Source organism: Arvicola amphibius, chromosome 5, assembly GCF_903992535.2.
Source record: "Arvicola amphibius chromosome 5, mArvAmp1.2, whole genome shotgun sequence".
Classification (NCBI taxonomy): domain Eukaryota; kingdom Metazoa; phylum Chordata; class Mammalia; order Rodentia; family Cricetidae; genus Arvicola; species Arvicola amphibius.
Genome location: NC_052051.1, coordinates 43029141 through 43173319, shown reverse-complemented (window position 1 = coordinate 43173319; position 144179 = coordinate 43029141). Strand labels below are relative to the sequence as shown.

Below are 144179 nucleotides of genomic sequence, written 5' to 3'. Positions count from 1 at the left end.
TGACACAATGCATCCTTCCAGAATAAGGAAGAGTCTCCAATTGTAAACCATCACACCAATTAAATGCTTTCATTTGTGAGAGTTGCTGTGGTCGTGGTGTCTCTTCACCGCAGGGGAAAACCGTAACTAAGACTGTGGGGAACACCTGCAATGCCAACTTTCAGAAGGCAAAGTTGGGCAGCATCGGGAGTTCCACCCCCGCCTGAGCTGCAGCTGAGACCCCATGCCACACACTCACACACTAGTGGGAAGCAGGTGGCGATGGAGCATGGCATCCTTTTGCACGATGGACTGTCAGCCCAGAAGTCTGGACTTGAGAATGAAGCTATGCTTCTACGGTACAATTCTTCCCCCCACTATATACACCACCTTAGTGGGATAAGCTACACAGTTTTCTAGCCAAACCTCGGAAGCTTGGTTATTGTGACATCTCTTTGAAAACATCGGAAAGGTTTGCCCTTAGGTCTTCAGTGCTGTGGCAAGATAGCAAATGAGACCCATGAGAATTAGGTGCCTCGAGTGAAGTTCCACATGACATTTGCTGCTTCTGTGCCCGGGTGAATCCCAGCAACCTGGAGCTTGAAGCGCAGGGGCATGGCCAAGAGTGTCCATCACAAGGGGTGGTGGCCAAGAGTCATCTAGGGTGGAGGATCCTAGTGCGAGCAGAGCCTCTCACTGCAAAGGGGATGCCCTGACTTCTCCGGGTATCATCCAGGTGGTGCCATCTTGTTATCAGAGGCAGACGCACCAATCTCTACATTTGTCTACACAGCCTGCTAGGACCTTGTGTTTCCGTGATCACAACAATGATCTTATGTTCTCGGTGTCTTGAACAGTTCAGCTGTTCTTCAAGGATAAACTGATCAGGGGTATGGCCATAGATCTAGTAGAATATTTGTTTACCATGTAAAAGAGCTTTGGTTCAGTCTCTGACACCAAAGGGAGAAAGTTGACATAGTAGTGTATATCTGTAATATCTATGTATCTTAGCACTCAGAAGGCAGGAGCCAGCTCGGCTACATAATGACACCATATCTAAATTTAATTTTAAAAAGAGAGAGAGAGAGAGAGATTAGGGACTGTGGTAGGACACTTGCCTAGCATGTATGCATAAGGGCCATTCAATCTCCGGTACACAATACATATATTACATATTACACGATATGTGTTACAAATTATACCTATTTATATAAATGTGAGCTGTGTCTGTTCTTAGGTTAAAGTGTTGATAGAAATACCAAAAACATCAGCAATTTGAGCTCTCTTTTCTTTTTCTTCTTATGAGCTATATGTGTATTTGTATATGTATTTGCATGTAATCTGGATACATGTGTGTGCACGTACACATGAAAGTCTGTGTCAAGAATCTCCCTCAAGGAAGAGGCAGGTGGATCTCTGAGAGTTTGAGGCCAGCCTGGTCTACAAGTGAGTTCCAGGACAGGCTCCAAAGCTACACAGAGAAACCCTGTCTCAAAAAACAAAAAACAAGAAGCAAAAACAAACCAAAAAGAACCTTCCTCAATTGCTCTTTCACCTTATTCATTTGAGGCATGACATTTCAATAAAACCTCAGCGCTCCCCATTTTTCTACTCTTGATAATCAGCTTGCTCCAACATCCCTCCATATAGTGATATTTTATGTGTGTTTTTAAATTGATTTTTATTGAGCTCTATATTTTTCTTCTGTTCCCCTCTCTGCCTCTCCTCTCCCCTTCACCCTCTCCCAAGATCCCCATGCTCCAAATTACTCAGGAGATCTTGTTTTTTTCTACTTCCCATGTAGATTAGATCTATGTAAGTCCTCTCTTAGTGTCCTCATTGTTTGCCTAGGTTTCTCTGGGATTGTGATTCGTGGACTTGTTTTCTTTGCTTTGTGTTTAAAAAACCACTTATGGGTGAGTACATGTGATAATTGTCTTTCTGGGTCTGGGTCATATCTTACTCAAGTATGATGTTTTCTAGATCCATCCATTTGCCTGCAAAATTCAAGATGTTATTTTTTTTCTGCTGTGTAGTACTCCATTGTGTAAATGTAACAACATTTTACTTATCCATTCTTTGGGTGAGGGGGCATTTAGGCTGTTTTCTAGGTTCTGGCTATGACAAGCAATCTTGCTATGAGCATAGCTGAGCACATGTCCTCGAGGCAAAAACGATTGAGCATCCTTTGGATATATACCCAAAAGTGGTATTGCTAACGTCTTGAGGAAGGTCACTTCCTAATTTTCTGAGAAATTGCCACACTGACATCCAAAAGGGCTGTATCAGCTTGTATCCACCAGCAATGTAGGAGTTTGTGTTTTAATAAATAAAATACACACACACACACACACACACACGTATGGGAGGAATAGACAGGAGCTCATTTACCACACAGAAGCTGTATTAATTAAAACACTGCTTGGACTATTGGCTTAGTTATATCTCTCACCTGACTCTGATATCTTAAATTAACCCATTTCTATTAATCTGTATATCGCCATGTGGTTGTGGCCTATAGGTAAGGTTCATCGGGGCACCTCTTATCTGTCTCTTGCGGCGGCTACGTGACATTCTCTGACTCCACCTACTCTCTCTATATATTTTTTCCAGCCATGGATATATTCTGTTAAGCCATTGACGTAAAGCAGCTTCTTTATTAACCAAAGGCAATAAAACATATTCATGGCATACAGAGGGGAATTCCACATCATCGCCCACTTTGGTCTGAGCTTTGGTAGAGAGTAAGAACTCTCTGGTGGCTTGGCTACTTTGGCTTTCTGATCTTCAGCTTAAACCCAATATCTGTCTCGTGGGTTTTACTTATTTGTGCTATAGCCTGTCTGGGTCTTCTTGAAATCGCAGGCAAGTTGCCACTCCCCAACCTGGCTTTTACACAGATTCTAAAGACCAGAACCTGGTCCTCTTGCTTGTACGCAAATGTCTTAACCACATCTCTCCCTCAACCTAAGTTTAAAAAAACACGAAACAGGTTCTAGGTAAGTAGTCCTGACCAACCTTGATTATCCATCCAATCGACCAGGCTTGCCTCAGGACTCACAGAGATCTACTACCTTTGCTTCCATACCCATCCCCCCAAATGAATATTTATATGTACAACCAGAAAAAAAGATTTTAGTCCATTATATACATAGATATAAACCAATAAGAAAAGCAGTCAGGTTTGATGGCTAGGCGCTATAGTCCCAACACTTCTGACTTTTGAACTCACCTGTGCAGCCTTTGCTGGCTTCAAACTCATAGGGGATCCTCCTGCCTCCAGCACCTCCTGAGTCCTAGGCTTACAGGCATCACCCCCTGTGCTTTGGTCTTGGGGTGGGAGTGTTTTTGGACAGCAGCCCAGATTGGAATTTAGAGCAATCCCTTGGCTTCTGCTTCTCAAGAGCTGGGATTGCAGGCACATTCTACCACTCCTAGTTTATGACAATACTGTAAAAATTGGTAATATCCAGAGTTGGTAGGGAGCCATACTTCTTTAAAAACTTTCAAAGGACTGATGCTGTCCTATACCTCCGCAGATATACACTGTCAGTGGTACTGAAAACTGGCAGAGCCTTTGACAAGAGTTGAGTACATGACACAGCACTTTAAATTTTAGCCATCGAGTCCAAAGAAATTGTTACTCATATCCACCAAGGGCCAAATACAAGACAAGGCATGAGTCACAGGCTGCAGACAGCACAACGCCTCGCATGAGAGTGAGTGCCTATGTGAGCTATGATTCATACATTTTATTGACAACATGTAACACCTACAGCGATGATTTGAGCAGACCCAGAGGCAGTAACAAGACAAAATCTGGCACAAGGGTAACCAATGAGGACTGCCAGTGTTGAAATCGTGCTCAGAATGTCCTTGTTATTAGGTTCTGGTGGGGATGAGTAAAAATCTAGGCTTTGCGAGGCAAGGTAGCACACACCTTTAGTACCAGCACTTAGGACAGAGAGGCAAGCAGATGCCTAGGAGTTGGCCTTCATAATGAGAGCCTGCCTCAACCATGAACAAATACAGTTCATTCAAAAAGTAAGCTGTAAATGGGATATAGGAGGGTTCATTAGTGAGGATTCTCTGGAGTCCCGGAACTTAAGGAATGAATCTATCTATCATCTATCTATGATACACACACACACACACACACACAGGAATTTTTTGGAATGACTTACAAGCTACAGTCCACCAATGGCTAGCTGTGAACGGAAAATCCAAGAGTCTAGAAGTAGTTGCTCAGTACAACCAGGCTGGATATCCCAGCTGGTCTTCTGTATCTGCTGGAATCCTGAAGAAGTTGCTCCAACGCCAGTACAGGAGTGGATGTGCTGACAAGGTGAGGACAAGCGGTAAAAGAAGGGCAACCATTCCTTCTTCCTCGTCCTTACATAGACTTCCCGCAGAAGAATTAAAGATAAAAGGTGTGCCTCCTTACCTCAAGGTCTGGATTAAAGGTGTGTATCTTCCAGGCTCAAGATCCGGATCAAAGGCAAGTTGTCTTCTTGCCTCAAGATTCGGATCACAAGTGTGCCTTCCATTTCTGGATTGTAGTTCATTCCAGACATAGTCAGATTGACAACCAAGAAGAGCCATCACAGAAGGTCAGGTGTTCAAAGCCGTCCTTGGCTATATTGTGAATGCTAGACAAACTTGACCCATACAAAATCCTGTTTCAAAGACACAAAGGAAAAAGAAAAACGATTTTTTTTTTGAGACCAAGCAAGGAGTCAAGGCTTTAACATTAAAAAATAATGTATCTAGGGCTGGAGAGTATGAGTGGAGAAAGAACACATTTGCCATACAAGTGTGAATACCCGAACTGGAATTCTCAGCACCTACATTAAGTTGGATTCCATCTGTAATCTCAGTGTTCCTGTGGAGGGATGGGCAGTAGAGACAGAACAATTCTTGGAAGCTCCTGGGTCAGTTAGTCTGACAGACAACATCAGTGAACAAGAGACCCTATCTCAAACACGGGGAAGGTGAGGATCAACGTCCAAGATTGTCCTCTGATCTGCACAATTGCGCTATGGCACACACATGCCTGGACTCATGCAGACATATACCATACATACATATTCATAGACACATATACAAGCATGTATCTATATGCATGTTTCTATACAGGCATAAAATATACTTTGTTAAGAGTAGTGTTATGGTTTTGTTTTGATTTTTTACATTTGTGGTGTGGGAGGTCCTTCTGTCTGTGTGTTGCTTGTATTAGTTAATGAACAAAGAACTGCTTTGAGCCTATGGCAGGAAGAGCAGAACTAGGCGGGGAAAGCTAGGCTGTATGCTGGGAGGAAAGAAGGGCGGAGTCAGAGAGATGCCATGGAGCAGCCACCAGAGTCAGACATGCTGAAACTTTGCTGGTAAGCCACTGTCACGTGGTGATACACAGATTTAATGTGATGGGTTAAATTAATGGGTTAGTTTAGGATATGAGTTTAGCCAGAAATACGCTTAAGCTATTGGCCAAACAGTATTGCAAATATTATGGTTTTCTAAGTAATTATTTCATGTTTGGGTGGTTGGGATGAACAAGTGACCCTTCCCCCAACACATTTTTTTAAAGACAAAGCTTTAGTATATACCCCAGACCAGCCAGGTGGTTTCACAGACTGATCCTTCTGTCTCTGCCTCCCAAGTAGTGGGATTATATTATCTAGTTCCAGCAGTGTTCATTTTAGAGGAAGGGAGGATATGGTGGGGGTGGTGGTGAAGCAGATTTTACAGCTGTTATTTACTTTTGTAGAGAAATAAATGTAACTTTCATAAATATAATAAAAAAGCAATCTACCCCTGCCTTTATTTTTGAGACAAGCTCGTCTTTGTAATTGATCTGTAACTCACTGTGTAGTTTAGAATTTACAAAAATCCTCCTGCCTTAGCATCTCAAGTGCTAGGATTTTCAGATGTTTACCACCATACCTGGCTACAAGAAGACTGTTTTAAAACCTCAACATTGCTGGGCAGTGAAAGGTTGCACACCTTTAATCCCAGCACTCAGAAAGCAGAGGCAGGTGGATCTCTGTGAATTCAGCCTGGTTTTACAGACTTAGTTCCAGGAGAGCCAAGGCTACACAAGAGAAACCCTGTCTGGAAAAAACAAACAGACAAAAAGAACAAGAAAATCCTCATCATTCTATGCATACACATGTATGTACACCTACATACTCACACAACACCTTCACAGCTAAGCAAGACAATACAAGGTTGATTCTCATCACTGAGCTATAGAATAGCCAACATTCAAGAACTTTAATAAGTCATGCCACTTTTGTACATGTTTTGCCATTTTTTGCTGAGTTTGGGTCTTAGTTCACAAGGATGGTGTGTAAGAACTGGTCTTGGTTGTACACAACTGTAATCTCGGTCCTGGAGAGGGAGGGGTAGACAGGTGGGTCTTGAGTTCCAGGCCAGCCTGGGCTACATACTGAGACCCATACTCAAAAGCTCAGAGCTGGAGAAGAGCTTAGAGATAGAGCACTTGCCCCAGTGCATAAGGCCCTGGGTGTGCTCTCCAGTGCCTCTAATAACAACGATGATGGCAGCCTGCTGCTTAGCACTCACCTCCTAGCCTGACGAGGTCTGGTTTCTCCCGCTCTCACCTTGCTCCTCCTCGCTGTAGTCTCCAGGCATTGAGGACAGACCCACCTCACTCCAGTAGGATCTGTGTCTTTGGAGGGGGTCCTGGTGAAGAGTCCATCCAAGGTATCCATGGAGAGGAAGAATTCTTCATCCCATGCAATTTACTTTGGGTCTCAGATGCTACTCTTGTCCTATAACAGATTTAAACAGCGTTAACACAATTGCTTCTGGTGTGATGTATTTCTTTATTCGTTTTGGTTTTTCACGACAGGGTTTCTCTAGCTTTGGGGCCTGCTCTGGAACTCGCTCTGTCGACAAGGCTGGCCTCGAACTCACAGAGATCCACCTGCCTCTGCCTCCTGAGTGCTGTGATTAAAGGCTATACATCACTGCCTCTTGGCTTCTTTATTTGGATTTTTTTTAAGATGGAGTTCTTCCGTATAGCCCTGGCTGTCTTGGAACTTACTCTGTAGACCAGGCTGGCCTTGAACTCAGAGATCCACCTGCCTCCAGAGTGCTGGGATTAAAGGTGTGCACCATCACCACCCAACATAACAGTTTTTTTTTTTAATTTAAGAAACAAATAAAACTGAAAATACAGCTAACAATGCTGCCTCTACCCTGCCAGCTTTTCTCTTCTCCTTCTTTTCATAGACACATCAGCCTCCCGAGAGCAGTATGGCCCAGGTCAGCCCACGTTCCTATGTGCACCAACCAGGCCCTGGCAGGCTACAGACAATAGGAAGGGATGCCTGTCGAAAAAAGACTTCCTGCAAACCTGAAGGTTCAAGAGGACACAGTGAGGGGTGTGAAGTCTTCAGAGTGGCAACAAGCAGCAATACAGAACCCAGAAAGTCCTGCCTGTCCCTATGCAGAGTCACCTGACAGTAGCTGTGGTCTTCCCAGAACTGAAACAGCCCTGGCCACAAAGCCAGGCACTGTGACAGGAGGAAGAGACCAGAGCCCACCAGTCTCCCTCTTGCCCTCTCTCTAAACGCCTTCCTACAAGTGTGTGTCCACCTCATAAGTCAGGGGGGTTGAAAGGAACCAGGAGCACGGGGCCATCCTGAACAATGTGGTGTAATCTCATTTCAAAAGTCAAAAAAAAAGTAAATAAATAGGGCCAAGCAGGATAGCTCATAATCCTAGAGCTCAAGTGGTAGAGGCAGGAGGATCACAGGTTTGAGGTCAGCTTGGGCAATAAATCTTATCTCAAAACCCAAAATAAAAAGAGATAATTTAAATAAATAAAAGGAAAGGTAAAAGGAGGGGAGGTGCTGCTGGTTTCTATAAAGCTTCCAAGGCCAGAGATGGGTAGAGATAACGGGGAATCTGTGTTCACAACACAAGGCATTGTTTCTGTGCTTTTAGAAATTGACATGTATCACCTTTACTCTTGGCTTTCTTGTTTGCTCTCCTCCTTCACTGGTGTTACTGTTCATTTATTCGTTTGCAGTACTGATGACTGAACCTAGGACCTCCTGCAGCAGTAGAAGCCAGTGTCCCACCACCAAGTAACTTCTCCAGGCTTCTTTCTACTCTTTATTTGGAGACCAGGTCTTGCTAAACTGCCCAGGACAGCCTTGAACTCTGTGGTCCAGGCTGGCTTTGATCTTATAAATCTTCTGTGTAGGCCTGCCAAGTAGCTGGGCTTGCAGCCTGTGCCACCACACCCAAAGCACCATTTTTTTTTTTTTTTTTTTTTTTTGCTATTTATCCATGCTGAAAACTGCAGCACTAATTCACACGGCCATTTTAACTCCTTCCTCATGCGTCATCATTTCGTCCTCCCACACTGGGCAGGTTATGTGCGTGGGACCCAGTGCACACGTGCAAGAATCTTGTTTGAGTGCACATATGTATATATGCATTTATGCGCAAACATACCCACATATCCAAGCCTGCATATGCATATTTACATATATATGTATGTTTCCCTCCAGCTTTCCTTTCTGTAGAATTGCTCCCGATTGTAATAATTCCAACCTTCACTTCCACAGTTGGGTCTGAAAGTCCTCATTTCTGACCCTCCACTTCCACCACCGTTGCTGGGATCTCTGATTTGCAAACCTAGCCAATCCAGTGATTCTGAATAATATTTAATATTATTTTAATATTTCCCTGCGTAAGTGTGCTCTTTGCACGCCCCTGCCTCCCAAGCTCCAGCGACAACTGTAAAATCCTGGCAAAGACTGACCAGGAAACGCTTGGGGCAAGCTGCTGGCGTGTGCGTGCCTCTGGTTGGTTCCTCTGACCTCCAACTCGTATCCCCTGAATGCCAGACCGCACAGTGGGGGCTTCGTGCCAATCCATTTCACAAGAAGAAACTCAAAGCAGTCTCCGTCTCCTGTGTCTTCTGGTCACATTTGAGGAACCCTGATGAAGTACAGGCACTTTCGGAATGAGCTCGACAGTTTTTTTTTTCCCATGTGAGGAAAGCAGGACTTGAAACAGTGGATGTTAGAAAGTTTGTGTCTGGAGTATTAAAAGGTATAAAATGACTCTTTCTGTATGGGATAGTTAGGGAAATGATGGCGAGAATGAAGAGTGGCCGTCTGTAGGGAGGAGAATGAAAATTCCAGGCCTGAGGTGTCATGGAAACAGACTTATCGTTCTGTAAGGATGGATGTTAGTCTACATTTTACCATCACCAAACGGAGGACACGATCCGATTAATATGCAGTGTATGAGCTTTTGTCATCCTGGAACATTCTGTTTTAAATCTGCCAGCTGAGAATTACTGAATATTCTCTTTGTGCATTTAGGTTGCTGTAACAGAATACCATACACAGGATGATCCTGTAAACAGCAGAAATGCTCTTCTCACAATTCTTAAAGCTCTGAAGTCTAAGGTGAAAGTGCTAGAAGATTTGACATCTCATAAAGAACAGTTTCTTCTTCTTCTTCTCCTCCTCCTCCTCCCCTCCTCCTCCTCTTCCTCCTCTTCCTCCTCCTCCTCCTCCTCCTCCTCCTCCTTCTTCTTCTTGTGTAACCTGAGGTGTCCGGTAATTTGCTCTATAGACAAGGCTGGCCTTGAGGTCAGAGATCCGCCTGCCTCTACTTCCCAAATTCTGGGATTAAAGGGGTGTGCCACTCCACACCCCCCCCACCTCCGGATAAAATGTTTAATTTTTAACAAATATAGAGCTATACAAAAGAAAAATCACCTCTCTAAAATTACAAAACAAAACAAACAAAATGCCGGCACAATGACTAGAGAGACGGCTCAGCAGTCAGCACTGACTGCTCTTCCAAAGAACCCAGGTTCTAGTCCTAGGACCCACATGGCAGCTTGCAATCATCTGTAACTCCAGTCCTAGGGTGTGTGCGGGCACCAAGCACATGAGCTGGTGCACAGACGTCCATACAGACAGAACACCTAAATCCATATGTGATGGCTAACGTTATGTTTTAAGTTTAAATTACTGTGCTTCAGGGGTATAAAACACAAAGGCTCCTAACCTGTAAGTACTACTTGCCCAAGGCCAGCTGACTTCTGGAATGCTGGGGGCTGTTGTTAATGTAAGATATCAAGCTGCATATTTTTGCTTCTGTAAACAAGCTTGGTTGACCTCCACCCCATCACACGTAAGGCAGGAAGTACGTAGTCAGGAAGTATGTCAGGATGTATGCTTGCCCCTGATGGAATGAAAGCAGGAAGTACATAGTCTTGTGGGGTTTGCCTTTATAAGCCCCTGGCTCATGTAATTTGGCCCATACTCTGAGCATGAGTCTTGGACACGGACCTGGCCAGTATCCATGATCCTGGCCAGTATTTACTAGAGCCTTTTATGTGTTGAAATTTATTCATGGTCAGACGGGTGAATCTCTGAGTGACCCCAGATCACTAAAATAACAATTAATTGACATTTTAAAATGTTAGCACTGCCATTTCTTTCTTTTTTCCCAGAAGGGGATTTCTATGTATTTATTCACTTATTTTTGAAACAAAATTTCTTTCTGTTGCCTTCTCAGCTATTCTCCTGCCTCAGCCAGATCTAAGAGCTTGGCTACAGGCATCTGCCACCTAGTCTGGCTGAGATTTTCTTAATTTAATTTTTTTATTTTTACTTTTGTCTTTTAAGACAGGGCCTCACTATGTAGCCCTGGCTGTTCTGAACTCACTCTGTAGATCAGGATGTTGTCAAACTCAGAGATCTTCCTGTTTCTGCTGTGATTAATGGTGTGCAACCCTCTCACCTGGCCAAGATTTTGTTTTTAACTACAAACAATTCTTGCTGTTCTTTCTGTTGAAAAATTAGTAAAGGATGGAGGCTAGTTAACACCCTAGAAAAGAACAGTCAGCTATGTGCAGAAAATTTTAGGGGGAGCTGGGAATGTGGATCATTGACTGAGCACTTTCCTAGGTAATCGGAGATCCTGGGTTCGAGTCCAACCACCACGAGAACTGGTTGTGGTGATGCACACCTATAGCAAGAGCACTAGAAAGGGGAAGGTAAGAGGACCAGAAGTTCAAGGTCATCCTCAGCTATATCATGAGTTTGAGGCTAGCCTGGGTCATGTGGAACCTTATTTCAAAAAAAAAAAAAGAAGAAAGAAAGAAAAGAAAAACCATTAGGGGATAGGCTTATATAGTGAGATCCTGTCACAAAAACAAAGTAAAACAGAATTCTACCAACAAATAAAACACAAAAGACTTTAGGCCAGTCATGGCAACACCAACCCAGGTGATGATGGCGTGTTACGCTCAGATCGCAGAGTCCCCTCAAAACCAACTAGGAGACTGAGTCCTGTATGTAAAAGCAAAGAGCCTTTACTCTTATACAAACTTGCAAACTTGGACTCTCTGTGTGTCCAATGTATTGGAATGATCGGAGAGCTCCAAGCTCAGTTAGGGTTGGGTTTTTATAGTAGCACAGGTAGGAGTGAGGGATTTTTAAGGCTCAGGATTTGATGGGCTGACATTTGTCTATGGGTGTCCTGGTGAAAAGCAGTGGATGTGAGCTGGCAGGTGGTTGGAATGTTAGGAATTCCCTTTGGATGGTATGTTCTGGGTGGTGCCAGATTATGGCTTTTCCTGGAATCCTGTGCTGCCTGTTATGGTAGCTGTGTGGCCTGGTTCCCATGTGTGGCCAGGCTGCCCTGGGCCCCACATGTGTGTTTGGTACCTTTGCCCCCCCCCGGGGTCTTCCTCGGAAGCATTCCCACCAAAGAGCCAGTTATTAATGCTATCCTCTGTTCTACTGACCATCTTGCCCCCTCCACCTTAAATCACAGCCAGACTAAGCTCTCTGGGATCTTGTAGATTTGAAAGGACAGCTAGCTAGCTATACATGGCTGATGAAGTGATCACAATGGTGGCCTTGAACAGAGGCTCTAGCCTGGGAGTGCTTCTGGGGTGTGCAGAAAAGGCCCACTGGGGTGCTCATGCTGTGGGGTATCCAGCAGAGAAGACTGCTCAGACATGGGTTTAGGCCAATAGACAGTGTTTATTGGCCCAGTGACTACACTGAGTGTTCTCGGTCCTAATGTAGTACAAGCCTCTCTCAGGGTGAGCTTCTAAGCACAAAAAAACATTTCCTGGTTGGCATACTTCCGTTAACAAGAACAGTCAGCCAGAAGTGGAACCACAGAAGCCAAAAAGCAAGTTAGTCCATTTACAGACTTCACCAGAACGATGGACTTTGATAGATTAGGTCTCTGTTTTGGTTGATGATGCTGTCTACGTGCTGAGTTTAATGGCCTGCATGGTACTTTCAACATGGAAGTTGTTCAGTTGGGAGCTCCTCTTCAGTCCCACTCATCCCAATTCCAGATCCTGCCCCTCAGAAAGCCCACCAAGTGGTGGCTCCTCCCCTGGAGCTGTTCAAGACCACACCTACTGCCTTCTAGAGAGTGGTCATGTGATATTTCCGGTCTCCTATCCATGTCTCATCTCTGGGGTTGGTCTGGGAACGTTTTGCCCAATAAACCTGGTCTTTTACTTTTAATTTGGCTTAATTTGGCTTCCTGAATGGGCTGAGAGACTTAACAGTGGGGTATGGAAACCTTTCAGAAGTCAGTTGTGCTAAGATCATGGGCTGGTTATACTCTCCACCTCATATAAAGGGCATGTCCCTCTATGCTCATCTTTTCTTAATTGCGTGTTTGCTTGGATGCACCAAATTATGCAGGTTTCTGCAGAGGCCAGAAGAGGAAACAGATCCCCTATGAGCTGGGAACTGAACTTGGCTCCCCCATAAGAGCAATAGCTGCTCCTAACCACTGAGTCATCTCTCTATGCCAAAATACATTATCTGTACTATACTTAAACATACACTACTGCTACTGTGGCCCTTGAGACCAGACTGATGGTGGCCATATATTTAACAGTACAGGTTGTTGTAAAACAGCAGAAGAGAGACCTTGGCAGGTGAGAACCAGAGGTCTCACAGTGCGTGGGAAACAAAGCCGTGCAGACAGAGCTTGAGTGTGGAGTTTATTTAGAGAAGGGTAAAGGGGAGGGAGGGGAGAGAGAGAGAGGGAGAGATGAAGAGAGAGAGAGAGAGAGAGAGAGAGAGAGAGAGAGAGAGAGAGAGAGAGAGAGAGAGAGAGAGGCAGAGATCTGACATCTGATTGCCTCTTCAGAAGAACAGCAGGAAGAGAGCTGGAGTAGGCAGGAGAATAGACACAGTCAGTGGTGGCTTCTGAAGTTACACGTCACCGAGATGCCGAGGAACCTTTGCTTTTGCAGTAAATGAGATCCTGAGTGATTCTGGATGTGCATTGGAAGGCATTGCAGCTGGTAAAGTAGAACCCATGGTCAGCAGGGTTGCAGGGGACGTTAATGTCTTTCCTATAAACAAAGGCTTAGCCTTATTGTAATAGGGCACCAGACTTTAGTAAGTCCCCAGACCTTAGCACAACTGACTCCATGATGAAAGTACCGTTCAGGCCATGAAACTCAACACACTGACAGGCACCACCTGCCGAAACTAAAACAAAGGCCTAGTCCACCAAAGTTCATTGCTCTGGGAAAGTCTGTAAGTGTACTAACCCTGCATTATTGCTTCTATAGTTCTGCTTCTGGCTAACTGTTCTTGTTAACTGAAGCATGTCAACCCAGGATATGTTTTTGTGCTTAAAAACTCGCCCTGAGAAAGATCCAGGTCACTGGCCGGCTAATAAACACTTTCCATTGGCTTAAACCCATGTCTGAGCTGTCTGCTCTGGTAAACACCCTGCAACATTTCTGGAGGTCTCACTGAGATCCCAGAGACCGGAACTTGAGATACCAGGGGTCTCAGAGAGTGGTCAGGGGACTGACTCTTGGCACACAATCTGAGATATTCTAGGTCCCCATGGCGAGAGAGGCTCGAGAGTTCCTAAGTGCTTGTAGGTATTGCTGCCTCTGGACACCAGAGTTTGTGGAAATAACAAACACCAGCACAAAGTGGGGGGCACTGGGCCCCTAGCCTAGACTCAGACTAAAAACAGCTCTGATATTGGCTCCAGCCCCAGCGCTTCCAGATGCTCAAAACCTTTCATCTATTTGTTCATAAAACAAAAGACAAAATGGGTTTTAACCCAAACTTTGGAGTCATGGAAATACCCTGTGATATACCTGTCCAAACAATTGAATCCTGTAGCCACAGAATGGCTCACTTGTCTAAGAGCGGCTGTGGCTACTGTTAGTCTAATGGAAAAAAACAAACAAGTTAACTCTAAATCAGGGTCTTTTTTCGAGACAGGGTTTCTCTGCAGCTTTTTTAGAGCCTGTCCTGGAACTAGCTCTTGTAGACCAGGCTGGCCTCGAACTAAATCAGGGTCTTATACTAACAGCACCCCATGACTGTGTTGAGGTCTCCCTCTGAGGAACACCAGAACTCTGGCTGTTGAATGACTCTGTGACCTAGTATCAGGCCCTACTCCTGGGCCATCTTTGAGTTCAGTTTGAGAAACCTACTGCCATCAATCCTGCTACCCTCTTGCCTGGTGATGACCCATAGGTGCTTATCCATGACTGTCACAAGATGAAAGATGAATCCGGGTCCTTGGGAATTACAATAGTTAGTTTAACTGAAACAGCGATTTGAGCCCAAGTCAGGTGCCTCAGCCCAGACAGCAAAAACAAGCTATCTGACTTAGTCTCCCATGTATATAAAAGAGAGCTTTTCACTGCTAGGAAAAGGACATTAAAAACAAAAGAAAAAGATCTTGGTCCTCCTATAGGTGATTTGGCTTCCTCATATGAATTGCTGTCCGACAAATGGCCCTAAGACCAGCGGAGCCTGTTGGTATTCTGATGACATACCAAGACTCAGTGCTGCCTGAGTTTCCATGGTAAAGAAAAAATGAAAAGCTCAAACCCACAGGTTGGTGGAGGACACCAGAGGGAAAGCTCATTCTCCCAGAAACAACCGGCAGGACTCATCTGGAGTCTACAAAACTTTCTGAGTTGCTCAGATCAAGGTTTGTTATACCTGGTCTGTATATCCAGGAAGGAGTCCCAATATCCGACCGACACCACGCAAACTGGGAAAATGACTTCACCGAGATCCAGCCTGCCAGGACAGGATACAAGCACTTGCTAGTTCTTATGGATACTTTTTCCCAGTGGGTAAAAATGTTCCCCACTGGACTGAAGCTGGCCAAACAGTAACTAAAAAGTTCCTCCAGGAACTGGTCCCAGGCTAGAGAGATGGTTCAGCGGTTAAGAGCACTGGCTGCTCTTCCAAAGGACTCAGGTTCAATTCCCAGCATCCACATGGCAACCCTCAACTGTCTGTAATGCCAAGATCTGACACCCTCACACAGACATACATACAGACAAAATACCAATGCACATAAAGTAAATAAGTAAATCTGAGAGGGAAAAGAGAGAGAGAGAGAGAGAGAGAGAGAGAGAGAGAGAGAGAGAGGAACTGATTCCCTGATTTGGCCTCCCCATAGCAATGAGGGCCAACAATGACCTGAGTTTCATCTCCCAAACCTCTTGATTAATAGCTAAAACTTTAGACAAAGATTGAAAACCTCATTGTGTTAGAATATACTAACCTCAGAGTTCTGGGAAGATGATGATAATAATAATAATAATAATAATAATCAGAACATTAAAAGAAATTCTAACAAAACTCTCATTAGAGCTCATCGAAGGATGAACAGACCTCCTTCTTTTGCTTCGCTTCAGGCCTAATGCTAACTCCCATATAGAAAGGGATTTACCCCCATGAGATTACGCTTGGAAGACCTCTCCACTGTTTCTCGGATTCAGAGATCAGCAGTTGGCAAAACTCTCTAAGGATTCCTTTCTCCAGGCTCTCCAGGCCCTCCAGGCCCTCCAGGCCCTCCAGGCCCTCCAGATCTCCATGAAGGCTACTCTGTGGATTACCCAAGAGACCCAGCCTACCTCAGAGTCCACCACCAGTTTCCTCTTGTTCTAGCCCAGTGATACCTTCTGGGTCAAGCGGGCAACCAAAGAATCCTTGGAACCAGTTTGGAAAGGAACCTACATGGTGATTTTCTCCACGCCTATGGCTATGAAGTTAGCTGGCATTACATCACGGGCAAGAAAGCTAAAGCCACGGATGTCATTGCCAAATGGACTGTCTCCTAGACTATGGACCCATTAAAATTAAGGTCTCCTCAGTCTCCCGGTCCTTCCACTCCCTGTCCTTCTACCTCCTCCGGAGTCTGATGTTTTGTCCTATGGGTATGAGTGTAGGGATCATGATCCAGGCCCTATAGCCTTCGGGCCTTGTACTGGCTGGCTTTTTGAGTCAACTTCTCACAAGCTAGAGTCTTCAGAGAGGAAGAAACCTCAGCTGAGGAAATGCCTTCGTGAGATCCAGCTGTAAGGCATTTTCTCAATTAGTGATCAATGCAGGAAGGCCCAGCTCACCATCCCTGGGCTGGTGGTCCTGAGTTCTATAAGAAAGCAGGCTGAGAAGCCATGTGAAGCAAGCCAGTAAGCATATCCCCTCCATGGCCTCTGCGTAAGCTCATGACTCCAGGATCCTGCACTGTTTGAGCTCCTGTCCTGACTTCCTTTGGTGGTGACCAGCGATGTGGAAGTGTAAGCTGAATAAACCCTTCCTTCTCCATCTTGCTTTGTGGTCATGGTTTCATCGCACCAATAGAAACCTTAACTAAGACAGGCCTGGTCCTGGGAACTGAGGAAGACAGATAGAAGGGAGGTGATAGCAAATATGACTACAGACCAGCAACTCATAATCCATCTTGATCTTTGCTTACTGATGCCCACTTTAAGTGTCTGGTTGTACTGAAAAAAGAAAAAAAATGTGGGAATTTATCTTTTGAGATAGGAATTCAGAGTTTACAGTTCTATGCATGCCCTGAGGTTTGGCCCTCTAGTTACCAGGAACAAGGGAGTTTCCATTGCAAAACATTAGGACTGTAAAACAAAGCCTTCCTGAAAACACAGGAATGGATATATAGAAAGAAAATCTCTCCCAAGAGATGCACAATAGGAAAACGTAATCTAAGGGCCATAAAATAGAAGATCTGGAAATTCCTTTAAAAAATATTCTGGCCTTTGGGAAACAGGGAAAACCTGGGGAATCTGATTCTATGCCACAGGAAGCGGCCCTAGGGTTAGAGTTAATCATTCCCAGTCAGAGATCAGCCGGGATTGCTGGTTGTGCTTAGACACCCAGCCCCTGAATGGCATAGCCATAGGAACTAACGAGACTGTCAGTCCATCAACTGACAAGACTCACTGTGATTGGGGGTATCCCACATTAATGTTAGAGGACCTATGGGGGGCTGTCTACTATCCAAAACCTTTCACCTAGGCACTTCCCCCTATTTTGATGTTTCCATTCTGTCTTATGGGTTAATTATCTGAACAACAGCAATCGTACTAGGCCCCTGAGACTACTTGGTGGGCATATACCTTGGTTTGACTAAACGGGCCTCTTCTGATGCTTTCCAAACTGAGCAGACATGTTGATCTAGTGGTATTAAGACTTTCCATTTCTTTCCGGGTGGTGGTGGCTCACGCCTTTAATCCCAGCACTCGGGAGGGGAAAAAAAAAAAAAGACTTTCCATTTCTGAATTAAAACAGCAGTTAGATTCCCTTGCAGAAATGGTCCTGCAAAATTGCAGAGGCTTAGATTTAACTTCTCACGAGATAAACTATGCATAACTTTATAGAAACTTGTTTCTATGTTAACTGATCAGGACTAATTACAAAGATCTTGCCATGGTTGGAAAAACAAACTCAATATGAGAGAAAGACAAAGACATTAATCAGATAGTTGGTACCAGTCTCTGTTCTCTTGGTCCTTTGACTAACTACTCTGCCAACAGCACTGGCTAGGCCTTTAATTCTCATTATGACTGAATTATTTTTGGGGCCCTCAATCTTAAACTATACAGTCAATTATGAGTCAGTTCAGTAAAATTAATAGTCCTTAGGACCAACTAAACCTCTTTTTTGTTATTGTTTTATTTTTTTTCAAGACAGGGTTTCTCTGTGTAGCTTTGACTGTCCTGGAACTTATTCTGTAGACCAGGCTAGCCTCAGACTCCAAGATTCACCTACCTCTGCATCCCAAGTGCTGTAATTAAAGACATGTGCCATCACCATCTGGCTTTAACTACACCTCTTTTTTTTTTTCTTTTTTCTTTTTTTTTTTTCTTTTTTTTTTTTTTTTTTTTTTTTTTTTTGGTTTTTCGAGACAGGGTTTCTCTGCAGCTTTAGATCCTGTCCTGGAGCTAGCTCTTGTAGACCAGGCTGGTCTCGAACTCACAGAGATCCGCCTGCCTCTGCCTCCCAAGTGCTGGGATTAAAGGTGTGCGCCACCACCGCCTGGCCCTTAACTATACCTCTTTAAAACAGGATGAGTCCATGATTTGACTCATTCATTATGACCTGTGGGGAATGGAATGTAACAGGGCACAAGAGCTTAGCAGGTCCCTAGACCTAGGCACAAGTTGGAAACCAGTTTCCATTTGCTTTCAAGTACAGAACAACTGGAATGTGTTTGTGTGGGGAGGTGGGGGATGGGGTAGGCAGATACGATGTCTTAGAATTAGGAAATGAAAATCTCTGGCCTCAGCATGAAGTTTATTTAGATGGCTGAGCTGTTTTTCTCAAAAGGCTGGCACAGGACACAGTTAGTTAGAAAGCCTGGTTTCAGACCACGAGGATCATCTGGGGTGTGTCCTATCGAGTAAGGCAGAAGTCTAGTGATGGTTTTAATAATAGCTGAAAAGATGTGCAAAGGCGGAATCCATACAGAAGTTCGAGGCTAAGTAGAAACCCCTTAAGGCACCTGTAGGGGGTCATAAGGGTGACAGGGAGAATGGCAAGTCTGTGAGGGTCCCCGCTGTAAGATAATGAATGCCTTTGCTTTGAGCTGATACAAGGACAAAGTGAGGATGTGGGAAAGGGAGACAAGCAAGAGAAACTTTCACTTGGGATTCTAGTTCCAGGCACCAGGGCCCTTTCCGAGCAGACTGAACGGGAAAGGCTTCAGAATCCCATCAGATTCTGTCGGCCTGAAGCATTTACCTACGACACCTGGGGCCTTGGGCCAAAGTTTCGTAGACGTCAATATTTCCACTCCTCACACAGCTATCCAGAGAGATTGCCGAAGGCTCAAACAGACAATAATAAAATCATACAATACAACACAACACAATAATACAACAAACCACAAGACAGTTATAGCTTATAGGATATTTCTAAATGTATTCATTCCCAAAATGTTGTGTACCTACCGTGTGCAAGTTTAAGGAGAGAAAGATAGTAGAGTAACCAGAAATTCAGGCTCTGCTCTTGTGATGATTCCATTGCTGTGGCCAATTCAGGCAAGCTTTGACACATGCTTTGACTAACAATGGGCAGAAGTCGGTAGTACTATGATATTTCCAAACCTGCTGCTTCTACCATTTGTCTCTTACAATACTATACAAAGACACTGAGCTTAGAACAGTGGTTCTCACCCTGTGGGTCTCGGCCCCTTTGGGATTAGACGGCCCTTTTACAGGGGTTAAATATTTACATTAAGCTTCATTATAGTAGCAAAATTATAGTTATGAAGATGCAATGAAATAATTTTATGGTTGGGATGTCACCACAATATAAAGAACTAAAAAGGGTTGTAGCATTAGGAAGACTGAGAACTATTGGTTTAGACTATCAAGAAAGGAGACGGGGCTGAAGAGATGGCTCAGCAGTTAAAAGTACCACCTGCACTTTTGGAGGACCCAAGTTCAATTCCCAAATCCACAGTAGGCAGCTCACAGGAGATCTGACACTCTTCTGGTCTCCACAGACATCTGCACTGACATGCACACGCACACACACACGCACACACGTAATTAAAATTAAAAACAAAATAGTTTTTTAAAAAAGTGAAGGGAGAGAATGAATAGGCGAGGCTAGGTCCGAGGTGAAAGGGTTGGGTTCTCAGTGAATGCAGCTGCATGAGCAAACCCAGACAAGAACAGGGGAAAAAAAAACCTATTCAGCTGAGCCCAGCCTTGACCACAGAATTATAAGGACACAAAATGATTGCTAGTTTAGCTCATGGAGTTTTCAGTGATTTCATTACAAGAAACAGATTATTGGTACATGAGGAAGATGAGTGTAGAAACCAGGACAACCTGAAATGTCTCTGCCCACCCCACCCCACCCTTGCTTTACAAATATGTTACAGGACAAAAGGGACCTTGCGGAAGAAAGTTCGATTTTGCAGGGCTAGAGAGCAAACAGAACCTTGAGGATGCTGGATGCTCCACCGCAGAGCTACGTTTCCAGCCCTTAGGTTTTTGTCAATGTCACCCTGGCCTCTATAAAGCCAGGACTGCCACCTTCTCATCCCTGGCTCCATCTCTCGAGTGTTAGGATTACAGGCATGATCCACCTTACCAGGCACCAAAGGTATTTAATGCGTTACGTGGCTCATTCCAGTTAGATCATATGATTCCCACATAAGCGGAGTTTTCTCCTCTGACAGAAGCCGAAGGCAGAGACCTGAAGCAGTGACAATGTGAGCTGCTTTTCAGAGGCCATGTGGAAAGTGTTAGGAGGCCCGCAGAAAGCCTCCGACAGCCAAGAAGGGCCCTTGGTTCCGAATGAGCATGGAAACCGAGATGGAAGATTGGGATTTGGCCACCAACCTCAAAACTTACAATGTATCCCCAGAGCTCCCTGCAGGGACCAAGCCCTGATGGCACTTTTCAGAACCAACAGAGACAACCTTGCTATGCCACCTTTTCCTTGTGAACTCTGACCCCTGGGAATTGGGAGACAGAAACTGGGTGCTGTTTTAAGCCAGTATATTTGAAGTTATTTATTACCAGCAATAACCGAAAGTCCTGATGTGTAAACAAGTCACTGAAAGGCAATCTGATCAGTCTTCCTTACAGGGGCGTGCCCCGAGCCAAGGGGTCTGGTGCCAAGCAGAGAAGGGAAGAGCTGATGCCACCAAGAAAAAGAATCCCAGCTCTAGTTTCCTGGAGAAGGCATGTCAGAGCCCCACCAGAAGCAAACCCTGAGGTGAGCACCAGTGCGAGGGATTGTCTAGATGATCCCAGGAAACTTCAGCAGAAGATGGGAGAGTGAGAACAGAAATGACAGAACCCCAAAAAGTGCATGACAAAGCACTCCTTCTCAGGGATGCTAGGAAATGGGGCAGGCAGTGCCTCACTGCCACCTCACCCAAAGGACACGGGCATGGGGGATTTATACATCGACTGCCAGCATCATTGGTTAGAACCCTCTTGGGGGACAATAACCTCCTGACGCTCCAGCCTGCTGTGTGTGTGTTTGCAGAGCAGGCACCGACAGTTTAGGAAAGCTCTCAGGGTGGGGTGCGGGCGGGGGAGCAGCAGGTCCTGTCCGAGAAGTGTGGCTGATGTGAACGGAACAGATGAGGCCAGAAGATGGGGTGGGACATGGTAGCACTTCCAGTAAAGGGTGCTGCAGGTGGAGAGAAACAGGCGTGCTCACAGGCGCGCTCAAACATCCAAGGTCTGTTGAGAGATGCTCAGGGGATTATTTGTCTGGGTCTGACTGACTTACTCCACCACCTCCTCACTTGGTGCCTCGGGGCAAGTTACTTTATTGCTCTCAATATTATCGCTTCTCGTACTATCTATGATTCCAGTGACAGATAGGTGCAGCCTCCTTGGATTAGATTAGATAATGGTTTTAAAGAATCTGAACCTGGCACAGTGCCAGCCCTCAGCAAACAGAAAGAAATATAACCGGCAGGTTTTTGTCACGTATGGGTATTCCGTGGTTAGCCGACTAACTGCAGTCACAGGCAGAGCCAGGGAAGTGGTCTGGGGAGATGTTGGGGCTAGAAGGGTGGGCAGTGGGTCTTAGTTGCTTTGTATATTTCATAATCTACATTATATATTTTATAATGTGGGTTTGTGATGGAGGTATCTCTTCAGTGGCAGAAGACATGCTTAGCATGTACAAGGCTTTCCATGATCAACAATCAGCACAAAATTTTTTCCAAGTTTAATCTCAATTTTTAAAGTCAATTCAGACTTACTTTTAGGAACTGTGGAAGAGTAATCCAGGAGTTCTGACCCTGAAGGTTGGTGGGTGTCAAGAGCTCTGTGGGTAGAGTCAGGTGGTCCAGAAGCTTGGATGGGAAAAGAAAGACTTCTATTTTCACCTTCCGGCAAAGGGTCCTTTTCCTTCAGAGATGAATGTAACAAGCCACAGCGATAGTAGCAAAAAAAAAAAAGAAAGAAAAAGAAAAAAGAAAAAACAACAACAAAAAAAAACCCCGTTGTTACTAGTGAAAAGGTAAGTAAGCAAACAGTACTCATTGGTACTTCCAACTTACATATCTTTTAAAAAATTGTCTCTGTGTATGTGTGTGTGTGTGTGTGTGTGTGTGTGAACATGCACACACATGCCATAACACACACATGGAGGTCAGTCAGAGGGAAATCTGCAGGAGTCTGTGCTCTCCTTCCTCCTTTCGGGCTCCAGAGGTTGAACCTGTCATCGGGCCAGAATCTTTCTTTACCGGCTCAGCCATCTAGCCAGTCCCAGGTGTGTTCCAATTTATATTCAGCACTAATTCAAAGCCATGACACTTTTAGATTAGATTATTGATTTTATCTGATGTCTGGGTGTTTTGCCCACATGTATGTCTGTGTAGCATGGCTATTCGCAGTGTCCTCAGAAATCAGAAAGGGGATCTGATTCCCTGGAACTGGAGTTGTGGATGCTGGGAATTGAACTCAGGTCCTCCGCTAGAGCAGCCAGTGTCCTTAACATTTGAATCACCTCTCCGAGTCCTTTAAATTTTATATTTAATGTATTAATAAAAAGCATATTTAAAACTACATTGGATATATTTAAGTGAATTTCAATATAAATGTCTCCCTTTGAATTCCTAGCTGTTTTGGCTTATGCTTTAGAAACATGTTTTCTAAGAAACTATTCAGAAACTTCACTGGACAAGAAAACAATAATGAGTACAACCTCATATTCTTCTGGCTTTGCTAATATGGCTAATTCTAGAGCTCATAACCCCACCATTTATCTAATAATAAAGCCCAACCACATGGGCTCTGAGAAGGGGGCTAGTCACATGAACAGGTTTGCATGCTAGGGTAAACTACACCAGTGGTCCTCAGTCCTTCCACACTGTCTACCCTGTTAATAGTTATGGCTCAAACTTGTCCTCAAATACACAAGTCAGGCCTTCTCTGGGGACAGCGTTTTGTTGTCTGTGAGGGAATATTTATGAATGAAAAAAGTCTCTTGGGTGAGCAGTCTCTCTCACACACACACCCTTCACACCCTTCAAAAACTTATTGTGTGAGTGTGTGTGTGTGTGTGTGTGTGAGAGAGAGAGAGAGAGAGAGAGAGAGAGAGAGAGAGAGAGAGAGAGAGAGAGAGAGAGAGAACACACCCTAAAGCCTAAACATGGAGGTTAAAGGACAATTTGTGACAGTCACCTCTCCTTCCACCATGGGGATTCTGGGGATTGAACTCATTTGGTCAGCCTTGGCAGCAAATGCCTTTACCTCCAAACCATCTCGCTGGCCCGCTGGGTTTTTTTTTTTTTGGTTGTTGTTGTTTTTGTTTGTTTTTTGCTTGTTTGTGACAGGGTCTCACTAAGCACACACTGGCCTCAAACTCACTACATAGCTAAGGCTGGTCATGAACTCCCTACTGCACTGCCATATCCCTAGCTGGGGATTACAGGTACAATCCCACAACCAAGTTGTCCCTGGGGCCCTGTATGTGCTATTGCCACCCGTATACAAGGTCTAAGAGTCCTGGGGGTGGGCTCTTTAGGGAAAGAAGAATTTGAGCAGATCAGTTTTAAAGAAATGATTGCGTCCACAGAGAATCTACTGGTACGGGTATATAATTGCAGTTCTTACAAAGGGAAGGGCTTCATGGCCAAATTCATAAGGCATAGGCTGCTTCCTTGCTCATGGAATCTTTTCCTTTTCCTGTAGAGACAGAGGGAAGTGGCAGACTGCACTTCCCAGCATCCCACAGTTAGCAGAGCCCTGGGACTGTGTTCACTAGTGCGTCACCTCGGTCTCCCCTTTCTGCTTCCAAGGCCCTTGTTGTGGGATAGTTGTACATTGTGTGAAGATGCGTTGCTGTGATTGGTGTAATAAAAACCTGAACAGCCAATAGCTAGGGATAGGTGGGACTTGTGGACAGAGAGAGAATTTTGGGAAGAAGAAAGGCGGAGTCACCAGCTAGATTGGAAGAAGTAGGAAAGCAAGACGTTCAGCATGAAAGAGAGGCACAAGCCACATGGCAGAACACAGATTAAAAATAGGCGTTAATTAATTTATAAGAACGAGTTGGAAAAAGTCTAAGCTAAGGTCAAGCTTTCATAATTAATACCCCATCTCCAAGCCAGCTGATTAGCAGCCTAATGTTCCTCTGCCATGTGATCTAATGTCCTAACCGAGTCCAGAGGCTGTGGCATGGGTATCTCTGAGGGGCGATTGCCAACGGCAGTGAAAGAGACAAGCTTGCCAAGGGAAATCTGGCACATGAAAGCCCCGTGCCCCTCCCCCACTGTAACCCAAAGTGCACCCATCTTGAGGCACTTCAGATTTTTGTTTTTGTTCGGGTGTTTTTAGACAAAGCACTACCATATCGCCCAGTTGGCCTGGGACTCGCTGCACAGACCAGACAGGCTTGTACTCTCAATCCTCCCACCTTTGCTTCCAGAGTGCAAGGATTACAAGTGTGCACCACACCCAGCTTTCACTTATATTTATATTAGACACCTGTGGCAGATGTTTGTGGGGTGTTTTGGCACATCACACCACCCACCTGCTTCAGGGTACCTCGAATAGATGGTTCCACAGTCTTTGCCAGCTTCCATTATCAGGCCAACATGGAAACACCTCTGCTTTCTCTCAGGTAGTACAAGGCCCCTGAGCCGGATTCAGGTGCAATGCAAAAGTGCGTGGAGGTCACCACGCCCAGAAACAACGCTCCTCTGATGGAGAGTGAGACCCGTGGTTAGGCATGGCAGCCTCTGGCCTCTAGTGGAGCTTCTGAGGGTTCCCTATGAATCCCAGCAGTACTGAGTCTCGGTTGCCCGCAGTAGTAACTGGTTTATGAGTATACCTTACTTTAGCGTTTCTCCTTTCTGCTTCATTCTCCCTGCTTCTTATTTCAACTCCCTGAGATTACGTCCCCAACAAACTACCCACATCCTTAACCTTCTCTTGCTGCTGCTTTAGAGGGAAATGAAAACCTGTTGCACTTATTGCCTGTATCTTGCACATTTGTATACATCTCGTCTAACTTGCTAGGGTCCTTTGGGTTGGCGGATGCCCCTGCCACAAAATGTACCTCCTTTTAATCTGGTCTTCAGACATAATTACGTGAAAGACTGCCCCTATACATCCTTCTTGGCTGATTCTGAGGCCCTACATCAAGACATGTTTAAAGAACATAAATACCTTAGGAGCAATCACCCTGAGCCACGTATTAAAAGGTCTATGTACCTAAGGGGAGGAAAGGTTGTCTGAGGTTATCTTTCTCTGAGTTCAGGCTGAAGTTCTGCTTGTTTATTTGAGTTCCGGAAATAACCCTGGGAATTTACTTAGGTGCCAAGGGAAACATGAGGACATTGGACTCTAAAAACATTTTTGCTGTAAGCCCCAGAAGACAGCAGGCATACACCCAGAGTAAGACACTGGTGCCCTGCTGTAGACCCAACAAATGCCTGCTGACTTTGGAGAGGTTACATGTTCTTTAACGGCTAATGGGGATGCCATTTTCTGTATGATCTAAAGAGAGGCAGAGCAAGGCTGTAGAGCTTGGGGAGGATTTTAGTAGCTCTCTGGGATGGTGCAGAACTTGTTTTCATTAGGGTTTCTACTGCTGTGATGAAACACTGTGACCAAAGAGCAGTGTTGGGAAGGAAATGGTTTAGTCTGCTTACATTTCCTTATCTCTGTCCATCAGTGAAGGAGGTCAGGGCAGGAACCTGGAGGCAGGGGCAGAGGCCATGGAGGGGTGCTGCTTACTGGCTTGCTCAGGATGGTTTGTTCAATCTGCTTTCTTGTAAAACCTAAGACCACCAATCCAGAGGTGGCCCAGTGGTGGAGCCACCCATCTGGGGCTGCCCCCCATTAGTCACTAATTAAGAAAATGTCTTACATTCATATCTTATGGAGGCATCGTCTCAATTGAGGTTTCCTCCTTTCAGGTGACTCTAGTTTGTCAAGTTGGCATAAGACTAGCCAGCACAGAGATCCTCTTCCAGTGTAACACGTGACCATTCCCTTATGAAACAGTCTCCTGTACTAAGGCTGAGAGAGAGCTGGGAATGAGATCCACACCACTCAGCATCCTGGGAGGCCCCGTTCCAGGTTTAATGAAGCTGCCCTGAGATGGAGAAATGACCATAGAAAGCTGAGGAGTGTGTTTGACGACAATGTCTTGGAGGAGAACTGGGATGTGGGGAAGCTGGCCTGATGCCCTCATAATACAGCCACCAGTGCCATCAGGAGACGAGAGAAGCTCCTCAGAGCTGTCCTAAACTGAGGTAACAAGTCCTTAGACATGGCTGCTCCAGAAAGGGCAAACACACCTCCCTTACTTAAGACACCCTTAAGGTTTGAACCTCCTGGCAGCTGGAGATAGTGACTGGGTTCTCTGATGGGGTTGGAGCAAGGTACCATCCACTGTAACAGTAGGGAGGTCTATGCTGGTCTCCCAGAGAGGCTCAGTTCCCCTTCAAAGACCTTCAGCCTCCCCTGGCTATATGAGGTATTTCTACTTTGCCACTGTTGAAGATCAGCTACATACAGAAAACAAAATAACACATGGAAAAGAAAAAAACATTGTATTTCAGTAGATAATCCTGTTCCAGAAGCAGAATGTTTTACAGTCTTCAGGGCACATTCTATCGCGTGTTCCTATTTGATTCTCAGAACCTGGAAGCTGTGTTTTGTTCTACCTGTATGAGTGTTTTCTCTGCATATATCTGTATATCACGTGTGTGTGCCTGGTGTCTGAGGAGGTCAAAAGAGGGCATCAGATCCCCTGGAACTGGAGTGACAGTGGGTTGGTGAGCCACACTGTGGGTTCTGGGACTCAAACCTCAGCTCTTGGAAGAGCACTCAGTGCTTTTAACTACTGAGTTGTCTCTCCAGTTCACTCAAACCTGAGTATTAGCTTCTTAATATTAACATTAAAAAGTCTCAGTTTGATCCTCAGTACCACAAAACAGTAAAAAGAGAAAACAGGAAAACCCTTTAGGAAGAAAAAGAAAGACCAGGGACCTGTTTAGTATCTATACCTGTCCCTCTCTGACAGCAAGGAAGGGCAGGGGTGCCCATCGAGAAGCACCGGCCTGCATCACCCAGTGAAGGCGGAATGTCTACTTGCTGGGTGCTCCTATCTGTTTCAGTCCTCTGCTCCCTGGGCCTTTTTTAAAAATACGGGATGTGAAGGTTTATTTTTAAAAGATTGCATTTTCCTAAAAAACTAGAATACATAGAAATGCAAGGATAATCTCAGCCTCTAACAACTTAGACAACAAAATGGAGGCAGCAAACACTGAGACTCTCTCCAACACGACCACCCAAATGAGAGCTGGACAAGAAGGACACTAAAGGAGGTGCCACCTGGGCGGAGAAAAGCCTCACCCCCCACAGAGAACTATAGACAACCGAGGGAGGGATGCTGAGAGCAGGAGAGGGGCTCTTACCCAGGGAAGAGCACGGCAGTAGTTATCCAGTGTCAGATGGGTAGCATTGTATGGACCAAACAGGTTATATTTAGGGATACACACACACACACACACACACACACACACACGTGTTGGGGGATATTTGTCCATTGTGAAAATGTGTTGCTGCGATTTGGTGTAATAAAAAAGCTGAATGGCCAATAGTTAGGCAGAGAGATAGGCGGGACTTCTGGGCAAAGAGAAAGGAAGGGGAGGAGGAATCGAGGCAGGCAAGATCCCATGGAGACATGGAATGAGTCGGACACATCGAATGGGAGAGAGGTAAAAGCCATATGGTAAAACATAGATTAATAAAAATATGGATTAATTTGTTTTAAGAACTATGGGACAAGCCTAAGTTAAGGCTGAGCTTCATAACTAATAAGTCTCTGTGTCATTATTTGTGAGCTGGCGACACAAAGAAAACTCCAACTACATATGCATGCAATAACCATTAGTGAGTAGGATGCCGTGGATCTGAAGGGAAGGTCTGGAGGGGGCAAACGGAAGGGAGAAATGCTGTAATTATAATCTCAAAAAGAAAACAAAAGGAATGGAGGCAGGAACTTTTAGTGACAGCACAGCGCTATGTTGCAAATGAAACCATTACTACATGGCTGCAAACTACCTCGTGTCTCCCCAACACTAAACAAAATGATCTTTTTTTTTTTTTCTTTTTTCTTTTTTTGGTTTTTTGAGACAGGGTTTCTCTGTAGCTTTTTTAAAGCCTGTCCTGGAACTAGCTCTTGTAGACCAGGCTGGCCTCAAACTCACAGAGATCCGCCTGCCTCTGCCTCCCGAGTGCTGGGATTAAAGACGCTTGCCACCACTGCCCGGCTTAAACAAAATGATCTTGGTCCCAATCCTTACAAATAGGTCTCAATGCATCAAGAAAAAATTGAACAATACACAATCTATGCAAAGTTTCTGTAAAACTATTTAAACATTTATAAATTTTAGAAAAGCAATCATGGTAAGTTTTTTTTTTGTTTTTGTTTTTATTTTTTTTTATTTTTTTTTCTCATGGTTTTTTTTTTATATTTAAAAATTTCCATCTCCTCCCCTCCTCCTCCCCATGGTAAGTTTTAAGAAAAGAAAAAAAAAAAGAATAAGCAACAACAACAAAAACAAAAACCCTAGCTGGCTAGACCTCTCCAGCAGTCAGAGGTCCTCGTCACTGGTGGTCAAGTAAAGTTTACAGGGGACCTAAATAAATTAGCTTGATGCTGTGGCAGAAAGCTCATTTCTAAATCGATGTTTCCTTTTGGTGTGGTTTTGCCATCAATCTGTACAATTCTATGAACCGGGGATGCATTAATTGCCTGGGTTATCACACCTGCTCCTGCTGGCTATCACTTATGTACTTTGTGCCATGGTAGCCAGGGGCTTCAGAAGGGTGCTCCCAGGATCTTAGGGGACTCATAACTAGAGAAACTGTACTTAATGAGGTTCATGACTCTATTCAGGGTTGAATCCTCGCTGGAGATCTGCAGGAGGACTTGGATCAAGTCTCTGGGCCTCCCCTTTCTTACACAGGAGACAGACTGAAATAGGCAGCTCAGATGCTGGGAGACCTGGGAGAATGGAAAGTTCTTGGAAGGGGCTAAGAGGGCAGGATGAAGAGATCACTGAATATATTCTGTTGTTAAAATTGCTAGTCTTAAGAAACTGGGCGTGGTGGTGCACACCCGTAACCTTGGTGTACTGGAGGTTGAGTTCACCCTGGTTTACACTCTGCTTCAAACCCAACCAAACCACACTTTAAGAATTCCATCTATGAAGCTGGGTGTGGGAGGCAGCCACACTATAATACCTCAACAGAGACAAGAAGATCAGGAGTTCAAAGCCACCCTCGGCAGCACAGTTCAAAGCCTTTGTTTTCTCCTGACAGTTTTGAGATCTGAGGCCCCCTGTTTGCTATTAGTTTGTTTTCAGGACAGTAACTCTGTAGCCCTGACTGGCCTTGAACTCACAACAATCCTGCCTCGGCTTCCTCAGTGTTGAGATTACAAGCATAAAACACCATGCCCAGCTGTCTTTTTCTTTTCTCTTTCTTCCTTCCTTTTCTTCCTTCCCTTTCTTCCTTTCTTCCTTCCTTCCTTCCTTTCTTTCTTTCTTTCTTTCTTTCTTTCTTTCTTTCTTTCTTTCTTTCTTTCTTTCTTTCTTTTTTTTTGAGACAGTGTCTCTCAACATAGCCCTGGCTTTCCTGGAACTTACTATGTAGACCAGGCTGGCCTTGAACTCATAGAGATCTGCCTGCCTCTGACTTCCCAGTGCTGGGATTGATTAAGGTATGTACCACATGATTAGCTCAGTTGTCTTGGTCTTACAAACAAAATCAAACTTTATTTATTTTTTTAACCTATTTGTTTTTTTTCTCTTTTCTTTCCTTTTTTTTTTTTTTTTCCGAGACAGGGTTTCTCTGTAGCTTTGGAGCCTGTCCTGAAACTAGCTCTTGTAGACCAGGCTGGTCTTGAACTCACAGAGATCCACCTGCCTCTACCTCCTGAGTGCTGGGATTAAAGGCGTGTGCCACGGCCAGCTGGCTCATTTTTTTTTAAAGATTTATTTATGTATTTATGTATGTATGTATGTACGTATACAGTGTTCTGCCTGCATATACGCTTGCAGGCCAGAAGAGGGCACCAGACCTTATTATTGATTGTTGTGAGCCACCATGTGGTTGCTGGGAATTGAACTCAGGACCTTCGGAAGAGCAGGCAGTGCTCTTAACCTCTGAGCCATCTCACCAGCCTCCTGTTTGTTTCCTTAGACAGAGTTTCACTACGTAGCTCAGGCTAGCCTTGAACTCCCCGAAATTCTTCTGTTTCAGTCCCCCAATCAGTCAGATTACAGGCATGAGCCATTATGCCTGGCAGTCTTGACCTTTTAAAAACATTAGTTATAGCCGGGCGGTGGTGGCGCACGCCTTTAATCCCAGCACTCGGGAGGCAGAGGCAGGCAGATCTCTGTGAGTTCGAGACCAGCCTGGTCTACAAGAGCTAGTTCCAGGACAGGCTCTAAAAAAACTGCAGAGAAACCCTGTCTCGAAAAACCAGAAAAAGAAAAAAGAAAAAAATAAAAAATAAAAACATTAGTTATTATTAGTACTATCATGTATGTCTATGAGGGAGTGTGTGTGTGCGCATGTGTGCGTGTGTGTGAATGCAGATATGCATGTGCCATGGCATTTGTGTGGGGTTCAGAGGACTACTTTAGGTCCCCTCCTTCAACCTCACCATATAGACTAGGCTAGCCTCCAGCTCAGAGAACCATCTGCCTCTGCCTCCTGAGTGCTAGGATTAAAGGTAAGTATGATCATGTCTGACTGAGTCCCGGCTTTTTTTTTTGGATAAAGTTATTGTATTTTCTTTCTTGAATGAAGTGATAAGTCAATTGCCTTTTCCCCTAACATGTAGTATGATTTAGAAGCAAAAGAAAACAAAGGAATGGAGGGAAAAGGAACACACACACACATACACAGAGAGAGAGAGAGAGCAAAAGAGAGAGAGAGAGTTAGTACAACACCACACTGACCCGCAAGTTCATTGAGAGTCTTGGTCCAAATTTCAAGAATTTCCCCCAGAACACAAAGACGCCTTATTGTGTTCATGGTATTTATGATTGCTCTAATATCGTCCTGGCCTGGAGTCTAGTTTCTCTCTGCTAATACACAGCTGCTGAGAGAACTACACGCTGCTAACACCCAAACCCCAGTCCTGCTCTCCCTACAGAGCTGGAGAAGATTCCAGAAAGTCATCACTGACTCTGCAAACGTCATCTCTGGAATACGTGGATGTAAGATTTCAGCTGCCACTTCTACAGCGGAAATCCCACAGAGCCTTCCTGGGGATAATTAAAGGGTTTTACTACACTAGAGCAGATAGGAACAAAAAAGCACCCATTGTATTCAGCCAGACTTAGAGGGTCCAAGGCTAATTTTCATGCAGTCTGCTTCAAGTGAACTGGACCAGCCTTCTGTCTTTCATTGGAGGGGAGTGGAAGCTTTGGCCACCAAGCATTATTTTCCAGAAAGCAACTGGCTGTCTGCATAGAAAGGCTGCAGTGGGAAAATTACTTTAAAAATTTTATTGTTAGCTGCGGGGCAGAAATATGAAAGGTCATCATTTTATACATCTGGAAAAATGAAGTCAGGGCATGTAGCACACACAGCAGCAGCTGGAATAAGAGCTGATGGAGCAGGGCTCCTGGAAGGGCTTAGTGCTGACTTACAGGGAATACTGTTGTGTTAGCTGATCTTTTTTTCTTAGTGTGCCCTCCAGTTAGTTTCCAGTGACAATTGGCCATAGGCTTGGTGGCTCCAAACAACTGAATTATTGTCTTGACAGCTCTGGGGTTCAGAGGTTCAAAGTGTTTCTTCAGGACTGTGTTCCTTCTGGAAGCCCTAGGGGAGACCTCTGAAGTGTCTGAAGCCATCTGTATCCCTTAGCTCACGCTGCCCTTGCTCTCCCACCTCTACACCCCCAGCTCATCACTATGACCTGTCTCTACTGTTCCATCTTTCGTTCCTACTCTGACCCTCTTACATCCCTGTCTGAGGACCCTTATAATGACTTTGAGGCCACTTGGACAACCCAGAATAACTTTTTCTCTCAAATCCTTATGTTAATCACCTTGGCAAATTGGCTTGGTCCTTGTAACGAGGGGGCGCAGTCATCTGTGGGGGCCTCTGTATTCACATTATCTTCTCCCAATGCCCCTGATCTGTTGTGGCTATAATGATAGCGGGCACAGCTGACTGAACGGCTCCTGTGTGCGCACAGGGGTTTTACTGATGACAGAGAAGCAGCAGGCTGACCAGGTGTGGTGTCCTCACTTGAACTATTTTGGGGATCCATGGCTAGATTTCCAACTCCCAGCTGTACAGTCATTTGTCTGAGGACTTTCTCTGGCTGCCAGAGCCTATTCTGAAGCCAGAATTAATGTCCCCTTGTGTCCCCAAGCCTTCCTTGTCAATGACCAATAGACCAACTCCCTTGACCTGTGACTGAGAACACTCTTAAGTACCCATAATGTGTAGTTTTTCAGAATTCCCAATGGAATTAAGCTACAGTTGTTTACAGTGTGTCCTGCTTGGGAAATATCTTCTCTTTTATCTGCCTTCTCCTTCTGGTCTTATTTCTCCCAACTCGCCTAATAATACTTTTTGGATCATTTGCCTGGTGAATTGCTTGTACGTATGTCTTCTCAGAATCTGTTTCCAGGGGAATCCAAAGTAGAATATGGGAGGAGTCAACTCAGTTGCCCTGGACTGCATGACTGATAAGTGTGTTGCAAATTACGTCTCTCTAACCACTCCCACTTGCTTCTCTTAGTTGACTTATTCGCTATTATCCCTGAGGGATAAGGCTGACTTGGGATGTAATTAAGCCAGAAGGTACTTCACCCCAAGTACCTAGCTTGAAAGATGAGCGGCGTCCCAGAGGGTGAGAGGTGACTGCAGTTCAGCCATCTGAGACCCTGGCGTGATGGGGTTGAGGATGTTGTGATTCTCTCAGTTGCCGCAGCATGTGGGAACTCCCTAGGCATCTCAAGGTACCACACACAGATTCATCAGTCAATGTGTGAGTGGTGTGTGCGCGCGCGCATGTGTGTGTGTGCATGTGTCCTGTCAATGAGGGAAGGAGTTGCAGACATATGACACCAGGACTGGGCCATTACCTTATTGACTTAAAATTCTGCGTCAGGACAAGGCAACAGAAGAACTGACTATAAGTATGTCTATTGTGGTGGTCTGAGTAAGAATGGCCCTCAGAGGCTCCTATATTTGAAAGCTTAGTCACCAGGGAGTGGCACTATTTGAAAGGGTTAGAAGGATTAGGAGTGTGGCCTTGTTGAAGGAAGTGTGTCACTGGGGGCAGGCTTTGAGGTTGCAGAAGCCCACGCCAGGTCCAGGCCTGCTGTTTCTTGGTCTGCAGAGTCGGATTTAGCTCTCAGCTGCTGCGCCAGCACTATGGGTGCCGCTTTCGGCAGTGATGCTAATAGACTAAACCTCTGAAACCATAAGCAAGCCCCCAGCTAGACCCGAAATCTAGGTTGTAGGAAACAATTTCTGCAGAATGTTATTTGATCAGCCTGCAGCTCTTTTACAAGGTGGATTTTAAACCATAAATGGAGTGCACTATTGAAAAACAAAAATAGTTGAATTATCCCAAGATAGATTTTTTTTTTTTTTGTTTGCTTGTTTATAACCCTTCTTACTATTTAAGGCTGACAGGAACATAACTTTTCATCTGTCCCCCCCAAGACAAAAACCTCATGAGAGAGGCAACTGGTCCCGCTGTCCTTTTTATCTTTAAAAGAAGACCTTCAGTAAAGGCCTGGCCTTGTGGGGCTTGTGTGTGTAATTCTGAATTTCAGTCTCATGAGAAGAATTTCCTGGAAAACAACATTTCCCATTGGCATTCAGAATATGAGAAGAACGAGGTCGGGTCCAGGCAGTTGCAGGGCCACCAATCCCAGAAGGTGCACCTGTCACTTTGAGTGTTTGGTGCCACTTGCTACAACTCCTGGTTTTGTTACTGACTCGAGGTGTGCTGCCTTGGGTGACCTTGTCACCCTTCTCTTTCAGTCACCTCATCTTAAAACAGAGACAAAGTTACAGTGTCGGGTGCCTCCCCACTGGACAGCTGCTCCATGCTGGGACCTTCTTAGTGGACTGATCTACTTCAAGATGTGACGCATCTCAGGAAGCCCAAACATGTGGAGGCTGGGGGTTCCTAGATGCGTGAGGCCTGCGGTCTGACTTGCCTTCTGTGCTCCTGGCTTGCTCAGCATAGGAGAAAGAAAAGCTGTAGAGGTTTGAGAAATTGATACTGCTGCCTGTCGTCTTGTCATCCCTGAATTGGGCTTTTACAGTTTGTGGGCTCCTAAACTACCACAGTGTCTGAAACGAAATTGCATATTAACTGTTTTGATAACTGTTGCAGTACCAATACCGCACTTGCTTGTGCAGGGATGTTTGCAGCATTGTGACCTGGGAAAGTTTTGTGTAGACTACGGTTGAATCAATGTGTTGCCATGGACAAGTTGGTTATCTCAGACTTAATCAGTAGCAACATAGATGCAGAATCAATACTGGGGAGGTGGAGGCAGGATGATCAGGAGTTCAGACCAGCCTTCAATACATAGCGAGTTCTCGGCCAGGCAAAGCTATGTGAGAGCCTGCTTCAAAAACCAAACATGGCTAGAGAGATGGCTCGGCAGTTAAGGGCACTTGCTGCTCTTCTAAAGGACCTAAACTTGACCCCCACACCGGAGGCAGACAACCATCTGTAACTCCAGCTCCAGGGAGCTGAGGCCTCTGAACTTACCTACACTTGCATGCATATAGACACACCTGCACATAATTAAAATTAGTAAAAACCAGTTTTTCAAACAGACAAGCCAACGCTACAGCCAAACTAAGGCCTTACTTTTTAATCCCAAGGGGTTTTGCACGCTTAACTAAGTTAATACACTTATTCTCCAAAAAGATGAACAGATACAATTTTCTCCCTAAACTATTTTTTTTTTTTAATTTAAGCTTTAAAAAAAATCTTTTGAGCTTGGTGTGGTGGTGCAGGACTTTAATTCCACCCCTTGGGAGCCAGTGGTTTGTGGGTCTCTGAGAACGAATTGACTTGACCTTGACTGAAGAGTTTAGAATTAGATTTTTTTGTTAAAGAATTTACATAGGAAAAGGAATCAAAATCTTGGGACGTAGCTCAGTGGTAGAGTGCTTGAGTATTACAAAAGAGAGGAAGGGAGGGAGGGAGGGAGGGAGGGAGGGGAGAGAACAGGGAACAGAGCACAAGATGTTTTGCTAAACAAAAGGCCTTCTGGCCTCCTTGCCGGCTGGAGTTTCTTAGGGGCTGCTAAGGCCCTGTGAGGTTTTACAAGCAGCAGAACAGGTGGCAGTGGATGTCGGAAGGCTGTGGCTGCATCACATCCAACCAGCCTGCAGGAGGATGAATTGGGGGATGAGATGGGGGGCAACTGCTCTCAGACGCTCTAGAACTTAGCCTCTTAAACTGTGGGCCATGGCCCTGTGTGGGGTTATGGAATTGAAGGTGGGAGAGGGGCACACAAAATATCTGGAAACAGTAAAAGGTTACTGAACTCCAAGAACCAAAAATTAATTCAAAATCAAATACATCATAAATCCACAATGTTTCCAGCAGCACTCGCCTTGGCTGCAGTGGGCAGTTTCACCATAGCTATGGTCCTGAACACACACACCGATGGTGCAAGCCCTGCACTGCGTGAGCCCTGCACTGCCTGAGCCCTGCACCGTGTGAGCTGCTGTGCTCTCAATACAAGGCCAGCAAGAACTGCCCCAAACAACCCAGCTCAGATTCCAGGCACTTGTGTGTTATGGACTGCAGTGGTTTCGGTTTTTGCTGTTATAGAAACACAGTGGTTTTAATTATAGAAAACAAAGACACGTAATACTTTCCTACTGTCATTCCTTAGCATTAAATTAGTATACGTTTGGATTGTATTGTGGTAAGTGTTTGATTTTAAAAATTGCTTTTTGAGTTACTGACTCCAGTTTCATTAAAAAAAAAATCACTATGTGAAGCCTGGTGTGATGGCACATGACTTTAATTTCAGCACTTGGTAGGCAGAGGCGGGAGAATCTTTGTGAGTTCAAGCCCAGTGGGAGCTACTTAGTGAGACCCTGTCTCCAAAAACACAGGACAAAAGAATCAGTAAATGCATTTTAGTTTGGTTTCAGGACAGACTTTCCAGTTGGGCTGGTGAGTAGCTGTCAATGAAAGCACTTGCTGTTTAAACCTAATGACCTGAATTCAGCCCTCAGATCCTCGTGGCAGAAGAAAATGAACTCTCAGAAGCTGTCCTCTGACCTCCACAGACATGCTATGCGCAAGTGTGCCTATACTCACACTTCTCACACACCTCACACTATCATAATACACACACACTCTCACACCTCTCTCTCTCTCTCTCTCACACACACACACACACACACACACTTCTCACACACATCATACAATCATACACACACACCATACCATCATACACACACACCTCTCTCTCTCTCTCTCTCTCTCTCTCTCTCTCTCTCTCTCTCTCTCTCTCACACACACACACACACACACACACACAGGTGTACACTAAATAATAAAATTTTAAGTAATTTTTCTTTTAGGCCGGCGGTGGTGGCACCCACCTTTAATCCCAGCACTCAGGAGGCAGAGGCAGGTGGATCTCTGTGAGTTCAAGGCCAGCCTGGACAACAAGAGCTAGTTCCAGGACAAGTCTCCAAAGCTACAGAGAACCCCTGTCGCAATAAACAAACAAACAAACAAATAAATAAATAAACAAAAAAGAAATTAAAAGAATTTCCCACAATTTCTGAAATGATCCTAAACATACTTCTGCCATTTTGTGCCTTGTGTTTATTTGAAGCCATGCTCTCTAATGATAATTATAAAAACAGAGAATTGATCAACACAGAAAAATATCGAAGATGCTGTGTCTTTCACAGAAAATATTAGCCAAGATTTAACTTTTTATGCAAAAATGAGTCCTTTCAACTAATTTCTATACAAATTTGCTTTATTCTTTAATAAATGGTAAAATAATGGGTGTACCAAATAATTTGACCTTCCTACCTCTGACTGCCAAGTACTGTGATAACACTCAATTTCCAAATAATCGTTTTAAAATACTTTTATGGTTTTATCAGTACTTGCTTTGTTTGTATATTTATTTATATATTTTAATGCCTAGAGTCCTGTAAAAAAAATTTTCTCATGTGAAAAGGAGGTTATGGGAAAAGTTTAAGTAGCCTTGTTTGGGGCAGCTCAGGGAGGATTAAGCTTGGAGAATTCTCTCCCTTCGTGTAGTCACCCACTGTCAAATGATGTAAAAGAAAATACGAATGAAGTGTCTTTTACTGCACAGTTGTGGGGGCGCAGAGATTCGCTGTGCACAGACTGGCATTGCCCTTACCCGGGAAACAGGTGGGTTTTGGCTCTCCCATCTTATTCACAGAGTCCTTCTGACTGCCCACCCCTGGGTGGGGCAGGCAAGCCTGTCCGCCTGCAGAAGCAAACGAGCTGCTTAATTAGCGAACGAGTCCCAGTTGGACTGAAGGCACAGTTCTTCAGGAAAGCATTTCCCTCACCCGAGGCCTTGGGTTTGCACACCAGAGCTACAAAAACAAGAAAGGCACAAGCAGTGACGTACGGTGATGCTTCTGTGTCATCCTAGAACATAGGAAGATCACAGGTGCAAGGCTGGCTCAGGCCGCATTGTGAGTTTGAGCCAGCCTGTGCTACTAAATACGACCCTGTCAAGGTCAAAAAAAAAGTCAAGCTTTCTTTTTCAACTACCAAGTTGTCCAATGTTATCCTAAAATGAACCCTCCAGTAATGTGATCAGCACAGAACGAGGGCTCCGTCCTCGAGAGGGGACAGACTGAAAATGATACTGCTGGCCCGTGAGCCTGTGGAACCTTCCAGGAACAAGCAGGTAATGCTACCTGATGTGTCAGCTCTCCTCGGCTACTTGGTTCTGCATGACTTTCTTTTCTTTTTAATCCTCTGAGACAGGGTTTCTCTGTAGCTTTGGTGCCTGTCCTGGAACTAGCTCTTGTAGACCAGGCTGGCCTCGTCTATAAGATCTCACAGAGATCCGCCTGCCTCTGCCTCCCGAGTGCTGGGATTAAAGGCATGCGCCACCACTGCTTGGCCCACATGACTTTCTTCTGTCACCAAAACCTGGCTCTTACGTAGCACAAATTTTGGACTAAAAAAAAATTTAATACAATTTAATTCGCTGGAGAAAAATCTATACAATATGAACTTAATGAAGAATTGGAATCTAGGGGCTGGAGAGATGGCTTACCAGTTACGGGTTCCCAGCACCCACATGGTGATTCACAATCATCTGTAACCCCCATTCCATCAGATCTGATGCCCTCTTTTGACTTCCTTGGACACCAGGTACACACATGTGCACATACATGTGTGTAAGCAAATTGCTCATAAATATAAATATTAAAATAAATTAAAAATTTTAAAATGGAATCTAGACAAAAGAAAATGGGATGAGCCTACTGTGGGTCCTAACATTTACTCTGCTGGGAGTGCTGCTTACTTAGCGGTTCTTTTAAATGTTCGTTTATTTTACTGTACTGTATGAGTGTTTTGTCTACATTTGTGTGTGTGCTCTGTGTGCATGTATAATGCCAATGGAGGTCAGAAGAAGGCAGAGATGCCCTGGAACTGAGTTACAGATGACTGTGAACCACTGTGCGGAACTGAAGCCGGGTCCTGCGGAAGAACAAGAGCAGCAACTGCTCTTAACCACTGAGCCATCTCTCCAACCCTTAAAAGTTGTTATTTTGCTGGGTTGTTTTTGTCATTAGCACGCACAAGGATGTAACTTTCTCTTATTTGGGCTTCTTCTTAAACATCTTACTTATGACTCATTTATTTTCTTAACACTGGGCGTTAAAATTGAGAACAATATGTATGTAGTGTGTGTTTTATTCTCTCTCTCTCTCTCTCTCTCTCTCTCTCTCTCTCTCTCTCTCTCTCTCTCTCTCTCTCTCTCTCTCTCTCTCTCTCTCCTCACTATGTCTGCCTGGTATATACTCACAGATATCCACCTGCCTCTGACTACTGATTACTGGGATTAAAGATATGCATTGCCATATCCAGCTAATAAACCTCTGCTATAAAGATACTACCTCATTCCTGGAATCTGGGACTGAAGAGCTGGCCATTGGTGAAGGGAGCCTCCTACTTGCTCTTCCAGAGGGTCCAGGTTCAGTTCCCAGCATCCATGTCAGGCAGCTTGCAACCATCGCCTCCGCAGGGGATCTGATGCCCTCTTCTGGCATCCATAGGTACCACACTCATGTGTACAAACCCACACACATACTCTGAGAATAAAAATAAAATAAACCAGAGAGGGGGGGAGGGAAGGAGGAAAGGAAGGAGGGAGGGAGGGAAAGAAGGAAGGGAGGAAGGAAGGAAGGAAAGAAGGAAGGAAGGAAGGAAGGAAGGAAGGAAGGAAGGAAAGAAGGAAGAATGAATGAAGAAGGGAGGAGGTAAAGGCATGGTGGTACAAGCCTTTAAACCCAGAACTCAGGAGGCAGAAGCAAGAGGATGTCTCTGGGTTTGAGACCAGCCAGGGCTACACAGTGAGACCAGGTCTTGTGTGTGTGTGTGTGTATAAACAAACATTGCATTTGCATCTTGATTTTTAAACATAATAAACCCTACAACTACAGGAATACCTCAACTTTGTTAAAAAAAAAAAAAGGAAAGTCCTCTGATGCTATTGTTGTCAGTTTTTGTTTGCTTGTTTGTTGGAGACAAGAGTCATTTGTAAACCAGAACTTACTTAGAGAATGGACAACCAAAGGTAGAGTTTTGACCACCCGATGCATGCTGAGGCAGGTGAGCACTCACACTTACATGCAACTCATACATCTTACACACAAGGACACAAGCAAGCTGAGTGTGATGGTTCACACTTGTATTCCATGGAGACTGATTTACAGAAGTTGTGCATGAGGTTTCAGAGGAATGAATTTACTAAGCATGTAGCAAGCAAAAGCAAAAGAGTAACTAGTAGATGGGTGGAAGCAGCAGACAGATGGTAAAGGCAACATGAAATCGGGAGCTTGCAGTGTCCAGCAGGCACAGCTGGAATAACCTGGCTGGGAGAGCAAGCAAAAGCAGCAGCATCAAACCAGGCACTTGCAACATCTAGCAGAAATGACTCAGGAAGCCTTGCTGAAAGAGGACCGGAGCTCCGGACCAAGAGAGCAGAACAGAGCAGCAGAGCAATCTCTTCATGGGTGAGCATCTACCTCTCGGTTCCCGCCACAAGCATTCTTTTTTTTTTTTTTTTGGCAGGGTTTCTCTGTGGCTTTGGAGCCTGTCCTGGAACTCGCTGTGTAGACCAGGCTGGCCTCAAACTCACATAGATCCGCCAACCTCTGTTTCCCACGTGCTGGGATTAAAGGCATGTGCCACCACCGCCGGGCTCATTACAGGTTTTCTTATAGCACGCGATAAACAATAGTAACTTCCAGTGGAAATAGTCTACCTTCCAGCCATTTGCAAAGCTGAAATAGTTTTAATAGCCTTAGTCACTGGCTGTCAGCCTTTCTCCCTGTCCCAGAGTTAAGAAGATTTGGAGGACATTCAAGGACACGTTCAAGTCTGAGAGGTGACCCATCTCTTGTTGCCAGCGTCTGTTCTTGACACGCACTAACAGCACATAAAAATTTGCCAGTGTAATGCCTATGACGCTAAGACCAAAAGGCAGCTGAAAGTTCAAGGCCAGCTGAAACTACAGAGTGAGACCCCTGTCTCACAAAAACCAAAATCAAAGTAAAAATAAACAAATAGCAAGTGTAGACAAAGACATGTGATGGTGTGAGATGAACTTCACAAGCCTGAAAAAACAATGACCACAATCACTAATGAAAGCCAGTGTGGAAGGTCCTCAAGACACCAAAAACAATCACTGGGGCTGGAGAATGGCTAAGCAGTTAAGAGTACAGGCTGTTCTTCCAGAGGACCTGGATTCAATTCCCAGCACCCATGGCTCACAAGGGTCTCTGACTCCAGTTCCAGATAATGTAATTCCTTCTTCTGGCCTTCTCAGGCATCCGTGGTACATAGACATACATGCAGGTCAAACATCCACACCCCCACACATAACAAAACAACTACAAAAACTTACATACCACTCCTAAGAATATACTAAAAGGAATATAGCACAATGGAGTTTTATTCAGCCACAAAGAAAAATGAATTATGCCATTTCCAGGAAAATGGATAGACCTGGAGATGATCATAAGTAAATCGTAAGGTAAGACAGAAAGAGACAAATATCACATTTTATCTCATCAGGTGTGTGTGTGTCTGTCTGTCTGTGTGCATGCGCACATGTGGTTTCAGTTGTTTCTCTGTTGCTGTGGTGAATACCACAACTAAAGTAATTTAGAGACAATTGGTTTTGGCTTACCGTTCTAGGGGGGAGAGTCCAAAATGGCCAGGAAGGTAAGGCATGGTGGGAGAATTGGGAAGCTGACTGCTCACTTTCCCGTCTTCACACAAGAAGCAGACAGACAGAAGAGGAAGTGGGACAAGGCTATAAACCCTCAACGCCCGCCCCCGAGCAACTTACTTCCTCTGTGCACACAGTTATCTTAGTTGTCAACCTGACCGGATTAGAATCAACTAAGAGAGAAGCTGCTTGTCGAGTCCATCCTGTTCCTGTAGCTCCTCAGGGATCCCCAAGGCCTTCCCTTTCCCTGCCATGACAGCGGCTGGGAGATCCTGACTGTGGATTGGGCAACTGTTGAGAGTGCTCTCTCTGGTATAAGACTGTTGGGCTGCTCTGATTGTACCTTGTAGACTAATGAAATAACTCTCTTTTTTGATATGTCTTCATTCTGCTGCCCTGGACAACCCTTGGCCAGCACACCAAGCTGGCCTCAAGCAGCTTATACAGCTGAAGATGACTTTGAACTTCTGGCGGTCCTGCTTTCATCTCCCAAGTGTTAGGATAGCAAGCACAGGCCAGTTTTACGTGAGACTAGAGAGCAAGCCAGGGCTTTGGACAGGGTAGGAAAGTGTTCTGCAAACCGAGCTATGCCCTCAGCCCCAAATTTGCATGGTTTAAGTCACATAGCCTGTGGTCTTTTATGATAGCTCTAGCAGAATAAGGATACATGCTCCGCTTACGGCTTCACTTAGCTCTTTCTACACGTGCTATCAGGGATTTGGATTTTGCTTTGTTTTTATTGTTTCTTGTCATGGTATAGACCCTAAGATAGGATCTCGCTATGTTATCCTGGGTGGCATGGAACCTCTGTGTAGATCAGGCTGGCCTTCACCTCATACAGAGTCTCCTGCCTCTGCTTTCCAAGTGTTGCGATTAAAGGTGTGCACCACCATGCTAGGTTTTGTAAAGTTTTTTCTTGTGTGTGTGTGTGTGTCTTTAAACATAGGGGAAAAACAAGTCTTATTTCTTATAATTGATAATTTATACCTCAGATACTTGTAGGTCTGCTTCTGTTGGGGATGTTTCTTGTTCGTGTTGCTTTTGCTTCTCTCTGTGCTGCTGTATTGGTGTGTTAAGCACTGAATTCATATGGGAATCATTTGAGACCTGGGAGAAGGGCTTCTTCCCCCATAGAATGTTTTTGTTCTGCTCCACTAGGCATCTGGAGGCAACACAAACCACTTTAATTCTAGTCCAAGCTAAAACTTACTCTTCCTTAGACTGTGTGTTTATGTGTAATCCCAGCACACATGGGGCTAAATCTACAGGAACATAACAAGACTTTATAGAAACTTTAAATTAATAAAAAAGTGTTGCATTTCCTTAGATTACCTAGGTGACAGGAGCCAGCTTTAATCCACCAGGAACTTGGCTTCACTCTCTGTTCACTCTGAAAACGCAGCTTGGTCCCAGCCCAAACGGAAGAAGATCAGAATCATCAGCCGGGCCAGGCTTTAATAACTGACATTTACTTTCATAAAAAAAAAAGTAGACACTGTGTCCCTTACTTTTGAGACTACCAAAAACCACAGCTCAGTTCTTCAGCTCTTCCTTACCAACTAACAAAAGTTCCAAGACTTTAATAGGCCTAAGCACGTTCCCCTTAAGGGTCTGCCTCAATCTAGATTTTTTTTGGGGTTTTCTTTTTTTTTTAAATATTCATTTATTTATTATGTATACAATATTCTGTCTTGTGTGTCTGCCTGCAGGCCAGAAGAGGGCATCAGATCTCATTTCAGATGGTTGTGAGCCACCACGTGGTTGCTGGGAATTGAACTCAGGACCTTTGGAAGAACAGGCAATGCTCTTAACCGCTGAGCCATCTCTCCAGCCCTTTTTTGGTTTTTCGAGACAGGGTTTCCCTGTAGTTTCTAGAGCCTGTCCTGGAACTAGCTCTTGTAGACCAGGCTGGCCTCGAACTCAGAGATCCGCCTGCCTCTGCCTTCTAAGTGCTGGGATTAAAGGCGTGCGCCACCAACGCCCGGCTCTCAATCTAGAATTTTGGGAAGTATTTTTGTAATCTGTTGGTAACTCACTAATGGGCTAAGGTAGATTAATATTTCTCTGGATTTTAAGTCCTTCACTCAGTTGCAAACTCAAGTGACCTAGCTGCCCAGAAGAAGTGAAAGGAAGGGAACTCTTACCCCAGACTCTCAGTGACCGACTCTAGGAACTACAGTGTTTTACAGGGTTAGAGGATATATAGTATTTCTCTTTCTTACATGGACAGAGATAGTGATGTGTATCTCTGACTGACCTTGAACTCACTGTGTAACTGAGGATGACCTTGAGCTTCTGATTGTCCTGATTCCATTTCCTGTGTGTTGGGATTATAGATATATACCACCATACCCATTCTTTAGATATTTCATGTGTATGAATTATGTATGTGTGAGCACCATGTGCATATCTAGTGCCTGTGGAAGTCAGAAGAAGTTCTAGAATCTCCTGGAGTTGGAGTTCATATGGTTGTGAGCCACTATATAGGTTCTGAAAACTGAATTTGGGTCTTCTACAAGAGCAGTAAATGCTCTTAAGAATCAATAATCCAGCCGGGCGGTGGTGGCGCACGCCTTTAATCCCAGCACTCGGGAGGCAGAGGCAGGCGGATCTCTGTGAGTTCGAGGCCAGCCTGGTCTACAAGAGCTAGTTCCAGGACAGGCTCTAAAAAAAAAAAAAAAAAAAAAAAAGCTGCAGAGAAACCCTGTCTCGAAAAACCAAAAAAGAAAAGAAAAAAGAAGAATCAATAATCCATCTCTCCAGAGACCCCCCATTTCTCTGTATCCTCTGTCTCTCTGTCTCTGTCTCTCTGTCTCTGTCTCTCTCTCTCTCTCCCAAGGTAGGGTTTTTCTGTGTAGCCATGGCTGTCCAAGAACTCACTCTGTAGACCAGGCTGGCCTCAAACTCAAGATCTACCTGCCTCTCTGCCTCTGAGTGCTGGGATTAAGGGCATGTACCACCACTGCCTGGCTCCTTCTTCCTTTTTAGTAGAATAAGTTTTAGCTTATTCTTTGGCATGTAAACGTGTAAACAGTGCATCTCAATCATAGGGACCTTAACCCCCACTCCACTCTTCCTAGAAACCCAGACTCCTCCATCCCACTCCCTCGGGTGCATAAAATAAGTCCCCATCTCCATTCACATCCTTTCCTTTTTGTTGTTAGTAATCCACTGAGTCAAATTCTGCTGCCCAATGAAAGGTTGACTGATTTTGTCAGCTTGATCTTGAGAAGGAAGTCAAAGCCTAAGTGAGTTCATGTGGGCATTGGTCATGTCATATCTCCAAACCATCATTTCACAACACTTTTCACCCTCCAGTATTATGTTCCTCCTACTTCTCTTCTGAGATGTTCCCTGAGCCTTGGATGGATGTGTTGGTATAGATGTCCCATTTGGTACTGAACCTCAACAAATATTTATCTCTCAAGACTTAGACAAGTTATAAGCCTGCATTAGTTGTTGACAACTGCCGAGAGAATCTTCTTGGGCCAAGGTTGAGGGCAGCACTAACCTGTGGGTATAAACATGCATATTAAGAAAGAAACTTGACAACATGTCACTCAATAAAACATTTCTCCTTAGATTTCTCCTTAGGGCCTGTGACCTCTTGACTCATGGGCTTTTGACCAGACTATAGTACCATGTAGTAAGAGGCCACTTGCTTGTTCCCGGCTTCCCAGAACCAAATAACCACACAGAAACTATATTATTTGCAATGCTGTTTGGCCAATGGCTTAAGCGTATTTCTGGCTAACTAAAATGGTTCCCAAGAAAGGCCCAACACATAGATGTTAAAATTAGTTCTCCCTTCTCTTCTTTCTTTAAGAGCCCAGACACCGTAGGAAGCCATGGGAAGTGTGGGGTAGTGCTGGGACTCTGGAGGAGCAGCGATCTGAAGGTGACAAGTATTATGCTTATTCTGCGATCTAAATGCCACAGAGAAAAGTCAAGAGGGCAGAGGCCAGGTAGATAGCCACCCCCTGGCCAAGTCTCTGCAGATTTCATGCCAGGAGGCAGGGACCAAAAGGCAGATCTAGAAGAAAGGTCAGGAAAGGATGGGTCATCTAAGTCCACCATGTGGCAATTCAGCAGTGAAGGACGCCTGGAGTTTGTTGGCCTTGGTAACATGATGTACTTGGAAGAGGGAAGAGTCAAGTGTTCTTTAATTCTGAGGTTTTACCTCTTGAGAGATGAAGTTTCTAATTTGGGAGGGAATTGGGATTATGCGGTCCATTCAAAACTGAATAGCCTATAGATGACCCCTTATCAAAAGGCACACAGTGCATTCTCATGGCGAAGGCTGTTGAAATCCGAGATGATCTAAACCAATGGTTGTCACAAAGCTGCTTGTCTTTTAGAGATGGCAGAGTTTCCTTTAGATAATGTGAGTGTCAGTCAGGCTCCTGGTTCTTTCCCAGTAGGAACCTAATGTCATATGCAAATGAGGTGGCTGAGACTCTCACAAACCTTTTACAGCAGTGTGTGATGCTGATGGGCAAGCATTATGGATGCTGCAGTGCAATGGGGCTCGCAAGGGCAGGGAGCTATTTATACCCCTAAGTCTGAAGACATGTTGGGTAAGCAAGCAGTGACCTCTGTGTTGTTCTGCTCCCAACAGGACACAGCCAGGATATAGAATTTTGTAGGGAGAACTTCAGAAGACCAATTCTATAGCCTTCATCTCCTCGGTCAGAACCATTCTTGGCTGAATCCAAAAGAGAAAGCAGTGGGTGGGGCCCATCTAAGCAGACCACAGAGATCTGCATCTAGGACCTGGGATAGAATGGGGAAAGGCAAGGACTGGATCTGGAAGGACAAATTTCAGATACCTGGAACAAGCCCAGGTGTGTTGGCTCATCTCTGTCATCCCAGCACTTTTGAGGTTAGCCTGGGCTACAGAGTAAGACTATGTCTCAGAACCAAAATCAAAACAACAGCAAAAGTGAAGAAGGAAATGCCAGAAAATCTCCAGCATATCCATCATGTGCATCAATCAGGATAACAGTCTGGTTCTTGCACAGGGTGGACAGGGAGGGCCCCATGAAGGAGATGGCGGGTGAGAGGGTATGGGCTTGTTCTCATGATGGCAGAAGATGAGCCTAATACATAAGCATTTTCTAATCCTTGCTTTGCATCCTATTTGTGAACATTAGGCAAAACGATTTTCAGAGCTAAGCTCAAATTCAAAACTCGACTCCATTCTAGGTGGGCGGGTGATGTGAAGGAATGGGGAGAAGCATAAGCAAATGTTATAGAGATGACAGCTAATGTCGACAATAAGTATGGGTGAACTGAATTGACTGTATAGTTATCTGAGATCGCTCACTTAGCTTTCGCAGTAAATGCACAGCCACCAGAGACGATGATCTGCAAAGTCAGAAACAGAGCTAGAGAGAGATGGAATGGACTGTGTCGTGGTCGCTAGTGAAATCCTCTCATTTCGCTCCAGACATTTGTAAAAAGTTAGCTGCATCTACCCCATCCCGATTTCTGGTTTGATTATTATTGTACTGGAGTTCACTTTAGAAACTGTGACAACTTTTGAAAACCAACATCTGAGCTGGAGACTGTTGACATTCCAGGTCTAATGGGATCTGGATCTTAGTCATAGTTGTTCCAAGGAAAACATCCCCCAATGTGTCTAATTCTCTTCAGATCAGAATGAAATCCAAATGATTAGAATCATTGCTTCTAACTATTGACCAGTGGCAGAGATTCTAGAACAGGGACCAAAGACTCCAAGAGTTTGGTCACCCAGTTTTTGTCTGGGGCCTAGCATGGGACTCAGTGGTACAGTGCTTGCAGAGAAGGAATAAAGACCTAGGCTCAACCTCAGATCACAGGAATTGGCATGATGACTCTTGTCTGTAAACCCAGCACTTGGAATGTAGAGGCAGGAGGACCGGAAGTTCAAGAGTATCCTCAGTTGAGGCCTGTATGTGCTGGATGAGTCCCTACTGCACAAACAAAACAAGCAAAGAACAAAAACCCCAAACCAAAACCAGTAGCATTCTAAACAAATAGGTACTGGAAGAAAAAGAAAAAGCTATGTCTGGCAAAAGGACTCAGTGGGTTAAAGTTCTTGCTTCACAAATCTGACCACCTGAGTTCAAACCTAAATCCATGGTGGAAGGAGAGAACTGACTCCCAGATGTTGTCTCTGACATCCACAGGCGTGATGGCTCTCAATCACCCCCCCCCCATCACACACATACAAAAATACACGACACACGAAACTATTCAAGAGGCGTTATCTTAAAAACTCGTTCTCCATGTCACACTGGCAAAGAATTCCCATCTAGGAGTTGTGTCACAGTGAGTCTCAGTCACTGGGCATCTGAAGCCACAGAGTCACCGTGGCTTCAAAGCTAGCTCAGGACACAGAGTACAAACTTGCCTTAAAAAGCAAAGTAAAACAAAAGAAAGCAGTAATAGTGAGAAGAAGAACAGCTGGGCATGGTAGTGCGTGGTGGGGAGGTGGGAACAGAAGGATCAGTGCTGGTCTGTACGAGCACACACACACACACACACACACACACACACACACACACACGGCAAGATCACTCAGGCTCAGTGAGTAAAAGCCCTTGCTTTTAAGCCTGACGCCCTGAGTTTTACCCTAAGAATCTACAGTTAAAGCAAAGGGGCACTCCCAGAGCTGCCTTCTAACTCCCATACATACACATGCGTCCAACAATAAGACCAATAAAAATTTAAAAAATACAAAAAAGAACTTTCTTGCTGGGTGGTGGTGGCACATGCCTTTAATCCTGGCACACGGGGCGGGGTGAGGGAAGGGGGTAGCCCAGAGGCAGGTGGATCTCTGAGTTTGAGGCCAGCCTGGCCTACATAGTTCCAGAACAGTCAGGGACATACAGAGAAACTTTGTCTCCCCCACCAAACAAACAAACAAAAAACAAAAAAACAAAAATCCCCAAAAACAACCAACCAACCAAACAAAAAAAAAAAAAAAAAAAAAAAAAAAAAAAAAAAACAAGAAAGGGCTCTCAAAGAACACAAAAACAAAAGAACAAACTTTCGGGTGCTACCCTTCTTCCGAAGACAGATTAACTCAACCATTAGTGTCACCCCGATATTCATCTCATCCATCCTTATTATCCTTCCTTTTTACGGGGCCAACACCAATATTTGCAGAGCGAGGAGCAAATGCTTTCCTCCACAGGACTGATCTCACAGAACCCTCAGCGGGAAATCATTATTTCTAAGTTAAGATGACAGATGTTTTTGAAGTGGGGGCAAATGACTGAGGAAGGATTCGTTCATGCCAGGGCAGGCCAAGTGGCACAGACACTGAGGAGAAAGCGAGACAGGATTGTGAGGACCAAGCCAGGCTGGCCTCCACAGCAAGGTCCTGTCAGGAAAAGGAGAAAGGCAGGAGGGAGGGAGGAAAGGGAGGAGATGGGGGTAGGGAAGCTAGCCGACTCAAAAACTTAGCATTTGGGAAACCGAGAAATGAAGATTATGGTGACTTCAAGCCCAGGCTGGGCTACAAAGTGAGACCCTACTTCAAACAACAACAACACAAACAACAACAGCACGAAGAAGGAAGGGAGAGAGGGAAGTGATCTAGACAGCGAAACAGAGGGGAACATTCCCTTAGAAAAGGGTTCCATCCTTATGGTATGGCATCAGTCGCTGCTCTTCTAGATGGGGAAACATAGGAAAAGTGAAAATCAGCTGTTTTGGTCTACTGCTCGGGTGTGTGCTCTTATCGTCCTGAAGATCAAACTCCAGAACGTGCTTAGTATGAATCTTCAAGCCTAGCTCTGCCAGGATACAACTTACAGATTTATTCTCTCTCAAGTTTTGCCATCTGGTTCTGTCTCCTCTTCCTTCTTGCTTTATTGCCTCATTGACCACATTTTACCAATTAATTAATTAATCAAGATAAAGGTTCTATGACAGTGGTTCTCAACTTTCCTAATGCTGAGACCCTTTAATACAGTTCCTCATGTGGTAACCCCCCCAACCATAAAATTATTTCCTTGCGACTTCATAACTGTAATTTTGCTACTGTCATGAATCATAATGTAAATGTCTGTGTTTTCCAAAGGTCTTAGGTGACCCCTGTGAAAGGGTCATTTGACTCCCTAAAGGGGTCACAACCCAGAGGTTGAGAATCATTGTTCTAGGAGGTTCATAAACATTATAGTATTGAATTCTGACCACAACAACCGCTTAGAAAAGACAAATTTCACTGGAGAAAAGAGAAAACGGCTGCTCTTCGATGGATTACTAATGTCGAGAGTCTTGAGAAGCTAGAGAGATGACCCAGCAGTTGAGAGCACTTTCTGCTCTTGTAGAGGACCTGGGCTCAGTTACCAGCACCCACATGACAACTGATAACCATCTGAAACTCTGGTTCCTGGGAATGTGATGCTCTTCTCTTGTCTCCAAAGAAAATTCACTGAGGAGCAGTGAGTTTGGTCTGTGGTAATGGTGCTTGCCACCAAGCCTGAGGACCTGGGCTTATGTGGCGGGAGGAAGAAAGTGACTCCAGGAAATCGTCTTCTGCTCTACCGTGGATCCCACGGCACACACAAGCCCACATACATAATACAATTAGAGAAATAAGTTGGATAAATGCTATTCTCAGCCTTTTTAAATTAAATGTATTCATTTATTTCATGTTCCGACCACAGTTTCCCCCTCCCTCTTCTCCTCCCCTGCCCTCCCCCCCATCTTCCCTTTGTCCCTCCCCCCATTTACTCCTCCTCTGTTTCTGTTCAGAGAGGGGCAGCCCTCCCATGGGTATCAACAAAGTATGACATATCAAGTTGAGGTAGGACTAAGCTCCTCCCCTTCATATTAAGACTTGGTAAGTATGAAGAATAGGCTCCTCAAAGCCTACCAAAGCATCAGGGACAGGCCCCATTCTCACTGCTAGGAGTCCCACAGGTAGACCATGCTATACAACTGTCACACATATAGAGAGGGCCTAAGTCGGGCCTATCTAGGCTTCTTAACTGTCAGTCCAGTGTCTGTGAGCTCCTATGAGCCCAGGGACTTTGAACACACAAAGAAAATCTAGGCCTCTCTCACTCACTTAATCACCTTTGCGAAGTCTCTTCTGTCACCAGAGGACCTAAGTCCCAGAGATATGGAGATGGTATGTTTGTGGGGGCATATTTCTGCCTGCCACACTGTTTTTAGAGTCATTCTTCTGATGACATGGACATTCTAAGCTATGAAGGAAGACCTCTCTTGGTCTACTAATTCACAGGTGGAGTAAAGGAACACCTTACACTGTCTGAGGGAGACTGAGTCCTCTGGTCATAGCCACTGCAGGAGGCACAGTGTGGAGGAAGAGCATTTGAGCAGTTTACCAGCAGGACTTGGTCTCACAGTTTGGGGGTTAAGGCAGGAGAATTGCCACAAGTTTAAAGCTAGCCTGAGCTGAGTTCAAGACTAGTCTGGGCTACAGTGTGAGACTCTGTCTTAAAACCAAAACCAAAAGTTGTGAATTCAAAGATGGCAGGCATTGTGCAGTCATTCACCCTTGAGCCCTCCAGGCAAGATAAGGTGAGGACTCCACACCAGGAGAGACTGTCTTGATCCAAACACATCAACTTCCTTCTAGGCAGATGACATCACCAGCTTGGTCCCCTTGACTCTACCTTTGGGTTAGAGGAGGGACCTGACCTTTCTGAATTCTGGTAGTTGGATGCCTGCTGCTATTTATCTATCTATAGGTGAGATATATAGGTTACAAGGTGGCTGATGTTTATTTTTCAAAACATCCAGGGTTTAAGGAGCCCCTGTATCTGTCTCTGGGAGAAACTTGATGGTGCTTGGGAAGTTTCTGGAAATCTGACCAGAACCTGGGGATATACTTCCTGCCTGTAGTGAAGGAACCGGAATGCATCTTCACCGGCAGGCAGGAGAGGCAGCTGGCCTCCTCCTCCTCCTTCTTCTCTGAGTCTTTTCCATCAGTAAGTGGAGAATCTGAGCAAAGAGGAGCAGAGAGTTTGGTCTGGTTTTGTCATGAGGGCATGGGTGATTTTCTTCTAGGGCTATGCAGAGTTGGGGTTTCAGGACAGCACAGATTGTTAAAGCTGCTTGGTTTTGAAAGGCTAGGGCTTCAGCTTTGATGGATTAATTTAGGAATTCTTTTCTATAACACCAGAGAGTTTCATGTTTTTATAACATTAGTTATTTTGTGTGTAAGAATGTATACGTATGTAAGTATACACCCCACAGCAGGTTCTCCTTCCACCAACGTGGGACCTGGGGATCAAACTCAGGCCATCAGGCAATAGGTACCCTTACCCGCTGAGCCATCTTAATGGCCTTAGATGCATACTTTTTAAAAATGCTTTTTAAAGAAACCTCCATCCATCTTGGAGCTCAGTGGCGGTGCTGCTCCAAATCGGACACACATATCAAAAGATTCAAAGCCAGCAAACACAAATGAGAGAAAACTTGCAACCTTGTCCTTCTGGGTCTGGGTTACCTTGCTCAGGATTGTTTCCAGCTCCATCTGTTTACCTGCAAATTTCATAATCTCTTTTTTTTTTCTCAACAGCTGAATAATATAGCATTGTGTAAATGTTCCACATCTCCAGTATCCATTCATCGGTCGATAGATATCTAGGCTGTCTCCATTTCCTGGCTATTGTGAATGGAGCAGCTATGAACACGAACCAACAAGTTTCTCTGTGTAGGACATAGAATCCGCTGGGTATATGCCCATGAGGGGCTTGGCTGAGTCATGTGGCAGGTCCATTTATAGCTTTCTGAGGAACCTCCACACCAGTTCCCATAGTGGCTGCGCCAGTTGGCAGACCTGTCAGCAGTGAACAAGTGTTTCTCTTTCCCCATATTCTCGCCAGCATTTGTCATCCTTTGTTGTTTTCATTTTTTCAATTTTAGCCAATCTGATTGGGGAAATCTCGCTGTAGTCTGAATTTGCATTTCCCTAGTTGCTAAAGGTATCGAACATATTAAAACATGTTTCTCCGCCTTTTGTGTTTCCATCTCTTAAGAATTCTCTGTTTAGTTCCTTATCCCATTTTTAAATTTGGATGCTTGTTTTCTTGATATTTAGAGAGGGTTTTTTTTTTGTTTGTTCATTCTTTGTTTTTTTCTAGATATTTTGAAATTGTATAAATTCTAAAATAATAAATAAAATATTTTAATGGAATGAATTAATTTTTCAAATTGTTGTGAAGAATGTAAATAAGATTCCCTTTTCTGTCACTTAAAATGTATCTATTACAAGTTTTGTTTTGTTTGTTTTGAGACAGGTTCTCTACATAGCCCTGACTGTCCTGGAACTCACTATTTAGAACAGACTAGACTGGAACTCACAGAGATCCACGTGTCTCTGCCTCCTGATTACTGGCATTAAAAGTGCACACCACCATACCCAGCTGATTATAAGGTTTCTAATAATAACTTTCTTTTCTTTTCTTTCTTTCTTTTTCTTTTTTCTTTTTCTTTCTTTGGTTTTTTTTTGGGGGGGGTGTTCGAGACAGGGTTTCTCTGTAGCTTTGGAGCCTGTCCTGGAACTAGCTCTTGTAGACCTTGAACTCACAGAGATCCTCCTGCCTCTGCCTCCTGAGTGCTGGGATTAAAGGCGTGTGCCACCAGTGCCAGGCTTAGGTTTCTAATAATAACATTCTTAAATACTTAAAATAAGATTTATTTCTCCTAAACTGTTTAGAAATAACTTTCTTTTTTTTTTTTTTTTTTTTTTTTTTTTTTTTTTTTTTTTGTTTTTTGTTTTTTGGTTTTTCGAGACAGGGTTTCTCTGTAGCTTTGAAGCCTATCCTGGAACTAGCTCTTGTAGACCAGGCTGGTCTCGAACTCACAGAGATCCGCCTGCCTCTGCCTCCCGAGTGCTGGGATTAAAGGCGTGCGCCACCACCGCCCGGCTTTAGAAATAACTTTCATTAACATGTTGTACATAATGCTCATGTGTCTGTCAACATCATCTAGAAAACAAAGTAAAAGAATTGGTAATATTATACAGTTACTACTATTTTTATCTGTATGGGTGTTTGCCTGAATGTGTGCCAGTGTACCATATGCCTGCAGTGTTCATGGATCCCCAGGATGAGAGTTACAGACAACCGTGGTCCACCATGGTCATGCTGGGAATAGAACCCAGGTCCTTTGGAAGAGCAGCTGGTGCTCCTAACTCTGAGCCATCTCTCTAGCCCTTTCCATTGCTATTTTAAGTCATATAGTGTACAGTGTTTCATATAATATATTCTTGAAGAATCTCATGGTTGTCGTTGAATGTCATCATTCCATGAAAGACAGCCAAGGTGTAGAAAAAGAATTACAGATCCAGCCAGGAAGCTTCACCGTTGAGTTAACAGCTTGTACTTGAAACCCCAATAAAGATCTAGCTTGGGCCAACTAGACAGTTTCTTTCTTTGAACAATGTTTCTCTGTGTGGGTGTGGGCATCCTTTCTTCATGTGAACCAGGAATAGACAAGCACAGCATAGCTTCTCGTGGTTCCTTATGTACTGTGCATGTGTGCAAGAAAGAAGACAGAGTTGCAGGGCAAGTTCACTGGCACATCTGAACACTCGCTATGTCTCTTCAGCTCTTTGATGTCATCCTTTTGCTGGCCTTACACCTGGGTTGCAAGAATATGAATTTCTGACTCTGACAAGAAACATTCTCATCTCATACTCCAAATCTAAAAAGAAAGTCAGCCAAAACACAGCTGTAAAAGGAAGGTAAAAATATAACAGGATCTCTTAGACCATCCCACTCTGGATATACAGTCATGAAGTTTCCCTCACACAGTAGCGATTCATGTTGCTAGTCAAACACTTTCACCAGAATGTTCTGGGCCAGGAGTTGCTGGCCGTTTTGGTTTTTTGTTTCTTTTTTTCCAATATACTTGGAGGCCAGAAGTTTGGCATCGGTTTTGCTGGGCTGAAACCAGTGTGTCAGCAAAGCAGCCTCCCTCTGGAGAGTCTGAGGGTTCATGCATTCCCTTGCATTTTTGCAGCTGCTGGTGCCTGTGGCCCCGTACTCTCAGGACTGCTTCCTTCTACTCAAGATTCAAGAAATGCCTTCCATTTGCCTTTGGATTGATTACTCGCTACAGGGAGGCTGGCCGGCGTGCGAGGGTGGATACATCAGGCTTCCTTGCCTTTTGTGTGAGACTTGGCGTAGAAAGAGTCTCAGAGGGAAATGAAGATGGTAAGGCTGGATTGTGCATTGTTTTAGCGCTCAGTCTCGTTGTCGTGATAAAAATACCTGTCAGAAGCAACTTACGCAAGCCAGGGTTTATTTTGGATTATAGTTAAAGGGTGCAGTCTATCATGAAAGGGATCTGGCGCCAGAAGCAGGAGCAGACGGCAGACGGTCACATTGCATCCAGGCAGGAAGCAGGGATACGTGTGCGTGCTCGTCTTCCCCATTTTGTTCAGTCTGAGACCCCAACCCGCAGAAGGACACCACCCGCATCTAGAGTGGGTCTGCTGGCCTCAGTTACCCTGATTTAGACAGTCCCCCAGATGTGCTCAGAGATTTGTTTCCATGGGGGTTCTAAATCCCATCACGCTGACAGTCAAGATTAACCATCCCATGTTTCTTCCCAGACAAACAAATACTCAAATCCCTGACTCAAATCTGCCCCTGGGGGAACCGGCTTAGGCAGAGCTGCCTCTCTTGTCCCCTTCTCTTCAGGATGGACTTGATTGTCCTTGGAGCTGGGCTGACCCAAGCTGCACACTTGAGCCATTTGCTGAGCTCTTCAGGTTCTTTCTGCCTACAGTCTTGTACACAAGGGGGACACTGGGTAGTATCTGCAGGAGGGGCAGGACCATATGTACTACATTAGCAAGAGCTGCTCAGGGAGACCTGTCAATCAGAGCCGTGCTCTTGACTCCCTGCTAGCTGAAACTCGGCTACTGGTTTCCTCTGTCTTACAAGCTAGTTCTGTCCTTAGTTGTTTATTTTCTTTTCCAGATTTCTTTAGAAAAACAAATCCAGGTTTGGGTGCTCCTCTTCTCCCACCCAGCTGCAAATTTTATAACTTAGACAACGTGGGAGGGGACAGAACAGAAGAAAGGTAGGAAGGAAGGAGGGAGGGAGGGAGGGAGGGAGGGAGGGAGGAAGGAAGGAAGGAAGAAGAGCCCACTAGTCTCAGTGCCGGCCTCCTGTCTAACATTTTCTTGACTGCTTAATTATCTTGCTCGCCTGTGCCTACATACTGCCATGGGATCTTTGGCTCCTCCTAGACCACTGGGGTCATAAGGTCAGCCGGAGAGGCTATAGTGCCATGCTGAGGTCCCAGGTAGCCTCAGCCCTCCAGCTGCTGGTGCTGCTTGCGTAACGTGTAGACCACTGGCAACCTACTCTTGGTAGTTCTCCAAGCAGCGCCCACCTTCTTGAGTGCCGACTCTGGGTTAGGGTGCCCCAGTAGGCACTCGGTCAGCAGCACATGTCCGATGACCACCTCAGCCGTCCAATTCCTCTTGAACACGTTGGCACGGATCTCACCCCTGGCGACCACATTTGGGTGGAAGGTCTTAGAGAGTAGCCTTGGGTGGGGAGGCAGGAAAGTCTTTGCCCAGTAGAAGCTTCCTACTGAACAGACGTCTGGCACAGGGATTCTCCTCAGGGCCCTGCAGGTCGGAAAGGACCTCCTCTCTGGGGAAGACCTTACCACCACCAGGTGGGTGGGAAGTCAGTGTCATCTCCTCCTTGTACACCAGGTGGGCAGTGTGAGAAGGCAGATTCTCTAGCTGGAGTTCCTACACTCCTCTGACCTCTGGCAGAGGTGGGGTTCCAACTTCTGTCTGCTGTGGCCCCAGGAAGGTCCCCCCCGGGCCCACCTCCACTCATCACTACCTTCTACTCCGGCCACAAAACGCTCGATTTTTAGGTTACACCTGCTTGGCTGCATGGGCTAGCTCTGTCAGATTTTATCCCATCCCGTCATAGAGTCAATTAATCCAGGAAAACACCATAAAAATACACCCACGCTGTCAGTGAGCCGGGAGGGCCTACCCCCACTACACTTGTAGGAATGTCTTTCTCACAGCCCTGAACGTATAATGAGCGGTAATCTCCCCCACAGGTCAGTGAGCAAGACGTCACCTACCCTCCAGCCATCTATAAAACTTGGCCTGAAGACCTGGTTGGCACAAAATGCCAGATGCTTCTGCTTGATCTAGGACGACCTAGAAAGGAACAGCGTATTCTCTAATTATCTTAGATAGGACAGTGACGCCTCACCAGGCTGCTCTGGATTGAGAGATAATGTGGCAGTAGCCAGGAGCCCAGGCAGGCCCATGTGCAAAAGCAGGGACAGTTCTGAAAACCCCGACTTGCTGTCTGCCATGGTCCTCAAATCCCTAGCTCCTGGCCTTTGCTATTGGGCCTCGCGTGCATGGCTGGGGAGAGCAGCTTTCAGCATGATGCTGCCGATGAGGAAGCATCAGCCCTTGGCCAAAAACATTTTCTTTCCACAGTTTCCCGGTTCCTAAAATTCTCACCCTGCGGTGTTTTGGCTGTGTTGTTTATAAAGGAGTATGGTGGCAAGGGCACAGCTGTGTCACCGCAGAGGTGCAGAGAAGCCTGGAAGGAGAGGCACTGCCCGCATGCTTCTGTATTCTGGGTGGGCCATAAATTCAGTGACTCAGGCTAGCTCACTGAGCCCCTCGCTGCCACTCAGTTGCCACAGACCGTCCCAGAGCTGGTCCTGCCAAGGCCACCAAGCATCTGAGGAGGCAGATGCTAGACCTATTTGCTCTTCTTTTCCTGGATAGAATGGTATGGGTGTGGCTTGGCTGGGGAATTCAACATCACCCCACACTCTTCCCTGGAAAAGTAAGACCTGTTTCTTTTCCCTGTGTGAGACCATTGATGTAATTTCCCACAGGGAAGCAGCCCTTCTGAGCAAAGATGGTAGGCTGATAATGTTGACAGTCTCTATGTTCCAGGCCCAAGAAGGCCGGGAACCTGTCTTTCCTGGTTGTAGTAGGTTGTAGGTTGTAGGTTGCTTTATGTTGATGAAACAACCCCCCAAGAAAGGGATGGGGAGGCTCATCAAAGGGCTTAGATTAGATTCTCGTTCCCTCACAGGTAACTGGTGGTTTACACATGCACTGTGGATACAGAAATGGGGTTTTCCTCCGATGGAATGTGGAGGTTAAAGAGGATTGCTTGTCTTACAGCAGTGGCCCTTAATCGGGGGAGAGTTTCACTCTCCAGGAGACACGTGGGAATATTTGACAGAGTTCTGTCCTCGCTGGCATCTAGTGAACAGAGGGATGAGGGTACCAGTCTGCAGGGACATTTCATTTGTATCTTAATAAAGAAAGCTTGCCTGAAGATCAGAGAGTCAAACAGTCCCACTGGTCACCCTTACAGGCCAGGAAGCAGTGACACACACCTTTAATCCCAGCAGTCACACTAGTTGCCATAGAAACTGAATGGTAGTGGAGCATGCCTTTAATCCCAGTCCAGAAGAGGAATATGAAACAGGAGGAGACAGCTCTCACACAGTCTCATTCTGAGATTCCTGGAGGCAGGATTTTGGACAGTGGCTGGCTGTTTTGCTTTTCTGACCTTCAGGCTGAACCCCCATATCTGTCTCTGGGTTTTTATTAATCGTGCTACACCAACCCTGCAGCTCACACACCTGCTCCATGATAAATGTGACTCAGTATCAACAATGTTAAGGCCATGTAAGCCTAAGGCTGAGATGCCCCGAGTGTGGTCAACAGGCAACATCACTCTTACCTGGAAGCATATAACAAACATATCCTTAAACCCAATCGGAGCCTCTGAGGATGGAAGCCAGGGCTAATGGGGTGAGAGTTAGTTTATGTCTGGGTTTGGTTTTGTTGAGACAGGGCCTCATGGAACTCACTGCTCTAGTTTGCTTTCTTTTGCTGTAATAAAACACCATGACCAAAAGCAGCTTGGGGAGGAAAGGGTTTATTTCTTCTTACAGCTCTCAGCCACACCCCATCCCTGAGGGAAGTCAGGGCAGGAACTCAAGACGGGAACCTGGAGTGGGATCTGCAGCAGAATCCTTGGAGGACTGGCGCTTACTGGCTTGTCATCATCGGCCCTCTCAGCTTATTATTTCAAACCACCCAGTACTACCTTTCCAGGGGTGGTACTACTACACTAAGCAGGCTGGGCCCTCCCACATCAATCATTAATCAAGAAAATGTCCTACAGGGTCGCTTACAGGCTAATCTGATGAAAGCCTTTTCTCAACTGAGGTTCCCTCTTCCCAGATGACCCTAGATTGGGTCAAGTTGACAGAACACCAAACAGAACTCCAAGGTTGGCCTTGAAATTTCTGTGTTGCCAAGGTTCATCCGGCCTTGAATTACTGATTGTCCTATTTCCACCTCCCAAAAGTCAAGATGATAGGCATTGGACACTGTCCTTAGCTACAGATCTGTTTTAATAAGCTCTCCAGGGGCTCATAACATTCGAGATCCACTTAATTAAGAAGGGGAGACAGCTGTCATCATAAACTAAGAAAAATACTGTCTGCATAGAGTTCCAGGACAGCTGGGGCTACACAAAGAAACCCAGTTTCAGAAAACAAAACCAACCAAACAAATAAATAAAATAAAATAAAAATAAGCTAAGAAAAATACTGATGGTTTTTAAAAGTAATTTGCCAGTAGTCAGTAGCCTCAGGAAATTTATTATAAATACAACTTCTGAGGTGTCAGAGAGATGGCTCAGTGGTCAGAAGTATGTAGTGCTCTTCCAGAGACACGAATCCAGGACTACAATCACAGAGTGCTCTTCCAGAGGACCTGAATCCAGGCAGCTACACTCACATGTGCACACCTTACACCTTGCCCCAGGATTAAAAACTAAATACTTTAAAAGAAATACTAGCCTTAAACTTGGAAGCCCACAGCTCAGGATGGTGATGTATTATTTATAATGTATCATAACTAAGAAAGAGCACACGCTTGAGTTCATCTTGACAGTGGGCACAGTCTGTCTCCGCACGCTTGCAGTTCATCTGAACAGTGGGCACTGTCTATCTCTACATGCTTGCAGTTTATCTGGACAGTGGGCACAATCTATCTGTGCACGCTTGTGGTTCATCTGGACAGTGGGCACAGTCTTATTTGTGCACACTTGTGGTTCGTCAAGTCTTGTTATCACCCAACTCAAGGCAATTTGCTTTCATTTGGTACTGAGGGTGGAACCTGGAGTCTCAAACATGCTAAGCACATGTTGTACCACTAAACTATGCACCCTCAGATTAAACTAAGCACATGCTAACAGTTTTGTCTATAAACCAGATGAGGTGACACATGTCAGTATTCCCAGCACTCAGTAGGCTGAGGCAGGAGGATCATGACTTTGAGAGCAGCCTAGGATATACATCCTATTCTCAAACAACAAAAACAGTTTTCTTTATGAAAGTCATTTTGAGTTCAAGGTTGGAGGGAACTGGAGCTTATAGGCTGGTATGTTACACAGTGAGGAAGAATGTGGCTAGCTTTAGGTCTTTCTCAGAAGGGAAAGTCATCAGGACCTCCTGTTTTGGTCACAGCAGAACACTCATTGTTCTCTATGAAAAACATATAATTGAAAGGGGAAAAAAATGCAACAACAACAAAACCCAACAGCCAGGGCCAGGGATGTACCCCAGTGGGAGAGAGCTGGCCTAGAATCTATAAGACCTTGGATTTGAACCCTAGATTCCTCTCTTACCAAAAAAAGTGTGGTGGTGGGGGGAAGCAAGCAAGGAAAGAACTTGGGCATAGAGAGAGGTACACTACACACCTACAATCTTAACTTTTGGGAGGCTGAGATAGGATTGGGAACTGAATTGTAGGGTAGCCTGTGCTATACACTGAGAGTCTTTTTCAAAATCATAAACAAAGAAAGAGAGTTTCTAGGGGTAAAGATGTAAGAAGTCTAGGTTCTTCCAGGAAAGCTGAGGTGTTGTGAGCCTCTGGGGCCTCTTGCTCAGATGAGAAGCGATGCAGGAGAGTCCCCCATTCCTTTGTAGCTTTTGTCTTCTGAGAAACTCTTGTTTGAGGATGGGAAAAGTTTCTTTGAAGTTGGAAAGCAGAATCTCAGCCTGGCTCCTTTTGTTTGAGGTACAGGATGAGGATGTTGTCAGTGCTTAGAGTGTTGGGGGGGTATTCACCAGAGAAGGCTACTCAGACATGAGTTTGAGCCCAAAAAAAGCCAGTCAGAAACTACACTGGGTATAGGGGTGAGCTTTTAAGCACACAAAAAAACATGATCTGGATTGACATGAAACTTCAGTTAATAAGAACAATTAGCCAGAAGTGGAATTACAGGCGTCAGAAAGCAAGGTTAGCACACTTAGAGACTTTCCCAGGACTATGGACTTTGGTGGACAAGGTCTTTTAGTTTCGTCAGATGGTACTATCTACATGCTGAGTTTCATGGCCTGAATGGTACCTCCATAATGGAGTCAGCTGTGCTAAGGTCTGGGGCCCTGTTACAAGAGTCATGGAACTTGTCCTGAGAAAGATGGCCTGTGTCTTCTCAACACACCCTGACTCTCTGGGCCTCTTTATTTGTTCCTCTTTCTAGAGTGACCGCACGAAATAAATTTCCTTTCTCTGATTTTCCCTTACTTGTCTCTTCAAGAGCTGTTGAAGACAGGTGTCCAGGCTAGCTTGTTAGGTCTGCGAGGGCCTGGGCTCTGACTGTAACAACCGGGTCATATCCGGTAATAACTAGGGGTAGATCCAGATGTTTGTGTCAGACATCTTGGGTTGGGATCCAAACGGTCAGGTCTGGTGGTTAAAGCTTGGGACTTCTACTTTTACCTATTGTTTTGTTTTGTTTTCCTTTGCAGAGAATGTTTTTTTTGTTGTTTGTTTGTTTTTGTTTCATTGTGAAGGATGTTTGGTTGGAGGCTTCACCTCAGTCCCTGGCATCCATGCTAAAATGTTTGAGTGGAACTTTCCATCCCAGGACCCCTCCCCTGGGAGTTGCCCCAGTCCAGACTCCACCTCCAAAAAAGCCCACCAAAAGGTGACCCCTCCCCAGGGAGGATCAAGGCCACTTCCACAGGCTATTTAAGCTGCCCCCTAGAGGACTAACACATGGTCTTCCTGACCCTCCTTTTCCCCTCGGCTTATTTGCCAGGAGGTCCACCCAGGAGCGCTGGCAACCATTAGTCCTGGGCTTTTTCTAATTTGGTTTAATTTGGTCTGATTTGGATCATTCTGTCAGCGGAGAGGTTGGGGCGCAAAAACTTTACAAAGGACTGTACAGGACGCAATACAATGTATTTCTTTACTTTTTTCCTTTTCAATGTTTTGAGAAGAGGTCTGTCTGCGTAGGCCAATCTAGTCTGAACCTACTATGTAACCCAGACTAGCCTCAAATTTGTGATCCTCCTGTCTCAGTCTCCTGAATTCTAGGCTCAGAGGTGTGTGCCTCCACACGTGGCAAAGGAATACATTTCTAAGAGCAGCACTTCAATGAATGTGGCAATGAGGATACTGAGATTCCGGATGTCCCACCTGGCGCTACTCAAGTACCCTGATGGGTGGGTAGCACTCCTCATCAAGGAACTAAATTCCAACAATTTACTTTAAGGGTGTTAAAGAGCTTCATGCCATAAAGCAGAGCCATGGTTTTCAACCTTCCTAATGCTGTGACCCTTATGTTGTACTGACCCCCAACCATAAAATTATTTTCATGGCTACTTCATAACTGTAATTTTACTACTGTTATGAATCATAATCTAAATATCTGATATACAGGCTATCTGATATTCGGCCCATTGTAAACGGGTTATTCAACTCCCAAGGGGTTGTGACCCACAGGTAGACCCACTGAGGTAGAATGTGCTCCAGTGAGGCAGGCAGAAGTTGGTTTTCTGGGTAGAAAGAGGCAGAAAGAAGCAGAAACCAAGGACGAAAGTAGGTTGCTCTTTGTTCTCCTCCTGAGGTTCCTTGTGAGGTTCCGTAGACCGATCTGGAGACAGTACCAGGCTTCTGAAGGTCATCTTTTGATGTGGCTGTTAGCTGCCTCATCTGGATTTCTTGGAAGATTAGATTAAAAGCTTCCTGGTTAGCTACATTTTAGTGACTGGGACACAAATAAATACGAATTGACTCCAGTTAGCTTTTTAGCCTGGACTGAGGCCTAATGGTTTTAAACAAAAGCCTCCTGTGGTTTCTGTTAACCATTCTCTTGAGAGGTGGGCTCCTTTTTGTGAAAACTTCAGACACTGGCTCCTGTGGGGAAATTCTCCAGTTTAAGGCATTCGCAAGGACTTACTGATGACAGTTCTTTATAATAAAAGCTGTCAGGAGACAGCACGTCAGTGTGTCTCAGAGAAAAGGGAGCAGAAGGACAGTCCCTTTGAGGGACATGTACACCATTGGGGGCCTCATTTTGTATTATAACTTCCAGTGTGAGGCAAGGTAGGGTGTGTTACCTCCTTTTTACTGACCAGGGGCAGCACCAGCCACAGAATTGTAGACCTGCAGCATCTCAGACAGGGCCTTAGTACTTTGGCTCTCTCTTGAGTTTGTGCAGTTGTCCATAGCAGAGAGAGCTGTGGGAACCCCGAAATGTGAACCTATTCCACCTTGCCTGAAGGTCAGAGAGTTTGAGCTTATTTTGCTTTTTCAAAGTTGTTGACAACAGGTGTGGCTACAAAACAAGATATCCTGTGGTTACTTGGTGTTCTGTACCTTAAGATGGCCCACAGAGGTGGATCTGCTCCACCCTGACCAAAGGTCAGAGAATTCAAGCATGCTTCTGCTCCTTCTTTTGAAATAGGAGATTTGACTTAGGGAGTAGCTGCCTGCATGATACTTGGTCTAGGGTGTCTTCACTGCCCCAAACATCAAATACTTACTCAAGAGTTAATGGCTTGATGTCTCAAGTATGGGAGCAGTAACTGTTCTGGTTGTCCTTTGTATCATGTTTTTAAAGTGGTCTTTTGTCTGTTGGGTAGTGGTGGTACACATCTTTAATCCCAGCACTTGGGAGGCAGAGACAGGTGGATCTCTGTGTGTTCAAGGCCAGCCTGGTCTACAGAGCTAGTGCCAGGACTGGATCCAAAGCTATACAGAGAAACCCTGTCTCGAAACCAGGGAAGAGGGAGGTAGTCTTTTGCCTTTTTCCTCCCTTTTGTATTGGGGTATAAAACTGAATGAAAAATAAACACAGGTGAACTCAGAACTCGGATTTCAGCATGCAGCTGCCCTCCCGGTACTATCCTATGCCTCTGTCTTCCTTCTTTCCTTCCTTCCTTCCTTTCTTTTCTTTTCTTTCTTTCTTTTTTTTTTTTTTTTTTTTGGTTTTTTTTTTTTGTTTTTTCAAGACAGGGTTTCTCTGCAGCTTTAGAGCCTGTCCTGGAACTAGCTCTTGTAGACCAGGCTGGTCTCGAACTCACAGAGATCTGCCTGCCTCTGCCTCCCGGGTGCTGGGATTAAAGGCACACGCCACCGCTGTGTTTCTTTCTTATCTGTTGCTCCTACCTAACATTTCTAACCCTCATGCCCCTACTCTGGAACGTACAAACCCACCTTGGCAAGGATCACGGCGGAAGTCGCCCCAAAAAGGTGATCCTTGACAGAGAAGCACCTTAGATAATGAGCCCAGCAGGTGTTACCTTCTCCATCAATGGCTAGGAGGCAGTGAGTGAGTGTCTTAATTACACATCTCTCTTCACTTAGATTTCATTAGTGAGTTCTCCCTTTGGTCGCCTTTTAAGCAAGCCACTGTAGCATGAGACACTCTGACACTGGGGTTAGCGTGGCACACACAAACTGTGCTCCTAAAATGCATGCAGGCAGGCGGGAAAGAGAAAACAAAATAATAAAATGCATGAAGGATTTGGGGCACAGATATCCAGGTGAGGATTGCCTGCTTGATCTTCTTTAGCAATTTTCATATATGTGTGTGTATGTATATACACACATATATACACGTGTGTATATATGTATAAATTTAATATAAATATACCCTGGCTTAGCAATGTTGGGAGACATAGGCTCATGAAAGCGAGGCAAGCACATCACCATTGAGCCACATCCCCAGGCCTCCTTTGTGCATATGTACACACATATGCTACAGTGTGCATACAGAAGTCAGAGGACAGCTTCAGGGAGAGAGCTTCTCCCTTTGTATGGTGATCTGACTAAGAATGGCCCCCATAGGCTCATATATTTGAATGCTTAGTCATCATGGGGTGGCATGATTTGAAAAGGATTAGGAGGTGTGGCCTTGTTGGAGGAAGTGTGTCACTGAGGTGGGCTTTGGGGTTTTAAAAAACCAATTCCAAGCCCAGAGTCTCTGTCTTCCTCCTGCCTGTGGCTGTAGAACTCTCAGCTACCTCTGCAGCACCATGTCTGTCTAACTGCCACCACGCTCCCTGCCATGATGATAATGGACCAAACCTCCAAACTGTAAGCCAGCCCCAATTAAATGCTTTCTTTTATGAGAGTTGCCATGGTCATGGTGTCTCTTCACAGCAATGGAACATCACTGGCTAGGACACTCCATCATATGAGTCCTGGAGACTGACCTCAGGTCATCAGGCCTGGTGCCAAGTCTCTTTGGCCTTTGAACTGTCTCTCCAGCATTTTATTTTATGAGAGGTCCTCATTAAGTTGCCCAGGCACAGATGCAATCTATAATACCCAGTACTTGGGAGGCAGAAGTAAGAGAATCGGAAATTCAGGGTGGTTTTTGGCTACATAGAAAACTGAAATCCAAGGCTGGCAAGATGGCTCAGCAGTTAAGAACATTGGCTGCTCTACCAAGGGTCCTGAGTTTAATTCCCAGCAACTATATGGTGGCTCATAGCCATCTGTAATGAGATCTGGTGCCCTCTTCTGGCCTGCAGGTATATACACAGGCAGAACACTGTATACATTATAAATAAATCTTCAAAAAAAAAAGAAAGAAAAAGAAAAGAAAGAAAATTGAAGCCCAAGAGGCTCAACTTAAACACACAAAATCTGTAAACTTCAAGGAGTGCTATTATTCTCCAAAGAACCAAATTGCTATAGTTCAGATCTTATGGTTTGCTTGATTGCTTATTTTCTTTCTTGGACAGAGCCTTGTTGTATAGTCCAGGCTGACCTTCCCACGATCTTCCTGTCTCCCTCTCATGGGTGTTAGGATTCCAGGCATGGTTCACTAGTACGTCTGATTTATAGGTTAGCTCTCAAATGTCACCTAAGGCTCTGTAAAGACTTACTGACTGTAAGAAGATGGTAGAACCTACAGGAGGTGGAACCCAGAAGGAAGGTCAGTCATTGGGGGTTTGCATTTGAGGGGAAGCTGGCCCTGCCCCCCTCTCTCCCATAAAGTGAACAGGCCTCTTCAGCCAGGTAATAGCCAGGACCCACTGTGCCACCACTGGCCCAGAAGCCCCAGAGCCAAGTAACTATGAACTTTCTTCTTAGGGCTGACTATCATTAGCTGGGTGTTTTTTTCTCAGTGACAGAAAGCTGATTTGATTACCATTCTCAGCTTTTATATTTTAGTTTTTTGTGGGTTTTTTGTTTGTTTGTTTTTGAGTCAGGGTCTTATGTAGCTCAGGCTGGCCTCAAGCCGACTCACTATGTACCTGGGAATTTCCCTGAACTTCTTGCTCCCACCTCCGAAGTACTAGAATCACAGGCACAAACCACCAAGCCTAGCTCAAAAAGAGATTACAAGTATGCTTTTACTGAAGAAAACAAGTGAGATCTGAGCCTGGTGGCATGGCCCTAGAATCCCAGCTACTCAGGAGGCTGAGGTAGAAGGATTGCAAGTTCAAGCCCCAGGTCGTCAAATTCCCATTCCACTCAAACCTGCTGGGTTTTATGCAGTGGCTTCAAAGAGCTTCTGGGTGCCACAACTAGAAAACAAAAAGGACACAACTCAGGAGAACTTCTGACACATAGTGTTGTGATTGTTACTCAGCCCTTCTTAGGGCTCCCAGGAATGCTGCCCTTAGCTAAGAATGAGGAATGTATAGCCCTCACTGCACTATGAGGTAAACTATAGGAGGGGAAGGGAGGGCAAGGGGGTGAAGTAAAAGGGCAGAGGGAAAGAGAGGACAAGGAGGAGGAGGAGGAGGAAGAGGGGGACAGGAGAGGCAGGGAGGGAGTAAGCCATTTGTTGCCAGTCTTTCTGGAGTAAATGAACCTGTGCACAGCCAGCATGGAGTGCTGTCTTTTCTCATCTCAGACGGTCCTTGTTAAAGGTAATGAGAGCAGAATCAGCTAGAGACTCAAAGATTACTGACAAAAGTAGCTGAAGCCAGTAGTTCTTGGCAAGGTCTCTCAGGTTCCCTGTGTACCAGCTTAGTCCAGGCAGGGAGGCCTATCTTGAGTACATCACTCAAAGGCATTTGTGACTGGTGCCAAGAGCCTTTGATCCCAGTACTCAGCAGGGTGAGGTAGTAGAATCCAAAGTTCCAGAGAAGCCTAGGTTACACAGTAGCTTCCAAAACAGGCTGAGCTACTCTGAAAGATCCTGCTTCTTAGAGACAGCCTAGATGCCCATCAGCAGAAGAATGACTAAAGAAAATGAAGCATATGCACAAAATGGAAATTACATACAGCCATAAAGAAAAATGAGCTGGGTGTGGTGGGGCATGCCTTTAATCTCAGCACTCAGGTTACAGAGGCAGGCAGATCTCCGTGAGTTCGAGGCTAGCCTAGTCAAGTCTACTCAGCTACAGGACAGCTAGGGCTATATAAAGAGACCGTCAAAAGAAAAAGAAAAAGGATGAAATCCTGATACTACAGAAAATGGACACAACTGGAAATCATATTAAATCGAATAATCAGATTCAGAAAGACAAATGCCACCTCCCCCCATTTCTCTGAGATAGGGTCTCATTACGTATCCCTGGCTGGGATTAAAGGTGTGTGCCACTGTGCTCAGCCACACATATTTTCTCTTACGTTCAGAGCCAAGATTTAAACTTATATATATGATCCAGAGGGAGAGGCAGGTGGATCTCTGTAAGCTACAGGCCAGCTTGTTCTACATAGTGAATTCCAGGGCAGTCAGTCCTACACAATGAGACCCCTTCTCAATGCAAAAGCTGTATGTCTGCACTTGTGTGTGTGTAAACACCCACCATCCCCCCATGCACATTTTAAGGGCTGGAGACGTGGATCAGCAGTAGAGAGCCTGCCTAGCATGTGCAAGGCCACAGCAGCACCAAGAGAAGACGACATTTTTGTTTATAAGTCAAGTAGTTATCAGCAAAAAGAAGAACCAGAGCTGGTGACTCTTACCTGAAAGCACAGCTCTTGGGAGGCTGAGACCAAAGGTTTGCTGTGTTTTGAGGTCAGCCTGGGCTACACAGTGAGTTCCAACCTGCACTAGAGAGAGACCCTGTTTCTAAAAAACAAATTACATTTCAACTGAGACATTCTTATACTATATATACTTTTAAGACAGATAAAATTATATGTGTATCACAATGTTTTGAAGTGAAGACACATTGGGATGACGTAATCTAGCTAAGTTATGTACGTACTCCCTCACACAGGTCCTATTTGTGGTGAGGACATTTTATATTACCTCAGCATCTCCCAGGGATACAACACATTAACTGTAGTCAGCATGCTGCATGGTAAATCCCTTCCTTGCCCAATTCTTCCTATCTAACTGAAATGTTTTCACTGTCGACTCTGAATGCCAACACCACTCCTAGCTTCTGCTAACCACCATACTGTCTTCCCTGGGATAACTATGTGGGTTTCACATATGAGATCATGTGATATTTGTCTTTGAATGCTTGACTTATTTGCCTTAATGTAGTATCTTCCAGCTATATCAATGTGGTTGCAAATGACAGAATTGTTTTTAATGGTACTATTGCATTGTATATATGTACTTTTAAAACACCCATTCATCCATTGATGGACACTTAGGTTGTTCCCATTGCTTGGTTATTATGAGGAGGGCTAGGATAACATTGGAGTACATAGTTTTTTTTGAGATAGGTATGAATTTCATTTCCTTTGCTTAAATAACTGCAGTACAATCATTGGATGATATGGTTGTTCTGGAATTTTTGTGAAACCTCAGCACAGTTTTCTGTACTTGTTGAACTAATTTATATTCCCACCTATGCTGTGTTGGGCAAGGATTCCATTTTCCCCACAACCTTGTCAATATCTTCCGTGTGACTTCCTGCAGAGACTATTGTTGTGTGATATTTTGATCACATATTCTGATGCTCCTGAGACTGACCATAAAGTTTGCTTTGAATCAGAGGGCAGAACTAGCTATCAGCTGTCCAAAATTAATCATACAGGTTTTATTGGACTGAGAACAGATATAGAGACACAGGAAGTAGTAGGGTAGAACTTAGAGAGGGTCTTGGCCTTTTTGGATAAAGGAACAATAGCTGTGGAGAGACATTGAATAGTAGGAAAAACTGCTAAATTAAATAAGCCTGTACACTTTAAAGATGTGTTGACCTCATAATGGAAACCAGGACATGTGTTACATTGGGGAAGAGGTTTTACCTTTGTTTCCAAAGGAGAAGAAAAGCTATGGATACCATCAAAATTGATAAAGATTAGATTTGAACAGGAGAGACCGCTTGATTAGAAAAGGTGATAGTTCATCAAACAGTGTGGCCATTCAGTCTAAAGTAACTTATATGACAAACTTAATGCCTTTCATTTTTTTTGTTGTTTTTTTTGTTTTGTTTTGTTTTTGTTTTTCAAGACAGGGTTTCTCTGCAGCTTTTTTAGAGCCTGTCCTGGACCTAGCTCTTGTAGACCAGGCTGGCCTCGAACTCACAGAGATCCGCCTGCCTCTGCCTCCCGAGTGCTGGGATTAAAGGCGTGCGCCACCACCGCCCGGCAATGCCTTTCATTTGATCAGATATAACTTGCCAAAAAGGGAAACTCCCAAAGTTAGGGTTGGGGCAGGGTTTTGTTTTTGTCTTTCCAGGAGAATAAAAGCATACAACTAAAAAAAATCTAAAGACCACTAGACAAATGAGACATCCTCAGAAAAAAGTCAAATTATCCAGAGAAAATGTCCCAAGAGAAAGAATAAATTGACCTAATGATATAGCACATTTCCAACAGGATAAAATTGCCTAAAATCTTCCCAAATGTTTGTTTCTGCTGTTCTCTACAGATATATAAGGCAAATGGTCTCTTTGTGGTCCTAGTTCAATTAAAAATTAAAGCTGTCTTTGAAGTTGGAGTGTGATTCTCTCCTTTTCTAAACTCAAGCATGTTTGTTAAAGGAAAATCCAAAATCTCTGTCTCATGTCAGAAGATCCACCTGATATGGCACAGAAGAAAAAACAAATTTAAGGGCCTATTCTATTGCCACTAATCTCATAAATTTTTGGCTTTATTTTGACTCTTTAAAATTTTTTCTTAAGCTATAAATATTATCTCAAAATTTTTTTTTTGGTTTTTTTTTTTTTTTTTTTTTTTTTTTTTTTTTTTTTTTTTTTTCGAGACAGAGTTTCTCTGTGGCTTTGGAGCCTGTCCTGGAACTAGCTCTTGTAGACCAGGCTCACAGAGATCCATCTGCCTCTGCCTCCCGAGTGCTGGGATTAAAGGCGTGCGCCACCACCGTCCGGCCTATTATCTCAAAATTTATAAGATTAATATATATATATATATATATATATATATATATTTAAATTTCTGTTTAAATGGTCATATAGAGTACTAATTCTAGAAAAAGGCTTCATCTAGCTTTCTGTACATGATTTTGAGCCTGAGTCTGAATCAAGTAACTAGGAATTAAGTTTGTGTACTCCAAATGTACTTAACAAATTGTGGTCCTTTAACCTTTCTGAGATACACTGCATATGACATTTAAAATGTTTAAAGTATTTTGCAGTGAACTGTAACCATTCCTAACTGTAACCTTTGACATCTTAAAAGGATGATGGGACCCCACAACAATGATTCCACCTAGATTGTGTTAAGGCCACTAAGCTGACAAACACCATCCAAAGATCAGCTTTGGATTACAAACTGCTCAGGACAGTTCCAAGGTGACTAGCTGAGATGGTCCAGACTCATGCACTTCTCCAGCCAGGACTTCAGGTAAGCCCTACACTTTCCCATTACACAGAGACTGGCAATAAATGATACAGTTAGCCCTCCCAGGAGTTGGTCCTAACTCGATTTCCTCAGGGTTCCCTAGAGATGCCATTGCCTACCCCAAGACAACAGGAAGCACTCTAGAGAACATGACACCCACATTCCCAAGAGGTTCGATGGGTGGTTTTGGTCATTCAGTGGGTTATGGATATTTGTCATCATGGAGAGGAGTTAGTTACAAGTTATTATTGGTGAGGGTCAGGAAAAAAGTTTAACAAAGGAGATTAGATTCAAGGATCTCATTCTGAAAAGAAAAAGGAGGGACACAGAAACAACAGGGCAAAAGGTTAGATTATTGAATTTACCTTTAAACTTAAAAAGCAACTAGTTGGGGTGAGGGACAGACATACCATCAGACAGACCTTACATGGGAAGGAAATTTATTGGGGAAGAGAGGGGGAGAGAGACAGTGATAAGCCACCTCAGAGAAAAGGCAGAGAGAGCAGGAGTGGTCAGAGTGTGTCTCTTAAAGGGACCTTTGAAATAAATAAATAAGAAGAAAAAATTCAAGAAGAAAAAAAAAAGGGACCTTTGCACCTGCGTACAGACTACATAGTGACACAGCAACCATAGGACCCTGGGCTGGCCAGGGAATTGCCTGAGGAGTGCATCCTGCCAGTAACAGGGGCCAGCATACTGCCTGAATCCTAACACTCACCACCTCATCCCCAGCCTTCCACCTACACACTGATGCTTATGTTTCTTTTAAATACTCCATGCTTGTTCTTTCTCATCCTGACTTTTTCTTCATCATAGTTTTTTTTTTTCAAAAGGTTCTACATTTTATTACTGGAGAAACCACTCCCAACTTAAACAAGATCAAGTCTCCAGGTTGAAAATGTTGAACTCCATCTTACAACACTCATCGAGGACCACGATTCAGCGTGAGCTGTCTTGCCATTGTTGACTCCTTACAGAACCAGCTTCGTTCTCCTCCAGTATCTTCTCTTGGAGTTGTACCTGATTTTGTTGCCAGTTTTCATCCGAATCCACTGAGGAATAGGACAATTTTGCTTTTGTTTCTTGGCAAGGAATCGCTTGATTCTGAAAGTCTTGTGAGAAGACACGGCGAGAAGCTGAGGCGGGCAGACGGCGCACGATGGCGGAGGAAAGGCAAAGAGGCTCCTCATCATAGTTTTGTTCTTTAGGAACATTCTTCTCTCCCTTCTGGTCTTTGCGATATTTCAGGTCTCAGCCTTAGAGTTTTCCCTCCAGGAACCACCCCTGACTTGTCAAATAGGAGTTGACTGTTCCTCCCAGAGGACCTACCTTACTTTCTTCTACTTATCCCTTTAAATTCTTTTACACTTTCTTCATTTCCCACAACACAGTAGCAAGGTCTATGTTTTGCATTCTTCTACCCAGATCCAAGTTCAGTAACTCAGGTTGACATGCTGCTGTGGGCAGGAATGGGAGTAGTCCCTCCCCAGGTAGCCTTCTTTTCCCACCTACACTTGACTCAGCAAATACACTCAAACATGACGCTATCACCTGCTATCAGTGGAGTAAAAATCTGCAGCCTTTTGCCATTATCACCTCTGTCTGATAAACAATTTAAGTGTCTACTTTACCTCTCATGTGTTTTGATGCCATTTTTCCATCATGAGGCTTGCTTTTCCTATGGTGCTTCCTGGAGCAAAGTTCTGAAGTCTAGATAACGTTGTTTACCTGTAGCCTGCTTCTGACTATCCTCATCTACTACTTTCTGGGTACCAGAAATGAAAACTGATTGAAGTAGTCATTGAAGCAGAATCTCAAGTTGGTATAGTGCATGTCCCAGCACTCAAAAGGCTGGGAGAATGACTTGAATCTGTCCTGGGGCATTCTGTCTCCAAACAGAAAAGGGAAAATAACAGTAAATCTTAGATCAACAAAACAGCATGTTAGTCAAGTGTGGTAGTGTATGTCTGCAATCCCAGGTATTCAGAAGGCTGAAGCAGGAGGATTGTGGATTCCACGCCATCGTGGGAGTGATAGATGGTTGTGAGACACCATGTGTGTGCTGGGAATCAAACGAGGGTCCTCTGCAAGAGCAGCCAGTGCTCTTCACTGATCCATCTCTCTAGTCCTGATTCCCAGTTCTTTTGCCATTGTTTATAAAAAGGTTATAGAAGTTGAGTTAAATTGAAGTTTTATACTCGTATGTTTTTAAGATCTTATTTTTAATTATATATACATAAACATGAGTATGGGTTTGTGCACTTGAGTGTAGTGCCCGAGGTCAGAAAACAGAGTCAGATGCCCTGGAACTGGAGTTACAAGTGGTTGTGAGCTACCTGATAATGGGTACTGGGAAGTGGACTTAGGTTCTCAGAAAGAACAGTACATGCTCTTGATGACTGCTAAGTCATCTCTCAAGCTGCTATATTTGTATTTTATGATCAATTATCTCTGCCATCAGCTAAGCCACCTATTTCAGTCACATGTCTTTCAGCATGGAAAAAAAAATCTTTTAGTTGAAAGACCAAACTAGCTCTTTCAAAACAGGGTGAGGTCCTTTGAAATTATCTTATCTATGTGTCATGTTCAACTTTGACCCACCTAATTACTCTCATTTGGGAAATCAGCCTTAAGAAAGGGAAAAGGACACATTACAAAAGTTCAAGGGTTACATAATAATGAATCTGAAAGCCTATTATTGATGTTTCAATCATTTGATAGTGTAAAACATAATTAGATAATAAGTTGACACTTGGGCTGCTATGAAAGAGACTGTGAGGTCCTAACCAGACGCACAGATCTCTGAGGGGCGTTTGAGTTTTACTTCCCAGTGAGCACCAAGTGTCACTCACCCACTCAGCAGCACCTTAAATATCTACAAACAGCAGAAGGTTGGACTGCGAGCATGAAAAGCACTACTAACATAATGCCAGCCAAGTGAGAAATACTCTGAAAGTCTTCCACAGTGGCAGAAACTACAGTTCATTTCCTGGCACCCAAGGTTGTGAGGCCATAGTAAGCAGCGAGCCTATTGCAGATTTGGATGGCTAGTAACTGATTATCCACAGAATCTACAACCACTTAGAAGACAAGCCTCTGGGCAAGCCTGGGAGGAACTTTCTACGCTGGTTGATTGGGGTGGGAAGAGCCACCCTAACTATGGACCATTCCATGGGTAGGACTCATAGATGGAACACAGAGGAGAAAGTGAGCTAGCATCTGTCACTCTCGGCTCCCTGGCTGAAGATGCATCCTGCACCTGCTGCCATGTTTTCCCAGCTGGGCTAGACTGTGTTCCTGGGAACTGTCAATCAAAATAAATCTTTTTCCTCTTAATTTGGTTCTTGTCAAATATTTTGTCACTTAAAAAAAGGGACTAATATGACGACGCTAGGGGTAGACATATTAATCCATGGCCCAGAACTATCCTCAGCTGTCTACGCTAAAGGAAGAAGTAAGCAAGCATCTTGGACATGGAGATGCAATGAGACTTAAAGCCCAGACTCTGGCTCTCTTACTGACAGCGTATGACTGTAGCTACTGAACCTCTCTGAGCCTTGAGTTTATTGCCTGAAAGAAAAGAACAACTAACTTCTTGAACTACAGCTTTCACACGTACAACTTTTGCTGGGTACTGAGTCCAGACCCACGTAGATTTAGTGGAACATAGACTGTGGAGACATCAGAAGTTTCTTTGGCTTCATTCTCTTTAAATTGTGTGAGTTCGCTGCTGACCTGAAATAATTTCATTATACCTAACATTTGTTCCAATCTCTACTTAAGAATTGCCAGCTATTAGACTGACATTTTATTAAGCTAGATAAACAAACAAACAAACAAAAAGCCCCAAGGATTGGCAATGCAGTTCAGGGGCAGAGCACTTGCCTAACCTGCAGAGCCCCTGGTAAGCAAGAACCCCAGCACCCAAGCAAGCAAACAAACCAGAAGCTAATAAACACTGCAGGGAAGCTGTTTCCTCTAGACTGCAGTATTTCCTCATGATTGGAGGGAGAGTGGAGGCTCAGAAAATCCATGAACCCACAAGAAACTTACAAGACTTTTGAGGGACTTCCCCCAGTGTCGGGATAGGAGAGTTTTCTGTAACATAGCTGCCTGCGGCTTTTGTAGAAGACGCCACTAACAGCCCTCATACGTCATCACCTACGCGACGATGGGCGGTACTCGAGTCACTCCTGTAAGTAACACAGCACCCATGAAATAGTTGGTCCCAATCTGGACTTGGAGGTAATAGTTTCCTTGGTCTGGCATTGTCCTCTCTATCTGGGATACAAAAAAAAAAAAAAAAAAAAAAAAAAAAAAGTCTGTAGTCTGACTGTCTGCTCCCCAGCGATGACAGACTTATTAATCATGAAAACTCAGTCAATAGCTTAGGTTTCTTTTTGGTTAGCTCTTATAAATTAACCCATTTCTATTAAACTTTGTGCTGCCCCAGACAAGAAGAATTTGCATGCTCTGTGACTTAAGCCATGTCTTCAGCCCCTCAAATTTTATCTTTCAATAGTCAGTTCCCTTCTTGTCTTTTTGTGTGGCTCAGAAATTCTAGCCCAAATAGAATCCATGCAACAATATTAAAATATTTTCTTTCATCCTGTTTGAGAAAATTTTGTTGGCCTTAAGAGTTTATGATCGTCTGGCCTCACTCAACCTCCTCCCCAAGAATGGGGGTCAGAGTGGACTTCCAAGGCCGGTTTTCTTCCTTCTTATCCTCTTTAGAAGACATTTTTCATGCTAACAGAATTCTAGTTCCTTTGATGCCCGCCAAACGAACTTACAGACGACTTGCCTGCTGCAAAGGCCAGGCAAACGCCCTCAGTTAAGATGGCCGCAGCTGCCTTGCTTTGCCCTTTTCTGACCTCCGCAAACACTACTTCCTTTTAAACCTCGCTTTTCCCAGAACGAAGATGGAGCCGGCGTTTCCGGTTCCGGGCTCTCGTTGTGGGGTGAGTGACACGGGGCCTGGAGGAGGAATCTCTGCTGCTTTTCTCCTTTCCGGAGCGCCTAGGGAAAGGAGCAGGGAAGGGAGGAGCGGCTCTCGCGACACTTTATTCCACGGGTTTTCCCCGGCACCTGCCCCGGCCCCTCCGCCCAAGCCCTGCCCACTGCACCCTTCTTACCTGCGCTGGAATTTAGATGTCGGGATCAGGACTAGTTCCAATTATTGTTGTTTTGTTGGTTTTGCTTTTTTGAGACAGTGTCTCTTTCTACATAGTCCTGGCTGTCCTGAAATTCACTATGTAGATCAGGATGACCTGGAATTTCCAGGTCTTTCTGCCTCTGCTGGGATTAAAGGCCGGGTCTATTCTAATTTTAAACAACGATATTAGTAATTTAATTTTCATAAAGTCCAAACTATAAACTACAGTCCGTTTTGTACCTTAGCGGTACTGTGCAATTATCATCACAACCTTGGACTGTTCATCACCCCAAAGAAAACTTCTGAGGAACATAGTCCTGAACCTGGGAGCCACCTGCCCCAACCCCAGTCCAGTGACCAGAACGCTGTCAGTCTCTATGGTTGTCTAATTTGCATGCTGTATAAACGGAATCAAACAGTATGTGACTAGCTTCTTTGGCCAGGGATTTGTAAGGCTTGTTGTTGGGACTTTAGAGAATTGCATTTCTTTAATGCCAAAAATGCATAACTGTATTGAATCCTATTGCATATTTTTATTTTTCTAATGGTCAGGACCTTCTTAACTACTATTTTCCAAAGTACTCCACCGACTGCCCATCAGTGTGGTTTTACTTCGGGGCTAGCTATTCTCTTTCGCTGCCTTTGTGCCAGCACTATGGTCTTCCTTACTTTAGAGGTTTCTCTTGTTTGGCCTTTTGAGACAGTGTCTTGCTACACAGTCCAGGATGGCCCTGAATTCAAGGCCCTCCTGCTTGTGTGCCCCCAGACACTGGTATCCATCTGGCTTGTACTGATTTCTCTTTTTGTTTGTTTGTTTGGTTGGTTGGTTTGGTTTGTGGTTGTTTTGGTTTTTTTCTTCCTTTAGGTTAGTTTAGGAACTAGGAGCATCATTTTTATTTTATTTAATCTTATTTTGTTTTATTTCATTTCAGGACAGGGTCTCATTATGTATGTAGCCTTGGCTGGACAGGAACTCGCTGTGTAGATCACCTGGTTTCAAACTCAGAGATGGGCCTGTCTCTGCTAGGATTAAAGGCATGTGCCACAACCCCTGGTGAATAATACGATTTTAAGACACTAGCTTCTGATGCATGAACCCAGAATGTTTTCCTTTGCTTTAGTTTACATCTTGAGCTTACTTAATACAGCCCTGTTTGATTTCTGTGCTTTTATAAATGAAAATGGGTTCTAATTCACCTTTGAGGTTGTGGATTACTAATGTGCCTTAATACAAGTGATTGTGTGCATGTTGGTCCTGAATCTAGCAATCTCGTGTAAGTGGTTTATTTTTTAATTTATTTTGTAGAGTCCTTAAGGTTTTCTGAGTAAGATCATGTCTTCTGGGCTTGTTTGATTTTTGCCCTGAGGACTGAACCCAGAGCCTGGAACTTGCTAGACAATGCTTTACCACCAAGCCGCCTCCCCTACCCCTGAGTCCTGTTAATGGGGATAATTTTACGGCTCTTTCCAATCCGGACACCTTTCATTTCATTTTCTTGTCAGTTGTGCTCTCTAAAACTTCCAGCACAACACTGACCAGAAATGACAAGCGTAGACATTCGTGCTTTGCTCCTGATTTCAAGATGAAAATGTTTAGTCGGCCTTAATGACCATCCTTACTATGGATTTTCAGAACTACCCTTTATAAGGTTGAAGAAGAGGTTTTCTATTCCTAACTTTTTGAGTAATAGTATTTGTCAAAAGTTTGCATGTGTAGTTGAGAGCATGTCATTTATTCTATTAATAATGTGCAGATGGATTGGCAGAGGTTAAAATAACTCTGGAGGCTGAGGATGTAGTTCCCTTAGTAGAATTAGCAGAGTGCTCGCTTATCATCAACAAAGCCTTGGATTTGCTCCCCACTACACACAAACCAGACATTCACCTGTAACCCCAACATGTCAGAGGTAGAAATAGGAGAGTCAGAAGTTCAGCCTCATCCTCAGCAATCAGCAAGTTCAGTCAGCTTCAGATACATGAAACTGTCTAACCCAAGCAACCAAAAAAATAAATAAAATTTCAGGTGTTAGTTCCATCTAGTCCTAAAATATAGTCATTCCCTTCCATTGTGTGTGTATGTGTGTGTGTGTGTGTGTGTGTGTGTGTGTGTGTGTGTAGTGGAGGACTGTGGGAGCTGTACCTCCAGTCTCTAGAGCCATATCCTTCGTGTACACTGTTGATGTTCTGTAGGGACTCCTGTACATGTGTTTGTGATACAGGGCTATAGTCTGCCTGCCTTTCTTTCTTTCTTTCTTTCCTTCCTTCCTTCCTTCCTTCCTTCCTTCCTTCCTTCCTTCCTTCCTTCCTTCCTTCCTTCCTTCCTTCCTTTGTTTCTCTTTCTCTTTACATTTCTTTTTGTTTGTTTGTTTTTCAAGACAGGGTTTCTCTGTGTAACAGTCCTAGCTGTCCTAGAACTTGCTTTGTAGACCAGGCTGGCCTCAAACTCACAGAGATCCACCTGCCTCTGCCTCCTGAGTGCTGGGATTAAAGGCCTGTGCCACCACCACCCGGCTCAGGGTTGTGGTTTTTTAGTGGTGTTAATGTTGATGTTGTTCTTGTGCTGTCTTTTTCTCTCTTTCTTTTTTTCAGAAGAGAAACTATGTAAGTTCATTCTGTAGGGCTAGGAGTATAGTTTAGTGGTAAGGCACACATCTGGTGTAACGAGGATCGGGCTCAATCCTGGCTTTCCTCTGTCCCACTGCATTCTCTGCACACATTCGCTGACTCTCGGACAGTGTATTTAGAAGCAGATGTGCATATGCTTATTTTATAGTGCCAAGGGTTCTGCCTTCCGCAGGGTTGTTTTTTACTTTGTTTTGGCACAGTGCTCAGCTTGGAATTGTGAGCATTTAGTGTAAGTGATTCAAAACACAAAGCAAAAATACCACAGCAGTTATTCCTTTCATTAGTGCCATCAGTTTGCTGTTCTTTGAAGGCAGGCAGAATATACTGTTCGCATCTGTGACATTTTCCCTCCCTTCCACAAGCCTCCTGCACCAAAGCGAAGCCAGAGGTGCCATGCAGAGGTCCCTGCTGAAGCTCCAGGCTTGCTCAGCTGTCAGTATGACCTGCAGAGAGACCGAGAGACGGGATGTTCTGTTTTGGGGGAACTTATCTTTCCACTCCTTTTAGGAACGATCAGCTGATACTTTGGCTGATCCTCTGTCTGGGCGAGAGTCCGCAGCCTGTGACTGGGTGTCCTTGCCAGGCGTCGGTGTTGGTTTGCTTGTACACTTGCTGTCTTTGCCTGATGAGCACTGGGGCTGCTAAGACTCAGGAGGCGGGGGCCTTCACACTGGCTCAGTCAGTGGGAGCAGCATGGGAGTCCCATGTACTATATACTTGACAAAGGTAAACTATCCGTATTACACTGCTCATGAAATTGCCTCTTCTATTAAATATATGTCTTTGAGATCTTTCGAGTTCTACTATTTTATTCTTTTTCGTTAGTTCTATCATTTTAATAGCTGTGTGGTGTTCCTTGATTTGAAATAATCCTTTCTTCCAAAGCTATTCCTTGTGTTCTCTCTACTCCCTTGGTAACACAGCTGTGGCATCCAACTGTCTCTTCTAATTGACGTTCAGGTCCTTCTTAACACGTCTCTATTCATTCGGTTATTAAGGTCTGGTCTCCTTTTAGTTCTTTTTGTTTTGTTTTGTTTTTCTTCCAGTTTTTTTTTTTCAGTTTTTCAAGACAGGGGTTCTCTGTGTAGCCCCGGCTGTTCTAGAACTAACTCTGTAGACAGAGCTGCTTTTGAACTCACAGAGATCCACCTCTGCCTCCCAAATGCTGGGATTGAAGGCACACATCACCATTGCCCAGCTTTAACTGTGCTCTCTCTCTCTCTCTCTCTCTCTCTCTCTCTCTCTCTCTCTCTCTCTCTCTCTCTTTCTCTCTCTCTCTTTCTTTTGAGACAGAGTTTCTCTGTCTAACAGGCTATCCTGCAACTTGTTTTGTAGACTAGACTGGCTTCAAACTCACAGAGAACCACCTGCCTCTGCCTCCGAGTGCTGGGATTAAAGTTTAACTGTGTTCTTAATCTCCCCCTTATTCTTGACTCATAGGACCCTGGCCTATCTCATACAGCCCTTCTCCCTTACGTAGAGTACTGCAGGGTGTGAATGTCTGTGGCTCATGGGATTGCCTGCAGCCACTATTGAGCAGGCTCCCATCCTGTCAGCCCATCTGTTTTCCAGTTACTAAGTGTACAAGCATAAGGGTGCACACACAACCTTTGGATGGCTTGTGACAACCCTAACACCAGGTACATGGCCGTGAGCTCATGAGAGAGGAGGGCAGGAGTGGGCATACTGCAAAGCACTTCATGTGGAGAACCAGCATCCCACAGGTTCAAGAGCCAGGAAGGGAAGTGCTAAGGTTTTCTTGGTTTGTTTTTTAATTTTATTATTATTAATTTTTTTGTATATGGGTGTTTAAAATTTATTTTTATGTGTATGTCTGCATGTGTGTCTGTGTACCACATTCATGCTCTGACCTCAGAGTCCAGAGGTAGGTGTCAGATCCCCTGGAACTGGAGTTAGAAATGGTTTCAGTTTTGTAGGCCATTATACAGGGGCTGGGAATTGAACCCAGTTCCTCTGGAAGTACAGCCAGTGCTCTCACCTGCTGACCCTGATTTTAAACAAGAATTTTTCCAGTGTTTCATCCAGCAAATTACCCCTGAGGACATCAGAGCCCACCTAGAGAGTTTTTGTATCCAAGATGCTGACAGAAGCTAGGCCTTTCCTGTCCTTCCTGGAGTTGAGAGCAGAGTAAGAGGGCTCTGTGCCCATCCAGTGAAGACCACGTGGCATTCCTCAGTGTACAAATCACCCTATGTTGGTGATGGTTTGTCTGTCTGATTTTTGAGATAAGGTCTCAGACTATAGAGGCTGGTCAAACTTGTAGCAATCCTCAGCCTCCTGAGTGCTGGGATTATTGAGCGATCACACTTAGCATAAGTGATCCTTCATGCTCATTTGAAACTCCCAATGCCCCTGCTGATTATGAGTCTAACCTGGTTCTTCTTCTTCCCACTTCTCCCCATCCCTTGGTTTAATTTAATTTAATTTATTTTCAGTCAGGGTCTCTAAGTTTGTCTAGGCTGGCAAGTGTTGTAGCTCAGACTGTGATCCCAGCACCTGGGAGGCCGAGGCAGGATTGTTTCCAGGCCATCCTGGGCTACACAGTGAGTGCCAGGGCACACCGGGCTACAGTGTGAGATTTTGTCAAAAAAGAAAGAAAGAAAAGAAAGAACAACGAAAACCCCAGAAACCCCCTAAGACCCAAAAACTAAAACCCCAGATATTCTTGTTGCAGTTGAGTTCTTGTTCCACACAGAACCTCACCAGAGAAGAGTATGATTGGACATCCCAGTGCTAGCATGTGGTCTCCTTTCACAGCTGCAATTACATTTATAATATATGTTACTATTGATGTTACGATTTGCTTGTTTTGAGACCGTGTTGCTGGTTAACCCAGGCTACCCTCAAACGTGTAATCCTCCTATGTCAGCCTCCCGAGTTTTGGAATGACAGATGTTTGCCAACCTAGGTCCTAGCTGAAATTTGGACTGATTTTTCCTCAAGTGAAAGTGTATTGTTTTACAGTCAAAGGAACTTGGTGTCCAAACACTGGGTGACAGGGAAGGAAAGGAAACACCGTGTCTTAGGGGAAGAGAGTGGCTGGTCTCCAGGACTCCCCAGGTTGTAATCTAGGGCAGCTCCTGCTGCGCGCAGCCTGTGATGTTGAACTGCTTTGCTTTCCCTTGCAGGCCTATGGAATCCCAAGCTGACACACCCAGCAGCCAGTCAGTGGAGAGCTATTCCTTGGATCTCCCAACAGCGAGTGACTTCAGAGGTCCTGAAGCAGCCCCAGCAGCCAGCCAGGGCGCCAGCAGCAAGTCTCTGAGTTCTCTGGAATCCCATTCTTTCCCTTGTTCTTCAACTGCTGATCCAGGTAATAAGCAGAGTTTGAATCGAACTGACTTTAACAACTAGCAGAGGAGACACAGGCATGTGGTAGTTCTGTTTCTCCACTTAGGAGTAAGTTTTTACCTCACGTAGAAAGACACTTTACCCAGCAACACTGTGGAGAAGGACTTCAAAGAAATCTCCCAGAGTGATGGTATATAGGAACTGGGGATGCAGAGGTGAACGCCTCTGGTCCTTCCCTCAGGGAGATCAGAGTTTGGGGCAAGCCATTGACAAAGAGGACCAGAAAGGGAAGCAGATCTTTGATATTCCTTCCTGGCCCCGTTCTGATCTCTGTCCAGAAGTGCTAGGAGACAAGAGGAACACTCGGTTTGACAAGGAGGGTGGAACTGTGCTTTGCTCTTTCAAGACCGCAGAAAACAGAAGTGTGAGCACTGTGTGCTGTGGGTGATGAGGATGATAGAGCTACCTTTTTGGGGTGACTTCTGCCACGGTGCAGCTATGGTGGGTTCATATGTTCCAGAGTAGGGATGTGAGGATTAGAAATGTTAGGCAGAAGAAACAGAGATAAGAAGGAAACACAGAGACACAGGATAGTCATGGGAGGGCAACTCAGTGAATCCTGAATGCTGATTTTCGAGTTCTGAGTTCCCCCACATTGATTTTTCATACACTTTTATACCCCAATACAAAAGGGGGGAAGAAGCAAAAGACTGCTTTAACATGACACAAAGAGCAGTTACTGCTCCAATACTTGAGACATCAGCCATTAATTCCTGAGCAAAGTATTTGATTTTGGGGTAGTGAACCCACCCAAGACCAAGTATCCTGCAGGGTGTGACTTCCTAAGTCAAACCTCCTATTTCAAAAAAAGAAGCAGAAGTATGCTTGAATTTTCTGACCTATGGTCAGGGTGGAGCGGATCCATCTCTATGGGCCATCTTAATGCCCAGAACACCAAGTCACCACACCCTAGGTCAGGATCTCTTGTTTGTAGCCATACCTGTTGTCAATAACTTTGAAAGAGCAAAGTTGATATTTTAAGGCTAATGGTAATTTAATTACTGAGCTGGAAAGCCCAGCTGGAAAGCCCATCTCTTGCCTATTAATTATCTAATCTATAGTCTACAAACCTGGATTCAAAGTTTAAATGTACCAGTTGCTGACCTGAGCTTGCTAGGTAAACCAGGCTGGCTTATTCTAACTTTGAAGTCACAGAGACCCAGCTGTCTCTCTGTGTCTTCTGAGTACTGGAATTAAAGGCGTGTGCCACCACCCCTGGCTCCATAGAGTCTCATGCAGTGAAGACTAGTCTTGAACTCCTGGTCCTCACTCTGTCTTCTGAGTGCTGGCATTACAGGCACATACTTCGATGCCTAGCCACGCATAGTTTGGATGCAAGAGCCTGTTTTCCATATTTACTTGTTGACCTGTTTGCCCTCCTGTCACTGCAAGTTTGTAGGCAGTCGTAGTTGGGGTTTTCCTCCCTGTAGCCCTGCAGCAGATTCGTGCCCACAGTTTCACCTGCTCTGACAATTCTGGACCGTTGTCTGCTCAGATCCAGGCAGGCTTGCCTTTGCGTTGATCTCCAGTGCTGTCCCCAGAGCTGCTGTTCTAGCCCAGATGCAGCCATGTTGGTTTGTGTGCTTCCTGTCCGTACAGTAGGGAAATTCCTCTTCCGAGGACTATTCCAACTGGGCAGTCCCTGGGGTAGCTCTGCAGTGGCCTGTGGCCCCAGTGCACACTCAGTAAGGAGCACTTGACTCTTTTCCTGCCGCTCGTCCTTGACTCCAAATAGAGTCAGCCTTATACAGCTGGCAGGGATGGTGGGGGCTCGGGATGGAGGGCTGAGAGTGAACTTAGTAGCTGGCCTCCCTAGCTATTAAATTGGATAGGATCCAGGAGCTGACCATGAAAGTCTGGTCATGAGCTGAGGGCTCAGTGTTACAGCACTTCCCTGGCATGCCCGAGGCCCCCAGTTCAATCCAACACCCGAAAATTAAAGCTGCGTTAGAATTCCATTGAAGTAACTGTCCACAACATCTCTAGTTGAAATCCAGGCAGGAGTTGGCAAAAGAGTAGAGTATATAGTAATGGCGCAGGGCAGCCACTCCAGGCAGTGGCATCCACCTGCAACAGGTAAGCCAGTAGGCATTCACCAAAGCCCAGACATGAGCTCATGGGGTAGGCAGAGCACAGGTGGCTTATCCAAGGCCGGGGATGGGGGAGTCACAGTTCTAACCCCTGGAAGAGTGGCAGGCCAGAGAGGACCGGCTTCACGCTTTCTGTTCTATGTTGTTTGCTTGTTCATTTGAGACAAGGTCTCAGTTACAGCACAGGCTAGCCTGCAACATCACAGGGGCATCCTGGAGTGGGACTGGCACTTCGGCCACTTCACATTTCACAACCTGCTGAGAGGTCATGACCCTGCTTGATGGTGAAGCTTCTGCTTCAAACCTAGATAGATGATTGACACCGTGCGTCTTCTGGCGGACATTTGAAAGTAAAGCTGGTAACTTTTTAACTTTAACAAAGCCTCCTTCTATAAAGTTCCCTGAGACCTATCATCAAAACTGTCTATGTGCAAAACCACTGTTTTGTGTGTAGTCCCAGAAAACCTGCGCTCTGCTTTGATATGAATTCATTTCATAAGGACTCTCCACCGGCCATATTGAAGTGTGGATTTCAGAGGCCGGAAGCTGTGTTTGCCCTGGAGTTGCAGTCCTAGTTTCCTTCCAGCCTTTCTCTGTTCGCACCGAGTTCTGCCAAACATCAGGGAGAAGCAGAGTTGATGCATGATGGGGCTTGTCATGGCCACAAAAGAGTCAGGCCAGGTAGATGCCCCTGATTCTGGACCACAGCTCTTCTAATTAGTGAACCTGCTGCTAAATCCCAAGCTGGTAGATTACCAGTAGTACATTGGGGTTTTCACTGGTGTGTGAATTTACTGCTGTGCCATGTACATGAATCAAACCTTAGATTTCCCCAGAGCTCCAGGTGTCCTGAGTCCATACACAGTGGAGAATGAGCCCAAGCTGTTGCTTCTCCAAACCCACCTGTCGCAGGAACCCACAGAGCCAGGATGCTGGCCCTTTTCATTTCTTCGTCCCTTGATTGTTCCTCTTCCCCAGGCACTGGCCACCACCTCATCTACCCATGGGATGAAGCCTACTCTGGCCCAGAGGCCCATGGTCATGTCTAGGAGCCCTCACTGGGTGTGTCTCGTCGTGTACCACTGTTCATGCCCTGGAGGAGGCTTAGAGGCAGAGGCACGAGTCTTTAGAGCACTTTCTAAGAAACTAATGTGTTATAAGAATCCCAGGAGTAAGCCAGAAAAACCTCAAAAGTTTCTTTTGTTCCCGTCTGGTCTACAAAGGCAGGATAGGCTGGGCTGTCATCTGCATTAATAGCTGTGTGTCTGTCCTGAGGTTACCAGTTAGCCACTTCTCAGGAAGTGCTGTTGAAATAAACAACCATTGCCTCACACAGGCATAGGGTCATGAAACTCTGCCCCATGCCTATCCCGGTAGATAAAGCAGAAGACTCAGTGCTGCCAAGAAGGTCTTCCTGGGACACATTTCCATCCTAGTGTGTGAGTCTCTCTAAGATTGTCCGTCCTCAACCCTGGCAGTGGCCCCAAGCTCTCCTGTAATCTAGTGGCTGTGTGGTTTGTTCAAAATAACCGATTCAGCAGCAGTGCAAGGCTGTAGAGGTTCTCAGCCTCTGAGCACAGATCCCTGGGGCTATTTTATAATCCTGGACTCCTGTTTTCAGGCTGAGCCAAGTCTTAGAGCCTTAGCTGCCCGGTTCCCTCTTCGGGTGGTCTCTGTCCTTGATCAACTCCTATTCGCTCCACGAGCTGTTGAACAGGGATCCACCCACCCCCTCCCCAACCTCGCACGTGGCAATGGACTCAAACTCCTTGCCTGTTAGTTACTTGTTGTCCCGGCTGTAGGAATACAGGGAAACATAGATATGAAGATGCAAAGAGCCATGGTAACTGATGAATTGTCTCCACTAAATATCTCAAAGGCAAGGTCACGAGGTTTCGTAGGGCACAGTCCTCTGTGTTCTCTTAGGGCTTGGTAGTCAGGTAGGTCCTGTAGCGTATCTTCCCAGGGCCCACGGAGCCTTGTCCTGCAGATACCCGCAGTGCGTTCTAAAGCAGAACAGAGGCTTTCTCTGCAGTTGTTTAGACGTGGCAGGACAGGCGGAGGAAATCTTGGCACTTTCCTCAGACTAGAACTTTTGTCTGAGAACAGTGCTGGGAGCTGGAAGGCAGACAGCAAGCCTAGTGCTAAGCACAATGAGTCTTTGATGATTAAAGGCCCGAGCTGGCAGGTGGCTATAAACTTTACCAGCGCTTGAATGTCCTTTGAGGTTTTTGGGGGGAGATAGGAGGTCAGGGGAGTCTGTCAACATCCCAGTCTTCAAAGGTAGCCACATAATTTAATATTGAAGAATAGGTAAATATGCTTTATCCTGTTTAGAAATCACATGGGATCTCTTTGTAATTCTATAAAATTCTCTTCCCATAATGGAACAATTAAAAACCCTTACAGTCAGTACTTCATAGAAGTTACATAATAATTGTAAAATTTTAGGTTTGGGACTGAGAGGTGGCTCAGGGGGTAAAGTACTGGCCAAGCAAGCTTGAAGGCCTGAGTTCTTGGGTACACGGCACGTGTGTGAAAACAGGCTGTGGAGGGGATCAAGACAGGCCAATCCTGGGGTCTCACTTGCCAGCCGCGGTAGTCTAGATGGTGAGTTTCCAGGTTCAGACTCTCAAGATAAGGTGGGAGGGGCTGGAGGAGAGGGGTCATGAGTTAGAAGCATGCACCCAAGGTCTATTCCCAGCACCCGTGTCAGGCAGCTCTTACTCACAGTCACCCCAGCCCCAAGGGATCTGACACCCTTGTCTAGCGCTGTGCACTTGCACTTGGATGAACGAACCGACACCCCCACCCCCACCCCGCACACTGCACACACTGTGAAACATAAAATACGACTTTAAAAACTTAAGTAGAGAACAATTAAGGAAGACAGTAGATGCCAGCCTTTGGCCTACACAGGTGCACGCATGGGCAAGTGCAAGCGTGTGCAGTGCTTGTGCGCACACACGCACAATCCTGTGTCATTTCTCTTTTAAGAGTCAGGCTGTATGGTAGACATGCAAATGATGTCAAAGAATTATTTTGATGAAGATATAAGCAATATCTAACATACTGGCTAATAACACCCCTCCTTCCCTCCCTCTCCCTCTCCCCTCCCTCTCCCGTACTCTCCAGGATACAACAAGGAAAGGGAAGCATAAGGCAGTGATCGTGAACTGATTCTCTGAGACAGGACTGGAAACAAAGTGGTGTTTCCATCACACGGCCTGGCTTTTACTTGATACATTTGTTGTTTTGCACAGCAGTATATTCCAGTGTTGGCTCACTCATGCCCACCCCCATCCCTCCCTCCCCTTGCCAATTTAGCCAACTAGAAGGGAGGTTCAGTTCCGGAACAGGATCCTGAGCTCTGCCCTCTACTGGTAGAAGGCAGCTATGGTTTCTGACTGGGGGCGGGCATTGTGGTTGAGGGCCATGGGGTTACAGACTGCTGGGGCTCCTGGTCTGCTGCTCTGGCTCCCTCCCTCCCTCTTTTCCTTCCCTTATTTTTGCGTTTATGAGCTATCATCTCACTATGTGGCCCAGACTGGCCTCAAACACCTCATCTTACTGCCTTAGCCTCCTGAGTGCTGGGGTTACAGAGCTGGTAGTTGTCAAAAGTGCTGTGGACATTCTTCGGTGACTCCAGGCTGAGACTTGGAAGGGATGGTATGCTAGCCTCCCATGATGCATGCTTCTGTTCACTTATACTGTGGGTCTTCAGGCATGCACTCATCTGAAGAGTTTTCCAGGGCCAAATGGAGTTTGAAAACCACCCAGCCCACCTAATCTCATTCCCACATGGGAAAGCTGACTCTCAGGATGCAAAACCACCAAAGTCACCAGCAACCTGGAAACTGTTTCCTGATTGGCCATCTTGCAAATGACTTTAACAGTCAATTCCTTGTCCCATTTTAAAATATACCAAAAGCCAGGCATGGTGGTACATGCCTTTAATCCCAGCAGAGGCAGGCAGATCTCTGTGAGTTCAAGGTCCACCTAGCCTACATAGCAGCTTCTGGCCAGCCAGGGCTACACAGTAAGACCCTTTGTAGAGCTGTGTATTTGAGTTCCGAATGGCAGCTCATGTTAGTCACCGGAGGGGGTGATGGTTTTAACCATCTTGAAGAGCTCGGGGATGCTGCTGCCATGAGTGATGGCCTCCTCTGGTCTTCACCTTTGAATTCCAGTGCTCTCTGTGAGGGCTAACAGTCTAAAAAGGAAATCTCAGCAGATCTGAAAAACAAGCAGGGCTCCTGCCATCAGACAGGGCTGCAGGGCGCTTAGATGCAGAGCCAGTGGGCAGAGTCAACCACCTGCTGACTCAGTCGCTTTCCTCACTGGCTCCTGCAAGTGAGCTTATGTTCAGGACTTGTTCAGCTCTGTCTTCCTCCAGTGCAAGGAAAGACTTGACTGCTGTAGTCAACCGATACTGCACCTAATTCACCACAGGCAGTAAGGGAAGGCAGTGAACATCTGTCCCTTATTGGACACCTACTCTGTAGGAGCTGTGTCATAGGTGTTGATATACATGTATGTGTCTGTGAGCGTCTGTATGTGTGTGTGTGTGTGTGTGTTGTTTTTGTTGTTGCTCTTGCTGTTGGGCAGCAAATCCAGGGTGTCCAGTATGCTAAGCAAGTGCTCTAATACTGTGCACCCCAGTGTCTTGTCCCTTTTAGAACAGTACTGTTCCTTCTTAGCACCACCCCCAAAGAAGTAAAAACTGTTCTGACCTCCATGTTACCCCTGAGGAAACAACCTTGGAGAGGCTGGTGTTGAGATTTTGTTTAAAGAGTGCTGGAAAGCTGAGACTCAGATCTGGGTCAGGCCAAGTTCAAAGGCAGGACTTTAAAGAAATGCAAACACGAGGTCTGAGTGAGGGCTGTGACCCTTCCCAGCTCCTTCTGCTGACTGCCCTCCAGTATCAATCAGTACTTCTCAGGGGCCAGCCATGCCTCCTGCCTCACTTGAGACACACACACAGACAAAGAGACAGACAGACAGACACACCTTTCTTTCCTAGTTCTGCTCTGTGGAAGAAGCACTACCTGAAGACCAGCCGTGGGGAAGACATTGCCTTCCCGGTTAGTTCAGTGTCATGTTAGGTAGGAGTTTGGATTCCAGCTGTTGGCTGGAATGAGTGAAACCCTTCTTTTGCCCAGAAGACATTTTCTTCCCTGCATCCAGGACCGTTGGCCCTTTGTCCAGTGCAGCTGCCCTTTGGTGCCCGGGTTCCAGCCCAGGCCTTTGTATTTTAGGCAGATGTCACCACTGGGCTGTTCAGCCAGTGTCCTTCCTGGAGTGTTTGAACACTGCTGACGACATGCTACGGAATCCAGCATCCTGGAGCTCTGTCTGTCAGGGTAAATGCTTTTGTATTCACTTCTGGGCTCCCTGTGCTTGACTGGCGGTCGCCACACAGTAACTGTCTGCAGCTGCTGTCTGCCAGCTTAGGCCTTGACCCGTGAGCAGATTCTCAGGCAGCGCCTGGTTTTTAGAAGACTCTCAGTTCAGGCTGCTGGACTGAATACATGAAATTTGTTAAGATTTAAAAGAAATAAGGGCTGGAGAGATGGCTCAGTGGTTCGGAGCATCGGGTGCCCTTCTAAAGATGTGGGTTGGATCCCAGCACCCATATGGCAGTTTGTAACCGTCTCTAACTCCAGTTCTAGGGGATCCCACATCCTCTTCTTTCCTGAAGATTTTGAGACTAGTTTGAACTACATAGTGAGTTCAAGGCCTGTAGCTGGCTTTCTTTTGGGGCACCAGCCAGCTCTCAAATCATGACATTTACAGACATGGAGACTTATTATAATTAGTTATGATTGCATGGCCTTAGTTTGTATTTGTCCCATTAGCTCTTATAACTTAATTTAACCTGTTTCTCTTCGTTTATGTTTTTCTTTGGGGCTTTTTACCTTTCTCTCTTTTTTCTTTTTCTTTTTTCTTTTCTTTTTTTTTTTTTTTTTTTTTTTTTTGGTTTTTCGAGACAGGGTTTCCCTGTCCTGGAACTAGCTCTTGTAGACCAGGCTGGTCTCGAACTCACAGAGATCCGCCTGCCTCTGCCTCCCGAGTGCTGGGATTAAAGACGTGCGCCACCACCGCCCGGCTTCTTTCATCCTGTATGTGCTGCTTTCCTGCTTCTTCCGTGTCTGGCAGGCTGGCTCCAGGCTTTCTTCGTCTCTTTCTTCCTTGTTCTCTGCTATCCTCTCAAGTCTAGATTCCTCCCCCTACTTATTCTCTCTGCCCACCAGCCCCACCTATCCCTCTTCTGCATAGCCATTAGCCATTCAGCTTTTTATTAGACCAATCAGGTGCCTTTGGCAGGCAAGGTGAAACAGCAGCACATCTTTACATAGTTAAACAAATGCAGCAACACACCTTTACATAGTTAAAGTAACATTCCACAACAGAGGCCAGCTTGGGATATATAGTGAGATGTTCCCACAGGTAAAGTTGCTTGTGGTTAGATCTGATGACTTGAATTCAATCCCAGAAACCCACACAGTGTGAGGAGAGAACCAACTCCATAAATAAATATAATTAATACATTAAACAAAATAAAATATCAAAACAGTAAGAGCACAATAGGAAATGGAACAGCTTTAAGGATGTTACAGAGTAGAATCTGATCTGTGTATGTCCCTAGGAGAGAGTTTATTTATTTATTCACTTCGAGACAATCTCACTGTGTAACCCTGGCTGTCTGAGAACTCACTATATAGGCTTGGCTGGCTTCGAGCACACAGATTTGTCTCTAAGTGCTGGGCTTAAAGTCTCATGCCCTGCTGGGCTGTTTCTTTGAGACATCATTTCACTGTGTTGCTTACAATTGTCTTGAGCTCAAATCCTGTCTTCTCAGCCTCCCAAATTCTGGGATTATAGGCTTTAGGCCACCATGCCTTAAGGGGATTGTTCAGTCATTTCTTTATTTTTAAGGTTTATTTTTACATTTTAAAATATGTGTGTTTGTCTAACTGTGGGTATGTATATGTGAGTGTGTGCCTGTGGAGGTCAAAGGTGTCAGATTCGATTCCCCTGGATCTGAGATAATAGATGGTTGTGAGTTACCTACAGTGGGTTCTCTGCAAGGCCTCTACCCACTGAACCATCTTTCTGCCCCAGGAATTGTTTCTTAATTCAGCAAGTATTTCCTAATAAGAGTCCTTAAAATTATAGACTTAAGAATACATCTAAAGATTGTTTTTCTTTTTTCTTTTCACACACAAACATACCACATACATATACACAGGTATATGTGTATACAGGCAGACATACACACAAACACCACAATACACACAAACATCCACTTACATACACACAGGCACACACATGCAAGACATATATACACACAGACACAGCACAAACATTTACAACACCCACACCCACACACACACACACACAGAGGCAGACACATACAAACACAAATACACAAATGTGATTCCTCCTTTAAGACCCTGGTGTAGCACCTCCCCCTCCACCAGCCCGCTCTGTCCGTCCTAGGCGGTGTGACCCTGTTTGTCAGTCCAGTTGCTGCACGAGGACAAGCTCTTGACTATTTTGCTGTCCTACAGAATAAACACAGGCCTACTTTTGCATCTCCCGTCCACATGACTGTGCTCTCCAGCTGTTGGGGCCTTCATAGGTCTGCTGAGAACCCTCAGTGTGGCCATGTATGAGCATGTGGGAGTCTGAGGCAGATGGATCCCTGATTTCAGGGCCAGCCTGGTGTAAATTATTATTAGGTTCTGTCTCAGAAATAAATATATAAATAAATAAATAGTTAAAAATCCACACCTTCCTATGTGGGATCCAAGGACCCACACTTCCTCACCGCTTCGACTTTGTACCCACAGCGTGCTTAACTCTAATTCTCTAATCTTCACTTTCGGAAAACATCTTTGTTTTTCATGGCAGGCACTTTCACGACTGAATGATCTCCCCTGTTTTCCCTAAGATAACCGTTTCTATCACATCCTAGCACTCTGGGTCTTTTGAGTGGCAAACATAAGGAAATGCTGAGAACACGCATGCACCCGTTTCTTCCAGCATGTTAGATAGTTGGCTTCCCAGGGTCTCTCTTTCTCACTTTTTCCTAACATTTTATTTTTCGAGATATGGGCTTGCTCTGTATCTCCAGCTGGCTTCGAACTTGTGATCCCCCTGCCTCCTGTGTTGGGATTGCAAGCAAGTATGAGTCACCACGTTGGGATTTCACAAAGATTGTTTGGGAAAGTGACGATTACAGAAATTTAGTAAAGCGCGGTGAGAGTCCAAAGTTGAAGACGTTGTGGACTGAACAAGGCCACTGCCGCTTTAGGAGACCAGTGTGGGTGGGATTGGCGGCACTTAGTCCCCAGTGTTTAGTCAGTAATACGTACACCGGTGCCTGGACTTGGCACTGTGTGTTACTCTACTGCCCTCTTGTGGTTGCTGCCCACATAGTTCAGTGGGGGGGCAGCACTTAGTGAGTCAAACCCACATTCTCTGCTGTCTTCGTCGTCCTCTCCCTTCCTCCCTTCCCCCCCCCCCGCCACACACACACACACACACACACATACACACACACACCACACTGGGGATTGAACTCAGGACCTGCACATTTGAGGCAAGAGCTCTCCCAGTAAGCTACACAGCTCTCCCCTCTCACGTATTCTTTGTAGAAGCTGTCTACTAGAAGTAAAATTAAACATTTTGAGGAGATTCATTTTTTGAGATGGGGTCTTAGGCTAAAGCCTGAGAAGCTAATTTGTCTTACTGTTCCCAGTGTCATTATGTATATGTGTGGGGTCCAGAAGAGGCCATGGGACCCCCCGGAGCTGGAGTTACAGGAGGTTGGGTGCTGGGAACTGAACTCAGGTCCTCTGCGAGAGCCGTACATGTTCTTAACCACTGAGCCATCTCTCCAACCCCATCTCAGAATTCTTAAAGTTACAGCTTCCATTTCCTTTTGAATTCAAGGCCAGTCTGGGCTGCACAGCAGGACTATCTTGAAACACTAAAACAAAGAATGGGCTGAGGAAGGGCTGTGGAGAGCAGAGCTTGAGCCCAGCACCCCTGTAAAAGCAGATCGTGGTCACACTCACCAGTGACCCCAGGGTTGTAGGAGCCAGAGGTAGGAGGACCCCTGGGCTTACTGGCCTGCCACAGTGACCAAAACAGCAAGCTCCAGATTCTGTCTGCAGGGAACAAGTCAGAGAGAAAACACCCGCCAACCTCCTCCAGCCGCTGCAAGTGCACGCTCACGCTCACAGACCTTGCACGCTCACCCTCACAGACCTCACACACAAAGTGACAGAAAACACTCACCATCCTCCTCCAGCCACTCCAAGTGCACGCTCACGCTCACAGACCTTGCACGCTCACCCTCACAGACCTCATACACACAGAGTGACAGAAAACATGCACCATCCTCCTCCAGCTACTGCAAGTGCATGTTCACGCTCACAGACCTCGCACACTCATGCTCACAGGCCTTGCATACTTACCTTCACAGACCTTGCACGCTCACCCTCACAGACCTTGCACGCTCACCCTCACAGACCTCACACACACAAAGAGAGAAAAGAAAGAAATGTGTGTATTTGTCTCTCTCGTCCTATACCAAGTCCCACATAGCTCAGGCTGGCCTTGAATTCACTAAGTAGCCAAGGATGGCCTTGAACTTGAGCTATCTTTTGACAGGGTTTCTCTCTTTTGTAGTTCTGGCTATCCTGTAAATTGCTATGCAGACCAGGCTGACCTCGAACTTACAGAGATCCACCTGCCTCTGCCTCTGGGATGTTTGCCACCGTGCCCAGCTGGGCTTGAACTCTTGATTTTACTGCCTCCACTTCGGTGGTGCTGGGCAAGTGTATACATTTTCCTTTCTAAAGCTGGTTCACTGTATCACCCAGGCTGGCCTTGAACTTACTATAGAGCCCTGACTGACTTCAAACTCCATCCCCCTGCCTCAGTCCCCTCCGTGTTGAGATTCCATACATTACCATGCGTGGCTGTCAGTATTTTTGGAAGGGTAAAAGAAAACTGTTTGGGGCAGGCAAAACAGGAATATAAATGTTTGAACTTCTGTCAAATTTGTAATCAAACAGAGGTGATTTTACTATGGTAGACTGGTGGCTGGACCTGGTGACCTTCATTCCTCTCTGAGTGGGAGGAACTGTGGCTGCTGAGGTTTTAGGGCAGTGGTTCTCAACCTGTGGATTGCAACCCATGGGGGGGTGTCAAACGACTCTTTCACAGGGGTCACCTAAGACCATCAGAAAACACAGACATTTACATTACAATTCATAACAGTAGCAAAATCACAGTTATAAAGTAGCGGCAAAAATAATTTTATGGTGGGGCACACTACAACTTGAGGAACTGTATTAAAGGGTCGCAGCCTTAGGAAAGTTGAGAATCACTGTTTTAAGGGCTTTTTTACTTTTTGCCTAGTTCTTAACCTCTCTTTACTCCTCATTTCTGTGTGCATTTCCTAACGTAGCGCTGTGAGGTGGAGTTGGATGCAGTGGGTGAGAGATGACACGCTCAACCCCCACACCACTAAACTCTCAGGTGACACTCTCTTGTAACAGTTTTGACGTGCAATGTCACCCACAGGTTCCTATGTTTTAACACTTGGTCCAGCCCAGCTGGTGGCGCTGTTTTGGGAGGTTTGGGATCTTTGGGGTGTAGGGCCTCCCTGGCTGAAAGACTTACAGCCTGCCCCACTTCACCCCGAGCTCTCTCTGGTATGCTGTGTCATAAGCCACCTCTGTAAGCTCCACCACAGACTGACCCGCCTTGGCCAAAGTGTGCAGCTGGATTTTTCTTTGGGCTGCCAGCTCACAACAAACAACATGGAGACTTATTATGAATTATAAAAGTTCAGCCTATAGTTTAGGCTTATCCCACTAGGTCTTTATAAATCAAATTAACCCATTTCTCTTCATCTGCGTGTTGCCATGTGACTTATGGCTTTTACCTTTCCTCCTCCTGTATATCTTGCTCCCTCTGTATCAGCTGGCAACTCTGCCTTCTTCTCAGAGCTCTCTCTGTCCAGAAGTCTCACCTATACTTCCTGCCTAGCTATTGGCCACTTAGCTTTTTATTAAACCAATCACAGTGGCATATCTTTACAGAGTGTAATCAAAAATCTCAGGACAAAAGTATCTTCCCCGCCATGGTAGACAGTACTGTCTACAATAGGAAGCCAAGTTAAACCTGTCCTGCCTTCATTGCTTCTGCTAGTTATTTGGTCACTGTGGTGAGAGCAGTGGTCTTTGATACACGGATGCCTGCCTTGTGCTTCCTTCCTCCCTCATGAATGTGTGCACGTCCCTCCCACGTGTGTCCCATTCTCTAGGTGGCTGGCAAGCAGTCCTCATTTTTAACCACAAATCTTCAGCTTAACCCGCTGCTTGACGTTTTTCAGATTTGCAGTGGTGCGAAACCGGCTCACATTCAGTAGAAATCGTGCTTGGGGTCTGGGATTTGGATCTTCCCAGTGTTAGTGGTATGTAGTCCGCTGTGATGTTGGCCAGTGGCAGTGAGTGGTGGGGCCCAGCCAGTCCTGCTGGACACACCCATGTCCCGCAGCATATTGTGTTGCTGATTCAGCATGTCTAGTGGGTTAGAGGCATTGAGTGCACTTGTGATTTATGATGCTTCCAAATTACAGTGAGTGCATTTATTAGGATATAACCCCACTGGAAGTTGAGAAGCATTGCTATTATCTGTAATTTTTGCTTCTGTGTCTAACCTTATGAATCAGACATCAGTTTTAACAAAGCACCTCCAAATTTATGAAAGAATTATGTTTAGCTTCAAATAAACCAAGCAGTAGAATTGTTGGTTATTATTATTACTATTATTTATGTGTCTGGATGCTCTGTATGTTTGCATTGTCCAGGAAGGCCAGAAGAGGGTGTTTGACTTGTTTGTGACTCTCTGTGGCTGTTGGGAATCAAACCTGCATCCTCTGGATGAACAGCCAGTACTTTTAACCTCTGAGCCACCTCTCCAGCTCCCAATGGAGGAATTTTGATAGAAGTAGCATGATAGTGTTATTCCAGGGGCTTTGGGGTTTTCTACTGGCTTTGGAGACAAAGTCTCACTTCTGTAGTACTAGCTGTTCTGTCATTCACTTTGTAGCCAAAGCTGGCCTTGAATTTGCTGTAATCCTCCTGCCTGTACCTCCTGAGTGCTGGGTTATAGGCATGAGCCACCATGCTGGCTCCCAGGTACTCTTGCCTGCTTCTGGGCATAGACACAGAGTTACCCCGTCATTGCAGAGTGACAGGAAAGTTGATTTCAGCCATCTTGCTGCATGGTGGCGTGCCCATCGGCCAAGACACCAATATTTCTTCCTTGTATATGAGTTTTTGTTTCTGTGTGTCCAGTAGGTGTGAACTGAGGAATCAAGGGTTGGGAAAGTACAGCATGGTGGCAGTGATGTCTGCCAGCCTTCTGTCCCTACTCTCTCCACCAAGATGATAAATGTGTCTTTAAGACTTGGTTTTTGTAGTTGATAGGAAGTGCCTGGCCTTCAATCCTTTACTTTTTCCTTCCTTGAATTGTTTCATTTGTGATCACATTAATCTGAAAATCATTTGCTGGTGGCCTTGTGACAGGACAGCATGTACCACTTCAGCTGGAGCTCTCTGCAGGGCTGGCCCTCATCCTTGCCTTCGCTTTGTGTGCCCTACTGTGTTGGGCTGTGGACAATTCTTGCCCATGTTGGTTATGTTGAATTATGATTTAAAATTGGCACAGTGATGTCACTGCATTTTTTAATTAAATTGGTCCAGGACAGCCAAACCTACATAGTGAGACCCTGTCTTGAAAAACCAACAACAACAAAATGAAATTTGGAAGTGTGATACACATTCCTGACTTCTGGAGGTAACATGCGCCCCAGTTCTCCTGTGCTGTTTCTGTAGAATGTCCTTGATTGTCTAAGTCCTGATTCCAGGGAGTATTTTAACAACGTTGGAAAGGTACCCCTCAAGTTCCCTTAGCGCAAGCTCAGACCATGTGCTTCCAAGGCTACTGGGAGTACAGCTCGGAGGTTCAGCGCTTGCCTAGCGCGTGCGTTCAATCCTGGCTTTGATCCCCAGCACCACAGAAACAACCGACAGAGAGGAAAAGGACAAAAGGAATAGAACTTGTGCTTGGAAGGAAAGAAAGAAAACGAAGAAAGAGTTTGTGCCTCTTAAAAGGTAGAAATGGGTTCAGACAATAAGCTGTCCAGGAATATATCTTAAGTATGTTTTTCTATTATAGAATTACTTCCGCTAGATTTGGGAGAGAGGTCTTTACTTGGATGTATGTATGATAGTTATGGCGTTTGTGATGAAGTTAGTCTGGTTTTGTTCTTTGTGTGTGTTGTGTTGCTTGGAATTAAATCCAAGGTCTTATGTATGCTAGGCAGGCACTGTGTCACTGAGCTGTGTCCCCAGCCCAAGTGAGTTCTTTTGTTGTTTTGGGTTTTTTTTTTTTTGTGTGTGTGTGTGTGTGTTTTGGCTTTTAAAATATGCTATTTATACGTGTGGGGCACGATGTGCATGTGGAGGTCAGAGACGACTTACAGGACTCTGTGGGTTCTGGGGATCCAACACAGGTCACGAGGCTTCATTTATCTCCCGGGCAGCCCTGTTGTGTTTGGATGGGATCTCCCTACATAGTTCAAGCTGGCCTTAAAGTCACAGCAGTCTTCCTGCTTCAGACCCCCATAGTTCAAGCTGGCCTTAAAGTCACAGCAGTCTTCCTGCTTCAGACCCCCAAGTACAGGGATTACAGGCATGAGCCGCCATACCTGGCAGATTTGTGTGTCTATGTGGTTTTAGGGTATTTTTTTTAGTTTTTATTTTATATGTATGAATGTTTTGTCTGCATATATGTATGTACACTATGTGCATGCCTGGTGCCCTCAGAGATCAGAAGAGGGTTTTGGGTTCCCCAGAACTGGAATTACAGACGGTTGTGAGTCACCATGTGGATGCTGGGAATCAAACTGTCCTCCACCAGAGCAGCCAGTGCTCCTAACCAGCAAGCCCCTCCCTACCCCCACAGCAGTGTTTGCTGTTGTTTGGTTGGTTTTGGAACTTTTTGTGGACCAGACTGGACTTGAACTCTCTCTGTAGACCAGCTGGACTTGAACTCACAGAGATCTGGTCACAGATCCCTCTACCTCCTGAGTGCTGGGATTAAAGGCATGAACCACCACCCAGTCCTACAGCAGTTTCTAATAATAAAGTTTTAGTTTTTTCCTTTAAAAAATAGAGACAAAAGTAAATATTACATTTACTTTTATAATGTTAAGCATAAGACCAGATATAGTGGCAATGGCTGTAATCTCAGCACTAGTAGAGCAGGGTCTACATGTACACAGTAAGTTCTGTGTGAAATGTACAAAATAACTAGAATGTACACAAAGCTTCTCCTACTAGTAGTCTCATAAACAGCTTCTGTAAGTGCTTTCAGCTGCTCCCCTGCTCTAAGTGTATTCGTACGCATAGATATACACAGGTCCTGCTGTGTTTATACACAGAAGCAGCACATCAGGGTTTGGAGCACGGGAGGGTGAGCCTGGGGGTGAGGCTCAGCCTGGGGGTGTGGCTGGGTGACAGAGCACTAGTGTTTGTGAGGCCTGGGTTTGAGCACCAGGAAGAAAGGGTTACCACGACTCCAGTGTATCGCGTTCTTTTCATTATTGCATCAGGGCATCTTGTCGCGGTGCTGCATGTGGAGTGCATGTTTTATGGCTACCTGGCTTTACAGTGTATGGTTGGGTCATGGTTTATCTAACGTGGTGAATGTTACTGGATGGGTGTTTAGTTGCCCATGACGCTAGCAGTCTTGATCTCCTCGCATAGGTATCTCACTCAGTGTTTTGGTGAATGTTTTCATTTACTGTTATTACTGATTATTATAAATGATTGTTCTGTCATTTAATGGATAGAGTCACACTGGAAAGTTCCATTGCTGTATGTCAGATATTAGCAGTTTAGCAGATTTTACCCTAAAATGTGAAGTCTGATAACTAACAAAGATCTTCTCAAAACCGGGCCATAAACACTTCTTTAAGCACATGACAGGCTGAAGCAGGAAGGTTGCCGTGAGTTCTGGCTCAGCCTAGATCACAGAATGACTTACCTCTGAAAGGGAAAGGGGGTGACACTCAGGAGATGGCTTCCTCAGCTACGAGCCTGAGTCCTGATCCATCGCTCTATCGGTCCCCATCCCGGGACCCAGATGAAAACCAGCTGCGGTTGGATCCATTTGTCATCCCAGTGCTGGGGTGGAGCCCCTGGAACCCCTTAGCCAGCCAGCTTAGCAGAACTGTTGAGATGCTAAGCTCAGCCACATTTGGTCTGGACTAGGAATGGGGCTGGAGAGCTGGCTTAGCAGTTAAGAACCCTGGCTGCTTGCGCAGAGAACTGGAGTCAGTTCCCAGGATCCCATGTCAGGCAGTCAGAACCAGAACTCCAGCTCCAGAGCTGATGCCCCTCTGGCTCCATGGGCACTTATACACACAGTCCCTTGTCCCTAGACATAAACACATACACATAAATAGAAACAGTAAAGATAAAATAGGGTGGAGAACAATCCGAAGACAGCCAGTGTTGGTCTCTGGCCTTCATTCGCATGTACATGTGTGTATGTACCCACATGCACATGTGCATACACCCACATGAACACATGCATACATATCCCATGTGTGTACACGTGCGCGCGTGCGCATGTGTGCATGTATAGAGTTCAGTTTTGTTAGGAGCTAATTCTGGTGAAAAAAAATTGTTTTAGAACATCAAATTAACGCCCCACACAGGAACTTAAGGGTGGCTTTTTGTTTTTGTTTTTTGAGTTGCTGTGGTACAGGGACAGAGCTGTGGGACATTCAATGGCACTTGCAGAGGTGGAGCTACAAAAACAACTTCTCCTAAGAGGCGGTGAGAAGTGTTGGGGCGGTCTTCTAATTAAAAAACTGTATTTATAAGTGATTAAAATGACAGCTTTTAAAAATTGCTGAAGAACCAAACAATGTCGCTAAATAGAACGGATCTGGCTGTACACGGTTGTACAAAAGTAGGAAACCTCCGCAGTTCCGTGGGATGACTGTGAACCATAGGTAGAGCAGTTCTCAACCTGTGGGTCAGGAAGCCCTTGGGGCTTGCATATCAGAGATCCTGCATGTCAGATATTTACATTACAATTCATAACAGTAGCAAAATTAGGGTTATGAAATAGCAGAAAAATAATCTTATGGTTGGGTGAAAAACTGTATTAACCATGAAAAACTATATTAAAGGGTCATAGCCTTAAAAAGGTTGAGAGCCACTGGTTCAGAGTGACTCCTGAGAACATCTGTCTCTATGGTGTCATTAAGAAAATCCTTAGACAGCTGGGTGCAGTGGTACACACTTTTAATCCCAGCACTTGGGAGGCAGAGACAGGCAGATCTCTGTGAGTTCGAGGCCAATCTGGTCTACAAAGGGAGTTCCAGGACAGCCAAGGTTACACAGAGAACCCCAGTCTCAAAAAACTAGCAAAAGAAGAAGAAAAGAAGAGGAGGAAGAGGAGGAGGAGGAGACGACGACATAAAATTTTTAGAGCCCTGAGCCCCTGGCCTCGCAGCTAAGTTTCCTATTTTCTTTTATGTCCCAGTTCTCTGGTTGCACAATTCAGCCTGCTCTTGACAGAACTTCCGCTCCATCGCAGGAACCGCCCAGTGCAGCCGACCTCTGCAGCCGCCTGGGGTAGCCTTCTCTGTGAGCCTACCTTTCACGGCAGCTGCACCCCCCTCACCCACCTCGTGGGCTGTGTATAATCCAGCTAGGGGCAGTCTCACAGCCGGGACTCAGTGTTTTCGGTTGTTACAACCTTGAGTGTCCTACTGGCATCTGGTGGCTCCTTCAGAGTGGCTTCCCCACTGAACACTGAGTTACTGCTCTTCACATCAGTGCCAGACACTCAGGTCTCACTGTCACTCTGGTGTGTGTGTGTGTGTGTGTGTGTGTGTGTGTGTGTGTGTGCCTATCTTTATCTGCACTGTGCTTTTGTCAAAAATGTATTGTTCCATAAGGGGCTAACCTCGTCCCAGAGTAGCTGAGGGAACCAGTGCGCCGTGGAGGAAGCTGGCAGTAAACAAGACAGCGATTAACAAGTGTTCTAAACTCTGTCACTTCAGTCAGCTGCAAGGCCTCCAGGAGCTGTGCACTTACATTACCTCTGTGTGCTTGTGAAGGAGGGCATTGGCCTGCGTCATCTATGGTGACTCTGTACATACATCTTAGACTGTCCTCACTGCCATCGCGAATGTGTTTTAGGGTGGGGTGAAGGTGGGCAGTGGGAACATGCAGACGTTTCGTGCTATCCGAGCTTTTGGAGCTCTGCACCTCCAGGTGCTGGGCCTGTCCTCAAACCCTTGTCTCTCTGCAGGTGTCCTGCCTGGCTTCTAAGATTGTCTTATACTTTGAATCTGGAGTCCAGCTCCAAGCAGTTCCACTGCCCAAGTAATAAGACGTCACACCCTGTGTTCTCGCTTCAGCCATAGACAGGAGCAGCAGCTTCCAACACTTTAAATAAACACTGAGCGCTGATCCATGCAAAAGGCAGGAGGAGAGGCAGGAAAGGGCCTGTTCTCCTCTAATTAAAGACCAGAGTCATAGCTTAGAGAAATGCCCCAAGCCATGGTCTCTGTGGCGTTTAGGGACAGAGGTCTTCATGGTTCCTCTCACTCTCAGAACATCTTCCTCCTGTGACTTCAGTAGGTGACAGGACAGGGGAATCAGAGTGCAGGCCTGCCCTCCCCGCAGAAGCTCATGCCCTCTGTCCTAGTTAGCACCCTGTTGCTGATGAGCAATGACTAAGCTGGCCTGTGGAGCAAAGGTGTGATTCATCTTACAACTTCTAGGTCACACTGAACCTCTGAGGGGTCAGGGCAGGAACTGAAGCAGAGACTGTGGAGGAGGGCTGCACACTGGGTTGCTCCTCATGCTCGCGTGGCCTGCTTCCTTTATCAGTCCTTTAAAGTCCTTCCAGCACCACCTGACAAGGGGTGGCAATGCACATAGTGTGACCTAGGTCTTCCCATATCAACCATTAATCAAGAAACCCCGTATCAGTCATTTATCAAGAAAATACCCCACAGGCTTGCCTACTGGTCAGTCTGAAGGAGGCATTTTCTAATGACCCTGGCTTGTGTCAGGTTGACAGACACTAACTAGAACACTCCTAGAAAGGCTTCTTGTCACAGACTGAAAAAAAACCCGGCTGTTGTTGATTCCTTCTGCAAACACTCTTCCCTGACACTGAGGGTACTGATGCTGGGTTGTATCTCTGCCACCTAGGGTACTGATGCTGGGTTAATATCTCTGACACCGAGGGTACTGATGCTGGGTTGGTATCTCTGACACCGAGGGTACTGATGCTGGGTTAATATCTCTGACACCGAGGGTACTGATGCTGGGTTGATATCTCTGACACCGAGGGTACTGATGCTGGGTTGGTATCTCTGACACCGAGGGTACTGATGCTGGGTTGGTATCTCTGACACCGAGGGTACTGATGCAGGGTTGAAGTGTCAGCAACAGAATAACAGAGAAATGGATGTGTCTGGGAGCTGAATCCTTGTATTAATTTCCATTGCCTCTTTTTGCCTGTGACCCATGGCGAGTAATTCTCACTCATACTTTTCTCATCTGTAGAATGAGCATTTGTGATAGTTATATAGTTGTTATGAGGATGAGGATTAGGTGAGACACTGTGTGTCTTATCTTTTCTCCTTTCTTTGTTTATGTTTCAATGATAGATAGATAGATAGATAGATAGATAGATAGATAGATAGATAGATAGATAGCGGTAACATTTTATTTATTTGGTTTTTTTTTTTTTTTTTGAGACAGGGTTTCTCGGTAGCTTTGGAGCCTGTCCTGGAACTAGCTCTTGTAGACCAGGCTGGCCTCGAACTCACAGAGATCCGCCTGCCTCTGCCTCCCGAGTGCTGGGATTAAAGGCATGCACCACCACTGCCTAACATTTTTGTTTTTTAAGGAAAGAGCTTTAACATATCTTGACAGATCTGTCTGGTATTAGGGAAGTCTGGTATTAGGACCAGGACTCAGGCAGGCAAAGGTACTTGCCACTAAGTCTCACGATTGGAATTCAATCCCCAGAACTCACACAGGAGAAGAACATTGACTTCACAACATTGTCCTCCAATCTCACACACAAAATAAATGTTTAAATAAAAACCAAGAAATTGAGCGGTGCATTTTCTTTTGCGTAGCAAGTGATTTTGCGAATAAGATGCCAATTTTCTGTGGCAAGAGGGGAAAGTACAGATATGGGCAGGCATAAGAGGGCATCGGTGCCCCTGGAACTGGAGTTACAGATGGCTGTGAACCACCACGTGGGTGCTGGGAACTCAGCCCGGGTCCTCTGCTGGAGCAGCAAGTGTTCATAACCACTGAGCCATCCTCCCGCCCTGAGAACGCATACTTTTTTAAGACTAGGTTTTATGTAACCAAGCCAAACCTTGAACTTGTTATAAACAAGGGTGATGTATATCTCACGTAATCTTCACCCTCTTCCAAAAGAAGACCCAGTGTCGGTATTTACAAATCAGGAGACAGAGGGCTCAGTGGTAAAGCTTTTTGTGGGGAGACCCAGACTCGAGCAGGGCGGAGCTTCCCTCGGAGCCAGGCTGCAGAGCACAGCGTGTGCCTGCTTGCTGTGCTTGTCCTTGGTGTTGATTGTTCTCGACCAACCCACATTTTCCTCCCTTCTGCATCACTCGGGCCCCAACAGGCACACCGTTATTTTTTTCCGATTTTGAAGTCAATACACACTAATTTTAAAGTCAACATATTCTACTGTAGAAGAATTTGTCGATGTTGTAGGTGATCTATTATTTCCAGCCCTAGCTTTGCTTAACCATGGTGCCCATCTTTGCCTTCATGGAGTATGCTAAGCCCTCAGCGAGTCCTTCTTGATTTACTTCAGAGGCCGGAAACTACAAGGACTGTTTAAACCTTTGTGGTTATGCCGGAAAAACCGCGGAAGGCAGTGGGTATGAGATGAGGGCCTGGGAGTATGTGTAGAGCTGAAGGCAGTACGATTCCCTTTGTAAAATGTTTGCACAGCTGTTGTGTTGATTTTTTAAAAATGAGAATTTAGGCTTGGTGTGGTGGCATGTGCGTTTAACGGGAGGCAGAGACAAGTGGGTCTCTCTAGATCTGATGCCAGCTAGGTCTACACAGTGCAGTCCTGTCTCAAAAAAAAATTTTTTTAAACACAAGGGGGGGGTGATGTTTTTCTTGCTTTATTTTTTCCTGTTGAGGAATTAGTATTTTTCTCACTGAGGAGGAAGAGTTCTCTAGAAAAGCTGAAACTGAATGGATCAGCTTCTTTGCTTTTAAGGCGTTTCTCTTCTTGCTACTCTCTCTGGGGATGTGGCCTCTTTTCCTCCCTCCTGGCTGCTGAGTTGTGGTGACCTGGCCGGGTATCAGGCTGGGGCTGAGCGCCAGCTGCGCTCTGGCGCCCCCTCCTGTCCAACTTGAGACTGGCTCTTGTCAGCTTTAGAGAAAGCCCTGTTGTGAGTTTCCTGGGGTTCTGCTTCCTACCTCATTTTATTGAGAAAAATGACACAGGTTTCTCCTCCCCTACCTTCTGGCCCCATCTGCCTCCAGCCATCACAGTGGGTAGTTTCTGCTCTTGTCCGATGTGCTTTCCTGCCCCCTCGCCACCAACATCACACCTCCATCCCCTCCTCAGCCCTATTGATTGATTTGCTTTTGTTTTGGTGGTGTTTTGAGACATTCTCAAGTATCCTGCTGACCTTGAATCCTCTTCCTCCTTCTTTATAAGGTTTAATTTATGTAAATGGATGTTTTGCCTGAGCACCTCGTGACTACCTGGTGCCCATAGAGGCCAGAAGAGGGTTGGATCCCTTGTGACTGAATTTATAGACAGCTATAGACACCCAGTGTGGGTTTTGCAAACTTGGGTCCTTTGGAAGAGCAGCCAGTGCCCTTAATTGCTGAGCCATCTCTCCAGTCCTGAGTTTTCACATTTATTTATTTATTTATTTATTTATTTATTTATTTATTTATTTATTTATTTGGTTTTTCAAGACAGGGTTTCTCTGTGGCTTTGGAGCCTATCCTGGAACTAGTTCTGTAGACCAGGCTGGACTTGAACTCACAAAGATCCACCTGCCTCTGCTTCCCAGGTGCTGGGATGCCACACATTTTAACTTCTTAAGAAAACCTGCAGTCTAATTTTCAAATTACCATAAGTAATGATGTGTGTATATTTCAGTAAGTGACTTTTCAGAAAAGTCTTATTTTAATACACTTTTCTTTACTTGTGTTGTGTGTGTAGGTGGCTCAAAGACAACACGGGGCAGGCAATTCTCTCCTTCCATTGTGTGGGTGGCAGGGATTGAACTTGGGTCACCAGGCTGGAAACAGGTTCCTCAACCCACTTTAGCTATTTCATCAGCTCCCCAAAAGTTTTAAAATAGGAAAGTTAGCACTCACTTCGGTAGCACATATTGTTATAATTTAAAAACAGCATGAAGGAGTCACACCATACAATGGGGCCCACGTGGAGGGTTTCTTTATTGGGGGAAGGGAATGGGAAGGGGAGGGGAAGAGACAGAAGCAGAGAGGCAGAGATGGACTCAGAGAAATAGACACTGAGTGGGGGGGGGGGCGGGAGCAGGCAGCAGGGCCCGGCCTTTTAAGGGAGGGGAGCTGCGCACGTGCACAGAGACCACACAGCCGGCCAGGGCACTGCCTTTGTACTGGGCATGTGCGCAGGGGTGACGCACTCTGCCAGGTCTCCAAGGGGCGGGCCAGGTATGCCCGAATGCCAACACATTCACTGAAATTGGAGCAGTACAGAGAAGATGGCTATGGCCCCTGCTCAAGCCTGCAAGTTAATGAAGCATTCCATGTTTTTAAAAATGAGAAAAGTTATTGCTTCCCTTTAGTGCTATATTAAATTTTTGTTCCAGCTTTTAAAATTCTTGTTTTGAAAATATCTCCCCTGACAAGACAATAAGCATTCTGCATTACAGATATTGTCAGCAGAGGAACCCGTTGTCAAGCACGGTATGGCCACTGCATGCCACATTGCCTGCTGGAGTAAATGTGGCTTCGCCCTTCCACATGTTCCCACGTCAGGAGTGTCCTCCCTTACCGTGCTGTCACTAAACAGTAAAGCTGTGTAGGCGACATGTAAAGAAAAATTCTCTGAAATGCGTACATATAAATAGCCACCAGCATACTTATTCAGTTTTACCCGTATCAGTCTGCACAGGGTGGTTTCCTGGCTTGTGCAAGGAGACGCACTTCCGCTGGGGTTCACTGGCGGCTGCTCTCTGGGCCGGGAGATGCTGGAGTACCAAGTGTTGCTTCTTTCCTGGATTTTACAGATGGGAAATGTAGGTGATGTGTATGCCAGGTCTAAGAAATAGAATCCGGGTCATCCAGTTTCCATTCTGAGCTGGAGAACCATGAGGTTCCGGGGAAGTCTGTCCAGTGTGGTACCCACTGAAATCTGAAATCTGGGGCCTTAGTCACAGTGGCTGTGTTTCTAGTGCTCTAAGAGCACACGGGCTAGTGGCCACCATATTGGGTGACTTGTGAAGAGCATTCTCACCGTGGAAAGGCCTGTTTTAAATAAAGGAAACGGTGAACTGTTCTAACAGCCTGATGGCTTTTTACAAGATTATTATTAATGTGTTATTTTCAGTCGGTGAATTTAAAAAAATGAAAATAAAATCGCTTCATTTTCAGAGCACTTTTAAGTTCATAACACAGCTGGAAGCACGGATATAGGAAATATCCGTGCTTCCTCACACATGCACAGTGCTCCCCACCACAGTGACATGCTGTCCTTAAATTTTTAATTTATTTATGTTTTATATATCATGCCAGAAGAGGGCATTATATCCTATTATATATGGTTATGAGCCACCATGTGGTTGCTGGAAATTGAACTCATGACCTCTGGAAGTATAGCCAGTTCTCTTAACGGCTGAGTCATCTCTCCAGCCCCATTGCATGCTTTTGGTAGTCAGCATGGTGCATAGATCACAGGTGTGTTCCCTAGGTGTGGTACAGCCTATGGATCCGGCTACTGTGTTATTATGTTAGTCAACTTTCCCTTTACTGTGACCAAATCATCATCAAAAAGAACTTAAAAGAGGAAGGGTTTGTGGCAGCTCATGATTTGAGAGGTTTCTGTCCATGGTTGCTGGAACCTATGAGTTTGATTTGATTCTCATGGAAAGCTGAACTGTGGTGAAGGCTGTGTTCTTCGCAGGGAACAAGGGACTGGGTACAGAGAGGAGAGCCAGAGGGCAAGGGTAACCTTCAGAGGCCAGTGACTGCCCTGGCAATTGTTTGTCCCAGCTAGGTCTCACCCGAGTACCCACGGCCTCCCAGAACAGTGCTTGCTACCAGGGGAGCATGAGGCCTTTAGACACGGGGCCTAGAGGAGGTATTTCACGTCAGCCCGTAGCCAGGTCGCCAGAGGATCTTTATCATCCTGAAAATCCTTCCCCTCCTATTCACCCTTCTGTCCTCTCTCAACTTCAGCTTTTAGCAACCATTTCTTTGTACCTATCCCCACAGTGTTATCGTTTTTCTAGAATGTATGTTCGGAGAAATCTGCTAGTAGATTTGTTTAATCATATGTATGTAGAAGGAAGCGGCGGGGCTGTGTCCCGCCACCCGGCTAGCTTTACCCAAAATAATTACACGGAAACTGTGTTCTTTTAAAACACTGCCTGGCCCATAGTTTCAGCCTCTTATTGGCTAATTCTCACATCTTCCTTTAACCCATATTTAGTAATCCGTGTAGCACCACGAGGTGTGGCTTACCAGGAGAGATCTTAACCTGCGTCCATCTCGGAGAGGAGAAGCATGGAGACTCACTATGGCGACTGAAGCGTCTGCCCAACTCTACTTCCTTGTTCCCACAATTCTGTTCTGTCTACTCCACCTACCTAATTTTCTGTCTCTTAAAGGGCCAAGGCAGTTTTCTTTATTAATTAACCAATGAAAGTAACATAGACAGATAACTCTCCTCCATCATATGTATATATTCATGTATATGGATGAGAATGTATATACACCTGTCTGCACATGTATGTGGGAGGCAGTAGACAGTCTTGGAAAAGGTCCTTGGAAATACTGTCAAGTCCTTTGAGACAGAGTTGCTCATTGGCCTGAAGCTCACTATTGAGGCTAGACTGGCTGGCCAGTGAGCCTCCGCAATTCTCCTGTCTCCACCTTCCCCGCACTGGGAGTTCAAGTGTGTACTCATGCCCAGTGTCCTCAAGTGGGTTCTGGAGATTATCATCAGGTCCTCATGACTGCAGGGCAAGCACCGTGCTGACCGAGATGTCTCCCCAGCCCTGTTAGTGGGTTTCTGGGCTGTCAGCTGCAAGCTTTTTTACATGACATACTTTATTTTCTTTGATAACTAGGTGGTTTGAATGCCCCCCTAGGCTCATGTTTGAATGCTTGGTCCCCAGTTAGTGGAACTGTTGGAAAGGATTAGGAGGTGTGGAGGAGGTGTGCCACTGGGGGTAGGTTTTAAGGTTTCAAAAGCCCATGCCGGACAGGCCCAGTCTCATGCTAACTCACCTGCAATTAATGAATCAGATGTGCGCTCTCAGCTGCTGCTCCAGTGCCTGCCGTGATTGCCTGCCTGTCACCATGTTCCCCGGCTCCCTGTCATTAGGATCATAGGCTCATCCTCTGAAACTGTAATCAAGATCCCAGTTAAGTGCTTCCTTCTATAAGATGCCTTGATCATGTTGTTTCCACAGCAATGGAACAGTAAGTATCTAAGACATAAATATCCTAGGAATAGAGTTTAAATACCACACTTAATTTTTATTGATTTATTTTTATTTTGGGATGTGTGTGTGTGTGTGTGTGTGCACGCATGTACACACTAGAATCATGTGTTATGTATATGAAAGTATCCACAGAGGCTTGGAGATGATGTCAGTTCCCCTGGAGCCAGAGTTACAAGCAGTTGTTACAAGCCCGATATGGGTGCTTGGAACAGATCTCTGGCCCTCTGAAGAGCAATAAGTGCTCTTAACCACTGAGCCGTCCCTGCAGTGTCAGTGTGCCCCACCCCACTTTAGAGAGAGAGAGAGAGAGAGAGAGAGAGAGAGAGAGAGAGAGAGAGAGAGAGAGAGAGAATAGCTATTTATTTCTTGACTGTGTAAATCTCTAGGAAGATGATCAGGTCCGCAAGGGGCTTTCCTCCAAGCAGTCCCTCAGGAACCCAGGTTCCTTCCATCCCATGATTTCATTATTCATGAAATCAAACTAAGAAGGACCATGGAGAAGTGGACAAAATATCTTTAATGGGCCATGGCTTTCAGGAGCACATGTCATTTCTGACTGCATTCTAGAGGAGAAGACACAGGACCACTCTTGGCTGGAGACACTGTCTAGCTCTTAGTTAAAGGACGCATAGTGGAATGTGACTAGGGAAACCATCTCAGAGCTGGTGCTCGCGATGGACCGAGCAAGAAGTAAATCCCTTCTGTCCTCTCTGCCAGCCATAACTGAAGACTCCAGAAGTCCCACCCACAGTGCAGAGCTGGCCTGGCACAGTCAGTGTGGAGCAGCTGGCTGAGAAGCAGACTTCCTGGGTGCCCCCCCCCCTTGTTGTCAGAAGGCAGGGCTTTCTTTTTTGTTTTATTTTGTTTTTTAGACAGGGTTTCATTGTGTAGTTTGGCCTGAAACTCACTCTGTGTACCAGGTGTTTCTGCTGCTTGAATGCTGGGATTGAAGGTGTGAGCCACCACCCTGGCCAAGGGTTTGTTCTAAAGGGGGCTTTCTGGAACAATTTAATAATGAAATGTCTAATTTTCTGTGAGCTCCGTGGTGCTGGGATCTGAGTGGCAGCCCTCAGGGTTGAGCAGGGACCACTCTTAGCTGCTGAGCCTCTCTCCTGCTCCCCAAATGCCCAGTTGTCAACCATAGACATCGAGGTTTGCTTTCTCTGGTTGCTTTTGTGGTCCTTACATCCTGATGGCCTTTCTGGACCCTCCTATTGACATTGTTTTTCTTGTGGGTTGTGTAGATGCTGCTGCAATCACTGGAGACCTGAGCTCTCCTCGCAAATCACAGGAATGCTTGCCTAATCGTTCCCATGGAAAGCACCTGACTAAGATGCGTGCCTTTAAAACAAATCAACAATTTCCACCTGTTTTTCTTGGCACCTGTTAAAGTGAATATATGGGTCATCACTGACTGACGAGTGTTACCTGCCAGCTGTCCTCTTGCACGTAAAAGCTGAGTGTTCATTACTGTAGTCATGGCAACATGCTTTTGATAATAAGTGGACAATGTAGAAATAGACTGTCCCCTCCAGTCCTGTCTACTGCGCATGGGACATGGTATGAGAACATTCTGGAAAAGAGCAGCGTGTGGTCAGGCCATCAGCACTGTTATCTCACACCCACTAGGAGGCAAAGGCCCCTGGCAATGTTTCTTAGAGCTCATTACTGGATTCCTCATTACAGTCTTGGCTGAGCCGCACATTTGGCACACCATGGTGCAAAGGAGAAAGCTGTGGTTGTGACTAGGGAGCGGTTTTCCTTCTTGTCTTTCTCCTTAAGCGGGGATGGGGGGGTTGGGAGTGGGGGATTATTTCTGATATTTATAAGCATGCTGGCTGGGCTCAAAGGCAGCCAGGGTTAAGATGGCAAGATGCCATTTAAAACAAAAAGCAGGATGTGCCATGGGGCTGTTACATCACAAGGAGTCCTCATGGAACAGAAGCTGTTTTCATGATCTTATCTGCTGCGAGAGGCCTTAAACAAATTACCAGTTAACATTTCAGATATTTGTATATGGGGCACTGGCGATTATGAGCTGATTGAATGGGGGCTTTTTCACCCTTAGGGCTTGAAGGGGACCCAGCAGGAGCCTGGGCCTGGAGGAAGGGCTTGCTACTCATGGCCTGGGCACACCTAGGAGTATGGGGAGGGCAACCAGAGGCCACTGGCAGCAAGGAGGATTTTCTTTGCTGTCTATGGCTATGAATTGGTTGCAGGTTACTTTTTCCTGCTGTCTAGGTTTTTGTTTGGATTCTCTTCGTGGTCTGGGGTCAAGCCATTTATTTTATGTAGGCAGTGACAAAATCCAACTCTTCATTGTTGAGCTTCTCCAGGAAAAATCACCCAGCTTTGTTTTGTTTTGTTTCAGTATTATGAAGCTGAAATACCCAGTTTTTATCTACAGCCTCAGCTGGTTTTTTCCATGTTGAGTAGCTATTTTTAATGTTTCTTAATATTGTGAGGTTCCTTAGGACCGTAACCATGGTTTTATAGCAGAGCTAATCATAATTTGTTTATATGTCTGTTTTGAGAGAGGCTGGCTTTGAGTGCTCTGTGTAGCTGAGGATGACGTTGAATCCCTGTCCTCCTATCTCCAGCAATTTTCTTGGATACAGCCATTAGTTGAGCATTACCGCCACTCAGCTGCCCTGGGACAGTTATTTCTTGTCTCTGAGGATAGCGAGGTTTTTCCAGGTGACTTCACTTTAACAGTCTGCTCAGGTAGCAGGTAGTCAGACTGTTTGGGGACCCTTGAGTCTCTCCTTCCACAACTCTGCTAGTCTGTGGGCTGTTCACCTACTGTATCATGACCTCTGCATCTCTTTCACCTTTCATACCTGTTTCCATTCCCAGAATTCCCTACCTGTCTAGTTTGGAGAAATGTTGAGAATAAGCACCCCAACTAGTCTCATTTCTGTGGTTTCCCCTGCCTCCAGTCAGGTACCATGATAGCCAGATGACTGTTTACGACCTCACTAGGTGTAGTTCATGTGTTGACCTTGCTGGTCCATCTGAGAACTGCCACCCTATATTAGATCATCCACTCATGGGCAGACAACAACATTTTTCTCTACATTCCTTTATGGTGCTCCAAAGTTGCCTGAACAAATGGGCAGGTGGACTTCCCAAACGTAGAGGTCAGGAGTCAAATGACACTGAGGTATATAGCAAGAGCTCTTCGCCTAGCTAAAGATGGGACCGATACTAAGAGCAGTGGAGGCCCCAGCGTTTTCATTACTTACAACTGTGTAGCCAGGCTATTCTTCACAGCCCTCTCTAATGCTCACATTTCATTTCTACCATGTCCCCATCTGATCTTTCCAGAGGGCGTGGGGGCAGAAGCCAATTTTGTGTTGCTTGTCATGGAATCTCTAGGTCTTAGAAGAGCATATGGGCCAAAACAAGTCATTCATAAATATTTTCGTTTATAATTCCTACTTGTCTTTTTGAAAAATTATTTTCTTTGGGGTGTGTGTGTGTGTGTGTGTGTGTGTGCGTGTGTGTGTGTGTGAGACACACATGTGGGGGTCAGAGGACAACTTTTGGAACTGGTCCTATCTCAGTTCCAGGAATCGAACTTTGGTCATCAGGCTTTCCCAACAAGCACTGTTCTCCTTTGAGCCATCTTGCCAGTCCTCGTCCTCATGTGTTTATTGTAATTAGTTTTGTTGTTTTTTGTTTGTTTTGTGACAGGGCTTCTCTGTGTAGCCCTGGTTGTCCTGAAACTTACTCTGTAGAACAAGCTGGCCTGGAACTCAGAGGTTCACTTGCCTCTACCTCCCAAGTGCTGAGATTAAAGCCGCATGCCACCATGCCTAGTTTTATTTTCGTTTTTAAATTTGTGATGTAAGTAAAATATATTCAGTTACAATTTGGACCACCTCAAGCCTATTTAGTAATTTTGAATATATGTAAATAAGCTTTAGGTCTTATTGAAAATTGACATTGTTTTTTATATTACTATTATGACATATTTTATTATTAATGACTAAGGGCAAGGCTTTTTAAAGGTCACAAATGATGTTTAATAACCTGAAAAAAGATTACCTTGGGAAACAGGAAGCAGCAACATAGCCTTGAATCCTTGATTTATTTAAGCCCTGCATGGCCCAGTAATCTTTTCATCTGTCATTTCCCCAGGCCTAATATTCTGAAAAAAAGCTCTGGGAAGGAAATTGAACATGAACTTTGAGATAGCAGAGCCTTATGAAGCTCATAAACCAAGCATATTAGGAAAAGATACTGATCAAATAGAAAAGCAAAAGGCAATTGGCTTGAAGGGACTAAGGAGGATTATATAAAGTGAAAATCTGGAAAAATAAAGTGAGCAGATGGTCCTAATGAGCCGGGAAGATTGGCTCTGGTGCCCAGTGCAGCAGCTTTCACTGTCGCATCTGCCACAAACTAATTGCCTCTTGTCTGCCTGGCCACCTAAGCTGAGATGTGTGGCGTTTGTAGCAGACGCTATTAAAAGCCCAACCCTGGCTAATTTTTTTCCATTAATTTGCCAGTGAGTGCTTGGGTTTATGTGGATCATTTGATTTACTTTGAGTTAATTGTAATTATGTGTTGCATTTTGCTCAACAGCGTGTCCTTTGTAATATGATTTGCTCTTAACTGCAGTATTATTTCCTCTTGATCAATAACCTCTTCTTTAGGGGAAAACATAAGCTTAAGGAATATCTGTGAAGGAAACTCTTGTTATTTGTTTTGTGCTCTGCTTTTGTTTTTTGACTGTCCTAGCTGATGGTGACCTGGAACTCACTATAGTCCGAGCTGGCCATGGACTCTTGGTGGTCCTTGTACCTCAGCTTCCTGTGTGCTGACATTACAGGCATGAGCCACTTCCATGCCTGGCTGGAAGATACTTTTATTATTATTATTATTATTATTATTATTATTATTATTATTATTATTATTATTATTAGTGTGTGTGTGTGTGTAAGGAGGGCATGGGGAGCACACGTGTGGCACACACATGCTTGTGGAGGTCAGAGGACAAGTGTGGAGTCCTAACTCTTCCCCTTTCACACGGCCCCCGAGGAGGAAGTGAGGTTGTCTCACTGACTCTTCCAGGTAATACTTTTAAGTTAGATGGGGTGTGTGCTTCTAATCCTGGGTGATATAAAATCAGATTTGTCCAAGTCCTGGTGGAAGATAGCATCATCGTTAAGATGCAGGTGGGAGAAGAGCCAGTCCTTGTTCACATAGAAGCTACCCTTCTTGTGTGCTGTATCCCTAAAAGCTGAGCATGTATGTATACCGGGGCACAGCCCTTCTACCACCAGGTACATCCCTAACATGGGCACACCTATATGTTCATAGAGATACTGCACTGACAGCCAGCAGCACTAATGGTGCTGATAACTGGAAACCACCCAGAGGCTGCCACAGCTGAAGTGGACCATCATGGGGCTTCCTTACAGTATAGAGTTACCATTGAAAATGCACACGCTGTCACAGCACACCACCTGAATGACTGTCACAATCCAGCAATAGGTGACAGAAGCCAGACCCCACAGAGCACGTCCTGTGTAAGTCAGAAAGACAGCAATCGGGAGTAGTTGATGGCTCAAGGTTAAGAGCGCCCGCTACTCTTGCAGGGGACCCAAGTTCCTTTCCAAACACCCACATCAGGACAGGAGGCTCACAGCCACCCATTACTCCAGCTTCAGGGACTCTGGTGACCTCTTCTGGCCTCTTTGGGCACCACTCACACACACATACACACATGTGGCATACAAATACACACAAGTAAATGAAAATAAAAATACTTTCTAAAAAGACAAAGTGATGTAGGTGATGGGAGTCAGAGTGGTTGTAACCACTAATAAGATTATAGCTGGAAGGCGCAGTATGACCGTGTAGGGTTCTGGAGCCCTCCGCTTCTGGGCAGATCATTCCAGTGTGTTCAGTTTGTGGAAACCAATAGAGTCATGATGATTTTGTGTATATATAATGTGTGTGTGTGTTATAGTTTAAGTGAAGTTTTAAAAAATCCGTGTGAAAATGTGGGGGTGTGGTCCCTTGAAGAAGGGCTGTGCTTGACTCTAGGCGCTTTGAGCTACTGTGTGAGGTAAAGCCAGTCTCCGCAGCTCAGTGACCATTTAAGATTTGCTTATCTAACATTAAGGGCTTGCACTGTCTCCAGATGCAATTTCATTCTCTGCCAAGAGCGAAAGAGGCCGTGCAACTCTTAGAATCCCGGGAACTTGTCCAAGTCCTTATTTCTTTTGACTAGCTCCAGTGTCTTGATTTAGTGTTTTGTTTTGTTTTTCACTTTATTTTATTTTATTTTTTTAAAAAAGACAACAAATGGGCTGGAGAGATGGCTCAGTGGTTAAGAGCATTGCCTGCTCTTCCAAAGGTCCTGAGTTCAATTCCCAGCAACCACATGGTGGCTCACAACCATCTGTAATGGGGTCTGGTGCCCTCTTCTGGCCTGCAGACATACACACAGACAGAATATTGTATACATAATAAATAAATATTTTTTAAAAAGATGACAAACTTCTCTTTTTTTAATTTTACATACCAATCCCAGTTCCCACTCTGTCCCCTCCTCCCATTTCCTTTACCTTCTCCTCCCACCCTACTCCTCATCCACTCCTCAGAGAGGGTAAGGCACATTGCTTTGAGGAAGAACCAAGGCCCTCCCTACTATATCTAGGCAGAGCAAGGTATCCATTCAAAGAAAATGGGTTCCAAAAACCCAGTACTATCAATAGGGATAAATTCTGGTGCCACTGCCAATGGTCCCACAGTCTGCCCCAGACATACAACTGTCAACCACATTCAGAGGGTCTAGTTTGGTCCTATGCTGGTTCCTTTCCTGTCCAACCGGACAGAGCTAATGGTCAGCTCCCATTAGCTCAGGTAAGCTATTCCAGTGGGTATCCCCATCATGGTCTTTGGTTTAGTGTTTAAGCCAGGGTCTCATGTAGTCCAGGCTGGCCTCAAACTTGCGTTATAGTCAAGGAGACCTTGGCCTCCTTATCCTCCTGTCTCCCCTTCCCAAGTGCTGGGATTACAGGCCTGTGTTCACACCCATCTTGGTTCCATCTCCCTGGTACCTCTGCCTCCTGGGCTCTGCTGTTTGTGATTAGGGCCTCTGTAAAAAGAGCAAGGTTGAACAGTCAGCAGTACGCTGGCTTTTTTTGTTTCTTTTGGCTATTTTGTGACTGAGAGTTTGTTGAAGCCAGCTGCCTCACCTGTCCTTTCTCCACCCAAGGTCAAGCATTGTGGGCAGACACTGACTGTTGAAGAAAGGCACCGGCTCTAATGCTGCCCTTTCTCAGTCTCCCTGTGACACCTCTCTCAGTCAATCAGTCTGTCTCTTTCAAAGTTTTCTCGTTTGCATGCTCATTGTAAAAGATCAGGAAATATGTGAAAACTCAAAAGAGAAAGATAAGCACCGTAATCTTTCTACACAGGGGAGTTCCTGCTCTATTTTGTTGGTTTTCTTTTCTTTCTTATTTCTTTTCTTTGCAATTTCTATTATATCATTGCTCTTGTGCCTCTGTCCTCTCCAACTCCACACCTTGTCTTCAAGCCTTGTGTGTGTCTCTCTGTGTGTGTGTGTGTGTGTGTGTGTGTGGTTCCTAAGTAGCCCAGGCTAGCCTTAAACTCACTCTTCTTACTGTTGCCTCCTGAGTTCTGGAATTACAAACCTGTGTTCACCATGCCCAACTCTACTTTCTTTTCTTTTTTTATGGGGTGGGTGTTCAAGGTTTTTCTGTGTAGCCCTGACTGTTCTGGTACTCACTCTATAGACCAGGCTGGACTCAAACTCAGAGATTGTCCTGCCTCTGCCTCCCGAGTGCTGGGATTAAACATGTGACCCACTACCACCTGGTGCCAGCTCTACTTTCTAAAGACTTTTTGAGGAAAGTGGACACTGAATGCTGCCAACTCCGTTTTCCTTCCTACATACACAGGGTTTCACTGAGATCGGGACTCAAGCGTTTGGATTCTTCAAAAGCCAATACAGTGTAATACAGAACGCTAGCTTCCTAGCCACTTCTTACATTCTTGAGATTACCATGGCTAGGGTCCGTAACATAAAAGACAGAGGACTGGCAAGATAGCTTAGTCACCCTTTCTGTCAATCCTGAGGACCTGGGTTCAACCTCTGGAACCCATGTGGAAGGAGAGGATTCTCGCAAGCTATACTCTTTGTACACATGTGGGGCATGACTCGTGCACACACATACATGACATGCGTCTTCCTTAATAAATAAGCATATGTAAAAAAACAAAACACTTATAATTTAGTTGTTTGTTTTTACTCTTTTGGCTCTTTGAGGCCCTTTGCTCTTGGGGGGCTGGCCACCCATCCCCCAAATAAATCACACACAGAGGCATATTCTTTCTTATAAAAATGCCTGGCCTTATCTTGACTTGTTTCTAGCCAGCTTTTCTTTGTTGTTGTTGTTGGTGGTGGTGGTTGGTTGGTTGTTGTTTTTTTTTTGGTTTTTCGAGACAGGGTTTCCCTGTAGTTTCTAGAGCCTGTTCTAGAACTAGCTCTTGTAGCCCAGGCTGGCCTCGAACTCACAGAGATCCGCCTGCCTCTGCCTCCTGAGTGCTGGGATTAAAGGCGTGCGCCACCACCACCCGGCTAGCCAGCTTTTCTTAAATTATTCATCTACCTTTTGACTCTGGGCTTTTTCCTTTTCTTCTGTAATCTTACTTTTATTCTTACTCCGCGGCTGGCTGTGTGGCTGGGTAGCTGGGTGGCTGGGTGGCTGGGTGGCTGGGTGGCTGGGTGGCTGTGTGGCTGGGTGACTGGCCCCTAGGGTCCTCTCTCCTTGTTCTCTTTTGTTCCTTCTCCTCCCGAGTTCTCCTTCTGTTTACTCTTCCCTGCGTGCCAGCCCCACCTATCCTTTCTCCTGCCTCGCTATTGGCCACTAAATTCCTACTTGAGGGCCGGTTTGCAGTCCTGGGGTTGTGACTGCGCTGGTTACCAAGGCAGTAGGGGCTTCAGTTTCCCAGAGCACAGACCTCTCACTTGAGGAACCGCTTCCTGCAGGAAGGAGGTGGAAGGGGGTTTTCTACAGCAGAGGAGCAGCTCTGCCTCTGAGTCTTTCCTTTTTAAAGGCAGTCTAAGTGTGTATATATCGGTTCGTGTACATGAGTGTGTGTGTGCATACACATGTGCACACACACTTGGAGGTCAGAGGAGATTATCAGTGGTTTTCCCGCTGTCCAACTTCTTGCTTTGAAACAGGGTCTCTCGGTGAACCTGAGGCTCATTGATGCCTCCCAGTGCTCAGGTCACAGGCATGTGAAGCCACGCTCAACTGTCTTTTTGTTTTGTTTTCTACGTGGTACTGGGGATTCAAACGTAGGTTCTTCCTTATGCTTGCCTGGGAAGAGCCTGCCACCTTCTCAGGCGCAGTTATTGTTCGTTTGTTAGCACTTTGGAACTTTCATCAGAAAACTGGGAAAGGGACCATCTGTCTAGTGATACAGGCACACATCCCAAGGTCACTGGCTTGGTTCCATTTGCCTAATATTTTTTAAATAAATATTTATTTTTATTTTATGCTTACTGGTGTTTTGTCTGTGTGTAAGTCTTTATGAGGCTGTCGGGTCCCCTGGAACTGGAGTCACAGACAGTTGTAGCTGCCATGTGGGTGCTGGGAATTGAACCCGGGTCCTCTGGAAGAGCAGTCAGTGCTGTTAACCACTGAGCAATCTCTCCAGCCCCTAATTTGCCTAATATTTTGAGTGAAATAGCTTTCTTTCCTTAAAAAGTTTATGAAAAACATCTACAGAGTGTGATAGGATGGATGATGGTAATTAAAACAATAAAAGCAAAAAACCCCACAGATCAAAGCTGGAGTGATAAATGCCTGTAATCCCAGCAGGAAGGTCAGGAGTTCAGGGCCAGCCTGGACTGTATGAGACTGTGCCTCAATAAAACCAAGAAAAACAGATCCCTAGAGTCCAGTTAACCAGCACTTGTCTTCATCACTCCAGCCCAAGTTCTAACCCTGTGGGTAGACCAGCTCACTGTGTTCCACAGTCTGCCTTGGTCTGTTTGGGTGGCTAGAGTAAACTAATTAGCTTGTAAATAAAAGAAGTCTGTTGCTTACAGTTCTGGACGATGACAAGTCTGAGGCTAAAGGGCCAGCAGATTCGGTATATGATGAGGACCTGGTCTCTGGCTCAGAGCTGTGTTCTTAAGCAGTGGAAAAGGCTGTCTGAGCTCTCCTTTATAAGTCACTAGTATGTCACAACTAATAAAAGGCTCCTCTGCTATGCCTCAGTCACTCTCCAAAGGCCCCACTTCCAGCACCATCACCTGGGATGGGATTTCATCATATGAACCCGAGGAGACACACACCTGCAGGCTCAAGCATCCTGCTATTTATTCTCAGACTTAGAAACCTGAAATCACCCTTTTTGTGTGTGAGAGAGAAAATGCAGGTGGAGGAGGTGGGCTCAGAAGCCAAAGCACTAGCTAGGGACTAAGCTGGGACCCGACATTTGCCTCCCACCCCACTACCATCTTTCCAGGTCGATGGTTTTGATGTGTCTATGTATTGGGAGCTGTGAACCTCCAGATCCTGAATTTCTTGTAAACAACGTGTTATGCTTGCAGCTGTTCTGAGCATGAGACCCTCAGGAGTTCCTGATGGCAAGGGAGTGGTTGCTGGTGGGTTTGGCTGGGGCATGGCTATCAGTTAAGGATCCCTATATAAGCTGCTACTAGATACAATAAAGGGGGCATTCTTGGGGTATTCCTGTTTCAAGGATGACTCGTGTCTCTCTCTGTCTGTGAGTCTTTGTGTGTTTCAATCTTCAGCCCCTTTCCCGGTTTATGAACCATATGGTAGCGCATAGAGCACAGACGGGCATGGTACGCTACATTGCTGGTTATTTGGGATTGTCCTTTAGCATTAGAAACCAGGGTGGTCCACCCATTCAGTCTTCCTCACTCTCTAAAACACTGTAGCTAGGCCAGGGTCCCTGTTTCCAGAAAGGACAGCCTGAGGAAAACAGACAGAATAACCTGCTGAGTGTGTGCACTGAGTGCACTGGGGCCTGGCGAGGACCAGCCAGCTTGTTGGTGAGCTGAGAATGACTGCTGGATGACCACTCAGAGGATGGGCCTTGGCCATGGTGCTCTCAAGTAGCGCCAGAGGCCCCAGGTAGAGGAAACAGGGAATGGCAGCATAGGAAACATGCCTGGCAGTATGCAGTTCCTGGGGCTCTCAGCAGGGTGGCTGGTGGAGAAAGGGCACAAATGGTTCTTAGAGCCAATTCAGGGCAGAGGCTCTGACTGCAGAGGCTGCTTTCCTCCCCTACCCCCCACCCCGCACCCTTCCCTCCACCTGCTGGTCCTGGTTCTCAGGGCTCTGGCTGCAGAGGCTGCTTCCCATCTTTGCTCACCTGTTCCGTTTCAGGACTGTTTCCTTCCCTCTGCCTGTGACCTGCCTGACCCTGGTCTTAGTGCTGCTCTCTCTTATTGTACTCTGGTCTCTGGTTAAGTCTCCAGAAATGGGACCCTGAAGCTTCCTATCTGTCTGGTCAGGTGGTGGGAGGATCTTTCTACAAGCTCTGTCCATGTGAGAGCTCCCTGTTAGCTTTTTCATACCCCCCAGTTACAGACTCAGCCATTGCAGGAGTCCTCCAGTAGGAAATGTGGAGCTGTGGTGACTGGGAGTGCAGTGAGAAATGAGGAACATGGAGAAGCCGAGACAACTAAGGAGACGGAGAACCACAAACAGAAACAAAACACCAAAACCAGAATGGCCAGAGAATCAAGCAGGTTGGAGCAAGGAGGTAGAAGGTTCTGGGCTGTGAGCATGGGCTGAGAAAGTGCCATTTTATCCCAGTTGCTTAACAGAGGAAAATTGTCCTGAGAGGCTAGCACAGGATTGGGGCAGTTTAGTTAGCTATAAACACAGCGGATAAACTGGGCACATACGCCTTTAACCCCAGGACTTGGGAGGCGGAGGCAGGTGGATCTATGTGGGTTCCAGGCCAGCCTGGTCTACACAGTGATTTCCAGGTTAGCTGGGGCTATATAGTGAGACCCTGTCTAAAATCACAGCAAACAATTACAGAATAGAAATAAGAATGTACAAGTAATCAGTTTTATATAAACACTAAACACTGCTTTAATGAAATTGATGTGGCCATTCTTAGAGAATGGGAAAGGGACGCCGTCCCCTCTACCCGAGAAGGGGATGAACAGGTGATGTCCAGAACTGCGGTGTTGGCCTTGACAACATTGATAGACACAAAGATCTGACAAACTGAAGCAGTAAGTTGAAGTAGTGACTAAGGATGCGGAGGGATGGGAAGCCATTGCTTTTCAGTGTAAGACCCAGTCTTTTCTTTCCAAATTACAAGCAACTACTATGTCAATAAAGCTAAAAATTAGTCATTAATTAAAATAAGCCTTTTGATGGCCCTTCTTATGGACACGTGTCCCTGGAGCAGTCGGATGCATGTTTGGTTACTAGGAAGTTTCTCCAGCATGTGGAAATGAATGTGTAGATCAGGCTCATTGCTAAGCCAAGTCTGTGTCTGCTTACTTTGGGAGTAATTAACTCAGGTTTGCCTCACTGGAAGTCATGCTAAAGACGTTTGCCATTTCCCTCTGCGCCACGGAGACAGATTGGACTGTGGTTCATAGTTGTTGGTGCTGTAGCTTTATTAAAATTGAGTAAGGCTGTCATATGAAATTGGGTTTTTTGATTACTTTAGACTTGGTGACGTATCTTTTCCATGTGTATAATCTTCAGCAAACATTTACCTTCCCCAACTGGCAGACTTATTATAACTTCTCGTGTCTAATCAAACATTTTCTCTTTCCTCTGCCTTCGTAGGGATCTCTGTTCACAGCTGTCTTTCAGAATAGTTGACATGTCCCCTGTGTGCGGAGCCTTTGCCATTCCATTCTCTACCCTTCGGAAACTCGCCCTTCTCATTCCTCCCGCTTGTATTAGTCGCGTTCCTGTTGCAGTGAGACAAACACTGACCAGAAACAATGTATAAAAGGGCTTGCTTTGGCTTATGCTTCCAGAGGAACACCATGACTGTCGTGGCAGGGAAGTGTGTCATGGCAATGGGAGTAAGAAATTGGGAGCTCACATCTTCAGTGGCCAGGAGGAAGCAGCGGGGGACCAAAGCTTTTAATCTCAAAGCCAGCGACATACTTCCTCTAGCAAGGCTGCACCACCTAAACCTCCCAAACAGTGTCACCAACTGGGGACCAAGCGTTCAAATGTCTGAGACTATGGGAAACATTTCTCTTTCAAACCAACACACAACCTTAGTCTCTAGTCAGGAATGTTTGATTAAACACGGTTTGATGTTTTAGTCTGATACTTTTGTCCATAAAGTCAGGGTGGTATGGACAGATAAATGCCAATAGACGGATGTCGAGGACTGGCCTCAACAAAAATCATCTCTTACCGGGGTAGAGGCATGAAAATTTTAGAAATATAAGTAAAGAATTAATGAAGGTGCATAAAAATAGTAAGACAGAAACCAAAGAATAATACCGGGAGGGTAGGGAGGGTATTCCAGTGATAACTGAAATCCTAAAATCACCCGTGTTTATTTTTCCACAGCTTTTATACCCAATGTAAATGGGGGTGGGGGAGGGGAGGAAGGTAACAAAAGACTTTTTAACTCTCACAGTCAATTGCTTTACCTTTCTGAGACATCAAACATTAGCATTCTGTTGTCTAGGTAACGAAGCTGCTCTAGGTCATGTATGCTAAAGGCCACCCCTCCCCAGGTGACGTCATAGAAGAAGGAACAGAAGTAGGTTTGCATATCCAAAAAGCACCTCCTGAGTTGGGACATACAACTATGCTTGTCAGCCTCCAACCTCTCTGACCATCAGACAAGGTGGAAATTAGGCTCACATTTTGGGCCTCCACAGAAGGACAGAGACAGAGATGGAGAGAGCAGGCTGAGAACACTCAAGAGCAGACAGTAGGGCTGTGTGAGAAGCAGCTCCAGGTAACAGAGCTGCCCAGCAAGCCTTTGCCTCTCAAGGTTCCGCCATCTGTAAACTCTACATGTGGCTATCTTTCCAAACAGAACCAAAATAATGATATTTCTTTATATCCAGCAGAGTTCACCAAACTAATTGGCAAATGTATACTCAGTAAGGTGCCCTGTTAGAAAGGCCTGGAATAAGAGGGCGGGCTGTAGCTTGGTAAAACACCTACCTAGCATTTCAAAGCCCAGAGTTCAATCATTAGCACTGCCTTCCTGCCCTGCACACCGCACCCCCCCCCAAAAAAAAAGAAAAAAAAAACTTCTGTGGTAATTTTGATTTGTACTGAGCGTAGTCTTGGTGTGGTATTAATCCTCGAGTGTTTTAGCACTTCCACCCACTCTTCTATCTGCTTTCCCCAAGACATTTGAGAACACTTTTAGACCAAACCAAATATGGTCAAGAAAATTAATATTTTGAAGTTTGGAGATCAAGAACTGCAAGACTGAGTTCCTAGAGGTAATACCGGTATTGCGAACAGTGAAGACAGTTGCAGTCTAAGCAGAATTCTGTGCATCATGCTGGAGAGCAACCTGTGCACTTACCTACACACTACAGTATTGCTCTCTTACCTGCTCCTTACCATCTCTTCAGTAAGTGTACACCTAGCTGTATGACTTGCAAATGCCTTCAAACAAGTGCGTGTGTGCTTGTTTGTGGTGTTGGGAGTTTAACTCACCCAAGACCTTATATATGCATGCAGGTGGTCCACCACTGAGCCACTCTCTTATTTGGGTTTCTATTGCTGTGAAGAGACACCATGACCACAGCAAATCTTATAAAGGAAAACATTTAATTTGGGCTGACTTACAGTTCAGAGGTTTAGTGTTGGCGGAGGCTGCTTGTTTGTTCCTGGCTGCTTAGACCTGAAATAACCACACAGAAACTATATTATTTGCAGTTTGGCCAATAGCTTAAGTGTATTTCTAGCTAGCTATTATATCCTAAACTAATCTATCTCTATTAATCTGTGCATCACTACGAGGTCATGGCCTACTGGCAAAGTTGTGGTAGACTCTGGCGGAGGCATCTATCTCCTGTGGCAACTACATGGCTTCTTCTTGACTCTGCCTATTCTATATATCTTTTCTGTTAAGCCATTGGCTGAAAGCAGCTTCTTTATTAACCAATGGTATTCACAGCATACAGAGGGGAATCCCACACCACCTCCCCTTTTCTGTCTAAATAAAAAGGAAGGTTTTAAGATCAACATAGTAAAATTACATATAACAAAACAGGTATCAAGCAAGAATTATTGTTACAATATTTATATCTACTTTATCTTTTATTATAACTAAGGAAAACTATAATTATAACTATCTATTCTATAACTCCATCAAAGACTCCAGAAGGCTATAATATTGCCTAAGTTAACAGGAAGTACCTTGTAAGCAACTTCTAAAACTCTAGAATTGACAAAGACATCTCACTGTCTGGACAGTTACCCAGTGTTTTTCTGTAATGTTGGAGTACCCATCTTCAGCCTACAGGCCCATAATATCTAGCAGTCTTTTCCATGAAGCAGAAATTTTCAAAGACAGTTTTGCCTATATTGGCATTTTGTCAGTAATTTTCTTCTGTGTCCTGCAGAATGTCTGGCAGACTCTTTCATGAAGCAGGAACCCCGAAGGATTGTCTCACCTTTTGGCAAGTTCAGCAGTTATCTCTCTGTGGATCCTGCATATCCAATTAAGCAGTCCAGACAAGAACAATTTCTTGCCCAAATGCCTAACAAACTCCATAAGAAGCCTCTTTGATGCCCATCATCCTCTTGAAATAGATTGGTGCTGCCAGGAGCAGATGTGTCTCATTGTAATGAAAAGTTCTAAGTTTTTAAAACATTTTAAATGCCATTTTCTATAGGTCTTTGAAAGGTTTGAAGATTATCTAACTGAAATATATCTTTATATATTTAGAAAACCTAACTAACATGACCACAAGCTTGACTATTATAGATTGAAAGACCCCCAGTGTGGGGAGACTCTCACTCAAGTCTCGGGATAACACGACCCCCCCCCTTCCCAGTAACTCATGAGAGACCATCCTTGCTGCAATCACACGAGGTTTATTTGACAGGTACCAGTGCACTGGGGCCGAGACTCATAACCCACGCAGGGGAGGAGTTCGACCCCTAGTGACTGGGAGAAGGGGTTTTTAAAGGAAGAAACCACAGCCCAGTAATCTGAAAGGGGTGGGGGTGGGGCGTCACAGAAAATTCCGAAAATACCAGTGATGATCATGAGGGGGCAACTCCCTGTTTCTCAAGATTATACTCAAGATTACAATCTAACTTTATCTTCAGCTAGTTCCTGAAACTGAACTGGCTAATCCTAGATTTCTGATTCTTCTCTCCCTGCTTAGATTTTTTGGCTCTATTTTTTCCTGTTGGGGGGTCTGGATTTATCCAGGTCTTTCAAGATGATTATTTATTAACCTATATTTCTTAATTATACATTACATTTTTAAATGAGCTGCACAAACAGAATACCTTAATCAAGAGCAAAAATAGACATATAACAAGATTGAACTTAAATTTGTATCAATAAACCAAGATCCATACCAATGCAAATCTCTATAGCATATCCCCCTTTAAATGTAAACAAATATTTATAAATAATATTTGGAGAATTTGGGTATAGTTCTCTCCAAACTGCTTCCTGCCTTTTGTTGGGCAAAATATTTTTGAGGGTGTTCACAAGGACCTTTCAGGGGCCTTGGTCTATCAAGCCACATTAGCCTGGAATGATTCCACAGGTTCTCATCCTCTGTGGAAACAAAAGAAGAACCTCTTTTCCAAAACAACAAATCCTTAGACCCAAATTCTGAAGACATGGAACCTTTAAAATATCTATGCTGGTTTAGTTTAGCAGTCTGCATAATGAAATGTCTCTCTGTACTCTTTTACAGTCAAAAATTCAAAGAAAACACAATAATATACATAATCCAGACTCTCTATGTATATTCCATCTTTATGTGGCTTATTTTTCTTACTCTATTACTTTTTTACAAGTTTAATATTTATTTTATTATCTTTACTACTTTAATCTATGGCTGTCTATACTCTTTTGTATCATAACTGTCTATATTCTTTTTCTCTCTCTTTCTCAAGCCCACATACATTTATGCAACACTGTGACCCATTTAGAGGTCTTTTTAATCTGGATTTGTCTTTATTGTGTGCATATCTGTAATTATTTTTTGACCAGGACCCTTTTATTTTTAAATGCTAAGCAGGCATGGCTAGGACCAACTAACTCCACAGTCCTGCCTGCTTGCTCTGCCCAGTCCAACATGACAGAGGCATGTTCACTGCCTCTGAGACTGCTGGGTGGGAGCTGTCCTCACCACCTCAACTCTGAGAAACAGTCATACTTTTTATCTGAGTAAAAGCTAAATCCGCCATGCAGCACACTGCGTGGCCTGGAAATGTCTCTTTGTATGGCTGCGGGAGTCCGCCATGCTCCTCTTTCTGTTTACTCCTAGCAGACCTGATTCTGCCGCCTGCCCAGGCTGGAAGCACTGAGCTGTGGGCTCCAAGTGGGCACAAAAGCATCCAGACCCAAAGTGGGTGGCGGACATCAGCCCTAAACATTTCAGACCATGTTGGCATGGTGCGCCAATCTGTTGGCGGAGGCTGCCTGTTCGTTCTCGGCTGCTTAGACCCGAAATAATCACATAGAAACTATATTATTTGCAATACTGTTTGGCCAATAGCATAAGCATATTTCTAGCTAGCTCTGAAGACTTTAAGGGCCATCATCTAAACTATTAAGTATGCCTGATTAAAAGCTGGTTTTAGTTACTTGCTTCCGGTATAACCTTGAAGACTTATACAGAAGGCTAATGCTTGTCTCTGTAAATGAAAGACGTTTGTACTTAGCTTGACTACAAGCACAATTCGGAGGACATTAAAGAACTGATCAGTTATAAGATGACTGACCTAGCCAGGCAGTGGTGACACGCGCCTTTGATTCCAGTACTCAGGAGACGGAGGCAAGTGGATCTCTGTGAGTTCAAGGCCAGCTTGGTCTACAGAGCAAGTTCCAGAACAGCTAGAGCTACACAGAGAGACTCTGTTTTTTTACTTTTTTATTTTTATTTTTGGTTTTTCGAGACAGGGTTTCTCTGTAGCTTTGGAGCCTGTCCTAGAACTAGCTCTTGTAGATCAGGCTGGCCTCGAACTCACAGAGATCCACTCACCTCTGCCTCCCAAGTGCTGGGATTAAAGGCATGTGCCACCACTGCCTGGCCCACATAACTTTCTTATGTCACCAAAATCTGGCCCTTACACAGCACAAGTTTTGGACTAAAAAAAAAAAAAATTTAATACAATTTAATTAGCCTGCCTCTGCCTCCTGAGCGCTGGAATTAAAGGTGTGCCCACCACCACCCGGTGAGACTGTGTTTTGAAAACAAAACAACAACAACAAAAAAACCCATTAACATTCACGTCTTAGTTATCTTTAACAGTTTACCAACAAATTAGTAGCTTTTATAAGATTTTCTAGTTTTATTTCTGTTTTGACCCTAAAATTTTGAATTGAAGATTTAATTGACTGTCCTTTATCATCAAAATAAAACTTTAAACCATAAGTGCAGTCCACAGAGAGACCGGGAGCTTTCTGATTCTTTCATGGTGTACTTTTACAGTTTCTTGTATGACTCAGTTTATGTAAATAGCTGAATCTTAACAAAGTTAGCAAAGAACTAAGTGGTTAGACATACATCTATGAGTCAGTTTCATTAACCTGAGTAGACCTTAGCTAAGGAGACAGTCTGTAACAGTGGCTCTCAACCTGTGGGTCACCTATCAGATATTTACATTACATCAGAAGACTCCACCAGGGATGTCAGTCCCTGCTAATAACTGTCAGGTTGGCATCAAAACCTGGCCAGAGGCGAGCAGTCCTAAGCCAGGAGGTGAAATTGGCTCATTTGAGGCCTGTCCCGTTCCTGCCAGAAAGGCCTTGTCTGATGCATAAAAGAAGGAAAAGGAAAGAGGATGGGGAGAGGGAAGGAGGAACAGTTTTTTTTGTTTGTTTGTTTGTTTTTCTTTTTCTTGTTTCTTTCTTTTTTTTCTTTCTAAAGTAAATCTGTTAAACTCAAGAATCTCTATTTCCTGCTCTTCTCTGTTCTCCTAGTGGCACAGAGACACCTGTGAATGGCCAGGAATCCATCTGGCTAGATGAGTTTCTGCTTCTGTTTTAAACAGTGTGGAGGTGCATGCCTGCAACACAGGGCCCCAGAGATGCAGCTCTAAGACATCAGATCCTGGCTCTCTGTGGGTCAGTGTGGGTACTTCAAGCATATTTTGTGCCCCCAGAAATACAAAGTAGCCAAGCCTGAGTCCTCTTACTTTCTAATCATGAGATAAGCCTGTCCCTCTTCCTGGAGGAGACCTGAGCTGACTTCTCCAAGAGAGCTCCTTTCATCCCCTCTTCCACTTGGTTCTGCTTCTGCTAGCACTTTCTGCCTTGACCTTTTTTATATAGGTTTTTTGGGCCGAGTTCTCTGGGTCCTAAATTGGTGCATTCTGTTAGCTCAGAGATATATCTGGCCACAGCCCTCTACTTATAGTGAAAACTAGAATTGGCAAAATTACTAGAATTGCTGCATATATCAAACCAGTGACATTTGCAGACGCTGCATTTGAGGACATTCAAGGACAAACATTTTAGTTTCATCCATGACACTATTCTGAGATAAAGCTGACGTCCAGAAGATCTGTTGTTCACACTGACATTTCCAAGGACAATAATAATTTTTCCTGCGGAGAAGCCATTCATTGCCCTAGATAGATTTACTAAATATTTCCATAATTACATAACTATTTATATAAATATTTCCTTTGCTTCCTTAAAACTTTTTTTAAAAAAATTTCTGTGCTTCCCTCAGTAACTCAGCCTTTTTCAAAAGAGCGAAGAATTACTAAGCAAAGTAAACGAAGCTTCACTTATGCGCCTGGACTGCAGAGTGGCGATCGCTGAAAGCTTTCACTAGCATCTCTGATCTCCATAGCCTCTCCAGGGCTGGCCCCAAGCTTTTCTGTTTGCTCAGGTCTTATAGCGAAGAACACTACAGAGGTAAAGAGTTGCCTGCATCTCCCTACTGCAAAGTATTCTGTTTTCATTTTTTAATCCTTGCATATCAATGCGTGTGGGTGCAGCTTTAATACCGTATTCATCAAGCATATATTGTTTTTAAGTCCTGTTTCTCATAAACCTTGTTCATGGTTTGATCCTCTTCTATTATTTTTACTCTCAGGACAAAAATCGTCATACAAAAATCCATCCTAATCCAAAATATCTTGGAGACTTGCTGCTGCCTCCTTAGACTAAAAAGGAGATATGATGATAAGCATAGGGCTCAGGAGGACTGAAAAATTTTATGGATGTTGCTTTAATTGGTTTATTCCACGTGGTCATCTTAAGATGGTGGTAAAATCACAAGGCAAGTTCTCTCTTTAAACTTAGTAAAAAATGGCTGCCAGCCACATGGCTGCTTCCATCCTGATGAGGTCACCGACCAAGATGGTGGCAAGCCACATGTCTGCTATTTACTGCAAGGTGAGCCCATCAGGTACACACACCCTCAGAAAGGCTTAGAAAAGCAGCAGGCTCCAGCATGCCAATGAGAGGGACAAAGACAGAGCAGACACCTGGGGGGAGATGGGGAGAGAAGTAGTTAGCCTTGGATAGAGACAGGGTGAACTCCCGGAGGGAGCTGAGAGACAGACAGAGTGAGCTATGGGGGAGGCAGCCAGGAGCAGCTGAGAGGCCCAGAAGGGTGTAAAGAAGTTGCCCGCTATGACTTTTGTAGCAGCAGCAGGTTCTGGGAGCCAACAGAGCAGGCAACTCTGTGGTGGCACAGGAAAGAGCAACAGCAAGGTCCCCGTCTGCCTGGAGCAACAGCAAGGTCCCCGGCTGCCTGCAACTGGGAAGGATTAATGGGAGCACAAAGCAGGGCAGATACAGCGACAACAAATCCAGGACACAAATCAGTGACCACCAAGACGAACCAGATCCTGAGGACGCCTGGTGTTGTCCTGGCCACAGCCAGACTCTGGAATTCTCACACTGCATCTTTTTTTTACATGAATCACCCTGATTTTCACCCCAGACAGAACAGAAACCTGAAGCAGGCTTATCTTTAACCTGAATTCTAGGCTTGTCTTACCTCTGGAGGTCCTGAAGAGGGCAAATTGGTGAGGGGTATCCAATTCCTGGAGCTGAGGAATGACATCATGGTGGCCTCTGCTAGGACTGGCAACCCTTAACCTTGCCTAAGAGTAGTCCACCTCCAGGAGCTGGAGTCTTATCAGGAAATTCAGTAGGACACTCAGTGTTCTAGATACATGAACAACTCTCAGTGTTCTCCATACATGAAGAGAACTCTCAGTGTTCTAGATACATGAAGAACTCTCAGTGTTCTCGATACATGAAGAGAACTCTGTGTTCTAGATACATGAAGAGAACTCTCAGTGTTCTAGATACATGAAGAACTCTGTGTTCTCGATACATGAAGAGAACTCTCAGTGTTCTAGATACATGAAGAGAAAGACTCCTAGGAAGCCTGAATGAGTCAAAGCGAGTCTTCATTTGCCAATGGTGGGGCTATTCCCAGCAGAGCAGTGGGAAGCAGCCTTGACCTCCAGTTTGTTTGAGTTTTTAAAAGGCAAAACTGTGTCTGTGACAGATGTACAGAAAGGCCACTCTGGACATCTGCAGCAAGCAATCCTTGCCTACAGAAGCAGAACGGAAGCAGGTAAGCAGTCAGGCCGTTCTCATAACCTTGAAGTCAGGGACACACTGTATAGGAATTCAGGGCTGCTCTAAGTGACCAGGGACCAGTTTGTCCAAGGTAGTTTGGGCATCCCCTCCCATTACATGCTGGGATGTTAACTGGCTCGACCTTGTGCAGATGACTCCACCTGCTGTGAACGCCTGCGTGTAGTACTCCTGCTGTGCCCGAATTCACAGTTCTGCTCCGGTCCTCCCTATTTTCTGATTTCTACAGTCTTTCTACCCCTCTTCTTCCATGGCCCTTGAGCCTTGTGGGGAGCTGGATAAATTCCTGAGTTCTGTGTCTTGCTTTTATCATCTGATGACGCTCTAACCCACTCTACCTGTTCCCTTCTAGCATGACTTCTTGTTTCAAAGAATGTGCCAACTTTTGACTTCCAGAATCCCTATGGCTAGTGTTCCCAGTGTAAACTAAGATCTGCCAGCTGGACATCATCCCACAAACCTCTGGGTTCTGGCCTAGGATACGTGGGAAGAGAACTGGTATATGAAACCTTGGTTTGGAATGGGTGTAAGAGCAGAGGTTTCATGGTTTTCAGTCAGTGCTGTGATCGAGCACATCCCAAGTCAGCAGACAGCTTCCTCTCTGGGAGGCTTTCAGGTTGTTGTAGCAACTGGGATAGTTTGGAGCCAACATCTGTAGCAGAAGCTTCTGAATTCTTTAGGTTCCCAGCAGTGAAGCAGCAGCCCCTTGACCGTCCAGTTGTGCTGAACTGTCAAGGAGTCATTTCTCGAGGTCAGTCTGTGGTCTTTCTGCTGCTCTCCCAGTAATGTCCTCAGCTGTCCCAGCCATCTTGTGTCTATTTCCTTAAAGTAGCTACAGTGATATATGTTTGCAAACCAACATCCAGAACAGTCAACTTTCTCGTAGGATTTTTTGTGAGATTTGTATTAGTCACCTTTGCATCCTTATACCTGAGCAACTAAGTTAAAAGAGAGAAGATCTGTTTGGGCCATGCCCCTGGAGATTCCAGTGCAAGATGAGGTGGCCCTGGTGCTTTGGGACTCTGGCAGGGGTGGTGAAAATACTTAGTGAGAAAACCATTTACAGCTTGAGCCAGGAAGTAGAGAAGCTGTGAGAGGCCTAAGTTCTTTTTTTTAATTGCTTTTTACTGAGCTCTACATTTTTCTCTGCTCCCCTCCCTGCCTCTTCCCTCCCCTTCAACGCTCTCCCAAGGTCCCCATGCTCCCAATTTACTCAGGAGATTTTGTCTTTTTTTACTTCCCATGTAGATTAGATCTCTGTAAGTCTCTCTTAGGGTCTTCATTGTTGTCTATGTTCTCTGGGAAAGGCCACACATCCCACGGTTCTAGGAGGGAACATCATTGTTACCAATCTAGAGTCTCTTATGATTAAAATGGTAATGGCTCTTATACTCAGAGGACAGCACCCTAGGATATATGTAGGAAGGCTAGTTTATATTCCCAACACATGGTGTCATATAACCATAAGCACGAGGATTATCCTTTGCTGTGTAGTCAAGGTCATTCTTGGCTATATGCCACACTTGGGTATGTAGCTTAGTGACACTGTGTGCTTATTAGCACATGGAAGTCTCTGTGTTCATTAGAGAGGCCTGAGTTCTAAATGTCCTTCAAGGGTATGTCCCCAGTGACTGCCCCCCCCCCCCGTACCCTCCCTCTTCAAGTCTCATCATCTTCCTGTCACCCACTCTGGAAGACCAAGACTGTAAAGCACAGGCAAGACTTCATAAGGTGAGGCAAGTAATGCTTAAATTATCTGGCATGAATTCTCACCGGCTTAGTTCCCGGGGCCTTTTCTGAAGCCTTAGCCGATGGTGCTCCTGCAGCAAAGACACTCATTTGTCGGTTCATCCACTCATCTAGTCACTTAGCCCTTAAGGAAGTTAACATTTCTAAATATGGGTTTCAGTTCAGACGTGCTCTGGTTGCTGTAGCTGAACATAAGCACAATTGATGACTCTTGAATATACTTAATTTCTGTAGTGTGCCAGAGACAGCTCTAGCTCTGTTTATCTATCTCTATCTCTGTTTATATCTATATCTGTATCTTCCCAGCCCCTCTAAATACACTCAGTATTCATTGCTCTGTGTGTGTGTGTGTGTGTGTGTGTGTAGATATTTCAAGTTGAGATACGATTTACCTAACAGTAAAGTACAGAAATGTTAAGCATTTCAGTTTAATATTTGTATAGACCCATGTATCGATGACCCTGAGCAAGATACAGAAAAATGGAACTATTAATAAAACACGGATTGCATGCCTAGTCTGGGTGCTCTTCTTAGGAGCTAAGGTTTCACTTGAAGTTTTACCATTTCGGGTTTTTGTTGTTGTGATCCGGAATGGTCAGTATAATTGAATCATTTTTTCTTCTTTATTGTCCTCTTTAAGTTTTGTTATTGTTTTGGGGTTTTTTGTTTTGCTTTTAGGTTGTGTTTTTATATGTGAAATACAATTTAAGTAGGACCTTATGTTATAGGGTGCTCACCAGAGATGACCACTCAGACATAATTTATAGCCAACTGAACATCGTTATTTCAGCTGGGACTACACCCAAGTGTTTGGGGACCTGGGTGTAGCCTCAAGTATCCAGAACAGTTTTTTTTTTTTTTTAGGCAGAAACCATGTTCTGGCTGTGGGGGCTTCACAGAAGGAAGCAAGCATTTTTTTTAAGATTTATTTATTTATTTATTGTGTATACAGTATTCTGGCTGCATGCATGCCTGCAGACCAGAAGAGAACACCAGATCTCATTAGAGATGGTTGTAAGCCACTATATGGTTGCTGGGAATTGAACTCAGGACCTTTAGAAAAGCAGGCAGTGCTCTTAACCACTGAGCCATCTCTAGCCCCTGAAACAAGCAGTTTTAACAGAAACTAAGTTAGCTAGGACATCCTGACCTTTGTTCCTAGAATAGAGTTGGGTGATTTTCCATGGGAGTCTCCATGACATGTTCTTTGTTCTTTTTGTTTCTTTTTCTTGTTTACCTAGTCATTATTAACATTATTCATTTATTTTGTGTGTGCAAGCAAACATTCACACACATGTGCCACGATGCACATGTAGAGGTCAGAGGACAACTTTAGAAAAGAGTTGATTCTCTCCTTCCAGTCAAGCAGGAGGACCTGAGGTCAGAGTCACAGCATCCATGTCTAGGAACAGTGGTGCCTATCACCCCTGCCCATTTGAGGAGGAGAACAGAGACAGGCAGATCCCTCCATATCGTCATCCCACAAGCCTGGCAAAAGCAATAGTTCCATATTCAGTGCGTAACTCTGCCTCATAAAATAAGGTATAGAGTGATCAAGTAAGACACTTGACATCAACACACACACACACACACACACACACACACTGTCATTTAGTCAGTCTTAGCTTGCACTTACTCCTCTGCTGCCTACAATGCTTTCTTCTTAGGTTGCATTATGTAAGTTTTAATTCTGTTTGGGGCTTTTCCCAGCTCCTATGGTACAGAAGGGAAAGCTAGAAGTTTTCTCAGATTTGCAGGTGAGTGGCGGAGGAGGGGCCCAAGGCGTCTCTATTTCCCACTCTCATTGGACTTGTTTAAATTTAACTTCCCCACACAGTTCTGACTCAGCAGTCCTGTGACCGCTAGAGCGTTTTTTGCCTCCTGGGGGAGGCAGAGGGGGCAGGGGCCACAGGGAGAACAGAGCGTGCCCGATGCCTGCTGCCCCGGTTACTCTCTTGTTGCTGCGATAGTCTGCGCCAACAAAAGCGCCTCGGAAGGAAGGTGGGTTTCTGGGATACAGCCCCTCATGACAAGGACTGCTCCCATTGTGCCCGTGATTAGCATTGTGCCATGCTGGCATTCAGGTAGCATCCTCCTTAAGTGGTCCAGGACCTGGCCAGGAAATGCTGCAACCTAATCAACATAATCCCTCCCCCATCTGGAGAGATGACTTCACTTACTGCTCTTGGAGAGGACTCAGGTTCAGATCCCATCACCCACACATGGTTCATAATCGTCTCTAACTCCCATATCAGGGACTCTGATGCCTTCCTCTGACCTCCATAGACACCAGGCACACCTGTAGTGCATATCTATAAATGCAGGCAGAACACTCATGCACATAAAAATTCATCTTTAATATTTTTTAAAAGATAACCTCCCACAGTGTGTCCAGGGGATTGCCTTCTTGGCCCTGTCAAGTTGACAGTATTAACTATAGTGAGATTTTATTTATGTTTTATAAATAAAGCTTGCCTGAAGACCAGAAGGTAAAACTAGACTAGATGCCAGGCAGTGGTGGTACACACTTTTAATCCCAGGACTTGGGAAACAGAGGCAGCTGGATCTCTGTGAGTTCAAGGCCACCCTGGGCTACACAAGTTCAATCTTGTGTAACAGATCTGCAGAAACAGATCCAGGTGGTGGTGGCTCACACTTTTAATTCCAGCACTAAAGAGGAATATAAGCCGGAATGAGACAGGAACTAGTTCTTTTTCAGTCTGAGGATTTCTTAGAGGTAAGAACTCTCTAATGACTTGACTACTTTGCTTTTCTGATGTTTGGGTTGAACCCCAATATCTATCTCTGGGTTTTATTATTTGTGCTACAATTAACCATCACAGCTACCAAGATGGAGGCTGTTGGCCTCTCTGCTGAACCCACCTTTTCCTATTTTATTTATTTATTTATTTATTTAATTTGTTCATTCAGGGCATGTGCATGTTTGTGTGTGTTCATCTGTCTGCTGCTCTTTGAGGCCAGAAGAAGGCATCAGGTCCTCTGGAGCTGGAGCACAGACTGCTGTGATCTGCTCAACATGGGTACAAGGAACGGAATTCAGCTCCTCTGCAAAAACTGCAGGCGCTTTTATCCACTGAGCCTCTCTCCAGGCCGCTCTCTTTCTAACGAGTGTATCTTCCTGGCTGGCTCTAATTAAACTCCTAACTGCCTGGACTGTTACTCTACCCCATATGAATTCTTGGGAACACAAAACCAGAAATTGCTGCTGGGGTTGAAACAGAGGAGACTTCTCCATGGTCCTCCTGGGGTCTCGTGGGGGAAGTGACTCGCGGACAGCTGGAGGGCTCTGCCAGCCTGGGCTTCTGTGTGACTCTCCCCCACACGAAGGCACCTGCTGTTTCCACCCACACTGGGATCACGATTGCTTTGCTGTGGGTGCTCTTGAGACCCGTCAGTCGCCGTAGTCCTCCTGCGGGAGCCGGGGGATGTTCCCATGACTCATCCCTTCATGGCATGGGCAACAGCTACAGGGCTGCCTTTCCTGACCATAGCATCTATCTGCCGAGGAGACATACACGGGCTTCTGCAACTTACCTGCTAAAATCCCAGATGTTAAGTGACAACCCCCCTGATTTTCAGTTGTAGCAACTCTGCTGTGGGTTCTCCTCTTGTTACTATGGCAATAATCACAAAGTATCTTTTATTCCTGGAGCACTTGATATGTCCTAGACTTTATGTTAATGGTTCACTCAGTGCTTACAGCAGTCCTGTTGTCTAGGTGATAGCCGTTACCGCATAGATGGAAACATGAGATTCAGAGACATCAGGTAACTTGCCCAAGGTCACAAGGCCCGTCTCCTAAATCAGCAAGCATCTCTTCTGTCAGGACAGAGACATTCCAGTTCCAGACCTTTGACCATGAGCGTTTACAAGGCCAGAGCTGAAATCCACCTTGCAAGGCAACCATTTAGAAATCTGTCCGTATTGTTGCCTGGTGCTGCTCAGAACTGGTTTGGGGATTCTTTTGTGAGGGCTGCTTTTTAAATTGTTCATGAAACAAAGGAATCTGTCCATTTTTGTGGCCAAGCTTGCTTTTGCCCTTGACCACTTCCTGATGCCCTACAGTGTTTACCAGATTTAAGCACTGATGCCTTGCAACACTTTCTAAAAGGGTGATGCCATCCTCTGGGGTCGAGATGTGTCACTAGTGGGGACACTCAGAAGACTCTAGGACTGAAGACAATTTTTGGCATTTCTGAGCAGGGTCAGAATTTTACAAAACAAAGCATTGGTCCCTGGGTACTGACTTTGAGGGGGACAGAGCTCTATGTGCTTTGTAGCATATTTGTTTACAGTTAAATCTGTCCCTGTAGATTTGAACCAAGATGGAAAGACAGGGAAATTATGGAGACATGGGAAAGAGAAAGAGCCGCTTACCCCAGTCTGGCTGAGCCTCTGACTAACTGGGAAGCATGGATTCCAGCACAATTAACACGGGCTGTGAAGGCTGCTGGCACAGCGATAATATGCCATTCGCAGATGAGTGTTTTATGTTCAGACAGCCATGACCCAGGCTGATGGTCTGCGTGTAGATGATGACAGACAGGGCCTTATTCCTCTCCCCAGACATCACCTGAGAATCTCAAACTGGACTGAACTTTGCCTCAGAGGTGTCCAACCTTCCTGTACCCTGGGCAGTGTATCAACTGTAATCTTTGGTTGGCAATCATCCTGTGACCCCATTTAAGTTTCTTAGCAACTGTTTAAAGACAGTAACTTAGCCGGGCGGTGGTGGCGCACGCCTTTAATCCCAGCACTCGGGAGGCAGAGGCAGGCGGATCTCTGTGAGTTCGAGACCAGCCTGGTCTACAAGAGCTAGCTCCAGGACAGGCTCTAAAGCTGCAGAGAAACCCTGTCTCGAAAAAAAAAAAAAAAAAAAAAAAAAAATTAAAGACAGTAACTTTAAACCCTACAAATCCTATATATGACAATTGTAAAAATAATTTTTAAACAAAGGTGATCTGAGACTGTCCAAGTGAAGACCCCACCCTACACTTGGCTGCATCTCGCTATCTAGAACTCTTCTCTGAGAAGCCATACCCCTTGATTTGGGTCTGTCTTGCTTTCTTCTAAGTGCCTCTCTCTTGATCCTGTGCTAAAGCTTATGTAAACCTTTATTAAACTCAACTCTTCTGGCTTTCACAGTCACTTGTACTCATGTGCACACACACATATACACACACACATTTATTCACACATATGTGCATGTGAATAAAAATAAATCTTTTTTAAATACTTGTTTTGTAATTAAGATTAAAACTTCAAGCATCATCTTAATTAGCAGTTCGCATTTATCCTGATTCTGCTGAAGAGAAGTCATATCAGAGCAGCTGTGCTGGAGCTGGGGGATAGCTGTTGGTAGAATGCTTGCCTAGCATTAGAGAAGTCCTGGATTCAATCCTCAGGATGCATAAACTGGCCATGGTGGTGCATGCTGAGGCAACATGGGAACATGCCTCACAAAACAAAAAAGTCTAGGATCCAGTCACTTGCTTTTCTTCCTGCTCACAAGTGGTCCTTACTGCCCAAGCCAGGGTTTGAGCTATTCACCGAAATGAAAGTTTGAAGATGTGTTTTTTATTTTGTGTGTATGTTGTTCTGCCTGCATGTGTGTATATCATGTGCCTGCAGTGCTGGCAGAGGCCAGAAGAGGGCGTCAAATCCTCTAGAGCTAAGTTATGGATGGTTGGGAGCTGTTGTGTGGGTGCTGGAAGCTAAACTAGGGGCCTCTAGAAGAGCAGCCTGTGCTCTTAACTGCTAAGCCATCGCTCCAGCCCCTGAAAGGAAAGTTTAAAAGCTATGTGGGAAAACTTTTTTTTTTTTTTTTTTTGGACAGGGTTTCGGTATACCACTACCTTCTGCTAAGGTTGCATTTTTCAGGGATTCCTTTCCAGGATAACTATATTTTGAAAAACAAACAAACAGAACACATTTCTCACAGGAACAAACATGCATATGAGTGTGTGTGTGTGTGTGTGTGTGTGTGTGTGTGTGTGTGTGAATATGCATACACATATGTACATACATGTGGAGTTGAGAGGATAGGGATCAGAATCAGGTCATTAGGTTTATACAGCAAGCGCCTGCAGCCACTGAGCCGTCTCTCCAGTCCTAGGACATTTTAGTTTCTTAGGATTAATACTCAATTTCCCCAGATAGTTTATAATTCAGAACACGGTGGGATTCAGTTGCTTTCGCCCCGATGTGAGGCACGTGGATTTTTCCAGCTTTCACTGTCCTCCTCAGCAGTGACCTGTCACAGGGCTCTGTCCTTTGAGCATCTGCTTGTCATTAAGATGAAGGGTGGCAGCATTTGCCATTTCCCTCTGGATGATTCTTCCAGTTTTGGCTGTCAGATATAAACAAGCACCCACAGGGACAGCCTAGCTTCAAAAGCGCAGACCCAGAGGCAGCCATTCCCCTTATGAAATGTTAATTTGGACTCAGTATCTTGATACCCACACACTTGCTTTGTGATTTCAATATCTGATCTCCACACACCCTCTTTGTGATTCTCTCTTTGAAAGGAACTGTTGCAAATCCTAGAACGTATAAACTGTGGGTGGCAGGGTTGCTAGGCATGAAGGCAGCTCAAGCTTATCCATGTTTTTTGATTCATTTTATTAATATGGTAGAATATAAGTTCCTTAAAATTCCAGTGCAGGTGTTGTTATAGGGGGGAAGGGAGAACAAACCGGAAAGAGGACTCAATATGCTGAGAGAGTGACTACGGGCCAGCCCTTCCAGCAGTTTCCCGAAGCAGGGGAGCAGAAGAGCTGCCCACTGTAAAAAGGGGAAGGAGGGACAAGTGGGATTCAGTGAGACAGGCTCAAACCCAACAAGAACCATCTGAGGGCGCCATCCGCGCACACTGTCTTAACTAGGGTCTCTGTTGCTATGATGAAACACCACAACCTAAAAGCCAGTTGGGGTAGGGGAGGGTTTGTTCAGCTCACACTTCCACAGCACTGTTCCTCACCAAAGGAAGTCAGAACAGGAACTCCAACCGGGCAGGAACCTGGAGGCAGAGCTGATGCGGAGCCCATGGGGGAGTGATCTTCTGCCTCCACCTCTAAGTGCTGGGATCACGTGGGTGTACTATCAGACTATAGTAGTGGAGGATAGAACCCAGGGCTTTACATACTAGGCAAGCACTCTTCCAGCTAAGCTACATCCCTAGCCCTTGTGAATTATTTGCAAGTAAAGTCTAACCTGATGGCCATCACTCCTAGTTACCCTACGACCTGAGACATTCTACATGCTAAAATCAAGCTGTCGTTATCAGGAAGTTGGCAGCCACACCTTAACATCCGTCTAACCCACAGCCCTCATTCACAAAGCTCCAGTTGTTCAGTAATGTGCTTTATGTCCCAAAGATCCAGTTGAAAACTTCCTGATGCTGTTAGTTGGCTTGTCTCCTGGAGGTATCAGTCTTTTCTTGGTTTGCATGAACTTGGCACTTACGAAGAATACAAGCTGGAAAGTCGTCCCCCTGTGTTCCTCCAACACTTGGACTAGAGAGGCGATGCCTCCCTCCATTTCTAGCCAACCAAGAGCTTCTGCCCAGGGATGAGGTTGATGGCAGGAACTCAGGGAGGATGGCTGGCCAAAGTCCTGGCCCTAGCAGAGCCAAGGGACATTTCCTTAGCTTTCTATTTTTGTCTTTCTTCCTCCCTTCCTTCCCTGTGATTGAGGAACACAGGATATAAAGAGTTATTTGTGCATAATATTTCCTTAAATTCACTAATAGGAAAGAGAACTTGTAACCAAGCCTGACAACCTGAGTTTGATCCCTGGGTCCCACGTGGTAGAAGGAGAAGACTAACTTGTGTGGGCTGTCCTCTGACCTCCACATGTATGCCCACGAGCACACACATACCAAGGATTACTATATAAGCATTTATAAAAGAACAAATGAATGGTGAAATATACCTTTAAATAAATGCAGAGACAGCATCTGGTATTGGGATTAATAGCTGGAATTGTCAGAGCAGTGTGCCTTGCTCTGTTCAGGATGCTGTGAGGTGCATAATTAAGTGAGGTAGACAGTGGTATTGGAGGCGAGGAGTCCATGGTCTTCAGCAGTCCCCACTGCCTTGTCCACAGAGGCTGCTGCCAATTTCATCAGAGAAGGAAATGCTAAATTTCAGGTGGAAGGTAATAATGATGGGATTTTTTTTCAGACTCCATGAATCTATATACAGGACCCCCAGGCTAAGAGCTCCTGATCCAAGCTGGAAAGATGGCTCCGTGGTTAAGAGCGCTGGCTGGTTTTCCAGAGGACTCAGGTTCAGGTTTTTTTTTTTTTTTTTTTGGTTTTTTCGAGACAGGGTTTCTCTGTGGCTTTGGAGCCTGTCCTGGAACTAGCTCTTGTAGACCAGGCTGTTCTCGAACTCACAGAGATCCGCCTGCCTCTGCCTCCCGAGTGCTGGGATTAAAGGCGTGCGCCACCACCACCCGGCTTCAGGTTCAGTTTTTAGCATCCACATGGCAGCTCATAACCATCTGTAACTCCGTGTCTTAGTTAGGGTTTCCATTTCTGTGAAGAGACACCATGTTTTGTAAAGGAAAACATTTAACTGGGACTGTCTTACAAGTTCAGAGGGTTTAGTCCATTATTGCCATGCTGGGAAGCATTGCAGCATGCAGGCAGACATGGTGCCAGAGAGGAGGCTGAGAGTTCTATATCTGGATCAGCTGGCAGCAGCAAGAAAGAGAGAGAGACTGGGTCTGGCTTGAGCGGCTAAAACCTCAAAGTCCACCCCCAGTGACATGCTTCCTCCAATAAGGCCACACCCACTCCACCAAAGCCACACCTCCTAATAATGCCACTCCCTGTGAGCCTATGGGGGCCATTTTCATTCCAGGTCCTGGGGACCTGACACCCTCCTCTGGCCTCATTAGGGACTGCATGCTGGTGGTGCACAGACAAACATGCAGGCAAAACTCCCATACACATAAAAGAAAAAAGGAAAACAAGGCACTCCTGACCCACATGTGCTATAACCTGAGGACAATGGGAATGCTTCTAAGATCAGGTAATTCTGCCTGTCGTTAGTGTCTCGGGAGTAGTAAGTGTGCTGAGCTGAAGAGAGACATTTGTGCTGTTGGTTGCTTTCTGGTCTTAAAAAAATTGCCATTATTGTGTGTGTGCATGCTGCTGTAGGAAGTCCATGCCACCATGTGCATGTGGAGGTAAGAGCATGACTTGAAGGAGTCCATTCTCTCCCTCCATGTTACTTTGGTTCTGGGGATCCACCTCAGATCATTAAGTTTGTGTAGCAGAGACCTTTACCCACTGAGCCATGTCACCAGCCCAGTTTCTGAGTGCTGACTGCCTGAGTACTGGAATGTGCTGTGTCTTGCAGATAGCAGTTCTCTAAACACTGAACAAAAGGACTCCTGGGACTCCGAGAACTTCTGGCTTGATCCTTCCGCGAAAGGCCAGCTGGAGACCAGTGAAGAGGAGGATGGACTTCGGAAATCACTGGACAGATTCTATGAAGCATTTGCCCATCCACTTCCGGGCTCCGGGGACCGGCTCTCTGCCCAGGTGTGTCAGTGTCTGTCTCAGGCAGTCTCTGAACTTGAGGGCCAGGAGAGCCAGAAGTACACTCTCCGCAGTTTCCAGATGGCGCGAGTTATCTTCAGTCGGGATGGCTGCTCCATCTTACAGCGGCATTCCAGGCAAACCCGCTTCTACCCTCTGGAACAAGGAGGTAACTCTTTGGAGAGCGAAGAGCCCACCCCAGGACTGTCAAGAGAGATCGTTCATTTCCTCTTGGAGCAGAGCATAATGAAAGACTCATAGCTGGGGCTGGTGTGAAAGTGGGCAGTGCTGGAGGGGAAGGAAGTGCTGTATCTTGGCCCTCAGAATTCCTGAGGGGTCTCCTGGTAGCTTCCTGTTTCCAGCCGTTAGCTGCAAGCTTTGCAGGTAGAGGCTGGCACCAGCGATCTGGTGATGGAGCTAGTTAGTCTCAAGTGTGCCACCCCACCACTCACATTGGCGAAGGCTGCTACAAACTCAGCTAGGGTTCCTTGCCTGAGTCTGTGTTCCAGAGTGTTCTGCTGGGGTCCAGACCAGGGCTGGGACTTTGGCAGGAAATCACTTCCTTGCTTGGTTCATCCCTCCTCCCACTCACCTCCTGGTGTCTCTGGGGCCTTTTCTTAATAAACCTTTATATCCGCATCCTTGAGTCTACTCCTGGGAGAACCAGCTTCTGGGAGATGAGTGTTTTGAGGATATACATTTCTGTGCTGAATCAGGGTAGCAACTATACAGAGTTGTCAATGGGGACCAATCGATTGGCCTGAAGCAATGGAAAGATTTAAAAAACTCTTCCAGATACCACATCACATCCTAATCCTCCCCAAAGCCAGAATTCCCTATTCTATATTGACAGTGGGGGAGGAACATTTGGACCATCTACAAAGCTAAAATTCACACACAAAGAGGCTTCTTCAGGTCCACTGATTGCAAGGTGAGGAGACAGCACTGGACCGTCCACTCAGGATGTGGGAACACAGGTCGAATGTGTAAGGGTGGCACTGGGTGACCCTGCCAATTTGTGCTTAAAGGGAGTAAGGAATCCTTTGCCCGCCAGCTTTTCCCTCTCCTTGTTACTTTTGCCCTCTGTCCATTGCCAGCATCCCATCTTCCTCTGAAGGGTTGCCCCTCATTCCTGCCCTGTTCTTGCCACCAGCACCCTGAGCTCCAGGCATATGCTTGCCCTGAGCAGGGCTTTGCTGTCACCTGTGCCTGGCCTCCAGGCAGGTGCGAAGCCTGACAGGGAGCTCTTTAAATAGCTAGTTCAGGTTTGCACCAGCAGATGCTCCACTCTGCGGGTTGCGTCCTGAGCCCCAGTTTGAGAATTACGTCAGCTGGCACCAGGAACTCTGAAACGGTAATTGGAAGCCTCATAGAGCTCTGCAAGCAAATTACATCAGTAGAAAGGCCCATTTCCCTCACTTGGAGGAATAGCAAAAGCTGGCAACACTGCACAGTTGGATTTTGTGAAACTTGAGGTGAAGTTTAATTGGCATGAGACGCCAAAGCTTTTCAGAAAGTGGATCATGCAAATCGGGCAGCCGACAAGTACACCCTAAAAGTCAGTGCATTGCAGAGTCTCTTGGAGACTCTTGTGTGGAAAGAAGCCTAAAAGGAAGTAGGGGTGTGAGCAGGCTTTCAGTTCAGGAAAGGTCCGAGGTGAGACACTTCCACACGGAAATGTCGAGGCACATGTAGAAGGGGTTCCGTGTGGTAGGAAACCATGTGAATAGGACCTTGAGGGGTGCTCACAAATGGGGCTCCAGTTCTCCCTCTCACGGGCAGTCTTCTGCTGCTTCCTCCTGTTCAACAGCCCATTCGTTAATCATGAAACCGGTGCAATTTCAAACCTGCAGGTCAGATGTGAAGGCTGTTGGTTTTATTGTTTTAACTTGAAGCATGCCAGGAGACACCTGTGAAGAATAATCCAACAAAGGGCACACTCACAATTCGTCTCCATGGCTCTCAGTGGAGGGAATCTGGGCTATTCTATGCTTGTTTTTAAAGGACAACAAAAAAGCTGTTTGACTCTTCAGGTTAGGAGGTAGTGGTTTCTACTTTGAAGGGAGTTTTTAATGTCAAAGCCTGCC

At 45.2% G+C, this 144179-nt stretch overlaps 2 protein-coding genes, 1 non-coding gene and 1 pseudogene across 6 annotated transcripts; 2 read left to right on the top strand and 2 right to left on the bottom strand.

The window, feature by feature from the left end:
• Positions 1 to 56161: 56161 nt before the first annotated feature.
• LOC119815735 lies at positions 56162 to 59771 on the bottom strand (annotated as a pseudogene).
• Positions 59772 to 71732: 11961 nt separating this feature from the next.
• Positions 71733 to 74353, bottom strand: LOC119815085 (60S ribosomal protein L39-like). Its single transcript, XM_038331266.1, has one exon. It carries the CDS (start codon positions 72061 to 72063, stop codon positions 71821 to 71823), a length of 243 nt encoding a protein of 80 aa, XP_038187194.1. The 5' UTR covers positions 72064 to 74353; the 3' UTR covers positions 71733 to 71820.
• Positions 74354 to 75694: 1341 nt separating this feature from the next.
• Positions 75695 to 142731, top strand: Shld1 (shieldin complex subunit 1). 4 transcript variants are annotated; one of them, XM_038332067.1, is made up of 3 exons: positions 75695 to 75810; positions 81779 to 81963; positions 141911 to 142731. In XM_038332067.1, the coding sequence occupies exons 2-3, from the start codon at positions 81783 to 81785 to the stop codon at positions 142351 to 142353; spliced, it is 624 nt and encodes a 207-aa protein (XP_038187995.1). In that variant the 5' UTR covers positions 75695 to 75810; positions 81779 to 81782; the 3' UTR covers positions 142354 to 142731. The 4 variants fall into 4 exon arrangements, with proteins under 4 accessions (XP_038187995.1, XP_038187997.1, XP_038187998.1 ...); XM_038332069.1 differs by lacking the exon at positions 75695 to 75810 and adding an exon at positions 75822 to 75931 and having other exon boundaries at positions 81776 to 81963; XM_038332070.1 differs by lacking the exon at positions 75695 to 75810 and adding an exon at positions 76980 to 77039.
• On the top strand, positions 105940 to 106042 carry LOC119815927. Its single transcript, XR_005285602.1, has one exon. It is a non-coding gene; the product is annotated as a U6 spliceosomal RNA (small nuclear RNA).
• Positions 142732 to 144179: the final 1448 nt, after the last annotated feature.

Excerpts from the sequence above, each read along its gene's own strand:
- LOC119815085 (XM_038331266.1), bottom strand. The coding sequence starts at position 72,063 with ATGTTCCTAAAGAACAAAACTATGATGAGGAGCCTCTTTGCCTTTCCT.
- Shld1 (XM_038332067.1), top strand. The coding sequence starts at position 81,783 with ATGGAATCCCAAGCTGACACACCCAGCAGCCAGTCAGTGGAGAGCTAT. Across the intron at positions 81,964-141,910 it reads TTCTTCAACTGCTGATCCAG|ATAGCAGTTCTCTAAACACT; the intron begins GTAATAAGCAGA and ends TGTGTCTTGCAG.